The sequence below is a fragment of the Magnolia sinica genome, chromosome 4, assembly GCF_029962835.1.
Source record: "Magnolia sinica isolate HGM2019 chromosome 4, MsV1, whole genome shotgun sequence".
Classification (NCBI taxonomy): Eukaryota; Viridiplantae; Streptophyta; class Magnoliopsida; order Magnoliales; family Magnoliaceae; genus Magnolia; species Magnolia sinica.
The window spans coordinates 61,645,795-61,789,973 of record NC_080576.1 but is presented as its reverse complement, the minus strand read 5'-3'; the positions used below and the strand labels follow the sequence as shown (position 1 = coordinate 61,789,973).

Sequence of the window (144,179 nt, the reverse complement as noted above, 5' to 3'; positions counted from 1 at the left end):
ACGTCCACTTATTATATTTGGCCACATTGACAGGGTTCTCAATAGATGTTGTTGATATGTTGAAGAGGTGAGTTGTAGCACATGTGGGCATATCCAAACCTAGTAAGTGGGTCCTAAGAGCGTGTTTGGATGATAAGTAATTTTACATAAGTTACTTATTCATCAAGTAACTCATCTTGGTTTCTACTTAATTAGCCGATATGGATATTTAGTATGTTTTTTAAAATACCTTAACCAAAAAATCACTTTGGGTTATTGAAAAATGCAGTCTGGGAATTGAGAATTCGGTGACTGTAGGGCTCACTTTAATATGTGTTATATATCTACTTTGTCCATCTATTTTGCCAAGTCATTTTAAGGTATCGGCTTAAAATTGGGCCAAATGCACATCTTAAGTGGACCACACCACAGGAAACAGTATTCATTGAATGCCCACAATCAAAAACTTCTTAGGGCCCACCCTAATGTTTATTTGTCATCCAACCAGTTGATAAGGTCACACAGATCGGGGGGAAGGGAAACACAGATATCAGCTTGATCCAAAACTTTTATGGCCCCTAATATGTTTTAAATGCCAGGAGTTCAAACATCGTGTTTCCTATGGTGTGGTTCACCTGACATTTGGATCTGCTTCATTTTTCCACTCATGCTTAAAATGAGCTAGCAAAATGGATGGACGGCATGGATATACAACATGTACATCAAAGTGGGTCTACTGTCATTACTTGATTGAAAACAATGATACCCTGACTTTGTCCCATGTGAATTGCTAGGTGAACCCAACTCATGTGCATTGGGCATATCGTGATGTTTCTTAAAAATCCACCTAGTCCATCCATTTTACCGGATCATATTAGAAGGTGGGTACAAAAATGAGGCAGATCCAAAGCTTAAGTGGGCCACAATGAAGAAAACTATGGAGATAGAACAACCACCATTAAAATCTTTCTTAAGCCCATCGTGGTGATTATATGCCATCCAAACCAGTTATAAGGTCATTCCTAACCCATAAGATCATATGAAGAAACAGGTGGACATGTGGATATTTCGAAAAAATAAATGTGGGCTTCATTGTGGAGGTTTAATATCACTGTTTCAAGTAGTATGGCCCACTTGAGTGTTGGATCTGCTTTATATTTAGGCCTACAGCCTAAAATGAACCAATGAAAATGGTGGATTGGGTGGATTTCTCAAAACCATTACAGTGGGGCACCTTAATTTTTCAAGCTCCTCCATTCTAAGGTAGGGTTTAATAATACCTTTCAAGTTGTGTGTCCCACTTTAATTTTGGATCTTCATTTATTTGGATACATTTTTAAAATGAGATGAAAAACTAGTGGATATAGTGGATTTAAAAAAAAAAAAAAAATCATGGTGGGCCACACAACAATGAGCGCAGTTTCAACAATGGGTGTTCAATACTATTGTTGTAAGTTATGTGGCCCACTTGAATGTTGGATCTACCTCATATTTAGGCCCACCTACTAAAATGATATGAATAAAATATTTGATGGGTGGATTTCCCAAAAATCTTATTGGATATACTCACTCACCCAAAGGGACTATGGTAGAAATGTAATTGACCAGTCTCTTACTAATGATCCCTTTGGATGGGTGAGTATACTTGCAAGAAGGTTCTCATTGCCAGGCCAACGGATTTTGGGTGGGTGAGTATGTTTGCAATAAGTTCACATTGCTAGGCCCAATATGCCCTTTAGATGGGTGAGCATCATACAACAGGTTTCCACTGCCAAGCGAAAAGTGTCCTTTGGATTCATGTTGCCAAGAGATGTAAGAAATTGAGACAGTTTGACCAACTACAAGAATTAAGAAGAACTACAAGCTTCACCTTTTAGCTCTAGCTAAGAGATTAACTAATTAAAGACATGATTGAACTAAAACTCCAAAACAAAATTATAAAAACTAACTAGAATTGAAGGATTGAAGAAGAGAAAGGACTCATTGAAGCTCCATAACTCCTTGCTCTAATCTTTCTACTATAATCCATATTTTAGAAAGCCTAAAACATCCCTTTATTTAGACTCATTCACACCGTCTTCAAACCAACTCTGAATTTATACAATTGTGCACACATTCGATGACATCTCAATGGCATCAAACTCTCATTCACACTTTGTCGATGGCATCGAGTAGAAACATGAAATTGTTTAGCAACCAACTTTTTAATTGAGAATTTTCTCAATGGCATCGAAGAATGTGTTTAGCAACTAAATTGGATTTTTTTTTTTTTATGGGATTAAAGAGGGTTTGATGGGATCGAAGTTAGCTTCAATGGCATCGAAGAGTCGCTTCTGTAGTTTCTAATTTCTCACTTTGAGTCTCCGATTTTCTTCTTTCCTCCCTCGGTATCCTTGGATCTTTGCCACTAGAATTCTTGTTGACCTCCATAGATCCAATCCTCCTTCTAGTCATTCTTTTGAGCATTAATTCATAACTTTAAGCGTCCTTTTCACCTTAGCTCTCCAAATCACCTCGCATAGGAAAACATACGCAATTAGATCAATTAAGCACATATATGCTCATAAAATGAATGCGTAACAAGGGGGGAAATATACAATATTTCATACTCAACACCTAACATTCAACAGAGAACCGAGACCATGTCTGTCACACCCTAAAATTTGGTACTCGAGTTAGCCAGGCACGAATCCAAATCTAAGGTCCATAAGTTTGTTAAATCAATTTATATTTCAATTCACACAATTTTCATCCATTTAATACACATTCAAAGTCAAAGTAAGGGAAAAATAAATAAAATTTTCACTAATGAAATGTCCACTAATCCATCATCAAAGTTTCATTAAACATCTCTATTACATTGAAATTTAAAAATCAAACTACCCTACTAACAAAATAAAATCAAAATGCAAATAGTCCTACTAAATGAAAATAGAACTTAAGATCTTGTCTTACTTGCTTGTATTAGTCCATCTCATTACTTGCAAAACAGTCTAAGGGGGTGTGAACATGACGGCTCATAGGGTTACATCATTCTAAAATTGGAAATTCTACAATACCACTAAGTATAACTCAATATAATGAATAGATCAATTACAAGAAATAAATTTACATTCACAAATCTAAAGTAACATCTGAACCTTACGAATATGAAAATAAATAAATCAATTTTCACGATCCTTTTTGGACTATTCCAGGGCAAAGCATCCTTTAAATAAACCGATCCTTTTAGGGCAGAGCACCCATAACACATATTGATCCTTTTAGGGCAGAGCACTCATAAAATACAATGATCCTTTCAGGATAGAGCACCCGTAACTAAATTCATTTCAAAGCACATAACAATAATCAAAACTAAATAATAATAAAAAGCACCTTCACAAGTTCTACACATAAATGAACTACACTTTACAATAATATCCAATCCATATCACGATACACTAATAGACAACGGAGAACCGAGTCCCTAACAACCAACAAAGAACTAAGACCTTAATAGTTAAAAGAGAACTGAGACCCCAACACTCAATAGAGAACAGAGACCCTAACAATCAATAAAGAACTGAGACCATGTACTTGGGACAACAACCACCTTTAAAGTGAGAACCGAGACCCTGTCCGATAGGGTCTTGATTATTTGTTGTCCCAATGGATAGGGTCTCAATTCTCACTTTGAATGTGGTTGTCCCAAGGATAGGATCTCAGTTTTTGTTGTCCAGTAGGGTCTCAATTCTTTATTATCCTAATGGGGGGGGGGGGGGGGTCACAATTTGCGCTTGCCCCTTGTCATGGTCACGGTTCCTACAAACAAGGTCTTAGTTCTCTGTTAACTGTTAGGGTCACAGTTCATAGTTGGCCTTGTAAGGATAGGGTCTCAGTCCTCTATTGACATTTAGGATCGCAGTTTGCAGTTTCCCTTGTAAGGACAGGGTCTTAGTTATCTACTGATTATTAGGGTCTTGGTTCTTTGTTGATTGTTAGGGTCTTACTTAGCTATTGATCGTTATGGTCTCAACTCTTTATTGATTGTTATGGTATTAATTTTCTATTAATTATTAAGCTCTCAATTCTCTGTTGATTGTTAATGTCGCAATTCTCTGTTGACTGTTAGGGTCTCAGTTCTCTGTCAATTATTAGGGTCTCAAATATGTGTTGACTATTAGGGTCTCACTTTTCCATTCATTGTTAGGGTCTTTGTTCTCTATTGACTATTAAGGTCTCAATTTTTTTAAGAGGAAAAAGAAAAAAGAACGAGAAGACGAAGATGTGTTGTTTTATTTAATTGATATTTTTATCTTCATTCTTTTTCCTCTTTTTTATTTAAGAAGATTAAGAACATTTTGTTATATTCATTAGTTAATTCTCTAATTTATTTATCCTTTTTTTCAAAAAAAGAAGAAGAAAAAGAAGAAGAACGAAAAGAATAAAGGAATTTTTAGTTATTTGATAATTTTATTTTTATTCTCTTTTTATTTTTTAAAGAAGAAGAAGATATTGAAGGTATTATGATTTATTTGTCTTTTTTTAGAAAAATGAGAAAGAAGAAAAAGAAGACGAATAAAAGAAGAACATAAGTTGTGTTTTTTATTCAATATTTTTATTTTCATTCTCTTTTTATTTTCTAAAGAAGAAGAAGAAGAAGAATATGTTTAAGTAGGGTTGTACATCGAGCTGAGTCGAGTTGAGGTGGGTTAAGCTTGGCTTAACTCATCCGTGCTCTCCTTAACCTCGAGCTCGGCCTCGAGCTTACCATTGGAGCTTAGCTTGTTTGTCAAACCTTTCGAGTCAAGCTTAAGATGAGCTAGTAGATCGAGTCGAGGCGAGCTTACCTCGGGTCGAGTCAAGCCTGCTCCCAACCCAACACCCAACCTGCATTCGACTCAACCTAGCAACTCGACCCAACCCACACCCAATTTAACCTAGCCATCTAACCCAACTGACCCAACCCGCACCCGACCTAATTCCCAAATCAAATATTCAATTAATAATAGATATAAAATATTAGATAAAGCCATTGAGGTACTTTATTGTTGGTGTTGTGAGAGAGAACTTGGGCGAGTGGCCAAGGACAGACTGTACGGCTGAGACGAGTCGGGTAAACGCTAAGTCAAGCTCAAGCAAGTGGCAGAGTGGGGAGAGGAGAAGGAGAGAGAAAGAGAGAGAGACTATGGGCTCGGGTGCGATGAGTTGGGTAAGAAGAAAGGGACAGACGGGTACGGTAGTGTTTAAATTATAACTTATATATATATATATATGAGTCGAGTCGAGTCGAGTCAAGATCCACTATGATCGAACTTGGCTTGTTTTCGAAACGAGCTGGGTCATATGAAGCTTGACTCACCTCGAGTCATTATTCAAGCTAAGTCAAGTCGAGCCAGATCGAGTCGAGCTGAGCGAGCTTTTCGAGCTAGCTTTGCTCATGTACAGCCCTATATTTAAGGTAATTACCAATATTTTTTCTGATTTATTTATCTTTTTTCAGAAAAAAGGAAGAAGAAAAAGTAAGAGTAGAGTTATTTTTGGCTGGAAAAAAAAAAGACATGATGTTGTCAGAGGTTTGGAAAAAAAGTTTTAAACATACCGCTTAATTACTTAATAAAGTTAGACTAAAGGTCTAATTTGTTAATAAATCCAAGATATGATGGATCCGAAATGACAAGAATATGGTAGGGTCATTTATCTGAAAATTTTTCTTTTAAAATCCAATTACCTACTTAAACTAATATATTGCAACTCTAAGGTTTCCAAGCCAATAGAACATAGATGATTAAAGATATGCTACTTATGTAACTAGTCTATAAATGATAATATACATGTGTGTATGGGATGTGCTAACTATTAACTCTTAGCATTCATCCAATCAAGCATACATATAATTCAATAATCAAACACGTAAGCATAATTAAATAAGGGCTCAAATGACAATCTCAAACATAAGCATGTATAGTGGTTCGGTTTCCCTACTCCACTCCGGGCAGGCACAGTCTCCGTAAGTGTACCGGATTTCACTATCGAAGGTTTTAAATCAAGTTCACCTCTAACCTTTATAGCCCTACACAAGAACATAGCATACACTCCCGTCAAAGGCTCCCGAAAGATATTTGAGTTAATTTTTTATTGGCTAACCAACAACTTTGATCATATTCCAGGGACTAACATTTACTCATGTCGGACGCCCCCATAGAGACTAACACGTACATACCTATGTCTAGTGAATTTGGCCTTGAAATTGCATGTGGAGGGCCCACGGGCAATGCGTGGAAGCTTGGGGGAGCTATCGAATGAATGACTATGTCCTAGAGGGGGGATTAGGACCAAATAAAATTTAGGCAATTAACACACAAATTCTTAGACCAATGTGTCAATTTAAACCAAGTAAAGCAATTTAACACTAAGGCTTCCAAGCTAATACTGGGTCCAATCACATACACAACAAATCATATTCTAATGAATCAACTAGTCTATATAAGATAGTGTACATGTAAGTGAGGGATGTGATAATTATCAACGCCTAGCATTTATCTAATCATGCATACATATAATTCATCAATCAATCATATAGAATAATTAAATAAGTGCTCAAATGACAATCACAAACACAAGCATGTATAGTGGTTTAGTTTCCCTACTCCAGTTCTGGTGGACGCACTTAACCCATGAGTGTACCGGATTTCACTATCGGAGATTTTAAATCAGGTTCACCTTTAACCTTTAAAATCCTATACAAGGACCAGCTCCCTCAGAGACTTATGTATTTTTCTATAAGCTAGCCACGAACCTTGGTCATACACAAGAACCTACACGTACACACCTGTGTTGGTAGCCTGCACAAGGACTTGATTTAGGTCATACACAAGAACCTAATTTAGTTAGGCAATCAAACTCTTACACTCAATCCTACATAAGAAAGGAGTGTACATGAACTCTACAAATGACAACCTTATCACATTGAGCCCCATTGACATAGCTTCTCGAGATGCTTCTTCAATGCTCTCCCATGCCTTGAATCAACTTCTCGATTGCTCCCTTGATCGTTGATGCCGATGCTTTGTTAAGGCTTTAACTCCAAGATCAAATAACTTGCATGCAATGCTATATTGAGGTGAACAACATGATGGGAAATTGGTGAATCTCTTACAACTAATGATAGGATTGGGTTGCTAGTAGGGATTCACATTGATGGACATTTTAGAGATTGTTTAGACAAGGATACACCTATTGGGTTTAGTCTATATTCTAAAAATGTTAGATGCCAAGTTCTTCCACAAATGGAGCCTTTGAATGCTCATAGAGTGATTAACGACTTGAAAGAGGGCATGGATCTCAATGGGCAAGAACCTAGAAGGATTTGAAAGTATTGGGACACTCTATGGTCTTTTTGTCACTCAAAATCATGATCTCCACAAAGATCCAATTACTAGATTTATAAGAAAAAGACTCTAACAAATATATAATGGCTAGTCTTCGGTCTGATCAAAATTAGCTTCAGTCGCATCGAAATTTGACAAGAAAGGTTGTTGGACAAATTTTAGCACTTTTGATAGGACCGAACATGGTCTTTAGTTGAACTAAATGTGACATTCGGTTACAGCTGAGTTACCTCAAATTTCTATCTTAGCACGCTGAACTGTTTTAGCCGATTTTAGTCGGACTGAAGGTGAATTCGATATGATTGAATATACCTAAAATTTCTCTAAAGCCTAGTTGATCATGTTTAAATGAATTTCTAAGGCTTTGGATGATCAAACAACGTTTTTCTATTAGGAGTAGATCATCTAGAGTATGTTATTTTCAACCTAAAGGGATTTAAGGTTAAGATCACGAAGGAACCTTATATTTACATGTTTCTTCACTTGTTGATGCTTCATGCCATTATGTGTCTTCAGTCTTCAGGTCCTGAGGGCTCAACCGACTCCCTGACACACAAGCACATGTGATTGACAAATAATGTACACAAATAAGTGCACTAACAATCTCCCCATTTTCCAATTATGTGACAAAAAACAAACATAAACATTATTATGGTCCATACCAATGACAAACCAAAACAACTCAAATATTATATGTCAAAGAAAAATTTTTCACTCTCGAATACAATAAGATATGTAAATTTGCAAGGCTCCCCCATAATTGCTCTCCCTATATTCATCCATCCCTGTATAGAACAAACACATCCTGTAAAATATAATTCATTGTTTTGGTGGGACTTGATCTTTCTCCCTCTTTTTGTCAGTATTTGACATAGATTTAGTTCCATAGATATATACCTATAAAAACACAATCTAGAAAAACTCTATAAGCCATGGATTTACTAATTATAAGGCACATAATAATAGCAGAATAAAGGGTAGATAAAAACATTAAAACATGGAGAATGCTTATTTATGGTCATTCAAAGGATATACCAATCAAATTAGGAGTGATCAATGATATTCTATGCTAAAAACATATGATATAAGGCCCGTATCATAGACTATACCATTCTATGGACTCCCGCGGTCCACCCAGTCAAATTCCAGCAATCCACGACGCGTAGATAATATTTGTACGCAACTCTAAGTCACACCCTGTCAACCCGTATCGGCTCGACTCGAAACTTGTATCCTAGCAACCGTGTCGTCGCCACGGCTCTAACTCCACGTCTCGCGTGCAGATGCGATACCCAGGCCAGGAGTTGTGGGCCCGTGTTTATTTTGAGGAAAACGCCATGCGTTATGAATACCGAGGGAATCTCTACAACACATCACATCAATCAATCACCTCAAGCAAGTACCTAGCCCATCCCTCTCCCATTCCCAAAGTCAACTCTCTCTCTCTCCACCCATACCTTTCCATCCTATCTCTTACACAAACCACTCTACCCATCACTCACCTATCTCATTTCATCCCATCACTTCTCTCTCTCTCTCTCTCATTCTCAACCCATTCCCCAAGCAACCCCAAGAGAGAGCCAACGTCCAAGCTCTTCCCAAAGAGAGCCAAGTGTGGCCCACTTCCCTACCCCAAAAACTCTCATCTCCACCATCCAACATTCATCATCCACCCTTAAAGAGCTAGCTTAGGAGCCAAGAAGTCCAATGAGCTAAAGAAGGAGTGATATCAGTCGGTGATCCACTGTTAATTTCCATTTAAGGGCTTATGATGGGACCCATTTTGATGTATGTGTGTGATCAAAGAGGGGCCCATAGTGGCGGGGTCCCTCCACTACACCGTCTCTCTCTCTCTCTCTCTCTCTCTCTCTCTCTTTTCCTTTTGTACGGTGATGATGATGATGAGGTATGTGGCCCACCTGGTGTGTGTATGTATGGCCCACATTTTAAGGAAGAAACACTATTAAACCACCATAAATCTTGAACCAATAAGCAAAATCAAGATTAAAAATGATCAATGAACTTAAATACACAAGAAAATCAAAAATGAAGCACTAACCGAAGAGTAATCGGAGATGGGTTCGACCAGTCGTGGTTGGGCTTGATGAAGAAGAAGAAGGAAATGAAGAAAAATCACTTTTCCCCAAATAAAAACTCAATTCATGCGTTTCACAACTGGTCGTGTACATACTCGACCGGTCGTGCCACGACTGGTCAAGTGTGTACTCGACTGATCGTGTAACACAGAAAATGTGCAATTTTGCATATATTTAAATTTTTAAAAAATGTAAAATAAAATATACATACATTATGATGTAAATGAGCATAAATAATCAATTCATATTACACATACCAAGATCAAATTTCAATTTTGCAAATCAATTTTTGTCGAGCGGTTTTGTGAATACATCAGCTAGTTGATTCTCAGTCTGAATATATCCTAATGAAATTATCTTTCTTCCACCAATTCACGAATATAATGATACATAATGTCAATGTGCTTGGTTCGTGAATGCTGAATAGGATTTTTGGAAATATTAATTGCGCTTGTGTTATCACAATATAATATCATAGATTCTTGAGCAATTCCATAATCACTTAGCATTCTCTTCATCCATACTAGCTGAGTGCATGCATTACCTGCAGCAATATATTCAGCTTCAGCAGTAGAGAGTGATACGGAACTTTGTTTCTTACTTAACCAGGAAACTAGATAGCTCCCGACATAGAAACAACAACCACTGGTTGATTTACGATCATCAATGTTACTAGCCCAATCAGCATCCATGTAACCAGCTAATTGCACACTAGTATCATGTGGATCCCAGAGACCAAGATTAGCTAAACTAGCGACATATCACAAAATTCGCTTAACAGCAATCAAGTGGGACTCTTCAGGGTCCGATTGATACCTAGCACAAATGCCAATGTTAAAAGCAATATCAGGTCGACTCTCAGTTAAATAAAGTAAACTTCCTATCATACTGCGATACAACTTAGGATCCACACTCTTACCTATTGAATCCTTAGAGAGTTTTAGAGTAGTACTCATTAGAGTATCAAAATTCTTCCCACTCTCAAATCCAAACCTTTTAACTAAGTTCAGAGCATATTTGGTTTGAGAGATAAAGAATCCATCAAGAAGCTGTTTAACTTGCAACCCTAGGAAAAAATTTAGTTTTCCAACCATGCTCATTTCGAATTTGGATTTCATAAGATCTACAAACTCAACAGTCATGTTAGCACAGGTAGATTCATAGATAATGTCATCAACATAGATTTGTACAATTAAAATATGATCTTTATGTTTCTTAACAAATAATGTTTTATTTACACTTCCCATTACAAACTCATGACATAACAAGAATTTAGTTAATTTCTCGTACCATGCCCTGGGAGCCTATTTCAATCCATAGAGTGTCTTTTTTAAGCGATAAACATGATTAGCATGCTTAGGGTCTTCAAAACCTTTTAGTTGTTCAACGTATACTTCTTCATGTAAATCACCGTTTAAAAATGCATTCTTAACATCCATTTGATATATTTTAAATTTTTTAAAACACACAATGGATATAAACAGTCTGATTAATTCAAGAGGAGTTGCTGGGGCAAAGGTTTCATCATAATCAATACCTTTAATTTAAGTGTACCCTTGTACAACTAGCCTAGCCTTGTTTCTAATTATGTTACCAAGTTCATCAGACTTATTCTTGAAAATCCATTTTGTTCCGATAATATGTTTATTAGTTGGTCTTGGAACTAAATACCAAACATCATTTCTCACAAACTGATTGAGCTCTTCTTGCCTAGCTACAATCCAGTTTTCATTAGTAAGGGCTTCTTTTAGATTAGTCAGTTCCATCTGAAATGTAAAACACACGTAGTTACACATATCTTCTAATTGTTTACGAGTGCGTATACCAGTGAGGGGATTTTCAAGGATTTAATCAGTAGGATGATCTTTATTTGATCATAGTTCAGTGTTATTTTGATTAGATGAAGAATCTGGTTTACCAATTTGAAAAACTTCATCATCTTCTGAACTTGAGATAGGCGTATTCATATACTCATCAATGACCACATTAATATATTCTTGTATTACACCAGTCCTCTTGTTGATACCCGATATACTCGACTGTTCAGAGCATACCTTAAAAATATCTCTTCATCACTTTTGGTGTCAAATTTACCCAGATGTTCTCGATCACGTAAGATATAACATTTACTGCCGAAAACTTGAAAGTATTTGACAGAAGGCTTGTTATCAAACCACATCTCATAAGCCATTTTATTGTTTGATTTTCTAATATAAACACAATTAATTATATAACAAGCAGTATTTACAGCTTCAGCCTAGAGATTTTTAGGAAGCTTCATACTATTTAACATTACATTAGCCACTTCTTGAAGCGCCCTATTTTTCCTTTCCACTATCTCATTTTGTTGTGGTGTTTTGGGCGCAGAATATTCATGTGATATTCCCTGGTCACTACAAAATTTTTCAAAACTGTTATTTTTAAATTCAGACCTATGATCACTACGGATCTTAGTGACTTGTAACTCTTTTTCATTTTAGATACGTTTAAGTACCATTTTTACTTCGTCGAGAGTTTCAGATTTCTCTCTTAAGAAAACTACCCAGGTATACCTGGTAAAGTCATCTACAATGACTAGAGTCTACTTCTAACCACCTCGACTCTCCCTTCTAGTTGGTCCAATAAGATCCATGTGGAGGAGTTCGAGTGGTTTAGATGTGGCATTGGAGTTTATCTTTTTGTGAACACTCTTGGTTTGCTTACCAATCTGGCACTCGCCACATATCTTATCCACCTTCTTTATTTTGGGTAGACCTTTTACCAAATCACTTTTGCTCAATCTATACAAGTTGTGGTAGTGTACATGTCCTAGGTGCTTATGTCATAATTCGGTCTCATCGGTATGGACCATGTAACACGATAGCTTAGCTGAGCTTGAGTCACTAACTATATAGCAGTTCTCAGAAGTTCTGTGACCATTTAATATTACAGAACCATTCTTATTTAAGATTTTGCATTTTTGGTTTGAAAATTTTACACTGTGATTATTATCACAAATTTGAGAAATGCTTAGTTAATTATGTTTTAAACCTTCTACATATAAAATATTCTCAAAAAGAGGGAGGTTATGGAGTTGAACCGTACCCTGGCCAACAATTTTACAGTTGCTACCATCGCCGAATGTGACTGAACCATCAGTCATGTCTTTAAGACAGGTGAACAGACTTTTGTCACCTGTCATATGTCTGGAGCAACCACTATCCAAGTACCACTTTGAATGGCTCTGGCTTTGAATGCGGTGTGGGCAACCAAGCAAGCAACCTTAGGGACCCATTTCATTACAGTTTTGGGTTTAGGAACATAGTTGGTCTTTTTCTGTTTATAATTGTTATACATCTCACTCACTTAGTTAGATTTTAAGAGCTCCTTAAGCAAGTCTACAATTTTCTCAACTAAAGGATACGGTTCTGATTTTTATAGTTGATATGGTTCTTTTTAGGATTTAAAGACTGAAAAGTTTTAGTCGTTTTAGAAATATTTTGATTTAGACTTTTCCCTTTTGAGTTAGAAGACTCTCTTTTAACAAATTTAGGAGGAGTATTCTTATATTTGGGAGGAGTAATTTTATCATAGCCCAATCCAGATCGATCACCACATTTTCTGGATCCAGATAGAAGTTTTTTCTAATTTAGGGTCACCTTAGGCATACCTCCATGTGTCCTTCAAACTTAAAAGTGAAGAGACTTCTAGTTTTAGGTTTTCATTTTCAGATTTTAAGTTTTCAACTTGGGACGTTTTGAAATCTATGTCACACTTAGTTTTTTCAAAGCAATCTGAAAGATGTGATTTTTCCAAAACCAGATTATCAAAATTCTCTTTCAATTTTAAAAACTTTTCTTTCTGAAGTTTTAATTTAACAGCTATTTTACAACTTTCCCTGTATAGGGCATCATAAGCATCCTAAAGATCTTCTTCATTCTCATGATCACTTCTCATATTTTCTTCACTAGTTGTACCATTATCTGAGAAAGTGAACTTAGCTAGAGTTATTAGGGCTTTAACATCATTACCCGACTCGGTTTCAGAATCTTCTAACTCATAAGAGGCTTTAGAGCAGGAAGATTCATCCCATGTAGCCAACATTCCTTTCTTTTTAGGTTTGTCCTTTTTAGGACATTTGTTTGCTAGATGCCCATATTCATGGCAGTTGTAGCATTAGCTATCTTTTAAAGATTTTCAATTTTTAAATCTTGATCTTTTCTTTTCAACAGGTTTTTGAACATCAACCATCTTTTTACTTTTGAAAACCTTATAAAACTTTTTAGTTAAAAGGGTCATATCATCTTCAGAAGTTTCTAAATCAGAATTGTTATTTTCCTGAGAAATACTTTTAGAAGACTTAAGGGCAAGAGATTTACCTTTCGAAGCTTTAAAATTTAACTCGTAGGTTTGTAAAGAACCGACCAGTTCTTCAACCTACATATGATCTATATCACGAAGTTCCTGAATGGCCATGACTTTTGAATTGAACATTTTAGGTAGTGAGCGTAATATCTTTGCACAGACTTTTCTTCCTGGGATGCTATCTCCAGGACCCCACATAGAGTTGACTATGTCATTCAACTTAGTATAGAAGTCCATGAATGTTTCACTTTCTTCCATATGTATTTCCTCAAACCTAGTGGTGAGGATTTGTAGTTTAGATTTCTTGACAGTAGTCGTACCCTTGTGTGTCATTTCTAAGATATCCTAGGCTTGTTTCGCAGTATCACAGGATATAATTCGTTTGAATTCATCTGGCGATAGTGCGCAAGTGATTGCATTTAAAGCCTTTGCATTGGCACTACTCTCAGTTCTCTGAAGAGTGGTCCAAGTGCTATAAGGAGCAACTTTTAGAGTTTTAGTTCCATCAAGGCCTAGAACTTCAACAGTAGGTGGAGTCCATTTAGTTATTGTGGCTTACCACACATTCTCATCAATAGACCTCAAGAATATTTTCATTCTGGTTTTCCAATAAGCATAGTTAGAGCCATTAAAAGGTGGAGGCCTAGTGATAGAAAGGTTATCAAAATTTGACATCTTAAATGCTCAGATCGGTTAGCTCAAGAATTAAATCCAAATAAACAAGCTATTAGGCTCTGATACCACTTGAAAAGGCCGAGCAAAATGTCCTAAATGGGGGGGGTGAATAGGACTATGCCAAATAAAAATAATAAGCAGAGTAAAAACAACAAGATAACCAGATAACCAAATAAATGCAATTAACCAAAGGAAATAATAACCTCAAAAATCAAGTATTGAGAGGTTTACAAACTTGGTTCTAAGGACAACCTAACACCAAAAACCAATGGTTTATGGCAGGACAACCTTATTAGAACGTGGGTGAGTATCAAAAACTCAAACTGAAGAGGATATGAAAGAAATAAAAACTAATCTATTACAACATTCACCACACAATGCTGAAATGTAAAGATTACAACATTCACATCCACAAATACATCCCACAATCTTAAACCATAAAAGATAAAGAAACAAACCACACATCCACCAAACACAAAGAATTATAGTGGTTCGCTTATGTGTACACCAACTGTTAAACTACAACCACACAACTACTCCACTCCTAGTATCCACTCCCTTGGGATATTAGCGTTCACTAATCAAAATAGGTTTTTCAAAGTTCACCTAAAACCTTCACAATTGTGTCTTTCAAGTGGGCTTACACAATTCAAAAACCCCACGCTCTGAGTTTTTTGGATCACCTTAAACAAACCACAAATGGAGATTTTCTGGAACAATCTCATAAACCAAAAAGAAATTGAATTACAGAAAAAGTAAAATACTTATCTGTATGATGATTCTGAAGCAGCCCGATAGAACCAACTTGATGACGACATAGATGTTCAACGTTCAGTCTCACAAGTATATAAGGTTCTAAGTCTAAATGATTTTTAATTAAATCAGTAAGGGATTTGCTTTGATTTTGATCTCATAAAAGGATAAATCAAATATCGCTTTTCAATATAAGAATGGAATAGAGAATCAAAATCAAAGTACAAGAGCTACTTTAAAGAATCTTAAATATGCACAAAATAGCCGAGAATGTACTCAAAATAATCTCTGAGTGATTGCTTAAGAATAATAAGAATTTAATAGAAAACTCTAAAATTCGAGCACTATTTATAGGCGAAAAATTGGTTTGCATAACTGGCCTTACGATTGGCCTTATATAAACAGATTGTCAAAAATTCTAGCGCGATAAGATTTTTCAGTTGCACGACTGGCCTTATGGGTCCCACAACTGGTCAAGTGGCCTGCTCGACTGGTCGTGTGAGTCCAGATTACTCACTGAAAAACGAATCGAGCACTGCATGACTGATCAAGCACTATTCACACGACTAGTCGAACAATTTCCAGGACTGGTCATAGACCAACAGAAAAATTTTGAAAATTCATAACAAATCCTGAACTGGTCGAGGAAATTCTAGGACTGGTCGAGCCAGTGCTAGGGCTAGTCAAAAGAACAGAATTTTACACTTATAAAATGACCAAAATGACTGACCAAAAGTATGAAATGATCTAATCATGATCTGAGGTCAATCTAGGTCAATCATACCTTACTTGTGAGATAGAACATATGAACACTTAATCTATCGATCACTTCAGTAACTTTAATTCTTGCGATCTTCAATTCTTGAACTCGACATACCAAACATAATTTTGAACTAGGTCTTCAGTTCTTGAACTTTTCTAGCTCTAGATCTTGAACCACAAATGTTCTTGAAAACTAAGTCTTCACTTTCTTCCAGTTTGAAGATCTCGGTAAGTTCATCATAGATATCGAAAAATAAATTCAGCATGAACAAAATGAACGTCGAAGATTTAATGTGAACAGATGCACAAGCTTGATACAAATCAAGATACAAAGTTGAATTGGTTTGGCACAGCAAAATTTGACAATACTTAGGGTTTATTAACATGTCACTTTCAAACTCGAGGACCAGCTGAGTTGACTCCACAAAAGGCAGCTCCCAACAAAAATGCCCAACAACCATTTAGATCTCCTTCATCCTTCCGATCTGCTGCTCCTTTCCCTCATTTTGGCTTACATCAGAGGACGTCCAAACTCAGCTCAGACACACCTGACTCAACCTGAGACTTGGCAGCGAGTCAAGCTCCCGAACTCAGCCACACCATATACGCCACTCCTCTCTCTCTCTCTCTCTTCATTTTCTTTCTCCTTCTTCCTTGTGCTTCTCTCTCACCCACTGATTAACCAAAACGAATTTGGAGTTAACCCCCAGTGCACGACATAAACTGAGTCAAATTAACTTAATATAGTAAAGAAAATAATGCTATCTTTTTCTCTTTGGTTTTCTATTTTTGGGAACGGAATGCCATAAAAGAGAGCCTTTTATAAGCTTGCTAATCCGATTTTAAAGGATTCAAATGAAACTGATCACGAATTAGTTATGCTTTAACTTGATCATGGCTAAATATTCATTGATAGTTTTCATTCAAATCATTTGCATGAAGTTGGTTTGCATGTGGGGACAGAGTTTTGGGTAAGGGATCCACCTTACGGATGTCTCGGATTGTAAAACATGGCCCACCATAAGATGATGGGTTTTTCGAGCAAGTGGTGCAAAAGACTATGCTATCAATGGCAGATTCTAAATGGATGGTTGATCTTATGATTTGATGCATATGGACGGCATGGATTGGACCACTAAACACAATGGGACCCACATTTTGGAAAGACATCACCAAAATCTCGGTGGTGTGCGAGATTCTCACCTTCGGATGGTTCAACACGAGTCAAAGTTGTATGAGATCTATACCATCCATTCATTCCAACTGCCCCCTAAAAGGACATTAGTCAAAGATGAGACATATCCATAGCTCAAGTGGGCCACAATGCTTAATTGATGCGTCTAATTGACATTTTCCTACGATCCAACAATCAGATTCTTTCCAGATCTAATCATCAGCACATCTAGCGGCTCCTAGTCCAATTTAGGGAAGTTTGGATGGTTACATTTATAATCTGATGGTTAAATTATTCGATTAAGTAACAATTCATCCAATAAGGGTTGTGGGTCCATTGACGCCCAGTTCTTATGAATTGGGTTCCGGTATTGGTCATGGATGGTTTAATTTGCCTAATGAGGTATTGTACAAGATTTCATTGTGATCGGGTCCCTAGAAGTAGTTTTTCTAAGGTTCGATGTAGGTCCCCTGATGATGTGATGGTCCTTGAAAATCAACAATCGGATATCTCGATATGTAGATGAAGATTACTCTTAGTAGTTAGATTTTAATTAGAGTGTAGGTGAACGGGTCAATAAGCTAGGAATTCATGGTAAAACCCGAGTACTGAAAAGTACAGGGTGCTACACGTGTACACATATATGTAGGTATATGTGGTTTAGATAATCTTAGGCAAATTCGCTATGATTTAATAGTTCGATGCCGGTGCATATACATGTGCATGCTTGAATGAGTTTAAGCATACATACTCTCATGGGTGTGTGCACGAACCAAAATATCGGGTCATTACAGTTCAACCACCAATTGTAATAACGAGCAAGCAATTTTAGAAGGAGAGGGTTAGTCCTCTAAAATGGATTCTTTTTTCTTTAAGCTAAGGACTTTTCTTTCGATGGTGATAACATATCATGTTTCTCAATGAATCAATAATGGATGGACATGACTAAAAATAAGGTTGATATCATGTAGGGACTATACAATTGGTGTAGAAGAAAATAAATCCCTATGGCTTCTTTTGCTGGCAAAATGACCATGGAGACTACCAGATGGTCGTGGTGTAAATTTAGCAAGATGTGACAGATGATTTGCCAAGTAAGAACTTCGTGATCGGGGATACGACAATGGTGGTTAGGGATACTTAAGCTTGTCATGCCCCAAAATTCGGAACCCAAGTACAATGAAGCATTCATTCTTTCAAATTCCATTCCACGCATCACATATTTAAAATTAAACCCCAAGCAAAACTTTTTTAACTATAATTTAATTCAAAATTAAACTTAAGATTTAAAATTCAAAACTAATTAATTTACTTCCACTAAATTCTTTATTAATGTAAAACTTTAATGATGTCTTATTACATTGAATTTAATGAAATTAAAATAAATTGACCTAAACTATGGTAACACTTTTAATAGAAGAATCCGTTCAAGTATTCAACTTCACTTACGTCTTCTTCTTTCTAAAAACATGCATGTTTTGGTTAATTGGATGAGTTAGAAGCCGAGTGAGATCATATTCATCACAAGGAAAGTTTTAATTGATATATGATATGATCATATTCAATATTAGATAAAGTTAACGATGTACTAACATAGTAATGTTGTATATAGGATTCCTTACAGAGTTATCATGAATGAAAACATGAATATTAAGATGTCATATATATTATGACGAATGTATGGTAAAATTAAATAAAAAAATATCCATGAACTGTAACGCCCTGAAATTCGGGGGTCGAGCATAACTCAGCTCCCGAGTTCCAAAACATCACTTATGCAACATATTTAATGATGGATGTATGTTGACTGTATTAGTGTATAAAATATGGAATAGATTAAGCCAAAACACAGATATGATTCAGGGATAAGTGAATAAAGCAAGCGGAAGACTTATAGAAAAGTATGTGTACAAGTGTAAATTCCTGAAATACATATATAAGCCAGATCGTATGAAAGTATTATTTAACAAAATTATAAGTATCAAGTTACATCATTTAAATTCTCAAAAATAATTCCAGAGATCCCGCGCATCAGACTGAGGCTCGTTAGAACCCGTCTGAAAACTGCATATACGAGAACGCAGCCTCATCATCATCCAGCTCCCGCTCTGCCTCAGAAGTCGCATCCACATCTGCAACATCAGAACCTAAGACAGAGTCTGATGGGTGTTTAACACCGCCCCAGAACGTGGGAGTGAGTGATCAACTCAGTGGAATAATAAGGCACTGGTTAACATGTTATCAGTTCAATCAAACAGTAATGATAAAGCAGGACAATTAAATAAATCCTAAGTACTCTTGTTAATGCAAGGATGTATGCAATATGATGCGTGCCCTCACGCGTACACCCTTAGCGTCTTCATCTTACGTTACGCATGACATCGCCTCAAAGTGCGCCACATCTACAAAGCACATGCAAATGCGGTGCATGGATATGATTACCAAGTTGTTATTAGTCCATTTCACACAACCGGATTGGGAAGCTAAGGTACCTTCCTCATGTTACCATCCAAACAGTGATCCATTCTAGGGTCGTCAATCCTAGTCATCTCATACGATCATATGTTTGAGGTCGTAGCAAAGGGCTCGTCACCAATCAATGCACGCCTTTCATGCCTTTACTACCACAATTCGGCTCGTCACCTCCTTGCAGTATCCAGGTATGCTCGAGGTCACTACAAAGGGCTCGTCACCAATCAATGTAGGCCGACAGCACGAATATAGTGTCCCATACCACCATAATCGGCTCACGAGTTTAGTTGCTCACTGGTCACTACGGGGAGGCTCGTCACCCCAGCGTAGGCCGATAGCTCGACCACGGTGTCCCATACCACCATGTCCGGCTCATGAGTCTTAGCGGATCAAGTACCATAGTTAATAGGATTCCACTGGTAAGTTCGGTACCCTAGATTCAAATAGTAGCGTCCAATACATGGTGAACATACATCGAACAATCGGGTTACTTGACGAACTCGACTAGCACGAGCGCATGTTGAATTAAACGACATAGAGTGCGCAAACACTCCGTGTGGCCAAACCACTGCCGACAACTCTAATACGGCTCGAGTTCGTCTAATATGTCCTACGTGGGGAAAGCAACCTCAACCACGAACATAGAGTCGATTACCGATTTCCTGGACTAAGGCATAGTCCCACACACCTTACACTACAACAGATATTCACATGGAATGTAAAACAGTAATGGAACGACAACTTAAATCATGGTACATACGCATCTGAAGAATATCAACTTAACATAAATGTAAGCATAGGTAATGCTTGAATTTAAATAACATGGAATGTAACTTGCATAAAGGAAATCATGCACATCAATAGGAGTGTTGAGAATCACTTCTCAACGCCCGCAATTAGTGTAATAAATTACACTTTAGATCATTCATGCATTTCTACAAACACTTAGCATACATGGAACAACATACATGATGTATGTTGAAATACATGCATTTAGACAATTCTTTTTTCCAAGGAGTTGTCATACATGCATCTAGCATACATACATGACAAATAATCATGGCAAACATAAGTGTATATTTTATACATATACGATACTTTATAAATACACATAGAATACACAAATCTCAATATAGCACATGCATATCAGGAAAGCAACGTAAACACAACATTTGGCATGTGAAATCTCATCCATAACAAGAATAAATCATTAACTGGGTTTGAAAGCCTTGAAAACCATAACCTATACACTTAAAGTCCGCACCTTAAGCAAAGAAAGAAACACCGAACTGATTTAGACGAGTTGTCTTCGTCAACGGCGATAGAATACCCTAAAACAAGGATAGAAATGAGATACAATAACACCAAGACTAATCTAAGCTCTAACACAGGTTAGGGTTAGATTAACTTACCCCAAAAAGAACTCAGAATCGTCAGAAGAACGATTCAAAGTGAAGGTTCAAAGATGAAGAAGAACAAGGAAGAATCCAAGATGATTCACCAACTTATCTCTCTCACTTTCTCTCTCTTTTCCACTCTCTTTCCAAGCTAGGGTTAGAGAAAATTCGTATGGAAAAGAGGGCTAGGGTTTAAGGACTATATATAGGCCTCAGAATGATGGAAATAACCCTAGGGACAAGGTATACTTAGGTTATAACCAAAGCATGCCTTTCTCGATCCAACGAAGCACTTCTGGTAGGCCTATAACCACGAAAGGTCGGACTTAAGCTCCTTGACCATGGATCTAGGTCAAGCTGAGTTTTCATACCGACCGGCTCTTCAGATCAGCCGTGGCGGACCACACTCAATTCAACGGTCACGGAATCTCGATCAGGTCCACAAGCACTAGGATATGCCTGGGCCAACTATCCTGATCAGAGGGTGAAATTGGGTCAGAATCCAACGGTCAGATTGCTTAGCGACGATGACTCAGATTTCATAAAAACTTATTAAATTCCAACCGTTCTCACACTCTTCACTCTGAACTCAATCAAATCGACCGAGAACATCAGATGGACTTGATTTTCGAGGTGATGGTCAAGCCCAACTCGGTGACCGCAACAGCCTAAGATCATCGCCATCGGACTTTCGACGCGTGGTCCAGGTCCGATCCAGATCTTCCAAAAATTTTTCAGAACAACTGGATTTAGCGATGGATCTCAAATTTCAGAGTAACGTAGCGCTAACTAATCTACACGTTTAGAGTCATGCAGATACAATTTAAAGTGATTGATGCGAATTTCACAAGCAATCGAGTATAGTGCTAATTACCCCAAAAACAACTACTTAAGGAAAGATTAGCACAAAAATTCCAAGGTCGTTACATGAACTCACATGCCTCTAGACATTAAAAACCTATCACAAATCAACCATGTTCACCTAACTAGTACAACGAGTTCTGTACATAAAACATATGTCTACGATCCTGCACGGCTTTAGACATTAGGAACCTATTGTTCGTCAACCCTAAGTGCAGGGCTGCAATGTAGCAATAACTCGGTGAGACCGAGGTCGAATCTAAAGGGAATGGGGAACACAGTTTAAAACTAATATACGCTTAATTGTTTGTCTGGGTTTTCAATCCAATGATTTAGGAAAAGGGTTTAAAATAAATAAATAAATGACTAAGGATTCATGAATCCACTCATAGCCATCACAATATTTAATTTACTGATTCAATGGATAACTCAATTGGAATCGAAGTCCTAATTTATCCAATTGGAAGATAATTCAGTAAAATCATCATTCATGTATCAAAATAAATTTGAACATCAATTGAATTAGTTCCCACATCATACACCAAAGTATTGATCGCAAGGAATTCAAAGCATCTATCGTGCCCGAAGTCTATGATAGATCAATGGATTCTACAAATCAATCCCTTTCAAAATACATAAGAAACTATTCTTAGCTTTTCTAAGCATCCAAAGTACCTGGAGTTGACATTAGATCAAAGTAAACAAGAAACACTTTTTCATTCAAACCAAATCTCAATTCATTGTCAACATATAAACCAAATAACTTGAATCAAAGTAAATTAATCATTAAGAATAACTACAAGCTTCATCCCTTAGCCTTAGCTAAGAGATTAGCTAGTCATAGTTGACTCAAAAACAAAAGAAAAACTAAAAGATCTACTAGAACCAACAACGAAATTGAAGCAGAAGAACGTTGTCGACACTCCACCTAGGCCTTCTCTCCCTTTCCAAACCCCTATAAGATGATTTGGAACATCCTGAGGACTCCAATTTATATTTGTGGAACTCTAACTTTTGCACCATCTAGGAAAAATCGCTAACCGGTTTTGAAATATGCAACTATCGCACCTTCGATGGCATCGAAGTCCCATCGAATAAGAACATGAAACTGTTTAACAACTAACTTTCAATTTTGTGAAATTTTTTGATGTTATCGAACCTCCTTCGATGGCATCGAAGAGTGTATGAATATGTCCAATAAGAAATCAGATTTTTCTTGATTTTTGCGATGGGATTGAACAAGGATTTAATGTCATCAAACTCTCTTTGATGGCATCAAACTTGTCTTCTGGCATCAAACTTGTGGATTTCAGCACTTTTGATTTTCTACACTTTTTAACTTTAATTTTCTTCCTTCCTTACTTGGTTTCCTTGGATCTTGGACTCTTGAATTCTTCAATCCTAACCTCCATAAATTCAATTCTTCATTATCTTCTTTTGAGTCAAATAAACACATAAACGTTAAGAAAGCTAACGTAATTAAAAGGTTAAATATGCAATATTTGAGTCTCAACACCTATCACAAGTCAATCATGTTTACCTAATTGATTTGGTAAGATGTGTACATAAATAAGGACCTCATACGGCTCTAGATGTTTGAAAAGGCCAAGATATATGTCGTAGAGGGGGGATGAATAGGACTACGTCAAATTTAAATAAATAACAGCGGAATTTAAATTATAAGATAGCCTTATAAACAAATGAATGAAAGATAGCACTTTAAACAAACTACAATACTAAAATGTAAAGCAACCTCAAATGTATGAGTATTGAGAGATTGATACAAATGTTGTTCTAAGGATAACCTTAACCAAAAACCAAGGTTTATGGTAGGACAACCTGATTCCTAAAAAGGTTTTTGTATCAAAAACTCAAACTAGATACTGAGGAATAAATAGCAAGGAAATGAAATCTAATCTAATACAACATTCTCCACAATACTTGAAATGTAAAAGATTACAACATTCACATCCACACATACATCCCACAATATTGAATGATAACAGATATAGAAAATAAATCACACATCCAAACACAAAGAATTATAGTGGTTCGCCTGTGTATACACCAATTGTTAAACAACAGCCACACAGCTTGCTACTTCACTCTTAGTATCCTCACACAGTGGATAATAGCGTTCACTATGAAAATAGGTTTTTCTCAGGTTCACTTAAAACCCTCACAATTGTGTCTTTCAAATGGGCCTACACAATTCAAAAACCCCACGCTCTGAGTTTTCTGGCTCTCCTCAGATAACCAAAAAGAATGAGATTTTTCTATCTTAATCTCAAAAGAAACCAAATACAGAAGATTTACACAAATGTAAAATACTTGAATTTCTCCTTTTGTTGCAGCCCGGAAGAACCAAGATGGTGTAGAAGTTCAAATATAGAAGTTCAATGTTCAATACTCACTTTGAAATGGTTCTAGGTTCTAATTGATTTTAAATTAAATCAAGTTGAGCTAGCTTTATTTGATTTTGATTCTAAGAAGTGGAATATCACAATTCCTCTTTCAAATCATATTGGAATGTAGAAACAAAATCAAATATAAAAAGCTAATAAAAAGAAAATATCAAATAAGCACAATTTAGCTTAAAATGAATACTAAGATCTTTTGAAGCTTGACTTTGTATTACTTGAATCGTGCTTCACTTTGGGTCTTGATGTCACTTTAAAATCATTGAACTTTGAAGCTTAAAGGTGAATCAATGTACTTGATCTTACATTTCATAAAGTAGATCTTTGTCCTTGACTTGAAGTATTGTCCTTGTACGTGTGATGCATTGCCTTGAACAGATATATCAATGTGCTATACAAGACACATACCGTGGTTTTGGCACAACAAAATTTGACAATCAAAGGAGCAAGAATCCATAGCACTTACAATCTCCCTCTTTGTCAAATTTGTGACAAAACACACTCCATTAAAAATAAGAGAAGCATTACATGCTCAATAAAGAATCATGAACCATATATATACAAGAGAGTATAATGCACCTGTTACAACAACCAGAACACATCATCACGAAATAGTCAAAGCACACTTCTTACTTACTCCCCCTTAGTAGAACACATAAAATAAATATGCTACTACCCACAATCCATATACCCATATCCATATCCATACCATTAGAAATAGAAATAACAAACCATTCTCCCCCTTTTTGTCACAATATGACAAAGGAAGCAATAAAGATATGGAAGAAGGAAAAAGGAGCAAATAAATCAAGATATGAAATATATAAGCAAATAATGTTCATCCAACATAATCAGCATAAATCAAGTTCATATAAGTAACCAACATAAACCAAGTTCATCCAAAGTCAGACTCAAAAAACTGAAAGAAAACAAAGTATCATAAGAGTTATTATAGGCCATATGAGAAAAATACTTAATCAGATCCAGAAGAGGGAGCAAGAATAGATGGATCAATTTGGTTTAAACTCTTATTCAAGTGCCTCATATATTTGCACATATAAGCAAATTAAGAATCTTCGGTTACACGTATCTGAGCCACCTGTTCCTCAAGAGAATGCAACCTCTCATTAAAATCAGAAGGCTAATAGTCAGGGTCAGCCTCAGAATCTGATTCAATCTCATTGAAAATATCATCCATATTTATATCATCTGGAGGTAAATCGTCACCTTCTTCTTCATTCACTTCTTCAGCACCACCACCACCCACATTCACTTGACCAGGAGCTAGTTCCAATTTCATCTTGTTTATATTTGAGTGTTGAAAGTAAGGCGATAAATAGGAGCCTCTCCAACAGGCATAGCAACTAATATATGAGTGGCTAACACAGTCATAAGATATGCAAAAGAGATATCATTATGTCCAGGATGGATACGAAATTGAATGATAGAATAACATATCAAAGAAGGAAGACAAACTTTAGTACCAGAGATGACAGAATGCAAAATTCGAACCATGAAAGAGGTGAGTTCAGTTTTGTTACCAGAACGCGGATACAGATTTGAAATAAAGATTCTGTGAAGAACCCTGTATCTGGGTAACAAGTACTTGAAAGTAAGCGCATTCCCCTTATGAGTCTATTGCACATCTATGTTGCATAATGCTCTAATAAGCATGCATTTTTCTGATTCCAATGGTTTGTCAACTAGAGTGTGAATAGGAATACCCTCGTCATTAACAGGTATGTCCATTAGAGCTGAAATCAAATGATGGTCTATTTCAAATGGACCTTCTCTAGTTGCTATTGAAAACGTTAAATTCTCAGTTGAAAATTTAGAAATACACACAAACATAGCTTGCGCAATAGACTGGTATGCTGGCCTACCCCAATGTAGAATGTTAGCTCATCCTATAGATTGGAGAAGTGGAAGGAGTTCAACTGGAGCAATATGATCAATATCCACAGGTCGCTCAACAATAACCTTGCGCAATCGTAAATCCCGCACATAGGAGGGATCATCTTCGAGTGACCAAAGATGGCGCCTTGTTAAAGGTGTTGACTTAGATGAGGAAGCACCACGGGTAGTTTTCTTTTTACCTCTAGCATCCATTTACAACAAAGAAATGAAGGAATCAAGAAGTTGTAAAAGATGTAGAGTGGGTTTCTTAAAAAATAGATTTTGGAGAAGAAAACCCCAAAAACTTCAAGGAAATATGAAATAAATCACCCCACATAAGAAAATAAAGTGATAAACACTTGAATCTAAAAGGAAAATGAAAATAATGGACTAACCTTGAAGAATCAAGAAGTTGGGTATGACTGGTTGTGCTACGGCCCGTTGGAGAGAAAAGGTGAAATGAGGAAGAAAGGGTTTTTTCCCAAATTAAAAGATCCAGCGCGCTACACGACAGGTCGTGGGACGTCCTCGACCGGTCATGCCATGACAGGTCGTGGGACGTCCTCGACTGGTCGTGCAAAGACAAAAACATGCATTCTTCACATAATTTTAAATTTAAAAATTATAATTTAATAAATATATAAACTATAATACATAAATGCATGAATAATCAATTTAAATTGCACATACCAAGTTCAAATTTCAATTTATTAAACCTGCTTTTGTCGAGCGGTTTAGTGAAAATGTCAACAAGTTGATTCTCAGTCGGAATGTATTCCAATGAAATTATCTTTTCTTCCACTAATTCACGAATGTAGTGATATCTAATGTCCATGTGCTTGGTTCATGAATGCTCGATTGAGTTTTTAGATATATTTATTGTACTGGAATTATCATAATATAGAACCATTGAATTTTGTACAATTCCGTAATCGCTCAACATTCTATTCGTCCATATAAGTTGAGTACATGCATTTCCAGTTACGATGTATTCAGCCTCAGTAGTTGAGAGCGATACGGAACTTTGTTTCTTACTTTGCCAAGAAACTAAACAGTTCCTAATATAGAAACAACCACCACTGGTTGATTTCCTATCATCAACATTACCAGCCCAATCAGCATTAGTGTACCCAGGTAATTGAACATTAGTATCATGTGGATACCAAAGACCTAGATTAGCAGAACCTGTGACATATCTTATAATCTGCTCAACAGTAGTTAAATGTGGCTCTTTAGGGTCAGATTGATATCTAACACAAATTCTAATGCTAAAAGCAATATCAGGTCTACTTATAGTTAAATATAGCAAACTACCTATCATACTGCGATATAATTTAGGATCTATACTTTTACCTGTAGAGTCCTTTGAGAGTCTTAACGTTATACTCATAGGAGTATCAAAATTTTTTCCTTTCTCAAATCTGAACTTTTTTACTAAGTTCAGAGCATATTTGGTTTAAGAAATGAAGATACCATCAGGTTGTTGTTTTACTTGCAACCCTAGGAAATAATTCAATTCCCCAACCATGCTCATTTCAAACTTAGATTTCATAAGATCTGCAAACTCAACAGTCATGTGCACAAGTAGATCCATAATAATATCATCAACATAGATCTCCACTATTAAGATATGATCGTTATGTTTCTTAACAAAAAGAGTCTTATCTACACTTTCCATTTGAAAATTATGACTTAGTAGAAACTTAGTCAATTTTCCGTACCAAGCCCTGGGAGCTTGTTTTAAATCGTAGAGAGCCTTTTTTATACGATAGACATGATCAGCATTCTTAGGGTCTTCAAAGCCCGTTGGTTGTTCAACATAAACTTCTTCATGCAAATCGTCATTTAAAAAAGCACTCTTTACATCTATTTGATAAATTTTGAATTTTCTAAAGCAAGCAATGGATATAAATAGTCTGATTAATTCAAGATGAGCTACTGGGGCAAAGGTTTCATCATAATCGATGCCTTCAATTTGAGTGTACCCCTGTACAACTAGTCTAACTTTGTTTCAAATTATATTACCAAGTTCATCAGACTTATTTTTGAAAATCCACTTAGTTCTGATAATATGTTTATCTTTAGGTCTAGGGACAAGATACCAAACATCATTTCTCACAAATTGGTTAAGCTCTTCTTGCATCGCAACAATCCAGTTTTCGTCAGTAAGAGCTTCTTTTACATTAACCGGTTCTGTCTGAGATGTAAAGCATACGTAATTACATATATCTTCTAGTTGTCTATGAGTGCGCACACCAGTGAGAGGGTTTCTAAGAATCTGAGTGGATGGATGATCTTTAACAGTCCTTAGTTCAGAGTTATTTTGACTTGATGAAGTATCTAGTTTGTCAATTAGAAGAACTTCATCATTATCTGAACTTGAGGCAGGTGTATTCAGATGATCGTCAATGACCACATTGATAGACTCTTGAATTACACCAGTCCTCTTATTCAACACTTGATATGCTCTATTGTTTAAAGCATATCCTAAGAAGATCCCTTCATCACTTTTGGTATCAAACTTACTCAGATTTTCACAGTCACATAAAATATAGTACTTGCTGCCAAAAACTCAAAAGTATTTGACAGTAGGCTTTTTATCAAACCATATTTCATAGGCTATTTTATTATTTTACCTAATTGTATAAACCTGGTTGATTATATAGTAGGCAGTATTTACTGCTTCAGCCCAAAGATTTTTAAGAAGCTTCATACTATTCAATATTACATTTGTCATTTCTTGAAGCACTCTATTTTTTCTTTCAACAATTCTATTTTGTTGTTGAGCTTTGGACGCAGAGAATTCATGTGATATTCCCTGATCGCAACAAAATTTCTCAAAACTGCTATTCTCAAATTCTGATCCATAATCACTACGGATCTTACAGACTTAAGAACATTTTTCCGTTTGATTTGTTTGAGAACTCTTTTCACTTCATCAAGGGTTTCTAATTTATCCCTTAAGAAAGTTACCCAAGTGAATCTGGTAAAATCATCTAGGATTTTCAGTATATATTTTTTACCACCTTGACTCTCTGTCCTGGTTAATCCTATAAGATCCATGTAGAGAAGTTCGAGCGGTTTAGATATGGCATTGGAGTCCACCTTTTTGTGAGTACTCCTAATTTGCTTGTCAATCTAGCATTCACCACAAATTTTGTCTATATTCTGTAATTTAGTAGACCTCTTATCAGTTCTTTTTTACTCAATCTATACAAATTTCGGTATTGTACATGTCCAAGGCATTTATGCCATAACTCGGTCTCATCAGTATGGACCATGTAACACGTTTGATTAGTAAGCTAGAATCACTTACAATATAGCAGTTTTCAGAAGTTCTGCGACCAGTTAATATTACAGAACCCTTTTTGTTTAAAATTTCACAACCTTGATTAGTAAATTTTACGCTATGTTTTTTATCGCATATTTAAGAAATGCTTAACAAGTTATGTTTTAAACCTTCTACATATAAAACATTCTCAAAAAAAGGGAGGTTAGAAAGTTAAACCGTACCTTGGCCAATAATCCTGTAATTGCTACCATCACCAAATGTGACTGAACCATCAGTCATGTCTTTAAGAGTAATGCACAGACCTTTGTCATCAGTCATATGCCTGGAGCATCCACTGTCTAGGTACCACTTTGAATAGATTGATGCTTTGAAAGCAGTGTGGGCAACCAAGTTAGTAACCTTAGGAACCCATTTCATAACTGTTTTGGGTTTAGGAGTATAGTTGGTCTTCTTATATTTGTAGTTGTTGTAAAAATGACCTAATGAGTTAGATTTTAAGAGCTCCTTAAGTAAATCAACTATTTTCTCAGTTAAAGAGTTTTGATTCTGATATTTATAGTTGATATGATTACTTTTAGGTTTGAAAGATTGATAAGTTTTAGCATTTTTAGAAAAGTTTTGATTGAATTATTCCTTTTTGAATTTGAAGACTCTCCTTTCACAAACTTAGGAGGAGTATTCTTCTATTTAGGAGGAATATTTCTATCGTAGCCCAAACCGGATCAATCGTTACATTTTCTTGATCTAAATAAAAGTTTTTCTAACTTTGGATCACCTTGAGCATACCTCCAAGTATCTTTCAAACTCAAAAGTGAAGAGACTTCAAGTTTTAGTTTTTCATTTTCAGATTTAAGATTTTCAATTAGTGAAGTTTTGAAATCTAAATCGCATTTTGATTTTTCAAAACAATCTGAAATGTGCAATTTTTCTAAAATAAGAAAATTAAAATTTTCTTCAATCTTAAAAAACTTTTCTTTTTGTAGTTTAAATTTAACAACAATTTTACAACTGTCCTTGTAAAGCACATTATAAGCATCTTGAAGATCTTCTTCATTTTCATGATCACTATTTAGATTTTTCTTCACTAATTGAATCATCATGATCAAGTGAACTTGGCTAGAGTCATAAGGGCTTTAACTTCGCTGCGAGACTCATTTTCAGAATCTTTTGATTCAGACGAGGCTTCAGAGCCAGAAGATTCATCCCAAGTAGCCAACATACCTTTCATTTTGGGTTTGTCCTTTCCAGGACACTTGTTTGCCAAATGCCCATATTCATGGCAGTTGTAACATTGACTATCTTTTAAAGATTTTCGAGTTTTAGGTTTAGATTTCTTCTTATCATTAGTTTTTTGAAAATCAACCCTCTTTTTACTATTAAAAATTTTGTAAAACATTTTCGCTAAAAGGGCCATATCATTTTCAGAGTTTTCTAAATCAGAATTGCTATTATTTTCTTGAAAAATATTTTTAGAAGATTTAAGTGTGATAGATTTACCTTTAGGAGCTTTAAAAGTTAACTCATAAGTCTATAAAGACCCAACTAATTCTTCTACCCTCATATTATCCGTATCACGAAGTTCATGGATCGTAGTTACCTTAAAATTGAACCGTTCAGGAAGTGAGCGTAGTATTTTTGCACACACTTTACTTTCTGGGATTTTATCACTAAGACCCCACATAGAGTTCACAATGTCTTTCAATCTTGTATAGAAGTCTATGAACATTTCATTTCTTTCCTCAAATTTGGTTGTGAGGATTTGGACTTTAGATTTCTTGACAATTGATGTTCCCTTGTGTGTCATTTCTAAAATATCTCAAGCTTACTTTATAGTATCACAGGATATAATTCTTTTGAATTCATCCGGTGATAGTGTACAAGTGATTGCATTTAGTGCTTTTGCATTGGCACTACTCTCACTTTTTTGAAGTGTGGTCTAAGAAAAATAAAGTGAGATTTTCATTGATTTGGATCCATCGATACTAATTACTTTAATGGTAGGAGGGGTCCATTCGGTCACTGTGGCTTGTCACACGCTCTCATCCATGAATTTTAAGAAAATCTTCATTCTGGCTTTCCAATAAGCATAATTGGTGCCATCAAATGGTGGAGGTCTAGTGACTGAAAGGCTATCAAAATTTGACATCTTATAAATAACTTAGATTGATTAGCTTAAGAAATAAATCTAAAAATATAACAATTAGAATGAGCTATTAGGCTTTAATACCACTTGAAAAGGCCAAGCTATATGTCCTAGAGAGGGGGTGAATAGGACTATGCCAAATTTAAATAAATGACAACGAAATTTAAATTATAAGATAGCCTTATAAACAAATGAATGAAAGATAGCACTTTAAACAAACTATAATACTGAAATGTAAAGCAACCTCAAATGTATGAGTATTGAGAGATTGATACAAATGTTGTTTTAAGGACAACCTGATTCCTAAAAAGGTCTTTGTATCAAAAACTTAAACTAGATACTGAGGAATAAATAGCAAGGAAATGAAATCTAATCTATTACAACATTCCCCACAATACTTGAAATGTAAAAGATTACAACATTCACATCCATACATACATCCCACAATATTGAATGATAACAGATATAGAAAGTAAATCACACATCCAAACATAAAGAATTATAGTGGTTCGCCTGTGTGTACACCAATTGTTAAACAACAGCCACACAGCTTGCTACTCTACTCCTAATATCCTCACACAGTGGATATTAGCGTTCACTATGAAAATAGGTTTTTCTAAGGTTCACCTAAAACCCTCACAATTGTGTCTTTCAAATGGGCTTACACAATTCAAAAACCCCACGCTCTAAGTTTTCTGGCTCTCCTTAGATAACCAAAAAGAATGAGATTTTTCTGGCTTAATCTAAAAAAAAACTAAATACAGAAGATTTACACAAATGTAAAATACCTGAATTTCTCCTTTTGTTGCAGCCCGAAAGAACCAAGATGGAGTAGAAGTTCAAATATAGAAGTTCAATGTTCAATACTCACTTTGAAATGGTTCTAGGTTCTAATTGATTTTAAATTAAATCAAGTTGGGCTAGCACTATTTGATTTTGATTCCAAGAAGTGGAATATCACAATTCCTCTTTCAAATCAGATTGGAATGCAGAAACAAAATCAAATATAAAAAGCTAATAAAAAGATAATATCAAATGAGCACAATTTACCTTAAAATGAATACTAACTTATCTCTCAGAGTGATGCCTTGATTTTACTAGAATTGGATATCAAACTCTGAAATTCGTGCTCTATTTATAGATGTAGAAATCACGTTTACGACTGGTCCTATGAACATTATGACTGGTCGTAGAATGAACTGATTTTTGAAATTTTGAGCGCGATTAAATAAAACTGTTCCACGACTGGTCGAAGGCACTTCACGATCGGTCGTGAGGCCTCCATGACTGGTCGTGACCTGCCCACGACTGGTCGTGACTTGCCCACGACTGGTCATGAAGAGCCAGGAATAGTTGCTAGAGTTTGAGTCGTAGCTGCAAGACTGGTTGTGAACAAGTCATGCCCTGTTCACACGACCGGTCGAGCAGACTCCAGGACTGGTCGTAGCTCAACCAAAAAATTTCAAAAATTTGCAACAACTTAAGACTGGTTGTAGAATTTCTTAGACTGGTCAAGCCAGTGCTAGGACTAGTCGAACAGAGTCCAGGACTAGTCGTAGAATAGACCAAAACACTTATAAAATAAGCAATTGATTTATGTATCTGAAATGACCTACCCTAAGGATAATCTAAGGTCTTTTATACCTTAACCATGAAGTATGAACATTAAACCTTCTTTTCTTCAGATGATGGACGATCGTAAAAGCTCATGATGCTTGGACTTGAGATCTTTTGAAGCTTAACTATATAATACTTGAATCGTGCTTCACTTTGAGTCTTGATATCACTTTAAAATCATTGAACTTTGAAGCATAAAGGTGAATCAATGTACTTGATCATGCATTTCATGAAGTAGATCTTTGTCCTTGACTTGAAGCATTGTCCTTATATTGTGATGCATTGCCTTGAACAGATATATCAATGTGCTACATAAGACACATATTGTGGTTTTGACACAATAAAATTTGACAATCAAAGGAGCAAGAACCCATAGCACTTACAATGTTAAGAACCTATAACCTTTCGGCCTTCAAATACTTAGGTATCGGATGTCCTCGGTCGTTACCATAGAAATTTTATATTAAATTATAAGTCACAAGTGCTCACGCGTGTACTGTATATGAAAATGTAAGAAAAGTAGGAGTTGCGAGTAGAAACCAGAAGTATCGAAACCCTTAACTCAACTTAACACCGCCCATCGACAACTCGTTGTTCGAAAACCGATTGAGTGACCCAGATCCCTGAAACATTAGACTCTGAGCGTTTGGTCAGTCAAAACCCATGATAAAACAATCTATGGAGGATGATCAATTGATAAGCCAACCATGAAGCCCTTTGGATTAAACCCTAAGACCCTTAGGCATCAAAATATCTCACTTTTAAGCTGGACCAATGTTCTATAGGTTTTCGACCAACAAGCATGTCTATTCAACTGACCAGAGAAAACTAGAAGTTAGGAAAACTAATATTCAGTCAGTCCAACCGATGGACTATCGATTCCTGTCAGTCTGATCGATAGTGTAACATCCCGAATTTTCACGGCTGGAGTTTATACTCTTGCCCGATAAAACTGGGTGTTAATAATTGAATGAATTAGATGCTTTAAAAATCACACCATATATATTTTTTCATTTAGATTACATCCAGTTACATTCATGAAGGTAACCATTTACAAGCATAAAATTGAAAGTACTTATCATTTCATTATAGTAAAAGAATTCAACAAATTATTAAATGCCCTCTCAATGGGAGCTTATTACATTATCGAGTTTGCAACAAAAACATAAAAATAAATCATAAAAACTTTCTTAATCAATCAATATAATCCTCCGTTGGGAGATGACCCTTTGAGTCTTCAATCTATACATCACATGCATCATCTGTATGGTTGGAGAGGGTCAATGCCCTGCTCATAGTCATGGTTATCCTTTAATATTAATAATAATTCAAGAAATTCATGAAAACAATGTAAGGGTTCTGATACGTCTCGTATTCCACTACTACGAGAGGTATCAACATGCGCAACCAATCAACATGAATGCATACCTAGCAAAGTGTGTGTGGCTCATCCTATATAGTGATCATCACAATATGGAATATAATTCATAGAAAACCCCGGCCAGCCCCTCATTCTCACACTACAGAGATTCGCTGGCATATCTAACGCTATCGTGGATTTACGTGAACACCTCAAGGCGACACGACACATGAGTCGGATGAATTATATGACACGATTTGTTCATGGAGCAACTATTTGCGACATCCAATCCCAGAAGTGATGTAACACGCGTTGTGAATTACTTACATCGATTTGTGCACCACTACCCAAACCCATGAAATTATGCATCGACCAAGAAGGTCTCTACCCAGAGCACATTACGTCAATGATTAGATATTGAATCACTAGTTGTGAAACCTTTAACACATCACTTACATCAAAGAGAATGTAAACTGAATCATGGGAGTTTTGAAATTCCAAGACAAATGTCCAAACCTTAAAGGTAGATAGCACAAGGCTAACAAAATAAGGAGGAGAGTAGCAATGACTAACTCAACAAAGAGGGGAGTGACAATGGCCAACTCAACAAAGAGGAGAGCAGCAATGGCCAACTCAACAAAGAGGAGAGCAGCAATAACTAACTCAACAAAGAGAAGAGTAGCAAGGGCTAACTCAAAAAAATTGATAAAGACAAGGGCAAGGCTTCTATCCATCGCCCCACATAAAAATAATTAAATTTACTCTTAATTAACATCATACCATAATTCCAAAGGGTAAATAATTGTTAGTGGTAAATTAAACAATTGCAGGGAGAGAATCATAATAGCATGAGAGTATGTTGGGAAAAAAAAAAAGCAAGATCAATTATATCAACTTAAATCAGGGTAAGCTTAAAAGAACCCCTCACCTCTTGAAGTCAGATCGTTTCCCAGCCGAGGCTAGGTGTTGATACACTCTCTTCTAATTCCAATCTTACCCTAGATCATACAATTTTGTAAGGTTAAAATTTAATCTAAGGTGGTGTTTATGGTCTAGGTTTTAGCTAGTTGTTACCTAGACTATTCAAGGTAGCTTTACGAATACCTAAATTCACACAGCGGTTGTATGAAACCCAATAGTTAGGAATACTTACACTGGGATCTTGAACGTGCATTTACCTCTAAGGGTACAAAACTCGACTCAACTCTGAACCCAAGTTCAATGACTCAGTGGGTTGTTGACACAATCCCAGCACCTCAGGTCATTGCTTCCTTTCCTTCTCTTGCTCTTCTTTTCTTTCTTCTTTTTCTCATTCTTGTTCTTGTTCTTCAGGGTGGAAGGGAGAATTCGGATGGGCTAGAACCTTAATCCATCTGATTCCAACCGTGTCGAGTCGATCCAGCACTGAACTCTATCTCTGTTTCTTTCCCTCACATTTCTTCTCTCTCTCTCTTTACTTTGTTATCTCCTTTATCCTTCTCATTTCTTTCTTCTTTGCCTTTTTTTTGTTACTGGACGGCTTAGAGAACACGTTTATATAGGGGTTGGCAGAGGTTTTTGCATTGAAGAAGGTATCCAACTCTAGTTACGCAGTCGTGTGAAACTTCTTGTGCACAGCTAGACGCCATTCTCTCATCTTCTTTCCTTCCTGTCCTACCAACGTGGGAGTGGTCGGAACTCCCGTTCTTAAGGAGTGGACGGTTCGGGTTGCATCAAATCCGGAGTTCCCAAGCAGGGAACTTATTTCAGTCCAGCCGTTGTTGCATTCTTGAGCCTGTAATGCTTGGCTTCTAGCATTGTGTGGTTCTCTCTGACTTATCTGGGATATTAGGCTTTCATCAGAGCTCTCATTGCTAGAGAATGAACGGCCCAGATCTGGTGGGTCTAGTGTGGCCGGATTTCTTGGATGGAAGAACTCCCGCACGCGATCTCCTTTCAAACGACGTAACGACGTCTGTCTCTATGTGCTTTGGGAGTGGATGGGGTCCACTACTCTGGCAGGAATCCATCATGGGGAAGTTTGGATGGCTAGGAAAGGGTAGAGGGATCGTGAGAGATTCTAGGTGCGAGGAAGTCTCGTGGTCGAGTCTTCTTCGGACGCTATTATAGCGAGAAGAGAGATGCCTACCTTGGTTCAAATGGTTGGAGTTGGTGAGGCCCACTTGTGGCAGTCCTTTAGCAGATCCACACCGTTCATTTGTTCTGTGTGAGGGTGTTGGGTTGTGGCTAAAGTTTGGGGTGGATCCGACAAGCGGATGGCCCACATCAGTGAGATGGGATGAATCCCTTTGCTTTAACATTTTCACCACCCACTACAGCAATGTGTGAACGTTCCACATGGTTGTGGGGAATTAGTGGGGTCCACTTATGATGGTCTTCTGGGGGATCCACTCCCTTCACCGCCTTCAGAACGTCGTGCTGACCCATGGCCCCAAATCTGAAGTAGATCCAATATCCAAGTGGGCCACACGATCGGCCAATGCATAAAATGGTATTCACTGTTAAAACAAACCCCACATGTGGTGTCAATTATGTCCGAGTGCATTGTCTAAATGCCCTAAAATTTGGCGGATGTCCCTTGTTTTTTGCACTCTTTCCATCGGTCAAGTTTGGGCCCCGATCTCCCAAGGATGTCTAAGATGCTCTTTTAAATGGCTAATACACTTTATTTTTCAGAACTGTTGTTATACATATCTAGTTGAAACATTATCCGGTGGTTTGAACATATAACTTAAGATCTTCATAATGACTTGATTATCCTAGTATTTCGATGGCCCATTTGAGGGATTCAAATGCGATGGATGGTCAGATGACATGCTAAAAATAGGAAGACTTGGTGGTTGGTATTCTAGTCATGTATCCAGGTGATTATATTATCAGTTTTGTAAATGGATGAACACGAGGTGGGTTTCTAGAGTGATTAGGGGGTAGAATGTGTGTACCATTAGATTCGAGTGTCTATTCACACGTGTAAGTCTCTCAGATTGTAGTTCTGATGGTGAGTTAAGCATATTCATAGGTGATAAACAAGATGAACGAGTCAGAATCTCAATTTGATATGTGAACGAGCGAATGTAGAGATCGAGTAGCTAGTTTACTACGATCGGGTGGTCCAAAATCAAAGTGGACGGTCAGATGTCTCTGCCTAGCAGTGCATACCTGACTGAGCGATTGGTTATGATGAATATGCGAGGATACTTAGGTATATGATGGTCTTGCCTTAAAATCAATGGTCGAATGACTTGATTAATGGTCAGATGACTTGATCCGTGGACGACAATCGTTCCTAATGGTCAAATTCACATTGGAGAATAGATGTACGGTTAAGATAGCTAGATTGGTATCGTACACATGTACATATTAAGTTAAATTTCATGATAACACTTGAAAATTTTCAATACTTGGGTATTGAAAAGTTTAGGGTGTTACAGATAGCACCTGTCGGTCCAACCAATAATGCATCTTAAGTCATGAAAATGAGACCCGCGAAACACAAACCCGGGACCCGATGGGACTATATAAGCCCTTCCTTTGTTGTCTCTCATTCTAACCCACGACCTAACCACCAAATAGAGATGAGAGAGAGAGTCGGTGAGATTGGGGGCTGAATCTTCGTCATCTCAGGCTAAATCTCATGTTTGAGTAGTCGTGTGCTTCCTATGGCTAAATCCCTCACGTGTGAGCATGTTTGACCGCCGTTTCATTTGGTAAGTCACCCCTTTACCAATGCATGTGGATTGTTCCTCTTTTTCCCCAAACTCTGACTTAGCTAGGTGAGGAATCTTCCTCGATTCCCAGAATATGGGAGTCCTGACCCAATATGTCCATGCATGTTAGATTTTGAGATTCTATCGGGTGTTTAAAGAACCCTAGCCTTCTCCAAAAGCCGCGGTTAGGGCGTGGCGGGGTGAAATTGTCCCATTCAAGGGTTGAATCGTAGAATCAGGTCAGCCGGGTCAACTAGGTAAGTTTATCCCAAATTTCTCAATTATTTGAAGTCAGAATTAAGAATTAACCTAAGGTTAACAAATTTAAAGGGGATTCTTTGTAGGAATTGGGTTTTTCCCAAAATATTGTGCATTAGAGCACCCAAATTCTAAGAAACCCTAACTTTAAAGGTGAAAAACAACCCTTCAAGCTTTTCCCAACATTGTAGTTTAATAATCATCTTCATATATGCTTCATTTATTGCTTAGAAGCTGGAGATAGCCCTCAATCATGTTTGCATGTGTAAATTATAACATTTACCTTGAATTGAATCTTAGCGTGCTATTTTACAATCTTCATGTGCTAGAATGATTACCATGTGTAAAATTATGAGATTATGAATTATGGAAAGAATGTCGTGGACTAGTGGCGCTACCTTTATCCTGAATCAATGATGAATTCCATCTTGGATATTTGCACCTATTATGGTTTTAGGATGAGCCCCTTTTGTGTACTTTTGGATTAGGTGCCTTTTTTGAGGTGAACCCTTTAGTGTGTTCGTAATCGGACTCTTGATAGAGGAAATTAATCGATCCCATGCCTCTTCTCACTACTTTTTCTTCTTCCTCTTCTTTCTTTCCTTCTTAACTCATCTCAACTCAAACAGTAAGGTTTGCACACACTAGAGCCTAACTCGCCCCTGATTCAAACCCGGTTTAACCACAAATCTCAACAAAACTAGCTGAGTTGACTCACTATTATACTAAATGGATGCAACTCAATTCGAGGTCGAGTTAATACCTCAGTAGATGAAGCTACCCCTTTGATAGAAAAGAATCCAATGGTCAAGATTGAAAATCACCCTAGAACAGGGTCCCAGCTGAGTCGACTCCGCACAAGGCAGCTCCCAACATGAACGCCCAACAACCATTCAGATCTCCTTCATCCTTCCGATCTGTTAGTCCTTTCCCCCGCTTTGGCTTGCATCAAAGGACATCTAGACTCAACTCAGACACACCTGAGTCAACCCAAGATTCGTGAGCGAGTTAAGCTCCTAAACTTAGCTACAAAATAGACCCCACTCCTCTCTCTCTCTCTCTCTCTCTCTCTCTTCATCTTCTTTCTCCTTCTTCCTTTTGATACTCTCTCACCCACTAATCGACCGGAACGAATCTGGAGTTAGCCCCCAACCCACAACATGAACCAAGTCGAATCAACTCAATATAGTAAAGAAAATGGTGCTCTCTTATTCTCTTTAGTTTTCTATTTTCGAGAAAAAGAGAGCCTTTTATATGCTTGTTAATCCTATTCTAAAGGATTCGAACGAAACTAATCATGAATTCGTTATGCTTTAACTTAATCATGACTCGATATTTGTTGTTGGTTTTCATTCAAATCCTTTGCATGAAGTTGGTTTGCACATGGGGATAGATTTTTGGGTAAGGGACACACCTTATGGATGTCTTGGATTGTAAAATGGGGCCCACTACAATATATGGGTTTTTTGGGCAAACAGGAAAGAAGACTCTACTGTCAATGGCAGATTCTCAATGGATGGTCAATCTTATGATTTGATGTATATGGACAACTTGGATTGGACCACTGAACACAGTGGCACCCACATTTTGGAAAGACATCACCAAGATCTCGGTGGTGCATGAGATTCTCAACTTCGGTTGGTTCAACACGAGTCGAGGAGATCTCACGCGTGAACTTGTAACAATTGATAAAGAGGCTATGAGAAGCCCTAGCTTTAATGTCCATGATAATTTCAGGAAAGTTTCTAGAAGAAAACGAATGCTTGGGATTGTACCGGTATTCAAACGGAAAAATATTATCTCCGCATCTATTTGGTTGTGAAAACCTTAAAATAGAAATGAATAGAAGGCTAAGATTTGCTGGAATGGATGGTTAAGATTAAAGGAAGCAACTCCCTTCAGAATACTAGTGCAACAATGTAAGTGTTATTCTATCTAGCTCCTATGATTGTTAAATTTTGTAGTGCCAAAACGTCTTGGAATCTGTATCTTGTGTAGCTCATCTTTATGTTAAGATCATGCAATTCTTGTACAAGTTCAAGATGTTCCAATTCAAGATTCAAGCAGCACATGATAAGAACAAGAGATTCTTACACAAGTTCTAGTTCAACATCAAGTGATAGATCAAGCTTTCAAACTTCAACCTATGTCAAGACAAAGTGCTTTACTTTGGAACTCAAAGCTCAAGGTGAAATACAAGTCACAAGTACTTCGAGTTCAAGCTTCAAAGCACTTCAAGTTCAAGCTTCAAAGTACATCAAGATATCAAACTTCTTATACTTCAAGATCAACTATCAACCGAAGCGAATGATGACTTAATGTTCAAATATCACTTATAAGGTATGATTGACCCTAGATTGACCATAGGCTAGGTCATATTGATTGCATACTTAAATTGGGTCACTATATAATTTTATAGACTATTTCTCAACCAGTCTTAGCCTATGTTCGACTAGTCCTAGTACTGGCTCAACCAATCCAAGAATTTCCTCGACCAGTCCAAGGTTTGTTATTAATTTTTAAAATTTTCTGTTATAGCCTCAACCAGTCCTATAGACTGCTCGACCAGTCGAGTGAACAGTGCTCGACCAATCGAGCAGGCTCGACTCAAAGTCCAACAACCATTTTTGGTCCCACTCGACTAGTCGAGTGCAGGGCTCGACTGATCATGAAGGCCACTCGACCGGTCGTACCACTCACTCGACCAGTCATGGAACGGTCTTATCTTATTGCGCTTGAATTTTTGAATTTTTAATGGTCCTTTGACCTGTCGAGCTATCCTCTAGGCCAGTCGAGTGAACAGTTTCTGCACTTATAAATAAAGTACGATTTTAAGAGTTTTACAAGTCATTCAAGCAAAATCAAGACACCACTCTGAGAGATAAGTTTGTGATATTCTTAAGCTATTTAGTGCTCATTTAATATTCCCTTTAATTTAGCTTTTTGTATTTGATTTTAAGTTCTACATTCCAATCTCATTTGAAGAAGGGATTTTAGTTTTCCCCTCTTAGAATCAAAATCAAATCAAGGTAGCCCAAGGTGATTTAATCTAAAAATCATTTAGACCTTAGAACTTTTTCATAAGTGAATGTGGACATTGAACATCTACTTCGAATTGGTTCTACCGGACTGCATCAAAGGAGAATATCCAGATAAGTATATTTACATTTCTTGTAAATTTCTTTTCGATTTTTGAGGTTGTGCCAGAAAAATCTCTCTTTCTTTTTTGGTTCGTCTGAGGTGATCTAGAAAACTCAGTGTGAGGTTTTTGAATTGTGTAAGCCCACTTAAAAGATACAATTATAAAGGTTTTAGGTGAACCTTGAAAAACCTATTTCATAGTGAATGCCAATATCCACTATGTGAGGATATTGAGAGTGGAGTAGTTGTGTGGCTATTTTTCTAAACAGTTGGTGTACACAAGCAAACCGCTATAATTTCTGGTGTTGTGGTGGATGGCTGATTGTGGATATTGTGTGAATGTTGTAATTTCTTTTTAAGCTTCCGTGGAGAATGTTGTAATCTCTTTTCTACAAGTGTGGAATGCTGCAATAGCTAAGTTTATTTTCTTTGCTATTTTTATTCTTTATTCCTCTGTATCAGTTTGGGATTTTGATACACAAACCGTTCTAGAAATCAGGTTGTCCTACCATAAGCCATTAGTTTTTGGTATAAGGTTGTCCTTAGAACAACATCTGTATCAACCTCTCAATACTTATACACTTGAGGTTGTTATTCACTTCTGCTTTGTGGGATTGTTTAATGCTATCTTTATTTTCATCTGTATAATTTCACATTTAATATTTTTAATTTGGCATAATCCTATTCACCCCCCCCCCCCCCCTCTAGGACTCTTAGCTCCGCCTTTTCAAACAAGGAGAACGACGTTTCCATTTTAGCAAAACAGTCGCATGAAGCGCTGCTTAAGCATAAGCTTGAGTGTATTTGCGTGTGTGAAATCGTGTGAAAGGGATGTGGGTTTGGTCAAAATTCCTGTCTAAATTAGATGAACAGTTCAGATTGTGTGGATAGCACATGAGGGTGGCCCATTGATTGAATGACTCATGCACGGTCCGTTTAAAATTGTACCACGAGAAAAGTTAAAGGAAGAAGAGGATTTTCCTATTCGAGCTTAGGTCAAACCCAATTTAATTGGGTCTAGGTTCAATGATTCGCGGGTGCACACACAGAGATCACAAATTGGGGTCCACAACGAAACTCTATGAGATCTATACCATTGAGTCATTCCAACTGCCCCCTAAAAGGACATTAGTCAAAGATAAGACAAATTCATAGCTCAAGTGGTCCATAATGCTCAATTGATGTGTAATTGACATTTTCCTTAGTGTATTGTACCTGCTGGCTAGTTTGCTATAGGCATCCTATAAGGCTCGTATACTAAACTGTACCATTCTATAGGCTTCCGCGGTCTTCCTGGTCGAATTTCGGCGACCTATGACCTGTAATCGGTGTTTGCGTGCGACCCTAAGTCGTATCACGAAGATTTATATCGGTTCAACTCGAAACTTGTATTCGAGCGATCGCGCCGTCGTCGGGGTTAAACGCCATGTCTCGTGCGCCAATGCAATACCCAAGCCACAAGATGTGGGCTCGTGTTCATTTCGAGAAAAACGCCGCAGGTGCGAATTTTGAGAAAATCTCTACAACCTATCCCATCAATCAATCAATCAAGTACACACCCTATCACAAGTACAAGCAACCCATCTCCTCTTTCCCTAAGTCAACTCTCATGTCGCTCACACTCATCCCTCTTTCCTTACATCACCCATCACCCATCACTCCATCTCTTTTCATCCCATCACTTCTCTCTCTCTCATTTCTCTCTTCACTCTCGAGCTCTCAAGGAGAGCATCCAACGTCCAAGCTTCCCAAGCCAAACCCAAGTGTGGCCCACTTCCCTACCACAATCTCCCATCTTAGCCATCCAATCTTCATCATCCTCCATCAAGATCGAAGCCAAGGAGCCTAGGAGTTCAAGGAGTTAAAGAAGAAGGTCGATCGGTGGGTGATCCACGGTTGATTTTGTTTTAAGGGCTCACTTGTTGTGGGACCCACTTAATGTATGCACTATATAAGGGAGGGTCCAATAGTGGTGGGGTCCCTCCTCTTCACGTTTCACTCTCTCTCTCTCTCTCTCTCACACCCCAAACCGGGAAATTTGATTCACAGGAATCCCGATCACCGAATCCGGTGCCAACAGCCTCTATAGTACCCCATTCTCAGCTCCCAACGCCCATATGCCAGGTTTCGATCCTGGGATCCAACGAGGAGGATTTTCCAACGTACATTTATCTCATAAGAAGCATAACCACAAGTTTACCTAAATCACAAAGGCAACATCATCATCACATATCCATTAATATAAACTTTGAATACAATGCTAAAAGGGGAAATACAAATGTCAAAATTAAAGCTCCAAAAGTCAGCTACATACTCCAAGCTCCACGTTACTGCAACCTAACATCACCTGCACGCATCTATCGTGCATAAGCTTATAGAAAGCTTAGAGGGTAGTGTAAGTGGGTGCACAAGGTAAGTGTTAAGTATTCAATATAATGTTATAATCATACAATATCGAAAATGCTGGTAAGATCATGAATCATACGATATCAGAGTAAGTGGAAATACTGACAAGTCCATGAGTCAAACAATATCAGAGTACGCAATACAGATCAGCTATGCAAATGGAGAGTTATAAAGAGCCAAATATGGGATGTCAAGGATGCAATGCAATATACAATTCCTAATGAGTTCAAGAATACCGTCGGCCGTATCTTGACCATATAAATGCAAAAACACAGTAACCCAAAATGCCATATGCCAGGGATGTAATGAAGTATGCAGTGTGAATGGAATGACCATGCTGGAGTGTGAAGTCGGGATGATAGTATGTAGTATCGCAGGCTACGGGGTCCACCACAAGGATTTCTATCCAACCAGTCCCATACTCAAATTTGGATAGTCAGACTCAATGTGGTAAACTCTTGATCTCAGATTAGTTGCGCGCCCAACCGAAATCCTGGCCATGCGAAGGTATGCGTAACAATTAGTTGCGCACCACCAGCCCGAGTGGATAGTGAATGAATGAATGAATGAGGATAGAATTCTTGCTCAATAAGTCCACATATCGGTACGGTTCCTCTCTGGGATCATCACTGGGGTTTAGTACACTCTACATGCAAATCACTGCCCTCTGACGTGCAACCATGAAAGTAAAAGAGACCTCACTATCCACCTGACCAGTAGTTAGCCAATATCTACCCGGCACGTCGATAACGGACCCATTCATGAGCTGGTAAAACTCAGCCTAGTTATGCCCCCCACCCTCGGGCGGGTAAGGCCACACCCCCTCCCAACCGACCACGACACAGTGGGAGACACGGCCTCCTAATATTCGGCCCTCATGCGCTCATATATATCCACTCGGTCTCGACGTTGGGGCATCTCCTGGCCACAGAGATTTAGGAATTTTCACCTAGGGACATCTACGGCGCCCGTATGCTAGAACAGATTTCCGGTGTCCCATCTGGCCCTCCACGATATGCCTGTGGAGGCTACGGCCCTGATATCGCTATGATATACAGTAATCACAGCACACAATGCAAGATGCATGAGTCATACAATCCAATCATGCATCAATCCTACGCATACCGTATATTCATGTGAGACAATCTCCGCCTATCAGGGAGTCTCATAACAACATGCCCAATGACATATGTAATGGTCAACCACATCTCATAACAAACATGTAGATGATGCGTATGGGCATGTATCACGATGTTATCTTGTCACATACTCATAATTGGCATCAATAACCGGCAATCGACAATCGACCTAGACAATGTAGACATTTAACCAACATTGCCCCCAAGGATTGGCCCACATAGAGCCTAACATATAGTGAACCCATTGTCACGTCCCAAACCCAAAAATCAGATTCACAGGAATCCCGATCGCCGAATCCGGTGCCGACAGCCTCCGTAGTACCCCATTCTTGGTTCCTAGCATCCATATGCTAGATTCCGATTCTGGGATCCTACAAGGAGGATTTTTTTATATATTTAACTCATAATAAGCATAACCATAAGATTACCTAATTCACAAAGGCAACATCATCATCACATATCCATTAATATAATCATTTGAGTACAATGCTGAAAGGAAAAATACATAAATCGAAAATCAGGCTCCAGAAGACCGTTGCATGCTCCAAGCCCAACACTGCTGCAACCTAACATCACCTACACGAATCTATCGTGCATAAGCTTATAGAAAGCTTAGAGGGTGGTGTAAGTGTGTGCACAAAGTAAGTGCCAAGTATTCAATACAATGCCATAGTCATACAATATCAAAAATACTGATAATCCATAAATCGTACAATGTTGGAATAAGTAGAAATACTGACAAAATCATGAATTATCAAAGTAAGCAGAAATACTGACAAGATCAGGAATTATCAGAGTAAACAGAAATACTGATAAGATCACAAATCATAAGATAACAGAGTAAGCGAAAATACTGATAAGTCCATAAGTCATACAATATTAAAATACACAATACGAATCAACTATGTAAATGAGGAGTCATAAAGTGCCAAATATCAGATGCAGAGGATGCAATGCAATATACATTCATGATGAGTAACACAAATAATGTTAGCCATACCTATACCATATAAATGCAGAAACAGAATAACCCAAATTGCCAAATGCCGCAGATATAATGCAATATGCGATGCGAATGGAGTGATCATGCTAGAGTGTGAAGTCAGGATGATAGTACGTAGTATCGCAAGTTATGGGTCCCATCACAAGGGACTTCTATCTAACCTAGTCCCATACCTAATTTGGATAGTCAGTCTCAATGTGATAAACTCCTGATCTCAGGTTAGTCGCGCTCCCCAACCAAAATCCTGGCCATTGCGAATGTACACGTAACAAATAGTTGCGCACTACTAGCCCGAGTGGATAATGAATGAATGAATGAATGAATATGCAACTCCTGCTCAATAAGTCCACGTATCAGTATAGTTCGTCTTTGAAATCATCACCGCGGTTTAGTACACTCCAAATGGCACTGCCGCTCTCCCAGCCGCACAGTCCAAGTGAGCGTAAGAAACCTCACTATCCGCCTGGCCAATAGTCTGTCAATACTTATTCGGTATGTCGATAGCAGACCCATTCATGAGCTGGCCAAACTCAGCCTAGCAATGCCCCCTATGCTGGTGCGGGTAAGGCCATACCTCCTCCCAACCGACCACGACACAGTGGGAGACGCGGCCCCTGGTATTCGGCACTCGGGCGCTCATGTATCCACTCGGTCTCGACGTTGGGGAGTCCTCTGGTACCAAGAGAGTTTAGGAATTTTCACTCAGGGCCATCTATGGCAGCCCAATGCTAGAACAAATTTTTGGTGTCTCATCTAGCCATCCACGATAAGCCTGTGGAGGCTATGGCCCTGATGTCGCTAGGGCGTACGGTAATTATAATACAAGATGCATAAGTCATACAATCCAGTCATGCATCAATCCTGCGCATACCGTGTGCTTGTGTGAGATAACCTCCACTTATCAGGCAGTCTCATAGCAACATGCTCAATGACATATGCAATGATCAACCACATCTCATAACAAACATGCAAATGATGCGTATGGGCATGTATCATGATGTTATGCTGTCACATACTTATAATCAGTATCAATAACCGGCATTGATAATCAACCTTGACAATGTAGACATTTAACCAACATTGCTATCAAGGAATGACCCACATAGAGCCTAACATATAGTGGACCCATGGCCTCACACAAGGGCCAAATATACAACACCATGGGCCTCACTTAAGAGCTTAATACATATCACGATGAGCCTCTCTCATGAGCCTAATATACATCACAACGGGCCCCATTGCCTAGCCCTTAAATGCACCATAATGGGCCTCATACAATCATAATGGGCTGCAACACATGGGCCTAATACACATCACATGGGCTACATCACATGGGCCTATATACATCGGATGGGCCAGGTCCCATGGGCACCAAATACATCATAATGGGCCTATATACATTGGATGGCCACGTCCCATGGGCGCCGAATACATCACAATGGGCCACAACCCATGGGCCCCAAGCACATCGCAATGAGCCTCTCACACGGTCCATTATGCATCGCATCGAGGTGGGCCTCAATGGATGGCCATAAATACGTCACCTTGGGCCTCATATACATCAAGTGGGTCACATCACATGGGCCACATATACATTACAATGGGCCTCTAACATGGGCCTAATATACACCACAAAGGGCTCCATAGCCTTATATACATTACATTAGGCCTCAACAATCGAAATCGACCTCGACAATCAGAATCGGCCTTGATAATCGGCCTCAACAATTGGAATCGGCCTCGACAATCTGACTTGACCAAGATTCTCAGCCTCAATAATTGGAATCAGTAATCAGCCACGATAATCAGAATCGATCGATAATCGGCCTTGATAATTGGAATCGGTAATCGGTCACGATATTCGACCTCGATTGCTAATTCGGTCTTGATTACTAATCGGCAATCGATCACGATAATCGACCTTGATTGCTAATCGGCAATCGGTCACGATAATGGCCTCGATTGCTAACCGGTAATCGGTCACGATAATCGGCCTCGATTGCTAACCGGCAATCGGCCCCAAGGCGGGGTTCATAGATGGATGACCGATGATGGATCAAAGAATATCAAAGGGGCCCAAGCGTTTGGGTTAACTCATTGGGGAACGATGAGAATAGGCCTATCCAGGCCTAAGGGAAGGTCACAATGTGGACATTAAACCATCATTGCCCATCAATGTGGCCTTTTAACCAACATTGCTCCCAAGGAGTGGTCCACATAGAGCCAAACGTATCATGGGCTCATGGCCTCGCACAAAAGCCTAATATACATCAAATGGGCCACACCAACGGGCCATATCACATGGACCTCGAACACGTCACAATGGCCTCACTTATGGTCCTCATATACACCACAGGTGGGCCTTACACATGAGCCTCAAATACATAATATGTGAGCCCTACACATAAGCCTCAAATACATAACATGTGGGCCCTACACATGAGTCCATTATGCATCAAATGGGCCACGCATCTGGGCCTTGAATACATCAAGTGTGCCGCATCATATGGACCTAGAATACAACTCAATGGGCCACGCCAAAAAGGGCCATAAATTCATAACAGGTGGGCCCTACACATGGGCCTAATATACGTAACAGGTGGGCTCTGCACATGGGCCTCGTCATATCAAGTTAGGTTGTATTAAGCTGGGCCGTGTTAATGGGCCGCACCAATGGGCCTCATGTACAACAATTGGGCCACATCGTTGGGCTGTACTAATGAGCCCCATAAATATATCAAGGTAGGCCTCACAAATAGGTCACAAGTATATCAAGGTGGGCACTTCGAATGGACCACAAAATACATCAAAGTGGGCTTGACAGATGGGCCACAAAGTACATCAAAGTGGGCCCGACAAATGGGCCACAAAATACATCAAGATGGGCCTAATCACATGGGCCTCATTTATATCCAGGTGGGCCTCAACGTCTCATCTCATATACCACATCGGGCCAAATCAATTGGCCGATCGAATGGGCCGTGCTAATCATCCATCAATAGAGGTCATTATAGAGCATTAAATAAATAAATCAATAAATAAAATGGATCATATCCAAAGATCATCTCGACCATACCACAAAAATGACAGTGGTGATGTTGATTTCCACTGTTGAATCCTAGTGGGCCCCACCGTCGTACTTATTTTCCTTCCAATCTGTCCTTAAGGTCATAAAGACCTGGATTTAGAGGAGAAACAAATATCATATTGGTTCCAAAGCTTCTGCAATCCCCAAAAGGGTTTCAATGGTGGGTGTTCAATCCACTGTTTTCTATAGTGTGGTCCACCTGATAACTGGATCTGTCATATTTTTAGTCTCAAGCCTTGAGACAAACTCATTAGATGAATGGACGGTTGGGATGTAACCCTCACATCAAACGCGGGGTCCACTGACCGTCCAGCAGCCCATGGCTGGACGGCATGTATAAAACACATACACCCTGGTGAGTGCCACCGTCCACGGCCGTGGACGGTGAGAATAAAACACATACATCAGTGGGTCCCATGTGAGGCCCACCATAATGTTTATCTACAATCCAACCTGTTGATCAGGTCACACGGTCCCTAAATGCAGAGGGAAAATAAATTTCATAAAAATTCAAAGCTTCTGTGATACCCAAAACAGGTTCAATGGCAGACGTTCAATCTCACTATTTCTTGCTGTGTGGGCCACCTGAGCTCCACATGTAGCTGATTTTTTTGGGGGACCCAGCAAATGCACGGTGTGATGAACAACACACATCATGGTGGGGCCCACAGCTGGGACCGTGGATCCCTGCCTGCCCGTCCGCCCATGGCGCAGGACGCCTGCACGTCCTCAGCACTGACAGCAGCAGCAGGCACTGCTGCTACTTATACGTATATATTTTTATTTTTATTTTTTTGAAAAGTGTTTTCCTATGGTTTTTCACAGGTGGGGCCCACATCAGAAAAATCCAACCCGGCCATTGGTTTCTGCAGCTCAAGATAGACCCATCAAGCCCAATATTGGATTGGTTTTGGTGTACAGAAATATCAGGGTGTATTTCAATGGTAATTATACTATTCTCTATGCTATGGCCCGCCAGGAGGTCGAATTAACTTCATTTTTCAGCTCAACGCGTAAAATGATCTGGGGAGCGGGTTAGACAGTGTGGATTAGATCAATGAATCAAGATGGGGCCTGTAGGAGTGGCCCACCTAAAACCACTCTTTCCCTTTCTTTTTTTTTGTTGACGTTAGTACACCCCACTGTCCTCACGCTTCACTAATAACATTCAGCGTCCCTAGACGTTGGACGGTTACACATTCATCAAGGTGGGTCCCACATGGGCGTAGCTCACTTGATCATTTGATATTTATGTTTTCCCATCACCATTAAGTAGGGCCCATTTTGCTTGGACGACCGTGGGGTCCATTTTATGAACGGCTTGGACATCACATACATCAAGGTGAGTTACATCCGGGTGGGCCACACGGCCACATCATCACACCAAAATATTGAAAGAGAGAGGGGGAAGAAAGAGAAAGAAGCACCCACCTCTAAGTCTTGAACTCCTCCTTCCCCCAATAGGTCTTAGAGCTCCAAGGAAAGAATTTCAACAGTTGAGATTGGTTTCGGAGGGTGGAGATGAGAGATAGAAAGGTAGGCCACACTAGCTCCTCTCATGGAACCATGGACGTTGGGTGCTCTCATGGCGTGTTGTTTGAAAATGGAGAGAGAGAATGAGAGGGAGAGAGGGGTGATGGGAGAGGAGTGATGGGAGAGAGGGATGGATGGGTGTACTTGGATAAGGGATAGAGTTGACTTTGAAGGGTTACTTTTATACTTGGGGATAAGATAGATTAATGTGTGTACTTTGACAAGTGAAGTGATTGATGTGATGGATTTTCTAGGGATTGCAACGCGCGGCATTTTTTCTCGAACTGAACGCGGGCTCACATCTCCTGGCCAGGGTACCGACTTGGCGCGTAATATGCGGCATCGGAACCGCAGCGACGGCACGGTTGCAAAGATATAAGTCTTGGGTCGAGCCGACTCAGACCGACAGGATCCAGCTCAAGATCTCGTGCAGATGCCGTTTACAGATCGCGAGTCACCGGAATTCGACCGGGAGGACCGCAAAGGCATACGGAACGGTTCGGGCTAGGATATGGGTCTTACACCCATGGCCTCACACAAGGGCCAAATATACAACACTAGTGGCCTCACTCAAGAGCTTAATACACATCACGATGGGCCCTTCACATGGGCCTAACATACATTATAATAGGCTCCATCGCCTGGCCCTCAAATGCATCACAATGCACCTTATCACATAGGCCTGCACCTTATCACATAGGCCTCATATACATCACATTGGGCCTTAAACACGGGCTGAATACACATCACAATGGGCCTCAAATACGGGCCACATATGCATCTCATTGGGCCTTGATAATCGGAATTGGCCTCGACAATCGAAATCAGAATTGACAATCGGAATCGATGATCAGCATCGACAATCGGCACTGACATTCAGCATCGATAATCGACACCGATAGTTAGCATATAAACAAGGCGGGATCCATATATAAATAGCCGATCAACCATAATATAAAGATCGGCCATCGGCCGTGGTTATATCAAATTCGATAGCGCGAAACCATCCGTCTATGGCGAATGGGGCTCACTTATTTGGGTTAACCTACAAGAGAATTATGAGAATGAGCCTAACAAGGCTTAAGGGAAGGTCACAATGTAGACATCCAACCATCATTGTCCATAAATGTGGGCATCTAACTAACATTGCTCCCAAGGAGTGGCCTACATATAGAGCCAAAACATATAATGAGCTCGTGGCCTAAGGGCCATATACACATCAAGTGGGCTGCATCGCATGGGCCTCGAATACATCACAATGGGCCTCGCTCATGGGCCTCAAATACATCACATTGGGCCTCACCCATGTGCCTCGAATACATCACATTGGGCCTTGCCCATGGGCCTCGAATACATCACATTGGGCCACGCCTACGGGCCCCAATTACATCACATTGGGCCTCATATAAATCAAATGGGCCGATCAAATGGGCCGATCAAATGGCCGAATTAAATGGGCCAAATCAAATGAGCCAATCAAATGGGCTGAATCAAATGGGCCGATTCAGATGGGCCGAATCAATGGGCCGAATCAAATGGGATGATTAAGATGGGCCGAATCAATGGGGTGAATCAATGGGCCGAATCAAATGGGCTTATTCAAATGGGCCGACTCAATGGGCCGAATCAAATGGGTTGATTCAAATGGGCCGACTCAATGGGCCAAATCAAATGGGCTGATTCAAATGGGCCAAATCAATGGGCCGAGCCGAATAGGCCGAGTCAAATGGCCGAGTCGAATAGGTTGAGTCAAATGGCCGAGTTTGAATAGGCCAAGTCAAATGGCTGAGTCGAATAGGCCAAGTCAAATAGGCTGAGTTTGAATAGCCTGAGTCAAATGGCTGAGTTTGAATAGGCCGAGTCGAGTAGGCCGAGTCAAATAAGCCAAGTTAAATGGGCCGAGTTGAATAGGCCGAGTCGAATAGGCCAAGTCAAATGGGCCTAACACTCCTTACTATGGGCCTCTCATATATCAAGTGGGCCGCATCAATGGGCCGCACCAATGGGCTCAAACACATGGAATGCATTTAAAATCAATATAGTTTACATGTATGTGTAATATACGGAAAACAATATATCTAAGCATATGTGATAGCAATCAAGTCAGATATAAATCATTGCTGACATTAAAAGCCTTGAAAACCATAACCTAAACGTTTATAGTCCGCACCTTTTGTCGGTAGACTCATAACGAACTCAGTTTAAACACTAAACCTTTGTCTATAGCACAATGACAACCTATTGCATGAAATAAGTTAGTTGTTTCATCATTTACTCTAATTGAATCCCTAAAACAGATTAGGGTTATGATTTCTTACCCAAGAACGAAGTCGGAATCGTCGGTATAGCGACACGGAAGCGGTGGTTAAGCACGTGGAGTGGTGGGATCGAATCCTAGGAACAATCTCTCACTCTCTCTCTCTCCTCCTCTCTCTTCTCTTCACTTTCTTCTCACTTCTCTATCCTAGGGTTGAAATTCGTATGGAATGAGAGAGGGGTGGGTTTAGGTCTTTATATAGGCCCATAACTGACCTCAATGGCCCCAGGGCCATGGTATACTTAGGTTATAGCTAAAAGTTGGCGATTTCGGGCCAACGGAGCACATCTGGAGGCCCCTTTTCTGTATATGATCCAAAGAAAATTTCCTAACATTGGATCTATGTCAAGTTAAGTTTTCGGCCCAATCGAATTTACGGATCGACCGCGGAGGATCAGTTTCAGTTCAACGGTCACCGTTACTCGATCAAGGCCACAAGTACACTGACCTGTGTTGGAAATTTTTCTTGATCCGAGGGTGTAGTTGGGTCAGAATCTGATGGTCTAAAATATTAAATTTAGCCTGCAAGCGAACGGCCCAATTCAGTTAAGTTCGAGTTCATTTTCTAAAGATATTCGTGTTTCTCACACACTTTGCTCCGGGCTCAAGTTGTGCGTTTCTAGATATTATTGGGACTTGGTTTCCAATATGGTTGTCAAGCCCAGTAAGGCGGTCATAACCGTATAGTTTTGCGTTAATCGGACTTTCGACGCGCGATTTAGGTCCGAAACAGAGTTTCAAGTTGCTTCCGACAGCAACTAGGTTTTGAGATTGATCCTACGTTTTTAGGTATCGTAGCGTTAGTGATTCTGCTAGTTTTGGGTCTTATAGTTCATATTTAAAGTGGTTGAGCTAATTTCATAGATAATCTAATTTAGCACTAAGTTAATTCTCGTCTAATTTCTAAAGGATTTGGTCCTTAGTGATTTCTGCTTGAGGTGGTACTCGGGTCTTTGTACGGATTTTCCTGAGACATTACAAATTTGAACATGAATCCTGTAATATGACCCTTCGATCTTCGTGGTTGATTCTCAACTTAACACTACCAGCGAGTGTTTGAAAGATGGAGGGATGTGATAGTCTAGATGGACAATTTAGATATTCCAGAAGAGATATCTCATGGATTCAGGGAGGATTCAAACTCTTGGCTTCAAGAGAGGGAAGCAGAAATAGGAACGAAGTTTCATTTTTTAAAATGATTTTGCACACTTGATTTTTCAAATTTAGTTTTGGGTGTGACGCATGTGCATGCACACGTGTTTTGCATTGTGCCTTCTGATCACATGTACACGATTAGGTAGACTAATGTTAACTGATCCTTTGTTAAGTTGTGTAATGGCCCGCTGGTTCAAGAATTTGAAATATCAAATTCAATCTGATGAACACTTCGTATCAGGTAATTTAAACAAGTTTTTGACACTAATTCAATGGTTGAATTGTCTTTAATTCATAAATCGAAGGGCCTATGAGTTTTCCAAGGTTGTTTAAAAACTTGGGTATGGATGATCTCTCATGTTATGTACATGTACACGTACACCATACAAAACTTAATCTAGTCTTTAGTGAGTTTATAACTATTAGAATTGGACTTAGACAGTGTAAAACACTTATTAATACACTAGGGTCAAGTTGATAGGTTCAGTGTCATGGATGGTTAGATGTAACCATCCTGATTGTGTCCTTGGTTGATTTCATGATGATCCAAATTCAAAATTAATGGTTGGATAGTTTCATCTACCCATGTAGGGTGTTTTCATCGGTTGAATTCAAGGTTAACCAAGTATAATGCAAAGTGTGACTCGTGGTGTACATCGATGTGTGTACGTATGGGCACAACGAGACTTAAAACTTAAACCTACATGTGTTAATATGCACCTGTGTACCTACTTGTGCATGAAAATTTTTGGGATATTACAAAGCTACTCTTAGGGCGTACTGTAATCATGGGTCTAAACTAAACTAGGGACTTCAGACTTGCTGCAACGTGGTTGGACAAAAGTGGAGTATCCAAGGATAAGCAATGTTGCATATAGAGAGATTGATTGTTGGTAAGGGTTCAGAAACTCTTCGTCAAGTACCGCTTTTATGGGCTTCTAGGAGGCGGCGGTTGCGTATGATTCTATGTGAATCTTTGATCGTGCATGACAGTGTCCTAATAAGATCTCAATTTCTTACTATATGATACCATCATGATTTGATTTGCTTATAATTTTGGACGAACTTTCTTTTTATCGCTCCTAATTTCTTGCTACCTTTAAGAAATCATTGATCGCCCTTGGAAAATTTCCCTTTCTGTGCTAATCTGTTTCTAATTTGGGACACGCATGCTATATATAAACTAGATTGTGAGGAATCCGTCATTGTCAGGTTTTTGGAAACTTCCTGCGTATGTAAAGAGTCACACGTATCATGCGTGCGTTGATCACGTGTCCTACTAATGATGTTCGTCTTTTTTATCATAGACATGTATATGGCTTTGAGTGGGCTTGCTTTTGACATGCTATACATCATTGATCGTTAAGCCTTTATGGTGTAAGTACGGGCGCCTTTGCCATTGTATATGAGTGCCATCACATGGCAAATTGCATTCGCCATTCGTACATGAGTGCCAACATGTGGTGTTTTCTCATTGGGTAACGTGGACTATGTTAGGCCAGACATAAATAAAAACTAAGGTGTTTTATTCCTTTGGTGGACCATTCGTACAAACATTTAATCAGGTGTGCCATGACACCCACATGAGAAGTTTAAAGTCATGAACGCTATTATGGGGAAATATAGTCCGATCGTCCTCAGGATCGGCTCGGGCCGATGAGCATACACTCCTGCGCCATCTCACCCAGAGAAGTTAGAGTTCACTTCCCCAAGCGTAGCCTTCGGCAACACACGTCCCCGAGCTTTCACCTATGTACCTCACAAGGACCGTCTTAAAGTGCCTTGGTCAGTCCAGCTTGGCTCAGGACAGAGGGATTGATCAACTTGGTGAAGTTGAGGAAGAGCTTATCGAGGACAGATGAGACCGACGAGAAGATAGGTCCAACCTTTAGCTTAGAAAAACCAATAGCCTAGACGACCAATGCAAAACTTCCAAGCTCCTCAGAGCAATCCCTGGCCAATCAACCAATGAGTTCAGCTCGGCTCAGTGCGGCGCTCGAGCCATCCTCGGTTGATCGATGGGTTCAACTCAGTTCAGTTCAGGTCGGCTTCATCTGGTCAATTAGTTGGTCCAACTCGGTTATGACATAAGTAAACGAAGGTTCAACTCGAATCTTTGTGATGTCTAATTTCCGAAGCATTTAACTTCTTCATGAGCCTTGATAGCCTCTTCGGATCATTCATATATAGATCCACCTCGGATGAAATAAGGGGTCCATACTTTGCCAACCCATGATGTCCCGACTAGAATCGTGCCGACCTACCTCCTCGGCTGGGTGGATGATCTTCCTCGACTATGCACGATTCTAGGGTAACCATTGATGCCCATCACTTGCGCGTAACCGTCCACTGCGTGATTCTAGGGTAACTACTGACATTCACTACTCGCGGACATCTCGCTTAACAGCTAAGATCATACTTAAGATTATTGACTACCCCGTCCTACGAACACTATAAATAAGGGGTCCATCTGCATGAAAAGGTATGCAGAATCTCTTGCCCTAAACCCTTCAACACGACCAGACTTGGATTCTTAGCCTGACTTTGGCATTGGAGGGTCTCCTGCTCTAACCAGGGTCTCTTTTGTTCTTCTCTTGTGTAGGTGCTTGTAGGTTTGAAGGGGGCAGTCCAGATTCTTGCATCAACAAACGCAAATAACAATTGCATTGCTAGTAGTGATGTAACAAACTTCGCTATTAGGTAATGCTTTGTGGGCCCACAATGATGTATGTAATTTATTCACACTGTCCGTACATTTTGATAAGATCCAAATCTGCCATGGACAACACCGGGAAAACATTTGTGATTGAATGCTACCATTAAAAACTTTTTAAGGCCCACTGTAACGTGTTTATTCGCCTTCAGTGAAGTAAAAATACAAATATACGCTTTGATCCAAAACTTGTGGTGGTGTGCAGTAAATTTTTAAAGGTGGGCATCCAATCACCCCTGCTTCGTATGGTATAGTCTACTTGAGATTTATAACTGCTGCATTTTTAGAATCATTCAATAGGTAAAATGGATAAACTAGGTGGATAGAATACATGCAACATGTTGGGGCCTATGGAGCTTGGACACCAGCTAACATGGGTTTTATCCGCTATCCATTATTTTTCCATGTTATTTTAAGTTACCAGTCTAAAAAACTAATGCAAATTCTTAAATGGACCACAAAATGGAGATTGACGTTTACTGTTGAAAAACTTACGAAGGCATTATAGTTTTGAATCAAATTGGTATTTTTTTTATTTTTTTTATTTTACTTCCTAGCCCCACCTTGGCTTGCGCTTGCCGCGGGGACACCCAGCCCGCGGCCGTTTGTTTTGGCATGTGCTGCTTTAGCTGATCCACCGAGGTGCGTGGATGCCTTAATGCAGGCAACGTGATGTATGTGACTTAAATTTACACCGTCCATCTATTTTTGCAGCACATTTTAGCGCATGATCTGAAAGATGAAGCATAATCAAATCTCGGGTGAACCTCATATCAGGAAACAATAGTGATTGATCGTTAATAACTTATTTTGTGCCACAAAATTTTTGGATGAAGCTGATATTTGTGTGGTAACTTCATCCGGGTCAACAGTTTGGATGGAAAATAAAATAAACATTCCCGTGGCCTTTAAGATGTTTTTAACGGTGATTATTCAATCACGACGGTTTGTGGTGTGGTCCACCTAAGACTTTAATCTGCTTCATTTTCTGTTTCGTACGCTAAAATGAGCTTTCAAAACCGATGGACGGCGTGGATGTAAGTTATATACATCATGTTGGCCCCGCATTCAGGGATCCACCCACCTCGGTGGATCCGGGGATTCCCCGAAGCGGCGCACCAGCCAAACTGCGGCATGTCGTAGCAGGCAAGAAAGCTCAATGTGGCATACGTGTGACACATGGGCACGTGTGTTTGCGTGTGGAATGTCCATAGAGGCGTGCGAGGGATTAAAGCAACAATCCATCGTCCTTCTCTTGCTCGGAGAGCAGCAGCAGCAGAAGAAGATGTTGCAGAGCAAATCCTTTGTTCGGAAAACAAAGCAAGGGAAAGTACTCAAGGTCATTCTCTTTCACTCCCCCTCTCTCCTCTCAAAACCCTAACCCCTAACACACACATACACCTCTCTTTCTCTACCAGGAATCATCTAGTGTTTTTCTCACTTCTTTCATATCTTCAGGTCGTGAGAGAACACTACCTCCGAGACGATATCTACTGCGGAGCTCCAATCTGCAAGGTCTGCGACTCCTCCGCTGCTCGTCTTAGCTCCTCCGCATCTCCAATCCTCATCATCGATACCAACGTTGTCCTCAATCAGGTAATCTTTTTTTTTTTTTTTTTTCAATTGTTATGATCCCAACGGTTTAAAGAGCCTATCTTGACACGTTCTGTCAGTCCTGGGGCTTTTGGTGTATTGTTAGGTTCTTAACCTTCATTCGAAAAATTTACATTTTCCACGCAGCGCCTTCTTTGGAGATATTTTTTGAATATTATTATTATTATTATTATTATAATTATTTTTTGTTCAGATTGATTTGCTGGAGAATCCAGCTATCGACGATGTTGTTGTGCTTTCTGTGGTGTTGGAAGAGGTGAGGAACAAGAATCTTGCAGTTTACAACAGGCTACGGGCTCTTTGCAGCAACTCCACTCGGAAATTCTTCGTCTTCTCCAATGAACATCACAAGCAAGTTCCTTTCTCAAAATTTCATCTTTTTATTTTATTTTAACGTAAAATTTCGTTTTCAGCTTCATGGGAACGGTTTTTAGTAGTTGTTTGTCTTGTTTCTCTGTTTGCATAAGCTATGAATAATTCAATTGACTGTTGCGGTAAATTGTAATTGGCCTTTGCATCAGTTGGATATAAAAAAATGCATTTCTTCATGGCTATCTTTATGAAGAAATATATATGTTCTTTCTGGTTTTCAATGCAAGGGGGAGACTAGCAAAATTAATCCTCTTTGAAAAACTTTGTACAGCTTCAAACAGTCTCATTGGGCCTGGTTATGTAACTTTCCAACATTGGATTTAAAAGGAGTACTTTTGATTACTGTGTATTTGTAAAACATATGGATGGTAACAGGACTTGTTGTATATGTTGATGGTATTATTTTAATTGGCATGAGCATAACTGAAATAGACAATGTCAAGAAATTATTGTCCTCATCATTCGAAATGAAGGATTTGGGAATACTAAAGTACTTTGTTGGAATTGAAGTGGCGTGCTCGAAACATGGAATATTCTTGTCCCAACGTAAGTATGTGCTTAATCTTCTGATTGAGGCGGGTTTACTTGGTGCTCGTGCTGTCGACATGCCTATTGAAGTAAATCATAAGTTGCATGAGAGACAGTCAGATGAAATTGAAAATCTAGGCATGTATCGTCATCTAGTAGGTCGTCTAATTTATCCCAGCTTTACTTGTTCAAACATCTCTTATGTTGTTGGAATTGTAAGCTAGTTTATGCAACGACTTTGTCAGCATCATCTTGAAGCAGTTTATTGGATCATTTGTTACTTAAAAGCTGCTCCTGGTCGTGGTCTTCTCTACTCAAACTATGGTCATTTGAACATCAACTGTTTCTGTGATACTGATTGGACTGACTCCTTTAATCAACGCTTGACTGCAGGGTACTGCACATTCGTAGGAGGAAATTTAGTTACTCGGAAAAGTAAGAATCAATCCGCTCCTTTGCCGAAACCGGGTACCGTGTAATGACCCATGCAACTTGTGGATTACTATGGGTGAAAGCCATTCTTCAAGATATGGGATTCACAACATCTTCCCCAATTCCAATTCATTGTGATAATCAAGCAGCCATCGATATTGCATTCAACCTGGTCTTCACCAAAAGCACAAAACACATTGAAGTTGATTGCCACTTTATTCGGGAAAAATTAGACGCCAAGCTCCTGTATACGTTGTTTGTTCATTTAGAAGATTAGTTAGCGGATGTCTTCACCAAAGTTATGTCTAGTGTTTGTAATATCGATACTATCGGCCGATATTATCGGTATCGATGGTGAGTGATACAAAACCCCTTGGAAGGCCTTTGAAATACAACAAATTCGAAGAATCGTGTGTATAATGCGATATATTGTAAAATATCGTGCGATATCAACAAATATTATCACTTCTACCATTTTTAATCGGGGATTTTAACATTTTCTTCGCAATTAAAGGGCTGGGAATGTCGGAAAAATCAGAAAAATTCGGGACAACCCCAGAAAATCGAAAAATATATATAAAAAAGGGAAAACTTTCAAGAGAGTGTATTTCGGTACCCATAGAAGAGATTGCCTAATTGGAAGTTGCATTTGGTGGGCCAATCGATTGAAACAGTGCGCCGTTCGTAGGTAAGTGTGAAAAAATCTTCGATTAGCTTTGATTTTGGCAAATAATTTGAAAAATCCAGAGATTTGGAGTGTATTTGAGAGAGAGATTTTCGGGGCTTAGGGTTTCGGGCAGGAAGGACTAGAACCCTCTCTGATTTCAAAAAAATAGAGCTTTGGATGCCTTTTTATGGACGCGAATTAGCTATTGACAGGTTTGAGTAGCAAGACTCGCCACTAAAGTGATGTCACCAAGTTATGTGGGCCCCACCATGATGTATGTGTTATATCCACATTGTCTCCATACATTTGGAGAGATCATTTAAAGGTATGATACAAAGAATGATTCAGATCCAAAGCTCCAGTGGACCCCATAACAGAAAACAGTGGGGAGAGTGACGCCCACCATTAAAGACTTCTAAGGGCTACAAAAGTTTTCGATCAAGCTGATACTTGTTTTTTTTCCCCCCATATTTCATGTTTGTGTTAACTTACGAAAAGGTTGGATCTCAAATAAAAATCATGGTGGACCTTAGGAAGGTTTCAATGGTGGACGTCACTCTCCCCATTATTTTTTGTGGTGGGGTCCACTACTGCTCTGGATTTGCGTCATTCTGTCTCGTGCCCTAAAATGATCTCTCCAAATGGATGGACGATGTGGATACAACCAATGTTTTAAATATTGACGATATCAGCCGATATATCCCACGATATATCTTGTATCTCACCCATGCGATATGAAACGCACAGGTAGTGCTGATATATCCCACCTATTCGATCCAGTAAGCATTTATTATTTTTGATCCATGTTTTTGTTGTAAATCACGTTAAACCAGTGTCAAATGGTTACAAATCTATGATTCTTCATGTTTTCTGTGAAAAATCATGGATTTTGAACTTCGATTTCGAGATTTGGGGGAGATGGGTCAAGTTGCGAAAAGTTGAGAAAAATCAAAAGTTTTCAATTTCTTGCAAATCAGTTGCAAACTTGCAATCTTTGTATCCAAACACAAGATGTAACCTGATCTAGTAATTCTTCTTTTGCTTTTGAATGTATTGCTTGTGTTTCCATACATGTCTTCTTATATTTATAAATTATATAAATAGACTTTGAATATACTAGCATCAATTCAATTGGAAGGTGCATATATTAGGACCCCATATAAAGGAAACCCCTATTATGTGCACTTTTTTATTGTAATGTTTTGATTCCTAAGTGTGTATTGATGTCTTTTTCAATTATCCCTAAAGTTTCATCGAAAAATTCAACCAATTTCCCAATGTTCTCATGTTTCCCAACAACAGCAATACATTACGTGATACAATCGATATATCCCATGCGAAAACCGATATGTCCGTATCCTAAGGGTGCGAGACATTACGCGATACAATCGATATATCCCATGCGATAACCGATATGTATCCGTATCCTAAGGGTGCGATAATGATATTTTAAACATTGGATAAAACACATACATCATGGTGGGGCCCACAAAACTTAGTGATGTCACTTCAGTAGTGAGTCTCGCCACTCAACTTGTCGGTAGCTACTACGGGCGCAAGCAGATTGAGTAGCCCGAGATAGAGGGTCTTGTTGGGGGCTCTGTAGGGCCCACCATGATGTATGTGTTTTATCCACACTGTTCATCCATTTTGATAGGTTATTTTAGGGCATGAGCCCAAAAAGGAGGCAGATCTAAGGCTCAAGTGGACCACACCACCGGAAGCCGTGGTGACAATGATGCCCACCGTTGAAACTTTCCTACGGCCCACCATGATGTTTATTTGCCATCTAATCTGTCCATAACTTCTGACAGACCTGGATGAAGAGAAAACATAAATATTAGCTTAATCCAAAAATTATGTGGCCCCCAAGACATTTTCAACTGTAGTTGTTCAATCTTCACTGCTTCCTATGGTGTGGTCTACTTAGATTTCCCTGCTTTTTTTAGCTCATGCTCTAAAATTATCTGTTAAAATGAATGGACGGCATGGATAAAACCAATGCTGTCAAATAGCATATGCGATCCTGTGCGATTGCATATGCGTGTGCGCATATGCGGTCGCATATATATTTTTTTTCGCATTTTTTCAAAAAATTAAAAAAAAATCAGAAAAATCAGAAAAAATTCAAAAAAAAATCAGAAAAATCAAAATAAATTATTATATGTCATTGGGACATGAAATACATTTAATTTAAGTTAAAAAAAATAAAACCAACCAATTACATACATATGAATTATGATAATGATACATTTACAAATTACAATATAGTTAACTTCTTAAATCTTAACAATTAACATTTTACATTTAACAATAACAAACATGAAATATCAAATATCAAATATCCATATTCAACATTCAACACTACATGTACTGATGTATACAATACATAATATATCAAGTTATCAATATTAAGTTATCAAGTATCAATAATCAACAACATCAACATCAACACACTTAGACTTATGACTTATGAGACAAGCATTAAACAAAATTAAGAAGTTATGTATTTATTATTTTATTTATCTAATCTAATCAATAATCATTAATCATATACATTGATCTAGCATCCATTGTGGCACATCACCCCCAGGTCCACCACCACCACCATCATCATTCGAGTCATCTCCTTCTTCCACATACACTTCTTCTTTTTCCGTTTCTTCATTATCTGTACATACTAATACCTCATCAACATCCAATGGTGGATGATTTTCAGCTTGATCATCATTATCACCTTCTCCTTCTTCAATCTCCTCTCATCAACGGGTTGATGGCTACTACTCGCCCCCTGGTTCCCCCCCGTCCTTCGCCTTCGAGTGGTACTACTACCTTCACCAGGTGTTGATCCATATGCGGCATCTTCAACTTGTGCCCATGTCAGCTCCTCCTCTCCAGCAAATATCGGGTCCTCCGTCTCTACGAGCCACTCGTTATCTGCATTCAACTCGTCTAAGCAGATAGGGTCAAAGAAACCGGGCTTTTCTTTCCTACTTTGGAATTGTTCTCGCAATTTTTGATTGTATTGAACGAAAACCAAGTCGTTGAGCTTTTTTTGTTCAAGGCGATTCCTTTTCTTGGTATGAATCTGCAAGAAAGAAAGTGCATTTGGCATTAGCTATTTAGGTAATTAATTTAGCTTAGGCCACTAAAAAATTAAAGGTTACCAAAAAACAAAACAATTACTAAACAGTCGAAACTTACCGCCTCGAATGTGCTCCAATTGCGCTTGCAACCACTGGCAGAATACGTGAGTCCAAGAATCTTCATAGCCAGCTTCTTTAGAGCTAGATCCTTCCTGTTCGGGTCCACTCTATAGGCAGCCCACCAGTCAGTTGAGAAAAGCAGTTTTAGTATAGGTTAGAGTCTTAGTCTCTTAGAGACACTTTGTAGAAAAACTTTTTGTAAGAGTTCAGTACACAATTGACAGTACACTAACATTCATTTATAGAAGTACTTACTGGGTAATTTCATTGTTCGATGTCTTATTACGATATCCCTTGAGAATATCCCTTCACTTTTTGTGTAGAAGTCTAGCAAAGTTGAGATCTTGTCCTGTTCTCCTCTATCTGGAATCATTCTTTCCAAAACATCAATAAATCCAACCATATGCATAGTTAATGCTCCTGCTGGATCAGCAAAAGTGAATAAACAGGCTGGGTTAAGGATGTAAGCAGCCGAATACAATGGGGATAACATTTGGCTGCCCCATCTTCTATCTATAATATCTAAAATTGGCCTGTAATCACGGTCTCTATAGTTAAAATAGTCTATGATCTTATTTTTTGCCTTCTCCATCACATCATATATGTAGCTCATTGCGGGCTTCTCATCCTCGTCCACCAATCGCAACACAGTGACTAAAGGCTCGGATGATTTTAACGTCTTTACCACTTGAGTCCAAAAATTTTGAGAAAGAATTGTTTGTTGAACCCGTTTCCCTTCAACCTTCTTTGACCAAGGCCCACTTGTAAAATCGGCCGACACTACAAAGCTTCTAAGTTCTGATTTCTTTGCATGTAGCCTTTGTAGTGTTAAAAAGGCTGTAGCGAAACGGGTGATTGCTGGACATAGCAAGTTACCCCCAATGTGTTTTCTCATTCGACTGAGAAGAAGGGTGTGTTTGTACATAAAGACCGTGATTCTTCTAGCCCTTGCAATCACATTTATAAATAATCTACCTATATCTTCTAACATAAGATCAATACAATGGGCCGCACAGGGGGTCTAAAATAAACGTCGCCTCTTCTCCATAAAAAGACGACCGGCCATTACATACGAGGCTGCGTTATCTGTAATTACTTGTACAACATAATCCTCACTTATTTCTTCAATTACACTATCTAGTAAGTTAAACAAATATTCTCTTGTGTGTAAATGGCCCAACACATCCACTGACTTCAAGAACATTGTCCCAGCTGGACAATTTACCAAAAAGTTAATGAGAGACTGACCGGATCTATCGGTCCATCCATCGGCCATTAGTGAACAACCATATATTTTCCATGATTCCCAATATTCAGCTATGAAGGATTGTGTATATTCAACTTAAGTTTTTAGGCATATCTCCCTCATTTCATGATATGAAGGAGGTTTAAGCCCAGGTCCAAATTGACCTATAGCCTCAATCATTACTTTGAAGCTTTTCGATTTAACAGCGTTGAAAGCAACGCCGGTTTGGTAAAACCACTTAGCAATATATTGAATTGTGGTTTTCCTATCTTTTTGTTTATACCGGTTCTCTAAAGTTGTTTGAGCCAGCCCTTTCCCTCTACCCCTTTGGTCGATCACATCCTCGGGGTGTGGTCTACACCATCTATCTATGGGCCCATGCCCTCGGGCTCTTTTCGATGGTTGTACTTGTGGTCTAGACCGGCCTGTTGAAGTAGGGGAGTGGGACTAGCTTCATCTATATTAACTACATTTATATCTTCATATGCATCTTGTTCTATATATTCCTCCTGACGTAGGGCACTATCGCATTTCTTTCTTGATTGTTTTTCCATATACTCTATGATCTCCCTTAGGATTTTTGGAGTAATTTTGTTGCATGCTTTTGCATTTGACCCCGGTAAATCATAAATGTGCAAGGTGTTGCTTGTGCCTTACAATGCCACCGGAACTCACATATCCACATAACTCACATATTATGTGAGTCTTTTCGGTAGCACTACGGTAGTGCCCATACTTCCAACCCGGGTCATTCGACTTGGGCTTCAAAGAGGAAGATTGGGAAGAAGACATTATGATGGTGGATGGTGGTGTGTGTATTAGCACTAAAAAGTAACTAACTAGCTACTAACTAGAAACTAGAAAGTAAACTACAAATAAAAAGAAAACTAAAGTAAAGTAAGAGACTAAGAAGAAGAACTAAGAAGTAAGAAAGAAGTAGATCTAAGAGAGTAAGTAAGAGTAAAGAATAAAGAGCCTAAAGAGATGGGACTTGAGGGAGAGAGAGAGAGAGAGAGAGAGAGAGAGAGAGAGAGAGAGTTACACTTACACATACACACACTTGTAGAAACTAGAAAGGGAGAAGAAGAGGGAGAGAGAGAGAGTTGAGTTACACACTTACACTTGTAAAAAGGGAGAAGAAGAGGGAAAAGAAAATGAGAAAAAGAGAGAGAGTTGAGTTACACTTGTAGAGAGAGAGAGAGAGAGAGAGAGAGAGAGAGAGAGAGAGAGAGAGTTACACTTACACATACACTTGTAGAAACTAGAAAGGGAGAAGAAGAGGGAGAGAGAGAGTTGAGTTACACACTTACACTTGTAGAAAGGGAGAAGAAGAGGGAAAAGAAAATGAGAAAAAGAGAGAGAGTTGAGTTTCACTTGTAGAAAGAGAGAGAGAGAGAGAGAGAGAGAGAGAGAGAGAGAGAGATTTACACATAAATAAAATTAAAATTACAAATCTAAAAGAGGTTCCCAACTTTCAACTTCCAAATTCTTGTCTAAGTTGTCTACTCGTCTTCTCTTCACCTTTGCCCCTTCACTTGAGTATTGATTGATTCTTGATTCTTGAATTCTTGTTGTAACTTGTAAGATGTAACTTGTAAGTCGTAACTTGTCACTTGTAAGTTGTAAGTTGTAACAACTAAAAACTAACAAAGTAACAAATCAATTAACAAACAAAATAAAAAAAAAATGATAGAAAGAAGTTGTTAGAATTAGAAACTTAGAAGTTAGAACTTAAAAAACTTAGTGGATGGAGATTGGAGAGGAGTGAGGATTCTCTTGACTCTTGAATCTTGATTCTTGAATATGGATGGTATGATGTATGATGTATCTTGGATTCTTGATTCTTGATTCTTGTACCCTTCCTTGATTCTTGAAAGTTGAAAGAAAAGAAAAGAAATATGGAAATGGAATATGAATGGAGAGGAGTGGATGTAGAATGTAGATTGTATTGTAGAGTGCTTAGAAGTTGGAATTAGAAATATGTAAGAGAGGATGTAGTAAGAGAAATAGAGAATAGAGAGAGTTTGAGCTTTTTTTGCATGTAGGAATGCTTAGAATGCATATTTATAGAGAAAAAATCCGGATTAAAAAAATGGGTAAAAAACGGTCAGAAATTTGACCGTTGGCCATTATGCGATCGCATATGCTCGCACATGTGGCATATGCGATCGCATATGTGCAGGGATCGCATATGCGATCGCCCCTCAAATATGCGCATATGTGATCACATATTCACAAATGCGATCGCACATGACAACACTGGATAAAACACATACATCACAGTGGCCTCCAAACCCCTGACAGACCGTCCGTCTCTAGCTATGGAATTGGAGCGGATCGCATCTTTGGCTTGGATTTGGGGAACTGGACTACTTAGTTGGTCCCACCTCAATGTATGTATTGCATATCCACGCCATCCATTTGTTTGGACTGCTGATTTTAGGGCCATGTTTCCAAAGGTGTGGTCCACATGAGATTTGAATCTTCCTCAGATTTTGGATTATGGTCTAAAACTATTTGGAAAAATAGATGGACAAAGTGAATAAAATGTATATATTATGGTGGGGCCCTCAAATTTGGATCTAGTAGCTACTGGCTATTGACATCATCAGTAGGCAAACCACATCCCGCCAGGACCTAGTTAGAGACGGATGGTCCTATGGGGCTCATGGTGGGGCCCACAATGATGTTTGTAAGAAATCCACTCCGTCCATCCATTTTTCTAGAACATATCAGGTCATGAGACCAAAAATCAGGCAGATCCTTAGATCAAGTGGGCCGCACGACATGAAACAGTGAGGATTAAACATCCATCATGCCCCAAAAATCAGCCAGTCACATCATTGATGGGTATGTTTACAATTTCTACTTTTTTTTTTTAATAACTTTTGAATGAATTAATTGTGTTTTCATACATGTTTTAATACATTTATTAATTTTATGCATTCAATTTGAATATAATTGCATTAGTTTGGTTAGCCAGTGAATAGCTTAGGACCCTTTACAAATGAAACCTATTATGTGCACTTTTTTTTTTTTTTTTTATTTAATGATTTAAAAGTGTGCATTAAGGTCTTTTTTTTTTTTTTAATAATCCCTGAAGTTTCATTGAAAAATTCAACAATTTTCCTAATGTTTCCCCATGTTTCCCAAAAAGTGCGATAAATTACACAATACAAACGATATATCCCGTTCGATAACCGATAAGTATCTGTATCCCAAGGGTGCGATATATGGTGTGATACCGATATTTCGAATACTGGTTACGTCAATAGTGCCCCTCAAGACCATCGGTATCAAGCTCGACATGAATGATATCCATGTGCCAACTTGAGGGAGAGTGCTGGTGCACAGAAAATGTGTACACCTAAGGTGCAAATTTGTATGCACTTGTAGTATACCATATAGAGGAATAGGTTTAAGGTTTTTAGTCTCCTAATTCATTTTAGTCTCTATTCCCTTTTATTTTTATTTTTATTTTATTTTTTATATCTCATTTAGACTCCAATTGTAATTAGAATTTGTTTAATTATCTATAAATAAAGGATTAAGGAAGAGAGGGTGAGATTGTGCAACACCCTTCTCTCTTCGTCCTCTCTTTTCTCTCTTATTCCATCTAAGTTTTCACATACCAAACACTATAGAAACTGCGGCTTGTCTTTGAGGCTCATCATCCTTCATTGGCTTGAGAGCAATATGCTTACTTTGTATTTGAAGGTATACGTATTCTTGTGACCGGAATGGTATACTTTCCTGTCATACAACCATGGTTGGCCCAAAAAAATATGCGTGACTTTCATAGGGATGGCATCAAACCACACGGTCTCTTTATTTGAACTGAGAGAGTAATTTACCAAACATTGGTTGGTCACTGGAATAGAAGTGTCATCAACCCAAGCAATTCTATATGGCTTAGGGTGGTTTTTTTTTTTTTTTTTTTTTTTTTGAGCTTCAACTTGTTGGTCATGCCTTGTCATGCTGCTCCCTCCATCTATAATTACCTTCACAACTCCACACTTCACACATGTGAAAAATGTTGGTTTGCAGCCAATCTTCTTCCTCTTACTTCATTGGTTGCCGTTAGGATGCGCCTAATTACACATGATATAGTCTTCTCTAGTAGACCATTGACTTCACTAAATTGTCATCTTCTGCACTTGGTTCCTCGCTCTGATCTACATAGTCATCATCCACATTGTCATCCTCATTGTACCATCCTTGCTTCTATTGCTCACAGAAATTTAAGTTCTGTGTAGGACAGGCTGTGGCAAAGTGTCCACGGCCACCACACTTGAAACAATTGTTAGTGGCCCTGCCTTGGTTTGTGCCAACTGCCTTGCCCTTATTCTCAAAATTCTGTCATGGTTGCATGGGGGCGCAAGTTACTGCCATTGCTCCCTGATCGTGTCTTGGAACCTGTTGTTCTCACGATGGCCAGAACTGGATGGAGCCATATTAGGGATATTAGAGCATGTGAATAACTACCTAGTTGTTGCCCAACCGTGCTTCCCCTGTGCCCGCAATGCAATATGATATGCTTCATCCACGGTCTTTGGTTGGACCTGTATCATCTCATTTTGTATACTCCACCTGAGCCCTCTACAATGGCGAGCTACCTGCTGTACTTCAGCTTCTACCAAATCACACCTCAATGTAAGATCATAATTTACTCAACAGTTGGATTGTCTTGTTGCAAATCCAGAAGCTTCATGAACATCTTGGATTCATAACTGGATGGGATGGCAGAAACCTTTGTTTATTTTGGCTTCCATCTCTTCCCAGTTTGAGATGGGTTGAAGGCCACGGCGTCACAAGTCTCACACCAATCAATTCCACCACTTCAGGGCTGGTTCATTTAACTTCAATTCTGCAAACCATAACTTGGCTTCCTTGGCAAGATGAAACCACTCAAACTAATTTTCCATTTACTCCAACCAATCCTGAAGAATGTCAGGATCGACACTGCCACTATAGGTTGCGATCTCCACCTCCATGCTCCTGGTTGGATCTTCTGTATGAGTCGGTTGGGGCCATTGGGCAACTTCAGCATAATATGGATAATTGTGATAAGGACCCGCAAGTGCCTATTGTCCTTGTTGAGGAAATTGGGACTGCTGATATCCCGGATAGGCCTCATGTTCATATCTGTAATTAGCATCTCATCTCCATGGAGTCTGAGTGATAGGTGGTTGCTGATGAGTGGTAGCACCTGATTCTATGCATTCTTCTGTGTGGAGTGCTCCGTAAGCATCCTGCTGAGTTGAGTGTCAGTATCGTCATACTTACGGTTGCCTTCCAGAATGGTCATCCGACTTTCCATGTTCTCAAACTGGCCACCTATGTGGTCCAATCTTTCCAAAATTTGCTTGAGTATCAACGAAACATCATCTTGACTTCTTCCTGCCTTTGTAGGGCTATAGGATGCTCCGCTTCTTGTGGGCAATGAACAATGGTTATCACAGAGGTTTTATGGAGTTGCAAAGGAAAAGGAAAATAGAGATTTATGAAGGCAGGTTTCGGGTCAATGTTCTGGGTGTAAGAAGGCTGAATTTTATTGGCTAGTTTTCGAACGGATTTGGACAGATATATGGGCAAGTTATGGTTGAAATTAGGGACAGGTTTTGGGGCTGAAATTTGGGCACAATAGACTGTTTACAGAATAGGTAACGCGGCCATTTTGGTTTCAGAAATTGGGCTGCAATGGGGCTGAATTGTAGGCAGGTTTGGCACAGATTGGGTGGTGAAATCAGACAGATTTTGGAAAAAAAAAGAAAAGGAGAAGAAAGAAAGAGTAGAGAAATAAAGCCCTTCCAAGAGCAGAAATTGCCTTGATACCAAGAAAAATGCAGCTGGGATCAAATAAATTGAAACTAATTGCAAACCCAACTTACCAGGCTAGGCTCAAACATCCACATGCACAGATAGGTAAAAGAAGAATAAAGACTGAGAGCAAGGCTCAACGGTCCTTTTACCTTTATGCTAGGGATAACAACCCCTATATTCTTCTACCATAAGAAAAACTCTCAGCAACTCTTAGTAAAGAGAAGAATGGTCTTCTTAATGGTTTTAGAGTGTCCGAAGGCAGTTGCATCATTAGTCATCTACAGTTTGCGGATGATACTATCTTATTCTGCGATGCGGATATGATCGCCGTGGATAATCTTCGCAAAATCATTGTCTGTTTCGAGGCGGTTTCAGGTCTTAAGGATTAATGTTTGCTAAAAGTGAAATGCTAGGGGTACACGTCAGTGACGAAGATTTGGGTCGGATGGCGAACGCTTTTGGCTGTGGGAAAGGCTCCTTTCCCTCTATGTATCTTGGATTGCCCCTTTGCATAGGTAAGCCTTCTTTACACCTGTGGGACAAGGTGGTTGAAAGGATCGAAAGAAGACTCACTAGTTGGAAGTGTAGGTACCTATCGTTGGGAGGGAGACTGATGCTCATCAAAACGACCTTCTTGAACATGCCTGTTTACTTCATGTCTCTCCTCAAATGCCCCCGGTCGGTGCTAGACCGTTTAGAGAAGATGAGAAGGGATTTCTTTTGGAAAGGGAATTCTGAGGGCTTGAAGTTTTATCTCTTTCAATGGAAGGATGTGTGCAAGCCGTTTTTAGAAGGGGGAGTGGGGATTAGAGACTTATCACTCATGAATACGGCGCTTCTCTGTAAGTGGCACTGGAGGCTTGGCACTGAATTGAGTAGGCTCTGGAGGGAGATCATTGTTGACAAATATGGTGTGGTGGAGGGAGGGTGGTTTGTCAAAAGCTCCTCTCTATCGGGCCTCCAACATTTGGAGGGCAATAGCGTTAACGGAATATCTGGTTAGGAGGGGCATTGGTTTCACCCTTGGGAATGGGAATCTCATTCGTTTTTGGTTGGATAGTTGGCATGGTGAAAGAGCACTCCAAGATGTCTTCCCGAGACTAGCATTGCTCGCTTTGGATTGCTCCATCTCGATTTCTCTTTGCAATTCCTCAGGTGGTGGATCTGTGATTTGGTGCCCTCCTTGCTGCAGGAATCTGACGGATGATGAGGTGGAAGAATTTGTTTGTCTCCTGGAGTTCCTTTGACTCACCGTGCCCGTTCCTTTGGTAGAGGACAACATGTTTTGGAAAAGGGCATCGTTCTAGTAAATTCTCCGTTGGATCTTTTTTCACGTTGCTATCCGACCCAGGTAGTAGTTGGGGTCCCCTCCATCCCAATCACTGGTGGCACTATGGAGCCCCTCCTCGTGTTGCGGCATTTGGGTGGTTGGTGGGTAGAAGAAGAATTTTGACAATTGATAATCTCCAGTGGAGGTCTCTCATTTCTCCCTAATATTTGCTTGATGTGCACGGAGGATGCGAAATCGATCAACCATCTCTTTATTCATTGCAACTTCGTTTGGAAAGTGTGGGATTTCCTCCTTCATGAGGCTGACATGATGTGGGTAATGCCAGAATCGGTGGAGAATCTCATGTGGGCGTGGCATGGTGGAGGCGGTGGGTAAAAAGATTTGGAGGCTCCTCATCTTGGCTATTTTTTGGGCAATTTGGAAAGAGAGAAATGAGCGGTGTTTCAAGGACGGAAGATTCATGGTGGACGGGGTAATTAAGGTTGTCATAGGCCTTATTATGAGTTGGGCCTCTCATGTATCTACAACCATGGCTGTTCCTTTAGTACTTGTTTTGCTGTGCTAGTGTAGCTTTGTATTCTTTTCCTACCTTTTGGTGGGCTTCTCAATAAATTGTTGTTATCTCTCTCCCTCTCAAAAAAAAAAAAAAAAAAAAAAAAAACCCTCTTAATGAAGAAAATATCATTAATAAGTTCTCTTCATTGAAGATTACTATTTCTAATATACTAAAACTGGACGTTGTAAAAGAGAAAAAGAAACACCTAAGAAGCTTAAACAAAAGAGGAAATTGCAACAACTAAAGGACTCCCGTCACTTGTGCTTGAGCGGGTCCCCGTCTAGATCTGTCCTTGTGCACGTGTGGAGTATGCACGTGACTTCAGATGCGATTGTGTCATCCACCCCATCCATCAGGTACATCACCCGTTGTTTGGCCTTGATCCAAAAAATTGGGCTGATTCAACACTCGGGTGCCCCATAAAATTATACCCGAAAAAGTTTCACGTGGTATGGCCCATATGAATTTTGGAATACTGTGACTTTTGGTAATTCTTTCATCTTAACGAGGCACATCAGATGAATGGATTGGTTTGCATATATATACCACGGTGGGTCCAACACGAAACTAATGATGTGCGTCCCATGCTTGCTTTTTCCTAGTGTGTCGCCCACCCTTTTGGATGGTCATGATTTTAGTGTTCCAAGGTGAACATTATACCTAATGGATAGGGTGGATCTCTTGATAGTTCCACCTTGTGGCTCTCCGTGTGTGAGGTACCTAGTGCAAGTTTTGCTAGTGCGGCACATAATTCAAATGTGAATTTGGAAGCAGATGTGTTTTAGTTAAGGATGTATTTGGATGCACCTTTGAATTGAATTGCTATGGTTTGTTCAGTGGAGACTGGAGAGGATATGACCCAATTTAGTGTACTTCATTTCTGGTCTAGCTTCAAAGTATCTTAATTCTTAATTGTTGGTTTACACTTTAGAGTGTAGTCCCTCAATTTGAATTGTAAGGCAATTGCAATTTGATCATTACCATCTTCTATTGCAAATCATACCAATTCAATTCACATGTGGTTCTAAACTAGTCTTGAAGTTTAACCCCCCAAAAAAGCCTTGAAGTTTTACTCTTTAAAATTTAAATAATATCTGAGGGCTTATAAGAAGTAGCTTGACATTTCTAATTATTCTGGTTTATAAGAACTAGGTTGACATGTCTAATTATTCCAGTGTCTTGGAACAATTCGGGACTGTTTCTTCTGAGTCGAATAATATATATATATATATATATATATATATCTACAGTGTTCGAAATATCGATACTATCGGCCGATATATCGGCCGATATTATCGGTATCGCACCAGTGCGAGACGAAACTCCGCCGATAACACCCGGAAGATACCAAAAATCCAAAACTTCAGATATCGTACGATATTATCGTCGATATCGTGCGATATATCGTCGACATCATGCGACACATCGTCGATATCGCCGATACAACCCACCCCGATGCCGTGGGTTGCAGAAAATCAAAAAAAATTGAATTAGAAAAGAGAGAGAGAGAGAGAGAGAGAGAGAGAGAGAGAGAGAGAGAGAGAGAGAGAGAGAGAGTACCTGTAGCCGTAGGCTGTAGCGGTGATCGGAGGTGGGCCATTCGACAGGTAAGTATCTGTATCCCTCTTTCTTCGAATTTTTCTCGCTATTTTCTTCATTTTTTCTCTTTCTTCGCTGATTGGAGCGTGCCTGTGCGGATTTCTCGGAGATTCGGTGAGAAATCAGGCCGGATTTGTGGAAACGGAACGATATTACCTCATCCGGAACCCTCGCTGCGTGAAGGAGAAGGAGAGCGCTCGTGACAGAGAGGGAAAATGAAGAAGATGGGGCGGGAGGGGTGAAATGGGGATTGGTGCGGGTGTGGTTTACTGAGCACGCTCCTATTGTACTCAGTAAATTCAGTTGGGGCCCACATTTAATGTATATGGTCTATCCACGCCGTCCATCTGTTTTCCCATCTAAAATAAGGGGTTGATCCCAAAAATTAGAACGATAAGTGGATCATATCACAGGAAATAGAGGTGACACTGATTTCCACTGTTGAAACCTTTCTGGCTCCTGCAGTGATGTTTATCGGTCATCCAAACCCTTAATAAGATCATATGGATGTGGATGAAAGGAAAATACGAATTTAATGAGATCATATGGGCCCTGCAGTGATGTTTATCAGTCATCTAAATTTAATACTTCTGTGGCCAAAAATGGTATTTCAACGGTGGATGTTCAATTCAACTGTTTTGCAAGGTGTGGCCCATTTAAACATTTTATACGGTTTATTTTTGGTCTAAAGCCCTGAAATTATCTGTTAAAATGTATGGACAGAGCGGATAAAATACATAAATCGTGGTGGACCTCACATGAGTTTACACAGTACGCTAAGCGTGCTGAGTTACTCACTGTACAATCATATAAAGTGGTATCTGTGTTCTGTGGGTCCAACGGTAATGTGTGTGTCATATCCACACCGTTCATTAATTTGGAAATAATTTTTTAGGGCATGACACAAAGAATGATGTAGATATAAATCTTTAGTGGACCCCGCCACAGAAAAAAGTGGAGAGAGTGACGCCCACCATTGAAACTCATAGCATTCTTGAGGGCCCATCATAATGTTTATTTGTGATCTAATCTGTTCATAAGTCCAAAAAGATATGGAATAATGGAAAACACGAATATCATCTTAACCATCCATCTCTTGTGGCCCTCAAGGAATTTTTAATGGTGAACGTCACTCTCTCCACTCTTTTCTGTGGTGGGGTCCACTCGAGCTCTGGATCTGACTCATTTTTTGGCTCACGCCCTAAAATGATCTGTTCAAATGGATGGACGGTGTGGATGGAAAAAATACATCATGGAGGGACCCACGTAACTTGGTGACGTGACTTCAGTAGTCCACGCTGGAAGTGGATTGCGTACCGAGGGAAGCGGATTGCGTACTGAGTAACTCAGTACCATTAGGGTACTGAGTAAACTGTGTGGGGTCCGCTATTATTTATTTATTTTATCCACTCCGTTAATCCATGTTAAAAATAATTTTAGGGATTGATCCCAAAAAACGAAGCAAATTAAAATCTCAAGTGGACCACACCACAGGAAACAGTTTGATTGAACCTCTACCATTAAAAATTTTTTGGAGGCCAAAGAAGTCTTGGATCAAGCTGAAGTTTGTGCTTTCTCTTCATCCATGTCTTTGTGATCTTAGGAACAGGTTGGATGACAAAAAAAAATTACTTTAGACTCTGGGAAGGTTTCAACGGTGGAAATCATTATTCCACACTGTTTCCTATGTAATGGTCCACTTGAGCTTTGTATTTACTTCAATTTTGGGATCAACCCCTAAAATTATCTGTAAAAATGGATGGACGGTGTGGATAAACCACATAAATTCACAGTGGGCCTAACTGAGTTTACTTAGTACGATAAAAGCATACTGAGTAATTCAGTACGCAATCCAATTTCCGTACGGAGTAACTCACGACGCTTAGTGTGCTGAGCAAACGTTGTATGGTCCACCATGATTTATGTATTTTATCTGCTCCGTCCATCTATTTTAATAGATAATTCTAGGGCTTCAACCCAAAAATGAAAAATATACAATGTTCAAATGGACCACACCATAGGAAACAGTTGAATTGAACGTCTACCGTTGAAAATTTCTTGGGGGCCACATAAATGTTGGATCAAGTTTATATTTATTTTTTCCCTTCATCCATGTCTGTACGATCTTATGAATAGGTTGGATGACAAATAAACATCATTGTTGGGCCTAGCAAGGTTTCAACGGTGGATATCATTGTCCTTGCTGTTTCCTGTGGTATGGTCTACTTGATCTTTGGATATGATTCAATTTTTGGCTCAACCCCTTAAATTAGATGGATAAACAAATAGACGGTGTGGATAGATCACATACATTCAAGGTGGGCCCAACCCACAGAACTGCCCGTTCGGGGCTAGAGACGGCAGGGGTAGGACGCAATCCGCGTCCGTGACGTGCAAAGACGAGCGCTGATGCTCCTCGAGCTCCAGTTGCACGAACGGTTCAAAGGAGATCAAAGTTACATGGGCCCAAAGTGATGTATTTATTATATCTACACCGTTCATCTATTTTTAGAGATCATATTAGATCATATTAGAGCAATATCTACACCGTTCAATTTAAAAATAGTTGTTTTAGTTTAATTAAACATCGCATAACTTAGGAACCTATACAAAGAAAATTTATTATGTGCATCTTTTTTTTGAGATATTATGATTTAAAAGTGTGTATTAAGGGCCTTTTTAACAATCCCCAAAGTTTCATTAAAAAATTCAACCATTTTCCTAATGTTTCCCCATGTTTCCCAAAAAGTGCGATAAACTATGCGATACAAACAATATATCCTGTGCGATAACCGATACGTATCTGTATCCCAAGGGTGCGATACATTGTGCGATACCGACATTTCGAACACTATATATATATATATATATATATATAAAATAGATTCAGATATGTCATACATGGATTGGTGCATTTCAGATGGCTTCTTTTGGGTGGGGTTGCCATAAAATGCCGGTCAAAGATGTAGAGTTATTTTATTTTATTTATTTTGTGGTTAATTCGTGTTGTTGGTGTTATAGTATCAATTTCCTTTTCAGGGATACATATGTCAAGGCAATGGTTGGGGAGAGCCCGAACGATCGAAACGATAGGGGTATGCTCTTTGCTTTTCTACACTTGTATTATGTTTCTTAAATGCAAATATGATTTCCCAATATGAGGAATATGTGATACAAACAAACAGGACAGAGGAAGGAACTAGATACATTCACATGCAAAATTAAGTACTAAAGTTGGAGTTTGTGGAATTAGATGATGCAATACAAATTGTGGTTCAGCCATACAAATGGCATAGTTTTGCGACGATCTGAACTGTCCAAATTGCTGGTCCAACTGTGGAAGGACCGAAGCCTAAAAATTACATAAAAAAATGATTTACACCACCTGATTCTGCCTTTGAAATTTGGATCATCCATCAATTTTTCGCATGAGAACCATCAATCGGATGGTTTTTATTGCTTGATCAGCGTTGCTTTGTAGATATGTCCTCTCCACAATGTGACCCACAATTTGGCTGGCTTGGATATTCGTACAGGAATTCCAAATCTGAGTCGGATCACAACCGTTCCTATGACTCCCTCTCGCCAATCTACCCTTAGAATTCAACTCGCCTCAGATTCATTTATTTTCTTGTGGGCTTAAGTGTATTTTTTGTACTGACCCGGAAAATCTACATCCTATAATCTGGTGATTGTGTTGGGATGGATATTACTTTCTCTTGGTGATTAGGATTTACAAGATTGGGTAAATCTTAAAAACAGGGAAGTAGGCCAGAGAATCATTCTAAAGGAAGTAGTGATGGAATATGCAATAGAGGGATCTCACCCATCTCAGATTGGTTGGACACATAGTAGTATAAGGGCTGATAGCCTGAGACACTACCTATTCAATATTTGTACACATGGCAGTCATTAATTAACAGAAAACCTTCTAGATTGTGGGCATGGACAATGGTAATCCTTAGTCTGAAAATCAGATTGGTTGGACGATCATAGTAGTGCACTAGTGTATCAAAACTTTTCCTCATGGAGGAATATGTGGGTTTTTCAATCGCACACACAGCTCGGTTTCGCAGGCGTCCAAACTGTACAAATTGTTGACCCACTTCTCGATGGATCATAGTCTAGAAATCACATTCAAAAGGTTTTGTTCACGATTGGCTTTTCTGTTAAATATGAGCCATTCACTAATCATCTAGTGCTCCATTTTGATCCATCAATCGGATGGTTATAATTGCTTGATTGGTGTGATTAGAGGGGGGGTGAACTGTCCATCTTGTTGTCCCACTTGGAGATACATCACAACCTAAGATTTTAATTGAAAAAAGGATCTTTGCCATCTACTTCTTCACTTGTATCTGACATGTTCACTGGTTTTCTTCTCATCATCCATTTGACATTTGTCAATTGGATGGTTAGAATTGCTTTATCTATGTGATTTTAGAGAGATGTCCCATCCAGTGTTCGAAATATCGGTATCGCGCTATGTATCGCATCCTTGGGATACAGATACGTATCGGTTATTGCACGGGATATATCGTTTGTATCGCGTAATTTATCGCACTTTTTGCGAAACATAGGGAAACATTGGGAAAATGTTTGAATTTTTCAATGAAACTTCAGGTATTATTAAAAATGACCTTAATACACACTTTTAAATCATAAACTCTAAAAAAAAAAGTACACATAATAGCTTTCCTTTGTATAGGGTACTAAGTTATGCGCTATCCGATTGAACAAAAACAACTATATTTAAATATGTTGAATAACATTTATAAATGCATCAAGACATGTATATCCACACCGTCCATCTATTTTGCCACCTTAATTTACGGCACCATACCAAAAATGAAGCATATCCAATTATCAAGTGGACCATGCCATAAGAAACAGTTTTGATTGAAGGCCCTACCATTAAAACCTTCTTAGGGCTCACCTTAATGTTTTCATAGTGTTTTTTTTACCATCCAATATGTTGATAAGTTCACATAAGCATGGATGAAAGGAAAAAAACAAATATCAGATTGATCCAGAACTTTTGTGGCCCATTAATAGTCAATCACAACTTTTTCCTTTGGTATGGTCCACCTGATAATTGGATGTGCTTCGTTTTTTGGATAATACACTAAAATGATTTGGAAAAACTGATGAACAACATGGATACAGAATACATACATTAAGGTGGGCCCCGCATTAAGGGTCGCACCATCTTGGGTGAGTATTCGGTCTCACCTAATCCGCTCTCCAATTCCTGAGGTTGATATCTTTACTTTTTGATATGTCTTGGCTAAAAAAAGGAGGCAAATTGTGTGGGCACATTGTATCCACGCCATCCGTTCATTTTTTTAGATCATTTTAAAGTCTTAGAAAAAAATGGGGTAGATCCAGAGATCAAGTGAACCACATCAGAGGACGTACCTAATATGGCGGGACCCTGACTGTGGGGCCATCTCGACGTAATATGGTGTATATACACCGTCAATTCATTTGGCATATTATTTTAGGGAATGTTCCAAAAAATGAGGCAAATCCAAAAATGAGGTGGACCAGACCACACGAAAAAGTGGTCATTGAATGGCCACCATTAAAAAAAAATTAGTGGCTACAAAAGTTTCGGATCAAGCTAATATTTATGTTTTCCCTTCATCTATGTCTATCAGACCTTATGAACAGATTGGATGGAAAATAAACATCAAAATGGGGCCTAAGAATGCTTTCAACGGTAGGAATTTCCCTAACCACGTTTTCCTTTAGTACGGACCACTTGAGTCTTGGATCCTGCTCACTTTTGGGCTTATATGGTAAAATGAGCTCATAAAACGGATGGACGGTATGGATTTCTCACAAACATCACATTGCCCCACATAGGTGTCTAGCCAGGAAATTCTTGCAAAAGGCTTCGGAATCCACGTCCATCCGGTGTAACTCATTGCGCTTACTGAGTAAACTCTGTGGGGTCCACTGTGATTTATATATTTTATCCACTCCTTCCATCCATTTTACCATATAATTTTAGGGCTTGAACCCAAAAATAAAGCATATCTAAAGCTCAAATGGACCACACCATGGAAAATAGTGTGAATTGTGAATGTCCACCGTTGAAAAATTCCAAAAGTTCATAGAAGTTTTGGATCAAGCTTACATTTGTGTTTTCCCTTCATCCATGTTATTGTGGTATTATGAAAAGTTGGATGACAAATAAACATCACTGTGGGCCCTAGCAAGGTTTCAATGGTGGAAATCATTATTCCCATTGTTTCCTGTGATATGGTCCACTTAAGCTTTGGATATGCTTGAGTTTTGGGCTCAACCATTTGAACGAGTTGGAAAAATTGATGGACGGTGTGGATAAACCACGTACATTCACGATGGGCCCAAACTCGCTGTTAAAGAGGGATTGTTTTTCTCATTTAAAGAGACTGGACGACGTGGATAAACTAGATACATCATGAAGGACTAGGCTCCACGTTAAAAGGGATTGGATTTCCCTACTACAGAGACCGACAGAAGCCATTTTTGAAGAAAAGAGGGTTCCGGTCCTTCAGGAACCCCAAATCTCCCTGAAATTTCTCCGTTTCCATCGCCATTTTCAAAGAAAGAGGGTTCCGGTAGGAACCCCAAATCTCCACGATTTTTGTGGTTTTCTCGCCTGGAAGAAAAAAAAAAAGAAGGAAAATGCAATTACGGCGCAAGGCTGTTGATCGAAAAAGATTTCTCAATTTTTCAGTAGTTACCCGGCACCTCAGGCCCTTTTATCGTCGAAATGTAATTGTAACAACAAAAATCATGTGATATCCTGCGATATATCGCACGATACAAAGAATTCTTATTATTATTATTAATAATAAAATTTCCGAGTGATTTCTGGGGGTTTCGTATCGCTTGCATGCGATGACGATATTATCGGCCGATAGTATTGATATTGCGAACACTGGTCCCATCCACAATTTGGATGGCTTGGATAGTTGTACGTGAGTCTTAAATGCAAGGTATACCAAAACTGTTACAATAGGGGCGTAAAGACTGATATGTAACGGTAACGACTGTGGCTGTGATGCGATATAGGGGTGGAATAGGGCATGGTGGAATTTTTGGACTGTAATGGTCGTTATGAGGCATAACGGCCATTACGATTCCCGTAACAGTAGGGGGTTTGTTTGTGACATTTTGAACTATCCTACTTGTTGTCCCACTTGTAGATACATCACAACCTAAGATTTTCATTGAAAAAAGGATCTTTGCCATCTACTTCTTCACTTGTATCTGACATGTTCGCTAGTTTTCTTCTCATCATTCATTTGACATCTGTCAATTGGATGGTTAGAATTGCTTTATCTATGTGATTTTAGAGAGACGTCCCATCCACAATTTGGATGGCTTGGATAGTTATACGTGAGTCTTAAATACAAGGTATACCAAAACTGTTACAATACGGGTGTAAAGACTGATATGTATTGGTAACGGCCGTGACCATGACGCGATATAGGGGTGGAATAGGGCATGGTGGAATTTTTGGATTGTAATGGTCGTTATGAGGCATAACGGCCGTTATGATTCTCGTAACAGTAACCCAGGGCCATTAAGAAAACCTTTTTTTTTTTTTTATTATTATTTTCACTTACCTCTTCTTCTCCTTCTGCTCTGCGACTGCTTTTTCTTCTTCTGTTTTATCTACTGTGATGCCCTCTCTTTTCAGTTTTCCCTCTCTCTCTCTCTCTCCCCTCTTTAAATGAGAGTTGAGATGTGGCCGTTTCACAACCACATTTTAAAAGTAATTCTTTTAAATAGTCTAGTGGCGTATGACGCCCAGTGCACTTGCAGTGTTTCCTGACCGTGGGGCCCACCTTGATGTATGTGTTTTATATGCACGCCGTCCATCAGTTTTTCCAACTCAATTTAAGGCATGGTCCCTAAAATGAAGCAGATACAAATCTCAAGTGGATGGGTATTTGTAGTATTGGTAACATTACACATATTGCTGGCTGGGGATAAGGTATCACCGATATTATCTTTGTCACTGATACCTGGAAATTTATGACCGAGGGAAACATTAGGGAAACACGAGGAAATGATGAAATTTCTTAATGAAACTTTAGGAGATGCTAAAATACACATCTTTGCATATTTAGGAATTAAATAATTGCAAAAAAGATGCATACATACTACGTTTCTCTTTAGTGGGGTTTTAAAGCATGTAATGTTGACTTGGGGAAACATAAGAGAAATATAGGGAAAACTGGTGGAAATTTTCTATGATACTTAAGGGGATGCTAAAATACACATATTTGCATATTTAAAAAATCAAATAATAGCGAAAAGACGCATATTTGTATATTTAGGAATCAAATAAAAAGTTTTCCTTTATTTATTTATTATTTATTTTTATTTTTTTTATGGGGCTTAAATGCATATGTATCTTTTAACTCAGGGAAACATTGGGGAAACCTGGGGAAAATGGTGGATCCATCTTTCCATCCATCCATGCATGCACATACATGCATACAAACACACATGCATGATCCATCCATCCATGCATGCATGCAAACACACAAACACACAGACACATCCATCCATCCATCCATCTGTTTGTCCGTCCAATCAATCATCCGACCATCCATGATTCATCCATCCATCCATGCATGCATGCATGCATATGCACACATACAAACATGCATTTCATCATACAACCATGCACCAATAGAAAAATTGAAATGGAATTTTTTTAATAAACAAAATTTTGGAGATATTAAAAACTTTTTAAAAAATTGATACATTGGTGATATTATCAAAATATTGCCGATACAAGCAACACTTGGAGTTTACAAAGTTGAAAATATTGGCGATTTTGATACATGGGCGATACAAGTGATACATGGAATTTAGGCAGTCGAAAATATTGGTGAGGCATTGGCGATATCAATACATCGACAATATATCAACGATGCCTAGAATTTTTTATACTACCATTGTTATTGGTATCACTACCAGTGTTATCGGTATCGACGTTTTGGAGATGCGGATAATATATTATGGATATATCGGGGATACTCCAAACAATGAGTGGACCACACAATAGGGATTGAATTTCCACCATTAAAAACTTCTTGTGGGCTGCAAAGCTTTGGATCAAACTGCTATTTGTGTTTTCCCTTTCATCTAGGTCGGTGTGACCTTATCAACAGGTTGGATGGCAAATAAACATTATGTTGGACCCTAGGAAATTTTTAACGGTGGACGTTCAATGACTAGATTTTCTTGTGGTGTGTCCACCTGAGATTTGCATAGGCTTCAATTCTTGGGACCATGCCCTAAAACAAGCTGACAAAATGGGTGGACGACATGGATATACAACACATACATTGAGGTTGGCCCCATGGTCAGGGCTTCACCCACTAAGTTGTTACCCCTACCTCACTTAATCCGTACCATAGAAAATTACACACGTGGCATATATTAACTCAAAATTAACCAATTAAATTATGGAAACCATTGTTGCTAAGTTACAATCCCCAAATCAAATTGTTTGAATGATTTTAATCGTTGATTTGCAGACACTTGTTTTTTGAAATAGGACCATTGAATATTTTTTAGTCTTCACTGTCCAATAAATGTCCATTGATCTTAAGGCCAATTACATTAGTGGGATGAGTGTCAATAGATTACACGAATTTGAGGCTGATTTGGGGCATCGAGTGATCCCCCAAATCAATCCCAAATAGGTGACATTATTCATTCAAATTTATTTCAATATTTTCTTAAAATTTATTGTGGGAAATAATGTCAAATGGTTAGGGATATGCATTAGTGGAATGGCTGCCATAGTTACATGAATTTAGGGCCAATTTGGGGGCATTTGAGTGGTCCTTAAATCGACGACATTATTCAACGCGAATTTAGTTTCAAAATTTCTTAAAAATATTCAATGTGAGATATTTGGATTTTACATTCATTCTAATATATTTAGCATTTATATTAGATAGTTTGAAAATTTAATATAGGAGTTTTGCAATCAATCTGAGGTTGTCAGGTTCATAAATTCATCAAACAGCCTGATACAACACTCTCACCACGGAGTGGACTGTTACGGAGCCATAAACATATTCAAAACAAAAAAAAAAAATGAATATATATTTGGAATATTTAGATTATTTGGGATTTTTTTGGATATTTTTCCAGATTTTTTCGGGCAAAAAAGAAAAAAAGAAAAAGAAAAAGAAAAAGAAATCGACTGATAAAGGGTGTAATGGCTGTTATGCCCTTGTTTCGGCCATAATGGCATCGGTGTCGGTGGTGACCGATATGGCCACCATTACCGATATAGAATACCTTGCCTAAATGTGATATGAATCATCTCCATTCTTACAACTCTCCCTTGCCAAACTACCCTTGGAATTCAACCTACAAGATCTCCTGCCTTACATACAGCATTTGGGTGAAATTTGGCCCTAGTTTGATGTAGGCCTATATGATCATCTGATCAGTTGGTTTTGACGTTTGAGATTTATTTTGATGGCAAATGATGAAAATACCCGACTGTTGAAAAGATGATATATGAACCTTGAGTAGGAATTTTGTAAAACCCTTTTAAAGATTAGGTCCTCAAACACCCTAGAACATGCACACTGATCAGTTTGGTTACAAGAAATATCATTTGGATATAAAATGGCTGAAATGCCCTTACATTGTACTGTCTTGGGTGGTTGTAGTTCTGGAATTTAGGGTTTAAATGCTATGCTCAGTTTGTATGCATGACCTATGTCTTTTGAGGGGCCCTTTGGTGTATTTTAACTTCTAATATGATGGATGAATGCACATATGCATGCTTGCATGTATCATTGTTGTTGCATGTGAAGCGGTGGTGCATGAATGTAACAAGTCGGCATAATATAAGTGATATTCAAATGTTGCTTAGTAGGACCAATATGGGGTTTCTACAGTGTCAACCTTCAATGATACAATCTGTTTGTGATTTTTCAGTTACTTTCACTTGGGAAGAGACATGTAGAGACATTCAGGATGGTTGATATCGAAGGCAAATCCCATTGAATGTAGGCATACTCAAGGAATTTAGGAGGTCCACATCAAGGCTTATAAAGACGAGGATTTAGAAAGGTCTACATCAAACCTTTTAGACCCACCATAGGACCCAACAAGTGCAATCCCAATCAATTTCTTTATTCTAGTTGGATAGCTTTCTTTCTAAATTCATATGATGAGTGTAAGGGCTAGGGAAAGCAACAACACAACTTCATGTTTAAGCATTTTCAAGACTTGGCAGGTAAAGAATCATCTACCAAACTTAACGATGAAGCACAAGAGGGGTGGGATGGTATCAGTGTTCGAAATATCGGTATCGCGCAATTTATCGCACCCTTGGGATACAAATACATATCGGTTATCGCACGGGATATATCGTTTGTATCGCGTAATTTATTGCACTTTTTGGGAAACATGGGGAAACATTGGAAAATTTGTTGAATTTTTCAATGAAAATTTAGGGATTGTTAAAAAAGACCCTAATACACATTTCTAAATAATAAAATCTCAAAAAAGAAGTGGACATAATAGGTTTCCTTTGTATAGGGTCCTTAGCTATGTGTTATTCGATTGAACTAAGACAACTATATTCAGTATCCATCCCGTCCATCCATTTTTTTGTATCATTTTAGGACATTATCCAAAAAATGAAGCAGATCCAATAATCAGGTGGACCATACCAGAGGAAACAATGGCGATTGACCATTCGTGGGCCACCATTGAAACCTTCCCAGGGCCTAAAGTGATGTTTATTTTTCATCCAACCTGTTCATAAGATCACAAAGACATGGATGAAGGAAAAGAACAAATATCAGCTTGATCCAAAACTTCTTTGCCCCCAAGGATTTTTCAATGGTAGACGTTCAATTCACACCGTTTTCCGTGGTGTGGTCCACTTGAGCTTTGGATATCATTCATTTATTGGGCTGAAATCATAATATTATCTGGTAAAATAGATGGACGGAGTGGATAAAATACATTAATTACGGTGGCCCCCAAACTTTGTGTCCTATAATATCCAATCTGCTTCCCATCACACTGGCTGAAGCGGATTGCGTACTAAGTAACTCAGTACGCTAAGTGTACTGAGTAAACTTTGTGGGATCCACCGTGATTTATGTATTTGATCCACCCCGTCAATCCATTTTAATAGTTAATTTCAGGTCCTAATCCCAAAAATCAAGTATATCCAAAAATCAAGTGGACCACACTACATGAAATAGTGTGAATTGAGTGTCTATTGATGAAAAATTCTGGGGGGCCACGGAAGTTTTGGATCAGGCTGATATTTTTGTTTTTCCTTCGTCTAGGTCTTTGTGATCTTATGAACATGTTAGATGACAAATAAAGATCACTTTGGGCACTTAGAAAGGTTTCAACGGTTGAAATCATTATTTCCGTTGTTTCCTGTGGTATGGTCCACTTAAGATTTTGATATGCTTCAATTTTTGGCTCAACGTCTAAAATTAGATGAAACAACGGATGGACGGATTGGATAAACCGCATACATTCACGGTGGGCCCAACTAAGATTAATCAATACGATAAAAGCGTACAATTCGATTTCCACACTGGCAAGATGACGGACGCGGATTTACGAAGGCTTCCTACTCAAGGATGCTGGTGGGGCCCACTATAATGTATGTTAGAAATCCATTCCGTCCATCCATTTTGTGAGCTCATTTTAGGATGTTCTACCAAAACCGAGGTGGATACAAAAGTCAAGTGGGTCACACGAGAGGGAAAATTAGGAAAAGAAATTCCTATCGTTGAAACCTTTCTTAGCTCCACCTTGATGTTTATATGCTATCCAAACCATTTATAAGGTCATTACAAATGGGATGAAGTGAAAACACCGAAAAGATAGCCTGATACAAAACATTTTTGGCCATAAGAATGCTTCAACGGTGGTCACTGAATGCCCACTTTTTCCTCTCGTGTGGCCCACTTGAATGTTGGATACACCTCATTTTTTGTTGCACGTCCTAAAATGAGCTTGCAAAACATATGGACGGGGTGGATTTCTCACAAACATCTCGGTGGGCCCCACCCAACATCCATGCACAGGAACTTCCAACAAAAGGCTGTAGTAGGAAATACGCGCCCCAATACTGCACCACTGCCGGGGCTCGAGTAGTACGAACGGTTCAAAGTTATATGGGCCCCACATTAATGTATTTATTATATCCACACCATTCAATCATTTAGAAAGATCATTTTAGATTATGAACCCAAAAATGAGTCATATCCAAAGCTCAAGTGGACCACACCACAAATAGCAATGGGACGGTGATTCTTACCGTTAAAACATTCGTAGGGCCATCCATAACTTTTATTTTCCATCGAATCTGTTCATGAGTTCAGATAGACTAGGATGAATAGGAAAAAAAATATCATATTGATCTAAAACTTTTGTGACCTCCAAAGGGTTTCAATGATAGACGTTTAATCTCCCACTGCTATTTGTAGTGTGGTCCACTTGATCTTTGAATCAGTCTTATTTTTCGGCTCAAGCCTTACGATGAGCTTGAAAAATGGACGAACGGTTTGGATACAACGCATACCTTATGATGAGACCCACAGACCTTGGTGACGTCAACACACCAGTTAGCTTGGTGGTGTGCGGTACACTGGCCAACCCAAATTCCATTAAAAAGGGCCTGAACGCCCTTTTTTCGACGCAGAGAGGGTTCCGGACTGCCAGAACCCTAAAAATTCTCCCAAATCAACGATTTTGGCGATGATTTCTCCGGATTTCAGAAAGGATTTCTCCGGATTTCACCCAAATCTAGTCGAAAGCTACCCTCTTAGGCAGATTGAACAGGTAAGAGATTTTTTTTTTCTATATTTTTGGAATTTCTGGATGGGATGCGGATGAGATGTTGCTGGAAAATCTGCAATATCAGGCATTATTGTGCGATATATCGGCGATACCTCACGATATTTTGTGATATATTGCATGATAAATGCAAGTTTGGCAATTTTTCCGTATTTTTCTGTATCTATGGAGGGTTTCATATTGCTGACTTCCGATACTGATATTATCAATATTATGAACACTGGATGGTATGGGGCTGTAAATCGATTTCTCTGTGTGGGAACTCGTGGGGATCGCCTATTTGTGCTTTTTTTTTTCCCTATCCCTTTGGAGTTCTATATTGTTCTACTGTAATTATGGTTTTTTTTTTTTTTTTTTCTACTCGAGAAATCTATCTCAGCAAGATCAAGTTCGGTACTTCGAATTCGGTATTTGTTTGTGACTTTTATAATGCCTCTTTAGCATCTTTATTTATTTATTTATTATTTATTTATTTATTTAACTCTACAGTGAAGCTAGATTTGAGTTTCCTCTTCTTTTTTCCTTTTTCCTCTCTTTTTTGTCTTTGTTTTTGTTTTTGTTTTGTGATATCCTTACTGGATTAACATGATGGTTAATTTAGCTCTATAAACAAGATGTTGAGAAGATAACATTTTGTTTGAGGCATGCTTTATTGGTTCTTGGATTTTAAACAATGTTAAGAAACCTGGATTCGATTTGGAAAGTTGTCTTTTGATTTCTGAGTTTGATACTTTGAATAGACTGAATTAATGGGCAGTTGTCCTAATCCCATTGTGTTTGATCTAGTGAAATCTGGGGCAACTTGCCATATCTTTGTTCTGGGAGTTCTCTTCCTCTCCTTTAATTTAATGATCATTTTATTATCTTTTCAGATACAAAAGACCGAGTGTGATGTCATGAGTTGATATCCACCTTTACCACCAGAAAAGAAAAGAAAGAAAAAAAAAAATGTTTCCTTTCTGTCGTCCTGACAAAGTTAAAGTAGAGTGGTATATGATGCTAAAATTTTCATCAACAAGGGCTAGAGATTGCTTCTATGTATGGGATGGGGGTTATGTAAAAAAGTCAGTGATGCTTCTATTGAAGTTTAACCATCACGTAAACATCATAGATCAGTAGTTTTTGTGGCACCCATTACCTAAACACAAGACTTGGCTCTATCAAGCTCTAACTCATTCCTAAATAATATCACCTGTAAGAAAATTTACAGTTCTAGTCATGTTTGTGTGGTTTAATTTCAGAATTCTAAAAAGATTACATGCAGTGGACAGGCCTGGTTGACTAGAATTATTAAGGCAATACATTAAGATAACACAGAGGCTTGAATATTCATTATTGTAGTTTTATGTGATGTTGAGGCTTTGTTTATGGTAGTGTTGTTTAGGTTATCTGGTATCTATATGCTTGCATTTCTATGTTGTATATCTCCAGCCCTTAACATCTTGAAATTGGTCACTCAGCAATTCGTGTGGCTGCTAGTTGGTATCAAAGTCATCTGGGTGGCAGTACATCGGTGTTGCTTATTACCAATGACAAGGAGAACAAGAGAAAAGCCACAGAAGAGGGCATTTCTGCAGAGACAGGTATCCAGTATCCATTTTGCTAAAATATTTTTCCATGTCGTTCATAAATTTGGTTAATCATTGATCTTTAAATATTCTTCTAGTTTTCATTGTTAGATTTCTTTTGTTGAATTTGTTACATGATAAACTCATTGTGACTATTGTTTATGTTTCAGTTGAGTCATATGTGAAATCACTTGGTGAACCAGCTTTGCTCGACCTGGTTGTTAATCCAACTTCAGAAGATGTAAGCATGGCGGAAGTTGAAGATCTGAGGCCTTCAAAGAGGAAAGTCATCTTTAGTGAGGTATATCTGGCTTTGAGTACATGTTCAATCCTATGTTCTTGGGCTTGTGTGCAAGCTTTCTTTTTTCCTTTTTGTTTGAGAAGGTCGATAATGAAGGGTTTTTCTAATTGTTACTTGCCTTTTCCACTTTGTAATGCAGCACAAGCCTATGTCAGAGATTACAGCTGGTCTGCATCGTGGGATTTACCATCAAGGAAAACTTCGAGTCAATCGTTACAATCCATTTGAGGCATATGTTGGAAGTGAGAGCATTGGGGATGAAATAATGATACACGGGCGGGGTAATATGAACAGAGCTTTTGATGGAGATATAGTTGCAGTGGAGTTATTGCCTCAAGAACAGTGGCATGAAGGAAAATCCCTTAGTATAGCAGATGATGGTATGTAGTGCTTCTTGTGTTCTAATTTTGAAGAGACATGGTTGTACGTAGACATTTTACATACAGACATATTGAAGTCGAAGGTTATTCTACTGTTCCATGTATTCCCTTTCAGAGGATGAGGATGATGAAGATGTTCATTTAGTTCCGAGCAGTGCTGATGATGCTCCAAGGAATACAAATGTAGCAGGAGCTGCTGGAGCTGCAAGTCCCATCTCATGCCGTCCTTTAGGGCGCATTGTTGGTGTTATAAAGCGCAATTGGCACTCGTAAGTTGTGGAGTGTTTACAATTTTAACTTGTTTCCTTGTGACTAACCTTTCAATCAGAATTTGCTTCTTTGAAGATAAATACGATTTTCTACAGTTGATATTTTAATCTGGTATTCGTTTGCCTTTTGCTATTATCACTTGGAAGATGTGGGAAGGATGATTTTGGAACTAGTTTCATTATTTACATTAGTTACTCCTGTCAGAATGCTAGCTTCATATTTTATCTGTTTCAAGTTTCTGGTGGTTGGCATTACATGCTTAATGTAATCAAGAAGCCCCTTCACAAGATCCTATACCTTTTTAGTTGCTCATTAATTGTGTTGGATCTCTCTCTCTCTCTCTCTCTCTCTCTCTCTCTCTCTCTCTCTCTCTCAGTATGAGAAGTGATCCTGTTTTCTCATAGCAGTATTCGCTGTAGTGCTACAAGTTTGATTTGGATATGGAAATATGGACATCCCAATCAATCTAGATTGCATATTAGGTCGAGCCAGCACTTCATTGGCAACCGTGCAAAAATCACACTGATGGGATGATCCTATCCATCTGTACATCTACTTTCTTTGTTTCGCTGTCCATTTCATATGTGTGTGATGGTTAGTACTATTTTATGGAGTGATACTTTGGGATTGTAAGCAACCTAGGTTGTTCAAATTTTTGGTTGGACCTATGCTTCCATATATGATCTCAATCATCCATTTTGAGGCTATTGATTGGGGTTAGAATTGTCTGATTGGTTTGGTTTGGTCGATGGCCAAATGCACCAAATAGGAGTGTCTTTTGCCATGTATCGATTTCTTATAATCTATCAATTATTTGACCATGTTGTAATTATATTAATACCAATACAGACGCCACCACCGCCACCACAACTATCATTGTTACCTTGTCCATCTATTTGTGGGCCACTTTATGAATCCCAATTTTCCCATTTGTCCATCTATTTGTTTGCTTCGTCAACAAACAAAGATCGTGGGAACAAATTGTGAGGGATTCCAAGAGGGAGGTCATAGAGTGAGCATATGGGAATCAAGATGTAAATCTAGAGTTTGTGATATCTATGTTCGGGTTGTAAAGGGTCTGTTATCATATACACATTGTGGGTTTGCTTTCTTCCCTATTTTTAACTAGTGGAGGATGTTGGGATGTATTTTTTGCTGTTTCGACTGTTGTCTTACGGCTTGTTAATAAAATTAAATTCTTTGAGCGTGTGGGTGAAACCATAGGAATGACCTTTGGGGTTGGGGAAGATGATATTCAAGCATTCATCAAATTTGTCGAAGAGAGGAGCAAGTGAAAGGCGAGGGAGATGGCGACGCAAAGTCCCAAGCCGAAGTTCCTGAGAGGTTAGAGAGAACTGTTGAGTCTCGAGTGTTCTGTCAACTACGACTCGGCTAGTAGCCAAGGTGGAGGGAACAAAGGAAGGGGTACATGATTCAGTGATCAATGAAGATTCTATGCTGGAATATAAGGGGGCTGGTAAGCCAAAAAAAACACATCTAGGTCAAAAAGGTTAGCAAAAAAATACAAGGTTTAGATTCTGACTCTTTAGGAAACTAAGTTGGATGTCTTCGATGATACAATTCCGGGGTCCATTTGGGGAATAAAGAACAAAGGCTGGTTAGTGTTGAATGCGGAAGGCCTGGCAGGGGGGTGTTGGTTGCTTGGAACAGAGATATATCATATATGGTGCTCTGAGGGAAACTACGTCAGGACCTTCTCAGTGTCAACAGTCTTCAGGTATACATGTTCACAGTATAGGTTGCTGTTTTCAGCAGTATATGGCCCATGTATTCCGAATCGTAGAGACCTTTTGTGGACAGAATTGAATCAAGTCAGAGCTATGTATAACCTTCCCTAGTGCTTTGGGGGAGATTTCAATGTAATCAGGTTTATTCATGAGAAGAATAATGGAGGATGGGAAACCAGAAGTATCAAATGTTTTGGATAATGGGTTTGGATAGAATGAAATGATCAATATTCCAATGGGAGGGGCAAAATACACTTGGTCAAATGGGAGGGAATATCCAGTTTTGGCCAGGCTTGATAGATTCATGGCTTCTGCAGATCGGGTGGACAAATACCCTCTTGTTAAATTATGTGACTTGTCTAGAACAACTTCAGATCACTGTCCAATGCTGCTAGAAGTGTTGGAAGATAGTGGGGCCCCCAAACCATTCCGATTTGAACTTGTTTGGCTGGAAGTGGAGGATTTTGATCATATTGTTAGAAGATGATGGCAATCCTGTCTGGTCTCAGGTTCGGCTGAATACTGACTAAGCCCATAAGATTAAATGTCTAAAGTTGAAATTAGTTGAATGAAAGAAGGGATTTTTTACTAAATGAGTCGAGAAGGCTGAAAGTGTAATTAGTGAACTCGATCTCGATATTAAAGAAGAGGGGGCTGCACTATAAGTAGAAGACCGGAATAAACGATTGATTTTATTGGCGGAGTATTCTAAATACCTTAAAGAAGTAGAAATTATGTGGAGGCAAAGATCGAGAGCAGTTTGTCTCAATGAAGGAGACAGAAATACCTCATTTTTCATGGGATAGGGAGTGCGTGCAAGCAAGACAAAATCAGATCAGCAATATCCTGGTTGATGGGGAGCAGATAAAAGAGAAGAATAAAGTTTGTGATGCTATAATTGATTATTACGTGAAACTATTATCCAATGATAGTTAGAAGCGGCCCGTGTTAGACAATTTGCTTGTTCGAGGACTGTCGGTGGTGGACATGGATTCTCTTGAGAAGCCAATTGTGGAAGAAGAGATCAAGAGTGCCATAGAATATTTAGGTAGTGATAAGGCTCCGGGTCCCGACAGATTTCCTATTGCTTTTTATAAGGTTTTTTGGGAAACAGTAAAGGAGGTAGTAGAGTTTGCGCAAGAGTTTTTTTTTTTTTTTTTTTTTTTAAATTTAAAATTTATTTATTTATTTTTTTAGCACTAATCTTGAAGCGACGGGCAGAGTCATTATCAGATTTTCAGCTAAGTAGTCTCCATTGGAAGTCTCTAAAAAATCTTGGTGAAGGTATTGGCTAATAGATTCAGAACATTATTATCCACAGTCATATCAGAAAATTGAGGAGTCGTATTAAAGGGGTGGTATGCAAACTAATATCAAGAAGGCATATAACCATGTGGATTGGGGCTTCTTGGAGTATATGTTTGAAAGGATAAGTTGTAGGAGTAAATGGCTTCGTTGCATGTTAGAATGTGTCGTCTGCTTTCTTTTGGTCTTGGTTAACGGTTCGCCAAAAGGCTTTTTTAAAGCATCGTGAGGTGTAAGGCAAGGGGATTCACTTTCCCCTTTTTTGTTTATAGTAGTTGCAGATGCTTTGGGTAGAATGTTAGCAAAGGGCCAAGAGGTGGTGCTTATTCTGCTGATGGAATTAGAAGCTGTAATGCAAGGGCCTTTTCACACCGGGCTTGAGTGGGGTAGCCCGTGGGATGTGGGGACACACTCGGGGTGGGTGACTCATGTGATTTGGAGCCCACGGGGGAGGTCTCGTGTTCGAGACTCCTCACCGGGGGTGATTAATGCAGGGGCATTTTACACGAGGCTTGAGTGGGGTAGCCCGTGGGATGCGGGGACACACTTAGGGTGGGCGGCCCATGTGATTTGGGGCCCCGGGGGGGGGGGGGTCGTTGGTTCGACCGAGGTCCTAAGTCCTAACCCATGAGATGTGGGGCCTGAGCTATGAGATAAAATGATTAATTCACCATACTCTAACAGTTCGAGCTTTTAGAGCAAGTGGTTAATTGTCTTGCATCAAATTGGTATTAGAGCGGGAGGTCTCGTGTTCGAGACTCCTCACTGGGGGTGATTAATGCAGGGGCATTTTCACACCGGGCTCGAGTGGGGTAGCCTGTGGGATGCAGGGACACACTCGGGGTGGGTGACCCATGTGATTTGGGGCCCACGGGGGAGGTCTCATGTTTGAGACTCCTCATCGGGGGTGATTAATGCAGGGGCATTTCTCACTGGGCTCGAGTGTGATAGCCCATAGGATGCGGATACACTCGGGGTGGGCGGCCCATGTGATTTGGGGCCCACGAGCCCACGAGGGGGGTTCGGCCGAGGTCTAACCTATGAGATGTGGGGCCTGGGCTATGCGATAAAGGGATTAATTCGCTATACTATAACAGTTCGAGCTTTTAGAGCAAGTGGTTAATTATCCTGCATCAAGTTGCCACTTACAATTTGTGGATGACACCTTGTTATTTTGTGATGTGGATGTTTAAATGACAAATTTGAGGAAGATCTTGGGATACTATGAAGAGGTCTTAGGGCTTTATATTAATATTAATGAGGGGAAGAGTGAGATGCTTGGCATAAGACTATACAAGGAAGAAGTGAGTCTTGCATCTTTATTCAGGTGCGGGGCAAGTTCCTTCCCATCCACTTCTTTGGGTCTTCCATTATGCTTGGGGAAACCTCTGAAACATTTATGGAGTAGCGTGATTGAAAGGTTCAAGTGGAGGTTATCCAAGTGGAAAGGGAGACATGTCATTGGCGGGATGCATCACTCTCGCCAAGACGGTTCTTTCGACCCTTCCATCATTTTTTATGTCCTTAAATAAATGCTCGAAGTCGGTGTTAGACAGATTTGATAAATGCGTAGGGATTTTCTATGGCATGGGGATGAAGACAAGCATGAGTTTCATTTACTTAAGTGGGAAGAGGTGTACAAGCCTTTGGCTGAAGGAGGAGTGGGAATTAAAGATCTCAAAGCTATGAATGTTGCTTTCCTAGGAAAGTGGTGGTGGTGATTCGAGGAATAGGAAGGCAAGTTATGGAGGGAAGTTGTTGTGGTTAAATATGGTTTGGAAGAGGGGGGATGGGATATTAAGAAATCCTCGCATTATCAAACTTCGGGTATTTGGGAAGCCATCATCTCTGTTGCTTTTGTAGTCAAATCTAGCTTGTCTCTCTCTTGGTGATGGCGCTCGTATTCGATTTTGGGAGGACCCGTGGTGTGGTGTTAGGCCCTTGGAGGTGGATTTCCCAGGCCCTGGCTAGATTTATCTTCTATTAAAAACATCTCAGTGGCTAGTCGTTCTTTTCCTAGATGGAGGCGGGGGAGTCTGGTGTCCACCATGTCGAAGAGATTTATTAGAAGAAGAGGTGGAGGACGTTGTGAGGTTGAAGGAGCGACTTCAAAATATCCAGCGCTCTCCGTCTTCTTCGGACTCTCTAGTGTGGAGTGCCTCACCTTCCTACAAATTTTCGGTTAAATCTCTTTACTAAAAAATTAGGGTTGTGGGGAATGAATCAAATGGAGATTTCTTTCATGCCTTTTGGTTCTATGGAGGCCCCCAAGGTTGCCTCTTTTGCTTGGTAGTTGGGGGAGAACGCATTCTTGCATAGAGAACTTTTAGAAGAGAGATATGTTTCTCCCTAACATTTGCCTCCTATGCATGGCTGATGTGGAATCAATTGATCATTTATTTATCCATTGTTTGTATGTTGGTTTTGCTTGGGTGATGCTGCCTCTAGTTGATCATCTGTTCCAGTTTTGGCATGAGTTGCAGCTGGCCAAGGAGTGTCAATCTTTATGGCGTTTGAGTTTGCTTGCGGTCCTTTGGAATACTTGGGGGGAAAGCAGTGCATGGTGTTTTCGGAATAGATCGGGGCCTTGGGAAGAAGTGTATTGGAAGTCTAAAAGGGATGTAATTAATTGGGCAGCTTCTATTAGTCATTGTGATGTTTCCTTTGCTCAGTCAACCTTGGGTTGTAATGTTTGCTTTATCCTTGGGGTTGTTGCCAGGCAGTTTTGAATGAAATCATTAACCTTCAAAAAATAAAAATCACATTCAGAATAGGAATTGTCATGATTTCTTGGCAAAAATTGTACGGCTGGCTGCCTAGCTTAGATCCACCTACTACACCTTTTCCAGTGCTTCTAGGCTGAGTTTCCAAACCAATCCACAATTCAACACAGTAATTCCAATAAACATCAGACCTGATAGGGCCATGATATAATGGCTGGATCGGAACTATATTAATGAAGGTCATGTTTGGATGCTTGGGTGAATAGAAATGTGAATGGCTGGTTTAATCAAGTGGAAATGACAAAAGTAAGTGATGTTTCCTATGATTCATAATGAGGAAGTACCTCCCGGAATTGCAGTTGCACTCATTTCAACTCTGCTGTTTTTGGTCGTTAAAGGATAGCTTTTTTATTGAGGAAGGAAAAAGCAGAATGTACAAAGTGGAATCATCCCCATAAACAACGGAAATTCTGAATGCTTGCGGATTCACCGATTCCTTTCCATGGCCAATGTTTATTTTGTTTTGCACCCAAATATGACACTTCTTTTGAAATTTATTTTGTTTTGCACTCAAATATGACACTTCTTTTGAAACTGACTGCAATCATAAGGGGGGCAATCTTCTTGGAGGTGCCCTCCAATGGCACTGGTGCCACCTTAAGCTTACCGGGCAAATGTGGGGCCCACGTGATCTATCCCATCCAACCATCCATCAGTTGCGCAACCCCCCCCCCCCCCCCCCCAAAGATCTGAAAATCAGCTTGAACCAAAATTCTGGTGGGCCATGACATAGAGAACAAGGTGGGAGGGGATCCCTACCCTTGATTTTTACCGGGGCCCACCTGAGTTGCAGAACAGCGTGATTTGTCCTGAATCTTCATTCATGGCAGGCGAAGGGTCTAGATGGCCTGGGTTGTGTATACACAACATGGTGGGGCCCCACTCAAATCAAAGGTGGACGTCCCCTCTCAACTTGTTCCCTGTGCTATCTTACTGGAGTTTTCTTGGCCTGATTTTTGAGACCAATGGGTAGCGCAAGGCAACACATCTGATGGATGGGTCAAATATCTATAATAGATCATGCGATTTCCATATGTAGTTGGTGCCGCTGGAGCTACAGTGGTACTGTTACCACTGGACTGCGCATCATCTTTTTGCTTAAGGCAATGCTCAGTTTGGTTTGTGTTGTGAACTTCTTAATGGTTTCAGTATCCATTCCTTATATGGTGTTTGCTTTATACATTGTGTTCTCCAATTCCTTGGCAATTTGTTTCAGTTCATTCTTCTGGCAGTTTTGGTTGTTTACACCCTAAGCTGACTTTTTCCTACACTTGTGCACACACACAAAAAAAAAAAAAAAAAGAAAAAAAAAAGAAAAAGAAAAAAAAGTTTTGAGTGCATTGCTCGTGTAACTTGGCGTTGTTTTGAGCTATCTATGAACAGTTTTGAGTTATCTATACTGTTTACTGTGTTATCTTTCTGTCATGAATGCATTGCTCACGTAACATGGCATGATTTTCTGCAGTTATTGTGGGTCTTTGGAGCCAATGCCCATGCCTGCAGGTAATGGTGGTGTTGCACATGCGTTATTTGTCTCCAAAGATCGCAGAATTCCTAAGATTCGGATTCAAACTCGACAGCTTGGGAATCTTCTGGACAAGAGAATTATTGTTGCTGTTGATTCCTGGGATTGTTTATCTCGATATCCATCTGGTCATTATATACGGACTATTGGAGAAATTGGAGACAGAGATACTGAAAGTGAGGCAAGTTCAGTTGTGCTTATCATTAACTATTCTTCTACATGATGAAACAGGGACACATTTTATTTATTTCTCTTTGGTTGCTCCAATCCGTGTGATTAGTTGCATATCCACATTGTTGTTAGTATTGAAGATAAGATCATTGACCCACAGAAGAATTTCAGCAGTTTTTCATGGCATTCATCATTGTGCATACTTCAGGTTGTCTTGATTGAGAATGACATCAATTCAAGACCATTTTCTGTACAAGTTTTGGCTTGCTTGCCACCCTTACCTTGGACATTGTCTCCAGAAGATTTGGAAAATCCCAATAGACAGGATTTGCGACATGTGCAAGTCTTCAGTGTGGACCCACCTGGTATATCACTAGTATACTTTCTTTTTTTCTTTTGTTGTTTTTAATTTCTAAGGTGGCCAACTTTCTTGATAGTTTTTGTTTTCATTCATGAATCATGATATATTGTGTTGATTTTGTTTGTTGCAGGTTGCAAGGATATAGATGATGCATTACACTGCACACCTCTTCCAAATGGAAATTTTGAAGTGGGAGTTCGTATCCTCCGACACCCTTAATTCGTTATCAATGCTATAGCAGTCTACCTAACACACACACACACACACACACACACACAAACTGATGTAAGGAAGATTCCTTTGGAGATATTTCGAGTTGAACAGTGATTCCAAACTCCAAAGTTTATGCAATAGATAAAGTAAATACTGCATGTCTTTCTAATAGAACTCTTGGAAGCAAGGAAGGAGATGGTGTCCAAAGTAACATTTTTCTTGAGTAAGAAATTTAGTTAAGAATCACAATTGAGTAGTTGATATCTCAACATAGCTTAAGCTGTTTGCCTAAGGAAAACTTGGTTGGTTGCTTGTCAATTATTTCCCTACCTAATCAAAATGTAGTGACTTTTTTTTTTTTTTTTGAAAGAAAATAAAAGTTTCATTAAAAACTGCCACAAGCGTTGAAGGTACAACTGGATCCCCGAAACAACTAAAAGAAACAGTCTGGGGGGATATTTAGATTAAAAGTCCATTCTTTTACATAGGTCTTAGCCCTCCCGACTAATAAGATAACCGATCCAGTCTTGTCCTAAAAACACTGATTATTTCTTTCTCCCCAAAAGGACCACAAAATGGCCAACAATGAAAGCCTCCATAACTTCTTCCTTCTCTTCTGTACCCACCACTGTGCCAAGCAAGAAATAAATCCTTGATGTTTCCCGGCATCACCTAAGACATCTTAAAAATACCCAAGAAGTACTCCCATATGGACCTAGCAAGCAAGCAGTGAATAAACAAGTGGTTTACCAATTCTGCGTTACCAAGGCACAAGGAGCACATATTGGGAATGTACATTGCCTTCTTTTGGAGATTGTCAATAGTGAGCACCCGATTCCTACTCACCAACCACATAAAAGCATCTATCTTTGGAAGAGCACCATAGCTCCAAACAAATGCCGATGAACTCAGCCCCGAAGCCACACTCTTTGAAGTGAGAAATCTATATAAAGACCGGACAAAGAATTTGCTCGACTTCAGATTCGAAAACAAAGAGTCTTCCACCCCCAAAGTAAGTCAAACCCCATGAAGCTTCGCCAAAAACCTTAAAAAATTCCTCCAACTTATCACTAGAAAGATTTCTCTTCTACAAGCGGGAGGCCACACCATCTTTCTGAGAGTCGAAAAACAACCGGCCACAATAGATTTCGCATTTGAAGTGCCAACTTAGGGAACTTGGGAGTAGAGAGACATATCATCTAGGCAAACATATTCCCAAAAGAGCACCCTTTCCCTATTGCCTACTGTGAAGCTCACTAATGCCAGGGCATTTTTACATCGGGCTCGAGTGGGGTGGCCTATGGGATGTAGGGGCACACTCGGGGTGGGCGGCTTGTGTGAGGTGGGCCCCACCCATGTGAGGCAGGTGGCTCGTGTGAAGCGGAACCCATGTGAAGTCAGGCCCATGAGGGGAGTTTGGCCGAGATCCTAACCCATGGGATGTGGGGCCTGTGCTATGAGATAAAGGGATTGATATAGCATGTCTTTCTCATAGAAAGACATGCTATATCAAATCGCTCTCCATTTAACAGCTTCACCGCCTTTTGCAACTCCCCTTCCATTTTCATTCGAACAAAAGCAAAGCTCCACAACTCCCTAGTTCCTCGCTGTTGAGGTAAGACCACACCCATAACATCTCCGGCTTGGCTGAACATCTTGGAGAAATTTATAGGTAACCAACCATCCGGGTAGCCTTGGACGAAGAGGTTAGGGAACTCGATTAGAGAACCACCTTCCCTTTTATGCAATGGATTTTTGGTAGCCTTTCGCTTGTTGACAGTAATCCATTCTCCTTCTCCATCTTCACCTATTATCTCTTTACCTTTGTGTAGCCCTTGACTAGATTCAAAAGCCTCGCTTATCTCTGTGGAGGCTTCATCCGATCTTTTGGGAAGATGCTGACCCTTATTTTTTACCGTCCACCTTTGATTTCATGTTTCGTTGTTGAATCTTTGTTTCTGAATGCGTTTCGCACGCTGATGCTGCTTTCTGACACACATTTAGAAGAACACTACAGGAAATCCATTAGGACTGGGAGCAATAAAAAATTAGTTAATCCTTTCAATGCTTTTAGTAAAATAATATTAGTAACATTATTAAATCAGTTTCGGTGTTCTTTCTTTACCTTTATATTTAATCATTGCCCTTTCCTATCACTTTAGGTGGTGTTTGGTTGCACCAAGTATCATGAAATTGCTTTTAATTTTATTATTAATCAGCCTAATTTGGTGCAAAATATCATGAATTGGTGCAATCAAGAGCAAAACTTTGATAAAAAAAGGGGGTAAAAGTAGCATGTAGCTTGTGCTATGTGCTATGTAGCTTACGCCTCACGCTTCAGAGGGGTGAACGCTATGCTACATGCTATTCACTATTTTAAACACTGCTCTCAAGTTGGCACAATATGAGACTTGGGAGATGGAAGACTGCTCTTTGGAGACTGACCATTCTAGCTGTCGGGTGGGCGACTTGGGGAGAGAGAAATGAGAGATGCTTTTGAAATGTCTCTAGCAGGGGGGAGGATGTGTTCTTTAGGGCGAAATCCTTTGTGGTGGAATGGGCATCATGTATAAACTGTTTAAAGGATTGTAATTTAGCTTTTTTTGCTTTCCTTATAATTAACTGCGCCTTCTCAATGCTTTTCCATTAAAGTTCTTGTTACCCTTAGAAAGAAAAACCTAGAACATCCTAGCATCACACGTCTGCCTAACCTCATAGATCCAGTTTACTAACCTTCAGCAGTATGGCCCTTGGAGTCACCCAATTAATCACACTGGATGTATCACCTTTAATGGTAGTCGATCCCCACGGAGATGTCTTAACCAATGTTACCTAAAATGTGAAACCTCTTGCATTAACGTTCTGAATTGAGCGTTCTGGATTATGGGTCATTCGTGATCCATATTGCTATTTTTAGTTACCCGGTCATTTGCGATCCAGATCGCTATTTTTAGTTAACCGAATTAGTGCTCTTTGTTCTTACTATTGGTTAAGTTAATACAAATTTATATTTACAAAGTAGAGATTTATACCTTTATGTATTTAGTTGTAACACTAACTATGAAGGGTCTATAACAATAACATTCATCATTCATAAATAAATTGCAATATGAATTCAGATATAAAACTATATTGCATGCACAGTGTATGTATTGGAGTGATGCACATGATCCTACCGCTAGTGTACCACATATTGGAGGAAGTAGCGTAGTGCGTACCTGTTCCTGTACCACATACCAAAGCAACCCATAATCCAGATAACCTTGGTCTTAACTCCTTAAGACCCATCAACAGTGCCCCGACTTCCACCTCATTAGAATTGCAGGAGTCTATAGGTCTGGGGGAATGAATCAATTAGCATGTTTTTGGATGCTACATGTAGATTGTATTTAAGTTATTGAAACACATTTCAGTGTTCGTGGATGCTGTCCTTTATCTAGGTATGCTGATAAATGTTAGAGGTGTCTACTGCAAATTTTTATTACTAAGATTAATTAGTTTGGCTTTTATGCTGTAGCACTATGTAATTTCGATGGTACGGCATTTAGTTTCAGACATGTTTTCACTCCCTTCAGGAAATCTTCCTCTGAAGAGTCCATGATAAAGCATTGACATAGTGTCTCAAATTGTGAAGACATCACATTTGATGGTGTTGTTACTTGTCTTTATAATCTTAGAGCACCTATAGCACATGGTTATTACAACTTTAAAGAATTAGATATTCTCTCGATGTAAATCCTTGATATATACCAGATATTGCTGATGTGACAAACTTTGTTCATCCTGGCACCCCGCTTGATGAAGAAGCTTCTCAGAGGGGCACATCTGTTTATCTTGTTGAACGTCGAATTGACATGCTTCCAAAACCCTTAACGGAAGGTGATTTTTCTTCTTGGATAATTGTTTCAGGCGATTGGGTGGTCATTGCATATTTTTTTGGATTGTTTGGATTTACATGCAGTTGGTATTGATGCTTTGCCACTAAAATGGTCTGCTTACTTCTTCAGATGTAATGTTATTCTTGCAGACATTTGTTCTCTTCGATCTGATGTGGAGAGGCTGGCCTTTTCTGTTATTTGGGTACATTCTTCATTTTTTCCTTTGGAATTGCCAAATATAGTATTCTTGTCCAATCTATAATCCTTGTATATTGCTGTCATTTGTTATCTGTAGTTTTCTAGGTGAAAAACTTAGTTTCACCAATATTTTAATTTGAACTTTGGCTCTGTGCTGGTCACATGAGTTTTGTTTCTTGAAAGAGTGTTCTTAAAATGGATGTACAAACATACCATAGTAACTTTTTGTCTATCTTATGTGCTGCTTTCTAGGTGGAGTATATCTATCTAGTTTATCTTTGAGAAAACCACATTATTTTCCTTATAGTTTTGGTTGACTTCAAAATTAGGTGGTTGACCTAAACATCTTGCCCACTTACCCTTCCTCAAAGGCACCACACCTACATCAAGACCCCATCTGCCAATAACTTTTTGAATAAATAAAAAAGGGTAGTTTTTGAAATTTACTCCCTTTCTTTTATGACTGGAATCCTGTGGCAGTTCACCACCATTTTGGTGGGGTCTCACCCTCCTTACATTTGGCACACAGCTACATGTATTCAAACAGTCAAATTAGGTTTTGTGGCTGTTGCCCCATCCACAATTGGATCATTTGGACAGTCTGGATTGGCTTAAAACTCTGCGATGCATATGATGGATAAGTCCCTACCAAATTTTGAAATGGGGGTTAACCATCACTCGAGTCTAGCCCCTTGTATTATAACACATGGAGCTTAGCTCTTACAAGGGTGCCCATCTACACACCAGAATGTGTACCCTTATGGCACACAGGTACAAGATAAAAGCTGTCCATTAGGTGGGTCCCATCGTATGTATTCTTTGCCCCAAAATGAGGTTTAGGGTTTATTTATTTATTTATTATTATTTTTTTTGGAGCGTAAGATTGGAAATATCACGAATGGCATAAAAAGGGCTGTCAAATGGCGGAAAAAGGGGAACGTGGATAAGGATATGAGAAATCATCTCGTATCCAGAAGCTCAAAGGGATGTTCGCCAGGAGCTGATTGCTCGGGGAGATAAAATGCAGACAAGACGGAAGGAGAGGCAAGATGGGAAGCTAACTCGGGAGAGTAAGGGGGTGGAACTTGGACGATAGTCTTAAGAAGGAAGCTCGAATTGGAGAAGGATTCACGTAGGAGGAGACCCTTATCTGAATTTCCCACTCTTTACATCTCTGGCTTTCCTGAAGGCTAGCTCTTGATTAACTTCTCACGGGTGTTTGGGAGAGCGGAAGCAGTGATGGAGGTGGTTATACCTAGGGATCGGCTCACTGCAGCATACCGGGGATTCACGTTCGTGTGGATGAGCTCAGAGGACCTAACTCAAGCGGTTTCGATACTACATGACGATATCTTTGGGGGGAAGAAGCTCATGGTTCAATGGGCTTACTTTGGCCCCGGAATGAGGAACAAGGAGGACAAGAAATTTTGAATCAAACTTGATAGGTACTACATGTATTAGGTCTGAGAAGGAAGTGTCGGTGTTGCAAGAGGACCATCGGGGATCTTCTTAGTTTAAGGGACCTCCATCCTATAGAGATGCGGTTGTAGGAAAGCATGGATCGCGGAATTCGAAAAGAGGGGAGACAACTTTGTTGGAGGGGATGTCATCTGAGGATCAAAAGCAGAGATTAGAAGTTGGGAAAAATGTATCGGTGGAAGAGGCACATAAATGGGCATCGAAGGTAGGTTCTAACGATGCATTTGTAGTCCACATGCAGTCGAAGGTAATTCATAAATTGTGGGAGAAGTTGTAGTGGTCTGTAGTGGTAGTGACAAAAGAAAATGCAACCTTGCCTTAGATTCAACAACAATTGGAAGATTGTTGTGGCTTATCATAGGAGTATTCCATCAAACTGATTAGTTACAATGAGGTGTGGGTTTGTCTGCGCCAGGAGGAGAATCTGGATCAATTGTTAATGGCTGTTGCCATTTATAGAGGCAGACTCATTTATCAGATATATTGGTGGGAGGAATTTTCCCTATTTGGCAAAGAAGATGCATGGTTCCTCTTGGGGAGTTCCATTGGAATTCTAGTTCTTCGAGTTTTTCACGATGATAACCTCTTGTTTGGGGAAGGTTCTTGCAATTGACCCGACAATGGAGAGGAACTCAAGGTGGTCAGGGTCCACGTTGGAAAGAAGAAAGGTTTGGGGATTCCAAGCTTTGTCACCGTCGTCGTTAGGGATAGAAGAGTGGAGCTGAGGGTGCAGAAGGATGATTTGATGGGGTTCCCGATTCATTAGGGGGAAGTTTGCAAGATGAGGGATAATAGGGTCGAGTTGGGAGGCCATGAATGACGGGCTGGGGGTGGTGTACGCGCCACCTATGATGCAAGAGCACCGGATGTCGAGAAGGCTTCGTGCGAGAAGATTATTAGTGCGGAGGAGGTAGGTGAGGAGCCTGTTGTTCCTAGAGCAACGCGTGGCATTCAGTATACAGCAGGAGCACAAAAGAATAGTAACTTCTCTCCGAACCTACGTTTTGAGAGAGGTTCGGGTCTTGAACTAGCCCCGAAGCAGATACGTGCATCCGAAGCTAACGATTTTTATTTTTATTTTTCCAGGAAGGGAACTTGGATCGGGATACGTGGTAACGCTGTAGCGCGCTTTCAAATTCGAATAGTGGAGAAGTCCGGGATGGTGACATGTCGTAAGAGGAGGCAAGTGATAATTCGGATGAAGGGTTGGGTGATGAAACACTTGTGGATGAATTCCTAGGGCCTTTGGCTTTAGCCATATCACTAACACGTGCCACCGCTCTTATTTCTTTCACTCATGTGACCCAGGAATGCATGTGGGAAACCCACTTGCCCCATTTATTTTGGTATAAACAAAAGCCACATATTTGATCTTCGGATGCTCCTCAGGAATCTTAGGGAATTTTTGCAAGACAAGGTTTTGCATCCTTCTCCTTTGATAGCAGGATGATAACCTGTGAGGGGGATCTGCTGAGCAGTTCACAAGCTTCTCTATGGAAGGATTATTCTTAGGATATCTTCACCGCGGAGCAGCATTAGGAGGTTATGGAGAGGTGCAAAGAAGAATCCATCGTTGACGACATTCAAGAAGTAGATGCTAGTGAGGAAGGGGAATTGCAGCTGGAGGACAGTTGCTTTGTGGGAGAATTACTCGAAGAAGCCCTTGTGGTCACTCCCCTCTGCGCAGAAAAGGTAAGAGTAGTCTCAGATGCGGTGCAGATGCTTGACAGTGGGAACATTATTTTAGAGGTTGAGGACATAAATGGGTTCATCATTTTGGGCGAGCAATTTCGATGTGCCAAAGATATCCTGGTAAGGGTGGGGGGATGGTTGGAATTTCGATGTATATGCGTTTTTTCATTTTGTCCATGCAAAAGAAGCTCTATGCCAATAAGAGTTATAGGCCTTCAAACCCAAGAAATCTCCTCGAGGGTGGAAGGAGTTGTTAAATTTGGAATGCTCTATTAATTACAATATTGCAGGAAAATCGAGAAGTGGCAAGAGGGCAAGATTGGCAAGACGGGGTTAAATGATAATTTTATCTTGGAATGTGAGGGGTCTGGGCTGCAAGTTGGGGTTATAAAAACGTGTAACCATTCAAAGGAAAAAATTATAGCTTTGCAAGAGACCAAGCGTCAACAAGTCAACAAGGGTATGCTTGATTCCATCTAGGGGTTAGAAATAAGGAGTGGATTTCACTGGGTCAGTTGGGGGGATCAGTTGATGTCTGGAAAAAAACTAGACTCTTTTGTTGAGGATTTTTCTATTCGTTCTTCTGTGTGATATATCTTCTGGTTTTCAGTGGGTATTCATTGCGGTATATGGTCGCTGCTGGTATAGTCTTCGTGAGTAGTTTTGGAAAGAATTGAGCTGTGTCAGGCAGAAGTGAGAGGACCCCTAGTGTGTTGGGGGAGATTTTAATGTGGTAAGGTTTTCTTTTGAGAAATCCAGAGAGTCAAATTGTCAAGAAGCATGTCTAGATTTTCTCATTGGGTGGCCCAATACGAGCTGGTGGATCTCCCTTTAGAGGGGGCCAAGTTTACATGGTCTAATTGTCAGGAACAACCAACCTTCTCTCGCCTCAACAAATTTTGTTTGTCTGTAGATTGTCTTGCCAATGGGGCCTTCTAAGGACTACATCAGACCAATCGCCCTATTATTTTAGAAGTTCTTAAAGAAAATTGGGGCCTAAGGCCCTTCAGATCTAAGAATGCATGGCTAGAAATTGAGGGATTTGACCAACTTGTGGAATATTGGTGGGTGTCTTTCTTGGTTGAAGGCCATGTTGGTTTTAAGATTAGCAGAAAGCTAAAGATGCTAGAAGAAAAAAATAATCAAGGAGTGGAAGAAAGACGCACTAGGTAAGAGGGAGACAAAATTCGATAAAATGGCGATCAGGATTCATGCACTTAATCTTCTTGAAGAGGTAGGAGGGCTCTCAGTGGAGGGTAGAATTAAATGAGCAGATTTATCTTCATGGTATGCTATCGAGCTAAGGAAGAAGAAATAAAGTGGAGACTAAGATCAAGGGCAGTTTGGCTTAAGTAAGGTGACAAAAATACCCGCTTCTTCCATATTATTGCTAGTGCTCGAGTTTGTGGTAACAAAATTTCCAGCCTTGATGTTGATGGGGTGAGAATTTCAGATAAAAGTAAGGTTTGCGATTCGATTGTCTTGTTTTACAAGAAGTTGCTGACTGTTGAAACTTGGGGGAGGCCAAAACTTGACAGTTTACTTCTTTCTAAGTTGTCCCCTTTTGATGCTTCCGACCCCGAAAAGCCTTTCTCGAAAGAGGTGTTCGCAACTGTGAAATTTATGTGCGGAGACAAGGCCCTAGGTCCTGATGGCTTTCCCTTGATCTTTTTTAGGAGGTATTGGCATGTTGTGAAAAAGGATGTGATGGAATATATTAGGGAAATTTATGAGTGTAGTCAGCTTGAAGCCACCTTTATAGCCCTTATCCCTTAATTAGAAGGGGCAGAGCAACTAAAAGACTTCAAACCGATTGGCCTTTTAGGAGGCCCTTACAAAATCCTGGCAAAATCTATGTGAATAGGTTCAAGGGAGTTCTGTTGTTGGTTAATTCAGAATTTTAGGGTGCGTTCGTTGCGGGCAGACAAATTTTGGAGAGTGCCTTAATTGTCAACGAATGTATCGACTCCAGATATAAGGAGAAAAGGAGCGGGATAGTCTACAAGTAGGACATTGAGAAAGCATACAATCATGTGGTTTTAGGGTTTTTGGACTACATGTTGGATAGATTAGGTTGTGGTCAAATGTGGAGGGTGTGGATTCAATTCTATGTTCAGTTGGTGTCTTTCTTCACCATGGTTAATGGGTTGCCTCAAGGATACTTTAAAGCATCTAGGGGTCTAAGGCAGGGAGATCTGTTGTCTCCTTATTTGTTTGTAGTGATTGGGGAGGCTCGTAGCATGATGCTTCAGAAAGGGGAAGAGAATGGGCTGTTCAATGTGTTCAAAGTCTCAACCAATAGTGGTCAGATTTCTCGCCTTTGGTATGCAGATGATGCGATTCTGTTTTGTGATGCAGAGGAGGATTCGATGGACAATCTGTGGAAGTTGCTTGTGTGTTTTGAAGCTGCCTCTGATTTGAAGATCGATGCAACAAAATTTGAAATGTTGGGATTCATGTTGCTCAAGATGATCTTAGCTGATTAGCGCGTCTTTGGGTGCAAGACGAAGACCTGCCCTTCCACATACCTTGGGCTCCCTCTTTGCATTGGAAAGCTGCCTATTCATCTATGGGACATGGTGATAGACAGAATTGAAAGGAAATTTCTTGGAAATGTAGGTACCTATCCTTAGGAGGGTGCTTGACCCTTATCATGTCCGCTTTCTCCAATATGCATATTTAGTGTCCTTATTCAAATGTACCAAGTTGGTCAAATGTCCCAAGTTGGTCAAATGTCCCAAGTTGGTCATAGAGAGACTTGAAAAGTTAAGAAGAGATTTCTTTTGGAAAGGTGCTAAGGAGGGTAGGAAGTTTCATCTTCTCAAATGGGATGAGGTGTGTAAACTAATTAATGAGGGTGGAGCCGGACTTAGAAGCTTGGGTGATATGAATACAACTTTACTTGGTAAGTGGATTTGGAAATTTGGAATAAAGGTAGGTTAAGATGTGGAGAGAAATGGTTGCCAGTAAGTACTGAGTGCAGGAAAATGAGTGGTTTGTGAAGTCTTCCTCTTTATATAGAGCTTCGAGCATTTGGAAAGCAATTGCGGCGACTTCTCATTTGGTTCGTAATGGGATTTCCTCTGCGCTTGGTAATGGGCGGTGGATAGTGTGGTGATCATGCTTTTCAGGATCTCTTCCCCCAAGTGGCTCGCGTTGCCATTAATAGGTCTATTTTAGTGGCAAACTGTTTCTCGTTTTATGGGATGTTGTGGTGTGGAATTCCCCCTTGCCACAGGAACCTGTTGGATGGTGAGGTTGTGGAAGTCTCTGGGTTATTGGATCTTTTAAAGGATGTGCACCCTTCATATCAGGAGGGAGACTTGATATTTGGTCTAGATAGAGATCTGGGAAGTTCTCTGTGCGGTCACTTCTTAGTTTGATTTCAGACTGTGCTCTCCTGTGCCTTCTCATCCGTTTCATTATTGGTTTTATGGGGCTCCCCCCCAGTAGCAGTGTTTACTTGGTTGGGGGGTCGGAAGAGCATGCTAACAATTGATAACCTTAAGAGGAGATCCTTGGTCCTTCCTAATGTATGCGTGATCTATATGGGAAATGAGGAGTCAATTGACCATTTGTTCATCCATTGCCCTTTCCTATTTAAAGTTTGGGAGTACTGTCTCTCTCATACTCAATTGGGTGATGTTAAAGCTGGTGGAAGATTTGTTGTGGGCGTGGCGTGGGGGAGGAGTTGGGAAAGCAGGTAAAGCATAATGAGGCTGATTATTATGGGTGTTTTTTGGGGTATCTAGGGTGCTCAGAACGGGTGGTGCGTTTGAAATGAGTGTGCGGGTGTCGATGAGGTTATTTGAAAATTAAGGGTCTCATTTCGGATTGGGCTGCTTTTGTTTAGGCTTCTTCAGCTGGCTTCTCTCTCTTTCTCGTCTGTATTTGTGTTTTTCGGGTGTATTCTTTTCTCATCTTGTGTGAGTGGTTTAATTAATTAATTTTTTCACCTTTCAAAAATAAAAATAAAAATGGGTGTAGAGAATCTTGGAAAACAAGCTCTTGCTCTTGTTTCGTGGGTACAAATGGAAAGAAGTTAGAAAGAGAAGATGTCATGCACGAAGTAAAGCAACTTTATCTCATTGGCGTCTCTGTTTGTAGCTTTTCACAGGCACATGGCAATTGCTGATTGGTCCTTACTAGTTGTATTTTTTTTTTTTGGAGCAAAAGCTGGCTAGTGTTATTCCAGTGTTCCTTTCAGGTTAATGGGACTTTTGGATGGGCAAGGGAACTTTGGTCCCAATTTTACAATTCTTCCTTTATCTTATTGAGATACATGGTCATAGAAAGTTGTCCTTTATCATTACAATCACTAGCTATGCATGCCTTTTACCAAATGTGAACCACTTATTGGACATTTTTTATAGGAATCTGACTATCCATGGACTCTAGATGTTGCAAGTATAAGTCATCTTAATTTTCTGTTAACTCATACAGATTATTGGTAGAGGTTATAATTATGCCCAAACACTCATTTTTAAGTACTTGAATTAGATTAAGTTGGACTTTGTGATGGTATATTATGTTTCCACTGAATGCACATCTTCAACATTTGTTCTTTGTGTTTCAGGAAATGACACCTAATGCGGAGATTATTTCTACAAGATACACAAAAAGTGTTATCAAGTCCTGTGCTGCACTGTCCTACGTTGAAGCTCAAGCAAGGATGGATGATAGGTGGTTTCATCAGCCATTTCTTTGTTTTCCAGCTGTTTCAGTTGGTATTGTTAGTATTTTCTTCCATATGCTTGGTGGCCCTTTTGGAAATGATCGGATACTGCTGCATATTTCATGTTTTGTGTGAATTAATACACAACCATTTATTCTTGCTACTTCTGTTTGAGGTAACATAACAGTAACGGTGGCCGTCGGCCATCGCCATTACCATTACAATAAGGTCCATAACAGCCATTACGGCCTTTTATATTTTTATTTTTATAAAGAAACTATTTCGGCCCCATAATGGACCATTATGAGAGTTATTGGGCCATTACGGGACCGCTACGGACCGTTAGAGGAGTGCTGACAGTTTCAAAATGATATTAATGCATGCATGGCTTACTTTTATGGATTTTATGGAATATCTCAAATCTATACTTTCAGATTCAAATCTGCTACTACCTTTGGTCTTTTTATCCTGAGTCACGAGTATCAGGATTTAATTGCACTTTTGAGTTCTCACCTCATAGGTTAAAGCAGTTTATTCATTCTTGTGATCTTGTCTTTCTGACAGTCGCTTAATGGATCCATTAACTACTGATCTGCGAAACATGAATTCGTTAGCAAAGGTATGCATAATATCCGAATCGATGCTTTAAATTTGATTGTTATTGTTCATGATTCTAGGTTTATATGACTAGTGCAGATATCTCCATTTTTATTTTTCACACTACTGCATGATTCTCCATTTTTATATTTCACACGTCTGTATGATGTATCGGCAGATTATGAGGCTCCGGCGTATTGAAAGAGGAGCTTTGACTCTGGCTTCTGCAGAAGTCAAGTTTCAAATTGACACTGAGACCCACGATCCTCTTGATATTGGTATGGAGTTTTAGAATGTTTCAACTGCCATTAACACCATATCCGTGTTGCATGGATGTCCTGATCCTTTTCTTTTGATTTGTTGTTTGTGTTTGTCTATTTAACCTGTTTCTGCAGGAATGTATCAAATCCAAGAGGCAAATCAAATGATTGAGGAGTTCATGCTTGCTGCTAATGTTTCTGTTGCAGAAAAGATCTTGAAACATTTTTCTCTGTGTTCCTTGCTAAGGTTTGCTACTGATGTTATGTCTTTTCATGGTGCCCATAGATTCCTATTCATACTTCCTTTGCTGATGTGGCCATTTTATTGTTTTCACTATACAATTACAAGAGTAGTTGCATAAGGAGCGTTAATATTCCCACTTCTTACATCTCTTAGTGTTTCTATTGTATATATCACTGGCCTGTCATAATATTTGCAGGCGTCATCCAAGTCCGACTAAAGAGATGCTTGAACCCTTGTTGCGAACAGCTGCTGCTATCGGCTTGGATTTGGATATCTCATCTTCAAAAGCACTTGCTGACTCGCTTGATCGTGCAGTGGTATGATAATAGATGCATGCATTTTAAACATAAATGTGAGAGCTTTTAGCATGAAAAATTGGTGACTGCTGTCAAGCATATTACGATAAGTACTGTAACAAAAGAATTCCATGACAGGGCAATGATCCATACTTCAATAAGCTGGTCCGGATTCTGGCAACTAGATGCATGACTCAGGTAATTCTACCAGAGTTAACAAACAAAATTTAATATTGGTTTAAGCTTTGTTGGCGTAAGTGGATTTTTATTTTTGTATCTGGCTGTAAATATTCTAACTTGTTACTTGACTATGATTTGCTTATTTAGGCAGTTTACTTCTGCAGTGGAGATCTAAGCCCTCCAGAATTTTTTCATTATGGGCTTGCAGCACCTTTATATACTCATTTCACATCTCCCATACGTCGATATGCAGGTTAGTTAGTAGAGTGTCCATGCTATTGCAGTCAAGGTGTTCTGTAACGGTAACGGTGGCCGTAACGGCCACCACCGTTACTGTTATGATATGGGCCGTAACGGCCCCCCGTATCGGCCGTTACGGCCAATTTTTATTTTTTGAAAAATGTACTTCCTGGACTGTTACGGGGCCGTTACGGACCGTTACGCACCGTTACGGGGCCGTTACGGGACATTTTTCTATAACGGCCGTTACGGCCGTCTAACGCGTAACGGTTATGACCGTTACGTAACGGCTATTACGTAACCGATTTGGAATACCATTATTGCAGTATGCTGTATGAAAGATGGTCTATGCATTTGTTCTCTTCAGTTTGTGCTCTGAATGATAAATCTATGAGAATTTTGTACCCCATGGTGCAAAGTATGAATGACTACTACCTTCATCAACTATGATGATTCTTTTCATTTCCATTATGGTGATGTGGTGCAAAGTATTTATTGATGGCTCTTCCTCTGCATCTGCTAGCAAACACTTGCTCAATATGCACTTGTTCTGCACTTCCCATTTGTTAACATGTCTATATCATGCCTCCCATTTCATATTGAGGGACTGCTGCTTCACAAACGAATATTATAAGCTTCCCGAATATTTGACATTGTGCTATTGTTTGAGTTTATATTTCTTTAATGACACCCAAGAAATTGTTGATTTACAATGCATGTGTTGCTGGTAGGCAGTATGTTGATGTTGGTTGCTTGCTCATTCCCAGTAATTTTATTTGTTTACCCAGAAGATCTGCAAGCGCAATTGAATAATGTCAAGTCTTAGAACCTTGCTGACCAAAACTATGAGATACTGTGATTGTGGTCATATATCAAGTACAACATTGCTGTGACTAATAATACCTTCTAGCATCATCGCTCTCGATTAAATAAAAAGTAAAAAACTAGCAGCATCACTTAATAAAAAGAAGAAGCTGAAGAAGAAAGCTAAACTCGAATGGAGGATTCTTGGATGGTCTGAGCCTGACTGAATACATTGGATCCTCAATCATGTCCTCCATCAAGCCAATCACATTTTTTTTTTTTTTGGTCTTTTCTGAGGTTTTGCTTTATAAGAAATAAACAATATTGAAACATTGAATGTTGGGCAGTTAAGGAACAACATGTTCATAGGATGAATGTAGTTGAAGATGTTGAGATGGATGTGTGGCAAGACGAGGAAGGATAAAACTAGAAATGAATGCATTCAAGGGAATATGCAAGAAGATGAGGAAGTAGCACCAATAGGTAATAAGATGAGTGAAAGTAGACAGATGGTTTGGTCATGTGTAATGGTGACCAAGAATTGCACTAGTCAGGAGTGAGTCAGTGTAAGTTTAAGGCTTTTAAAGGGCAAGGGGAAGGCCCAAAAGACTTGATGATCCATTGTCTAATTGAAGTTATGCCCCTTCATATAGTGGAATGGTGGAAAAGGATTCATGTAGTTGACCCCGATTAGTTGGGATAAGGCTTAGATGATGGTGATGATGACATATCAATCAAACATTTAGGTCCTTCGTAAATAATATTAATAATTCTCATTGCCAAAGAGGGAGTGATAAGAGGGTCACTGGAACTGGCTCATCTTTTGCTCTTTCTTAATGTTGTTTTTTTCCCCTTCATGTTTCCAATAAAATTTTAGTGAGCATTTAAACGAAAAAAGTATCTTGCATATTTGGAGTCAAGATGACCATACTAACCTAAGCTAGAATAGCCATCCATCACATTATTGCTCTTGTTATTGAATTGGTTTCTTTCTCATAACTGGTGTCTCTTCTTCATTGAACCAGCTTAACAATTAGCTCATTACGAATAATCCACCCAAAATCACTTTTGCCCAAACTTAACGAATACTTCTATCGCAAGTCCAGTGTTCCAAATATCAATGTTATTATCGATAATATCGATGATATTATCGGTCTCACCAGGTCAGCGATAGCGAAACTGCTAGCAGTTTAAAATTTTCTAAATATCGCCGATATTTTCGAAAATATTGGTGATATTATTGATGTTTTGAGAAGAATCCCTTGTAAAAGTTTGGTAAATAGTGGAAACTGATAGAAAATTGGGAAAAATTCTAACACCCCCCCCAAAAAAAAAAAAAAAACAATTTTTTTTTTTCTTTTTTTTGGAATTTGTGATTTGAATCACTCTTGATTTTTATTGAGAAGTTTGGATTTGGGGGAGAAATATCAACTTGAAACATAGATGAGGTGGAACGTAAAGGTGACAAAAAATCTATAGAAACTTTATTTATATATATTTTAAATGTTAGCATGTATTGCAATGGGAGTTCATGTCTATGCATGATTATCATATATTGACATAGATTTGTTGTGAAAATAATTAACATTTAAGTGAAAAATGGGGGAAATTGGTGAAATCTTAAAATTTTCATTTTTATATTGGAAAATATGTATTTTTTTTTTTACTGTTAATTAATATGGAAATTTTACATATTAATGAATATTGGCCGATCAATTGATTGGCTACAAGTTTATATTATTTTATACTAAAATTTTTCAGTAATGCATGGTTAGGCCTCTATAAATGGAAACTTATTATGCATAGTTGTTTTTTGCACTATTTTGATTCTTGCATGTATTAACATGTGTCTTTTAACATCTCTTTAAGTTTCACTTAAAAAATCCACCTTTTCCCCAATTTTCATCAATGTTTCCCCCATACAACGATATTTTTCTTAGTGTAAACCATAATATCAGCAGTACCTATACTTGTTTCCGTATCCTTGGTCACTGAGACAAGTAATGATACCGATACTCTGAACACAGATTGCAATTAAGCTTTACAATACAAATCAGTGGGGAGTGTAAGGCCTCTCTCTAAAAATGTTCATTGATAGAAAAATAATATCTATCTTTCAAAAAGGAGAAAAAAAGAAGATAAATAACATCTTGAAACTTATTTGCCAATGATGTATTTGCTAATTGGGAATCATTCACACTTTCTCTTTTAGAAACTGGTAGTAGGGTACTGGTGTATTTATGTGTTGGGAAAGGTCTTCTGCAAGTCTGGAACATAAACTTTATTTTTCTTCTTGGACAAACAGGAAAATTTTAATTTTTTCTTTTTAGATTTTTTGAAGATCTTCCTCAATTTCTCTTTTGATGTCTTTCTATCATTGCTTCATTTGATACATGGATGTGCTTGTTCATTTAATTGGATAGAAAACTCAGAATGTTCTTGCGTGTAGTTTTTAGTTCATAGTTTGTAAGGAAATAGTTAAAATTTTCGGCTTAATTTTTGTGGGGAGGAATGCTAGTTGCACTTAGCTTATTCTCTATATGCTTTCTGCTTGTGAGTTCCATGGGTTCCCATTGAAGACATACATGATAGGGCCATTCATCTGGCAGGCCCCACTGTATGTGGATGGCCTTGGGAAAAAAGAAGACTTGTCGGGTGATCCTAACCACACGATTTGAGCGAAAATTGAGCAGTTAAGATTGTCTGATTGGCTTAATTTTCAGGCAAAGACCAATCTACGGTGGGTCTGCCAGACAGTGGTTTGAATCTTTTACACATCTTCCACGTGTGATGTTTCCCTATCGTGTCCAATGAATCAAGTGTCAATTCAGCAATCCTCTTTCATAGGTAAGCAGTGGTGATGTTGAATAGGATACTTTGATATGAGACAGTGAAGCGAGTTGGGACCCTCTCTTTGTTGCAGATGTTATTGTCCACAGGTTGCTTGCTGCAGCTTTAGGAATATACAAGTTACCTTCAATTTTCCAAGACAGGCCTCAGCTGACAAGTATTGCTGACAGTAAGATAACGGCCATTCCTGCTGATCTGAGTTCATTTCAATGACTTATATTTAAGTTACTCATTTTAGGACTTTTCCAGATTTGAATTACCGGCACCGGAATGCCCAGATGGCTAGCCGGGCATCTGTGGAGCTTCATACACTCATCTATTTCAGGAAACGGTACAGTAATCATGCCTTGCGAATTTCCGTGAAAACTTTCTTCCTTAATTTAGTTGATTGTTGGAACATACAATGTCTTTTCCATTGCAGGCCCACAGACACGGAAGCCAGAATAGTGAAGATAAGATCCAACGGGTTCATAGTCTTTGTGCCCAAGTATGTAGTATAATTTTTCCATCCATTTTTCTGAATAACTACTTTGGATATTGATGAAAGGGGAAAATGTCAGTAGTCCATGGATTCTCATTCGTGGAAAGTGGTTGGTCTTTCCATGAAAGTTGCATGTCCCCAGCTGTGAAACCAGTGGGAGTTTGCAGACTACTCCAACTGCTATATTGGACATTTTTTTTGTGGAAATGCCATTGCCATTTCATATTATGAGATGGATCCAGTCATTGAGAAAAGAGGAATGCCAGTGTGCAAGCTGGTGCTGCATAAAACTTCTATGAAGTAACTGTTCTTCCGGTGGGCTGTCATGTGAATAAGAGAAATTCCAAGAATTGAGGGGAGTGGACTCTCATAGCCATCTGATAAGTGACTAAAAAAGAAACGGTTAGATCAGAGATCCATATTGAAACATTAAAACTCACAGTAACTGGATGGTCGGAGTTGCCAACCACTTGACTTTGGCCCGTAGTCCATCCACACAGTGCCCACAGATCAACAGTCTCGATCACCACATATTTGCAATATGTACCTTGAGGAAACTGCATAGAATTCTCATGCAGTGTGCACTGCATGCTAGCATTTCTCTTGCAAAAATCAAATCTTATTATTATCTAATAAATGGTTCACTGGTATTTTTTTTTTCCCCCTCCAAATGCTTGGTTCCTTTTTCTTTCTCACTGTTACTGTTTCTCCAGACATTATTTCCACAAACTTTAAAATCCAATGGGATCTCCTCTTCTTTCTAGGGCTCAACAGAGTCGTTGCAGGGCCATTGATTTAGGAAGAAAGAAAGTCGGCTATGATGGTGTCAGCTGGAGTCGGCTAAGGCTGGAGATGGCGATAAGAGGAATACTTATCAAGTGAAGTTGATTGAACTCTCTTTTTTTGGGCAACTAGATGGTGCTTGGATTGTCGCTAGAGGAAGGGGAAATGCAGCAATCAGGAGTGGATGACCCTTGTCTCCTACCTACCTCTGTACCCTTCAATAACTTCTTTGGAGGACATCTTCAAGATGATTGGTTAGTCAGAGAGGATGTTATACTTATACCATGTGAAAGGAACAACGAGAAATACAGAGGTTTCAGCTTTGTGCATATGTAGCTGGAATTTAGAAGAGGATGCTGTCATGGCACTTGCACAAGTTGATGGGGTTGAATGGGGAGGTTCTGGTCTGAAGGTGCAAAGGGCCAAATATGGCCTAGAATCATTGTAAAATAAGAAGAAACCTCCACCTATAGTTGCACAAAGTGTGAAGTGAAGCATGGACAGATTCGAGTGCAGGAGTGGGGGAGTTGTTAGTTTCAAAATGTTTTCAAGTACAAACTGTTAGGAAGTTGGAGTGCAAGTCTGATGCGTGATTTGAAGTGGGATTGATACCTAGCTATAAGGATCGTGCAACTAAGCCCCCACTGAAAAGGGTTGGTAATTTGAGTGAAAGTGTTTTGTGCTCTCTAATAGCAGGGTTGTAGCTGCTAAGCATTTGTTGGTTCTCCCTGAAGTGCCTAGCCTCCGTGACTGCCAGTGCTTGGGATTTCCATTGATGTTGTGAAGAATGGCAAGGGAGGTAAGAGATGGGTTTGGGTGATGCAAGAAGATAATGCCAAGTGGGCTCAACCTTTCTTCAAAGAAAGTAAGAGTAGACTAGAATCCTTCTTGGTGGGTCGTCTCTCTCATGATTAAGTTAACACTCGGTGGGTTGAGAAGAGATGGCTATCAAAGAAATGGGACACTCAATCAGTTCAGATAAAGAGGTAGGGGAACATGAACATCTAGATACAATTGTTGAGTTTGGCAGAAGTGGCAATGGACTGATGGTGCTTCACGGGGAGAGAAATCATGCGAATGGTCCAATTAGAGAAGTGGGGTTTTGATAAGAGTTGGTGGGTGCGCGTTTTTACAACATACCACTCGTTGCATGACCCACTAAATCTGTTGCAACTTGCAACAAGGGGGAATATTTTGGGGTGGTGGAGTATGCTAGGATAAAGATTAAGAAGGTGAAACCATGGAGGATAGAATCCGTGATTAGAAAGTGTGCGCTTTTTTTTCTTTTTTTAAATTTTTTTTTTGTTTGTGAGAATTGATCAGTTATCACCAAGAGGGTGGTGGATGTTGCTATTTTGAGGAAGGTGGTAGATGTTGTTGAAGAAGAGTCGCTCAAGGAGGCATTTGGGAAGAAGATAGTACCAAAATTGGTAGCCCACAATCTATAGGTCCAAGGCAGCGGGGACTATTGATAGTTGACGGACGGTGTTTCACTTATCAAGGCATAAGCGGTTTTAAGATTTGAATTTATTTCTTCCCCATCATGTGATGGGGACAATGTCTGCTCGTAATCTTGCCAGTGCAAAATCCTTTGCTAGTTGAATTGACATTTACCCAAAATGTGATCAGTATAGGCATCAACTTGCGATGGTGCCAGCACTCAAGACTCCCACATGCATTTAGTCTTTTTAGGAACACATGGTTAGGGGCATTCATCTCACACATTTAGATGCAACGACATGTAGCGTCCCTAAAATGGACGTTGCTTCCTCATTAGGTGTGGGCTTATGCTACTTAGTGTTGCATGCAACTCATTTAGGCTCAAATTGTGTCACGAGGTTAATGCATGTGAAAGGTAGTGATGGGCCTTTCAGGTCTAGAGAGGCGAACCCATGAATACTACTAATAAAGGACTTTTTCATCCTTTACTTTGTTGAGGAAACTCATATATCCCCCTAGATTGCTGCTCTAGGGGCTTACCTTGTCTAACTGGTGGAGGATTTTGAATGCTTCAGGTGGCCATTTCTTTTGCAACAGGGAATCTTTAGTAAGTGGAGAGAAGAGAGGACGATTGCAGCCTTACAGAGACACATCTGTTTGGCATCCCTATCTTCACTACTCCCCAATCCACTTAGGGTCCAATTTAGTTAGTTAGAAGGAATCATGGGTGGCACAGGTTAGATCAAAGGAAAAGTTCTTTAGCTGAGTGAAGATAAGTATTGTTTCTCATCTAACAGTGGTGATAGGCAGGTTACTTAAAGGCTCAAGTCAAGCCAAGGTATTCTGTAACGGTAACAGTGGTTGTGATGGCCACCATTGTTACCTTTATGATATAGGCTTTGATATTCGTTACAGTATCTCTCTCTCTCTCTCTCTGGTTTTTTTTTTTTTTTTAATTGGAAAAAAAAATAATTTGTATCTGGCTTGTAATGGACCATTAGGTCAGTTTTTCCATAATGGCTGTACGATTGTTACGACCCTGTAACATGCAACAGTTGTCACTGTTACCTTTATCTAACAGCCTTTATGGCCTTGTAATGGCTGTTACGGCGTACCATGAATCAAGCAACGATCATTGATGTAATGCAATGTGTGGGCGGAGTGGTGGGGCTTGTGTTCGAAGGGAGTGATGATGACATGGAAACATTGTTTCATTTTATGAATGCAAACGATAAACTTTATGAGTAGGATCAGGCCATGGTGAAACGTGGCATAAGGGTGGTCCTTAATATTTCCCCTTTGATGGGCAGACCTTTGTTAATGAGTTCCTCCAATCAAGGTTCTAAAAGCCCTCACTAGGAAGGGGGGAACATTAGCTATGCGAAATGAAGATTCTTCATGGAACACGTATGAGGGATGACATGTCTGAATAAAAGAAGCTAGAAGCAGCTGTGTATGTTGTAGAAAGTGAACTTAGTTTCCTTTCAACAGAACCTCTGAAAAAAAGGATTGGGAAATGAGTCTTGTTTCATTGGTTTGGGGAGGTAGAAGTGTAATTGGGTTTCAAAGTGTAGTGGTGCTTTAGGAGGCATCTTGGTAGTATGGGATTCAAATTTCCTTACCAAAGAGGATTAGTGTGCTCAACTTTTCTTCGTTTTGACTCTCTTTAAAGTCAGTCAGCGATGGGCATTTTCTGCCATGTATGGCCCCAATGATCCAAGCAGCAAGCCTAATTTCTGAGAGGAATTGGATGGAAGCAATTATAAATGGACGGTGTTGTGGTGTCTTGGTAGTGGTTTCAATATTACTAGATCTTTCATGAAAAGCTGAGTGACACCATCACAACTAGTAGGACCACTAGAAGTATAAGTGAATTCTCTGATGGATAGAAAGACATAACCTCGTTGACTCCCACTTTACTGGAGCCAAACAGACATGATTTGATGAAAAAGAAAAGACTGTCAAGGATCAATAGTTTTTTGGTGTCCATCAATTGGGAAGAATCCTTTCTTGATGCTATCCACTTTGTTTTCCTCACTCTTTGTTTCTGATAACTGCTTGATAATATCGCATGGATTGGATTCTTATGAGGAATCGTCGGGGTCTGAAGGTTTTTGATTTGAACTTGCATTGTTAGAAGAATAGGACTTCATCCTGAAGGCGAACGAGTGGTGGGCTTCTTTTAAGTGGAAGGGTGGGCTAGAGACATGGTTGTGATTGAAGCAACTAAAGTTTCTTGTAGGAAAATTAAAAGGAATACTCCCACCATGTCTCGATTGAGGAAGAGGTGATCTAATTATGGGGGGCCATCCAATTTATTAGTAGTGAAGAAGATGAACCTTCCTTGAAGAGGATTTTTCGGAGATTCATATCCTGAAGCTTGAGCTGGAAAAGAATTTGAAACAAGAAGAAATGAAATGTGCTGAGATCCCAGGTAGTGTGGCCAAAAGGTGACAAAAACCCAAAATTTTCCATGGTGTTAATAATGCCATTATGACCATATCCTCTTGGCTGATGAGGGCCGAGGGGAGAATTGAGGAAGATGTCACCTGCGAGTTGATTTTGAGTTATTATTCTGACCATTTATTTTATGATGTTTGGGCCTAAGGTTGGATAGTCTTTTCTCTTTATCAAATTGATGTATCAGAAAGCCCCTTTCAGGAGGAGGTCCTGGACAAAGCTATTAACAGTCTTGGCAAAGACGCAACTCAAGGTTCAGATGGTCTTTCCATCGCCTTTTTCTGAGTTCTTTTAGAAGACGTGTTCTTCGTTTCCGTATTATTTGAGAGGGAGATTATCTGAGGACATAGACGCACCCTTCATCGCTTTAATCCCTAAGAGAAACTACGACCACAACCACACCACCCCCCCCCCCCCCCCGTGTATGGCTGGCAGATCTTGGACGAGACCCTTTTTTCAGCTCATGAATGTATTATATTTCAGACATAAATCAGGCAAAGTCAGTATTATTTGCAAGCTTAATATGGAAAAAGCTTGCGATTACATATATAGGAAGCTTGTCCATTACATAGTCGGCTGTGTTTTGACATCAAGTGGAAAAGCTCGAGATGGGAATCTATGCATTCGTCTTATTTCTCACTACTTGTGAATGATTCTGCTAAATGGTTCGTCAAAAGTGGCTGAGGTTTGTGGTTCTCCCACTTTCTCTATCACATTTGCAAAGGCCTTGGGTAAAATGTTGGAGGGTGGCAATGGGCCAGGTTAGGATAGGCCAGACTCTTCTTGACACTTAAGGCCCAAGGCCTAAGTCTAGCCCAAGCCTGACATGGGCCTGGCATAGTATGACCGAGCCTGAGCCCAAAAAAACTTGGCTTGGCCTGGGCCCGACCTGGCCCGGCCTAGCTCAAAAACTCACAAAATCCTTAATTTTCCTAATCGATCCATTGATCATGTGGGCCATCTATGCACATTAAACCCTCTACTTTTGAGATGTATGGGTTTCCAAACCAAAGGTTGGAATGGCATATTTGTAGGACATAGCACATGATCGTACAATATTGGGTTGGGTTGGGTCAGGTTGGGCTGGGCCAGGTCAGGTTAGGCTTGAGTGACTTGAGCCAAAGTCCAACTCAAAAATTGATTGAGTCATGCATGCAAGGCTCAAGCCAGCTCATGAGCCAAAGTCCAACTCAAAAATTGATTGAGTCATGCATGCAAGGCTCAAGCCAGTTCATGAGCCAAGCTAGTAGGTCCTAACCCGGCCCAAAACCGGGTAGGGTAGGCTATGCGGCCCATTTGCCACCCTTAATTAGGCAAGAGAGGAAGTTCTTGTCAGGGCTTTTGGGTGGAACAATGCCAATATTCAGATCACACATCTTCAATCCCCCGACTCTTTTTGTGGTTTCATATTCTTTTGTTGTATTTCAATGAAATGGGCCTTAATTCATGAAATCAAGCTTGATTTGTGTTCAATTAGGGCCCATTTAGTTGACTTTTAGAATGTCAAGTCAAACAAACAATATTCTTATCAAGGAATGGTTAGAGACACCATCATATACATATAAAAAACAAAAAGTTAGAGATTCTTGAATTTCTATTTTTTTTCCCCCCACCCATATTTCATTTATATTTTTACAATAATTTTGCCTTAAAAAAAAAAATCAACGAATACAGTCTGGCAGGGGCCAATATAGATCCAATAAGCCCATATCATATCAATTTTTGGCAGGGCTGGTATGCCCTCCAATATCGATATTCAGAACCATGTGCTAGTGTTATTTACAGGTTGAAAAAGGATCCAAAGGGATTTTCTTTGGCAAGGAGCTAAGAAAAATAATAAGTTCAACTTGGTTTGTTTGGAAGAGGTTTGGAAGTCAAAGGAGCATGAAGGGTTACGTCTTAGAAGTCTTTAAGTCTATAAAGTTGGCTCCCTTTGGCAAATGGTTATGGAGCTTTGGGAGGAGGAGGTAGCCTGTGGAAAAGTGTTCCTACAAGTATGCAATGGAAGATGGGGGCTGGTTCTCTTGGCAGTCATCTTATAGGGCCTTTGGTATTTGGAAAGCTATGTTAAAAGTTGGAATACTCTTTAAAAGGGAGATCTTGCATCCCTAGAGATGGCTCTTGAGTTTGATTCTGGTCGGAAAAGTGGTGCAGGGATAGGCCGCCGTATTTTGCTTTCTCTAGCCTGTTAGGAATTGCAAGTGAGAAAGGTCCTCTTGTTTCCCATTATGCTTCTAAGCTGGGAGACCATGTGGTTGGATCCTGTGACTCCTGTCGGTGCTGAAGAAACCTAACCGATGCTGAGATCACTAAATGTGTCTCAGCATTGGGATAGGTGGGTGTGGACTTATGCTATTTTGTATTGATCCTTTGTCAAGTCATTCTACTCAGTTATCTCCATTCCCCAATCCTCTAGAATCCCAGACCCCATCCATCATATCTGGAAACACAAGGGTTCGCCCTGTTTCTGGCGTTTGCATGGCTTGGTGGCAAAAACAAGGTGCTTACAATTGATCATTTGAGTCGGAAGATGATTTTCCGAAACAGGGTGTGTTCTCTCTCAGGGATGCAGATACGGTGGAAGTTTTCAGGTTCATTCGAAGTGGTTTGGGTGATGCATGCTGGATTAGGGACGTTTCTTCATACGTGGTGTGGTGAACGGAAGAGTAAAAGGAGGACCTCTTTATGGCAGCCTTCTCTTCTTGCTTCTCTTTGGATGGCATGGCTTGAATGCAACAGTAGGACTTTCTGGTACTAGTTGAGTTCACACTGTGTGGTTTTCCAGAACAGCTTGTTATTGATTGGGTAGAGTGACCAAGTATTTTGCTGATAAGCCTATGGATTTATTTGGGTGATATTGGGGGTTTCTTCTCTGTTGCATTATGATGTCCTGTCATTCTCCTCACACGTTCCTTGTTTTTCTTTTCTGATAAACTTCCGTTGTCCCCAAAATATAAGGGAAAAAATGGAAATTTTGTTGCAAGCTGTAAAACAGTGGTATGTCTAATGATACTGATCATTCCGTCCTGTGAATTTTATTTCTCTGGGTAGGCTTTGCATTATACATGGATGGGATGAGAAGAGTGGGACTTGCATATGTTGCTGAAAATAGCCAAGCTAATGGAGGTTAATATTATACGTTTTTGCAGGTATGGTATCGAAGGGCCCGTATACTTGATTCAGAGAGGGCAGAATGGAGGGGAATGGGTGGTGGATGAGGAACATCAGAGAATGAGGAAGGCAGATGGGAGCATCAGTCACAGCATATTGCAGACTGTGAGGATTCATATGGAGGTTGTGGAGCGCCAGCCTAACAGGCCGAAGCTCGAACTCACCCTTATATAGATTAATGTTATTTCTCTTTACCCTTTTGAGTTATATTAAAAAATTATTAACGTATTGTAGTTGCTATTCGCCTTTGTATTACATCCATATTCTCTTCAACAATGGTATTTATAATGGCTAAAACTGTAGAAATTAGTTCTTTGTTCCAAAACAACTTCACAATCATAGCAACGCTGTTTCAGCAGCATACAATCAATCAATCAAGAAAAGCTATTGACAGAAGTACCACACCCTCTCATTGCACATGTACCGATTACATGGCAAAACAAAAGAAAAAGAATAGAAAGAAGAAAAGAAAAAAGAAAAAAAGAGAGACGATGAACAGCTATTTGTTTTGATTAATGGAGCAAAATTCCATGGGCCCACTGATAAATTCTGTATGAGCCTGATAAATTGCGTAATGATACTCTTTAACAATATTAGGTCTTGTTGCCAAAGGAAATCTGATGGACAAGATCGCATTTATGAAGTGGCTGCAGTGTCATGGACTGTGCCTCTCCATGCCCAACTTATGGACTCATCCATTTTTGGCTTTCCTTGCACAGTGGCTATGTACAGTCTAGAGAATTTTAGAGAGGATTAGAGTTGTGTAGAGATGTCTAGAACATTCTAGAGTTCCTTGGAGTCTTCATGTAGCTGATGGTGTATAATATATAGTCTAGAAGATTTCTGAAGTATTTCTAGTTGGATGGCTCCTCTTCCAAGTAGCTTCGCTGCAATTGGGTGATTGGCTGACTCGTCCATAAGGAGGTTGTGCCTCATGGCCTTATGCTTACAGAAGCACTTTGGCCATCACAACAAGATGATATGGCTGGAGTTGGAAGAGAGAGAGAGAGAGAGAGAGAGAGAGAGAGAGATTTGCAATTATAAAAAAATATATTATGTAGTTCACTTCAAACAAACATTACAATGCTTCTCTATCACCTCTTTCCGTTTTTTTTTTTGGGGTTAGCTTGTTAGTACACACACATGTCAGTACACACACTCCATGTTAGCCACCCCCGCTAGGGATCGATACCAAGACCTCAAGTGTTGAAAGGAGGTATCTCCACTCAGTCTGCCGGTTGAGCTATGGATCTGGGTGTGCTTCACTATCACCTTGTTGTAATTTAATTATTGCAATCAAAGTCATTTTTACATCCAAACAGACCCTCAAGAATTTTTGGATTGACTCAATATCCTGATCAATTCTCACCACTGGCCCCTACCAATCTCTGCTTTCATGCTTAATCGCGTTGAACACAACATTCCAATCAGCATCGGTGGCCCAAAAAACTAAAAGATGTAATCACATGTTAACAAATGTGGCCTGGACATTCGATGGGCCCTTGATTATGAGGATTGCTGCTGCCTATATTTGTTCAAGATAGGATCCACATGAAGATGGTCAACCAGACAGTAATTGCTACGGCGGCAATCAAATATGTCCATAGGAAGATGACGGAGCATTCGTCTTGACCCACATCATACAGTTGGGTCATGGTTCCTATATTCCATTTTTGTGAAGATTACAATTATTAGTTCTGCGGAATAAATTTGTAGTGTGTCTTTCATTGGTATCTTCCGATCAGGCCATTGCCCCAAAAAGTCACATTAATCTATTCGTGCTGATCGTCTAATTAGTGGATGATTCTGGACCATTCCCAACTTTTGTGTTTTAAAGCAAGCTATCGAATTTGCCAGGAACATCCAATTGCAACTTTTGGGCCCTTGTAAGAGGTGGACCATGATTGGGTGGTAGAGATAGTAAATACGCTTACATCCATATGGTGTATGTTACAAGATCACTTGACTAGGCTATGATTATTAAAAGCACTGAGTTTATAAGAAATCGAACCGATGCTCACTGCGGGTGGGACAGTAAACTGTATCATGAGCACACATCGATACAAGGGATCTGGTGATAGGAACCCTAAATCACCAGCTGCTTTAACCACGGCCAGTCCGATCAAAGGAAGAATAACGTAGCGCACTATAGTGACCCCAATAACGAGTGAAGCTTTTAATCTTCCTGCGCTTAATCCTGTTTAAGTTGAAGAAACAACAACAACAACAACAACAACAACAAAAAAGTTTAGAAAATAAATAGATATATAACTTCTCAATGTGTTTCCTATCCATTTAGGGGTAGTCTGGTAGCTTGGATTTTGGCCATTTTGGATTTGAAATCGAAACTGAGTCCCTGGAACGTGGTGGATTCTAAATCTTTTCAATTGTTCTTTTATTTAATCCTCTCCAGTGATCTTATTCAATTGGTTCTCCTGTGCTTTCTGTAATCCAAGTTATCAAACATAGTTTTTGGATTCCATGGATTGAAAATCCAGGTTATCAAACATAAGTTACAGAGTGAAAATCTCAGGATTTTAGTGTTTTTTTTAAATTAAAAAAAAAAAAAAAAATCGAAATCCAATTTGCCAAACGAGTCCTCGTAGGATATTTAGAGATAAATATAGTTTACCTTGGTAAAGGTTTCCTCCTAGTAGAAGAGTGATGCAAGGCAGCGTGCCATCTCTGCATTGAGTTAGCAATTTTGTTATCAAAATCAAAATCAAATAAAATACTTACCATGACATCCATGCTACCCGCAAGGTAGGTTCTACTCTGCGGATGCCCTTTAGCAAATCTCTTAGATGCCTATGAATCTGGTCCGTTCATTTGTTCCAAAAAATAGGCCAATCAGACGGACTAAACTGATCACAATTGGAACAGGTCCCAGCAGACAGCAGTGGTTTTTTTTTTTTTTTTCTATTAAAGATAGAGTGTCTATGATTGTTCTTTTGTATGATCATCAGTTGGTCATCCACTCAGAGAGAACCAACAATAATCTGTTTTACAATTTTAGTTGCCCACTCATGTACAGGGTTTGTAATCATATGGGCCTGGTTTTATAGATATGGTATCTACATTGTTGGGATTGTCTGATGAATGGCTGTGATCTTGCAAATAGCTCGTTTCCACATGTGAGGCCAGTGCAAATAGCATTACTCTTTGCATGTTCCTGCAATTAATACATTTCTTATTGTTGGGTGTGTTTGCTTGCACCAAATTAGATGGTGAAGTTTTATAATATTTGTTGCAGCCAAATGCACCCCTTATATTTGCTCAATTTCTTTAGGGTCGTTTGGTTACCTACGTGGAAAGTAGCCCTGGCCGAAATCAAATCCACAAATATTTCCTTGCTCTTGATTTTTTTTTTTTTTTTTTTTTTTGGGTACTTGCATTGTTTTCGTGTTGGGGGCCTTTTCAAGCGGAGATGGTTTTTTGCTTCTCTCCTAAAAAGCCATCTTCTTCTTCTTTTTCAAAATCCTCTTCTCCACCCAAACACAGTTTCTAAAATCCTTGGAGCATGTTTGGTAGATGCCTAAAAATGAGCTCGTCTCATTTTAACTAATCCTAATTATGTATTAGAGATCATGACTATTTTTAATCCTTAATAAAATGAAATATGATCTTTAATACATAATTATAATTAACTAAAATAAGATGAACTCATTTTTTTTGTGTTTACCAAACATGCCTTAGAATGGCTTTCCCAGTACTCAAAAGCAACAAGCATAATATTTCTCAGAGGACCTGAACGTTTTCCAAATGAGAAGGCTGTTTGACTTTGGGAGAGTTGATGAACCGACTCTTACATTAGTGAATCCGAGTGGATCAGCAACTCATTTCAAGTGTAAAATCCAACTTCCATAAGGAAAAGCACTCTCCCATTGTGATCCCCCTTCATTTGGGAGATGTTATATGGTATTTCAGCTCTATATGTTTTGATTATTTAAATATGATAGTAATCATACCCTAATAATTTGATTGAATCTTGGACCACTTGGAGGGATGCAGTTGCACCAACGATTAGAGAAATCAACCGTGGAGTCGCACCGAAAATGAATCCAGCAATCTGAGAGAACTTGAGACTTGATCGTATCAATTGTTTTCCAACTGAAAATTAACATTTGTGCATTCTAAGTTCTAACATACCATACCGACAGTTGTTGGCGCCTTTACTTCCTGGACGATCCGATGAAGAAATCCTTTCAGTTTCTCCAAAAATGGCATTTCATCCGATTAAGACGCTGCTGCAATCTGCAATGTCAATCATTTTATATATTTATGATGATCTGAGCTGCTCTTTCATCATCATAAGGCTCCATCAATAGATCATGGACCGAATGTCACGTTTAGTGGCCCATCTTAATTGTGTAAAATGACAACAAATAGCATGCTGCCCCTTTCTTTCTTCCCTGCTATAGACATCCCAGCCATGCTAGATGATTTCGCACAAAAATAAGCTGGTCCACTCATCAGGAGGGCCACACCATCTGATTTGACATGCTGGTTTGGCCTCCCTAATGAGTGAATCGACCAGATTTTCTAGACAGATAACCTTCATGATAGTCCTCAACTTCTTCTAGGGTCAGATGTCATATGCACGTGAAACCTTTGTAGGAAAACAATAGGGATGCATGCAAACTTTGCCTACAGCAGGCTGTAGGTGATCAGCTCTCTAATCTCTATTAACATTGTCCTAGAAATTGCACATTTTTTCGAATGGTCAAGATTGTCCGAAAATTCTAGTTTTTATTTATTTATTTATTTATTTTTAAAATTTTTTTTAATCCATTTATGGTGAGATTCCATGAAACGTGCAACTAGTTGCTTAGGGACACGGGAATGCATGCTCCAATTCGTTCGATCCGGACTGTCCATAAGGTCATCTCATAGTTCATGGACACCATAAAAAATAATAAATAAATAAATAATGACAGGACCATTCTAACCATCCAATCAATAGCTTATAAAATGGAAGGTGTTAAGATTGTTTATGGAAATGAATCCAATCAACCATTCTTTGTTGCACTACTATCAGTGAGAGGGCCAAATTTTATATGGTCGAGATCATTCAATTAGTGTAATTAATTTTAGTGATTGAAGGTAGAATGTGATCTTGACCGAGTGGATGGTCCAGATTGATTGCTGGAACTCTCACTTTAGCCATGTGCAACTAGGAGCACCGTAACTTGTAGTGGTCATGGACATTGGATAGTTTCTTGAAAGAACTTTGCTCAGTTCAGACGCGCATACAAGTTAGCTAGTGCCAGTACATAGGTCAACGTGGCCGACAGGTCCAATATCCAAGCCATCCATGAGAAGATGTAGATTCCCTATCTCAAGAATCAGATCGTTCTACTAGTCAGGTGGGCCACAATTAACTGAAGAAATGTTCAGTTTTGAAATGTCCACTAGTCAGCTTGTGGGCTGACCATAGCTTTTCTTGGAATAATACATAGCGTTTTTGTTATTTAACAACCAATCTCTACCGTACGAACGGTTTTCTGTAGCTAGGGCTGTTCACGAGTTGAGCTAGCTCCAATTACTCGCTCGACTCGGCTCGAGTCAGCCCGGATTGACTTGGCTTGAATGGCTCAGTCAGGCCAAGTTAAGCTTAAATCTTATATTTCGAGTTGAGTTCGAGCTGAGTTCGACTGTGGGCCATTTTAACTCGACTAAACTCGACTCGACTCGAAACTTGAACTCGAGCTCGAGCTCGACTCGGCTCAAGTAGAAATAAGGTTTTATAATATATATATATAAACCCTACCTGCACCCCACCAGCATGGCCGCATTCCCTTTGTCCCTTTCCCTTTCTTTTCTCTCTACCCCACCCCACTGAGCCCGCTGCCCACCGCACGCCTGCCCGATGAGCAACATCAATCCACTGGACTGCCCGATGAGCAACATCAATCCATTGGACCACCACCACCTATAGGCTACAATTGCCCGAATGCTGCCCGCACCCGATCTCGCCCAGTGAACTAGAGCGGCCCAATCCTGACACGATGAGTGCCAGATCCGTTTTTTCTTCTTAATCTTCTTCTTCTTCTTCTAGATTGGCATGCTTCTCACGGTATGGTGGATGAATTGCCATCCTAGTGTAGCAAAATCTTGTAGCCCAGAAAAACAAAATTCCCCTGAAAACGTAAGCTCTCTAGGGCCCACCATCATATCTATGTCATATCCACTCCATCCATCTGCTCCTAGTTATTTTAGGAGATGAGCCAAAAATGAAGATGGTAAACTCAACTGGGCCACACCACGGGAAACGGTGTGGATGGTCAGGGGCGGGCTTGGGCTGGAGCATATAGGATAGGGCAGGGCTATGGCCAGCTCTGCCTGGCCCATATCCACCGTCATTTAGGGCCATGTCCACTTCCCCCATCAGGTGCGTCCCTTCAAGCTTCTCATCCAAGAACAAAACTGAAGTCCATCTAAGAAACGGGTGGCTCACATCACAGGAAACAACTGGAATGTGGACGCCCACCATTAAAACCTTCCAGATAAGGTGGGGCCAGAGTGCTCCGTAGGCCCACCAATTAAACCTTCCAGATAAGGTGGGGCCAGAGTGTTCTGTATATGTCATCCAATCCTTTTTATCAAACTGCACCTCACCAGGATGAATGGACAACCCGAAAAGCCCAAAAAGCCAGGCCATTCCAGAAATCAGGTAGGCCATTTTAGGCATGATTTTATGTGGACCACCACATAAGTTCTGGATCTGACTATTTTTGGGACATGCGGTGAAATTGAAATGGGCCGCATGATGGACAGAATGGATATCAAACAAACACGATAAGCTATTCTACCAGCACTTGCAGAGGAATTGGCTTCCTTCAAAACAACAAAAGCTTAGAAAAACACTGCGCATTAAGACAGCAAAAACTTTAAAATCATATAATAACTTTACTAGTCGGGAACTCTACTACTTCAGAATTGAATGCAGTGAGAACCACCCCTTGTGAGAATATTTACAGCTTAATCCCAATATCTGCTATTATGCCTTCTGGATGGAACCCAAGACCGCCGAATTTCTTGTGGAAGTGCTAACCCAAAATCATATATCCCACTGCGTTTTTTTATTAGTTAGCACTTGGTACATACACCTAATTGTTAGCCATGCCCCACTTGGGAATTAATACTAAGACATTTAATTTGTATTTTTTAGCCAAAATTTTAGTAACTTAACATATGATGATATGAACAAGCTCGAGCTCGACTCGAGGTAAACTTGGCTCGACTCGAGGTAAACTCGACTCGACTCGAACTACTAGAGCGACTCGATAGTTTTGGCAAACAAGCCAAGCTTCAATGTTGAGCTTGAGCTCAAACTCAAGTACACCATGGACAAGCCAAGCCAAGCTTGGCCCACTTCGACTCGACTTAGCTCGATGCCCACCCCTATCTGTAGCTTCTTCAAGGGTTTTGGTTGTCAACTGGCAAACTTGAGTGGAGGTACCTCGTTTCAACACTTGAGGTCTTGGTATCGATCCCTAGCGGGGGTGGCTAACATGGAGTGTGTGTACTGACATGAGTGTATACCAACAAGCTAGCTGCCGCAGCGCGCCCCCCCCCCCCCCTCCCCCCTCCCCTGTAAAAAAAAAGGGTTTTGGTTGATAGCAAAATTATAAACACCTGATCAAGGGGGCCCACCATATTCTTCTTCTATCTTAAGGAGGCATGTGTCCCCACCAACATTCAAGTCATTGTTGGGTTATCTTTGGCAACGTCTCATCCATTGATCTGGTTTGATTATACAATACGGCCATATTTCGCAATAGACTGTACGTGTGCGTCCAGGTGAAGATACCACCAAGCTGTACTATACCACGAAAAAATAAAAAATAAAAAAAGACCGTCAAATTTTAAAATCTACGATGCAGATGTTCAAAAAAGTTAAGAGGTGGAAATGGGTAGGGGTAAGCCCAAGTAAATTCAAAATTTTGAGTAGGACAACCATAGGCACAGCCCAGTTTACAGCCTTAGTTGCCAACTTCAGAGGAAAGGTCCAATTGAGGATTCTACTCGAAAATCAGACAAAGCCGAGTCAACTCTACCAGTGGATTTCAAAATTTCAATATTACTTATTAAATAGCAGGTCAATCAAGTAAACACACGGTGGGGTCTTGGAGTACTGCTATTGAAGCCAGCTGAGTAGAACCTAGTGAGTCGGGGGATCTTAACTGAAAATCAAATCCTTCCAAGTCATGCTAACTCTCCAGGGGATATGCTCAGTAGTTAACCGACTCATAACCGACTTTAGTGTTTTTTTTTTTTAATAAGTAGAAGAAGAAGAAGAGGAGGAGGAGGTCTTCTGCCATAGAAAAAGAAGCCTAAGATAATGCATAGCCATGGCAAATGTTGACAGATGCCTTAAATTTGTTTGATTTTGGGTCTCTCGACTGGTTGATAGCCTGTCGAGTGGCTGCTCGACTCAAAGTCCAGCGTTGAGAATTGTTTTTTTGGTCCGTGGTGCTCGACCAGTCGAGGGTCCGCTCGATCAGTTGAGGAACCTGCTCGACTAGTCGAGGCTACACAAAATCTTACACGGATTTCACATGGACTGCGGAAATTTGAGGCGGTTTCGTAAGGGTGCGAAAGGGAAGTTGCCTAAATTATAAATAGGGGTTCCTAGGATTATTCTAGGGCATAAGAAAAGGTTTTCTAAGCTAGGCTAAGCATTATCTTTATGCATGTGAGCATCAATAGGTTAGTATATTGTTGGTAATCTTCGTTTATTTCATAGTGGAAGTTTGCACTCGTGGTTTTTTACCATCGTTGGGGTTTTTCCACATATATCTTATCTTGTGCTTTGTTTGGTATGTTTTGATTCTAATTGTAGATTATATTTCTTTCTGTTTATCGTTTGTTGGTGAGACCAGAGATTGGATCTCGGTTCACTGCGTTGTTGGCGTGCTACGTTGTTGACAGATGCCTTAAATCTGTTTGATTTTGGGTCTCTCGACCGGTCGAGAGCTTGGCTCAACCGGTCGAGTGGGCCGCTCGACTAGTCAAGGCCTGCTCGACTTAAAGTCTAGCGACTTATGTTTTTTGGTGTCCGGGCCGCTCAACCAGTCGAGGGGATGACTTGACCTATCACGCCCCAAACTCGGAAACCGGGCTCACAAAATTTCTGATCGCCGAATCCGGCGTCGACAGCCTCCGTAGTACCCCATTCTCGGCTCCCAATGCCCATTTGCCGAGTTCCGATCCTGAGATGCTACGAGGAGGATTTTCAACATCAGTTTAGTTCGTAATAAGCATAATCAAATGCATAACCCACAAACAACAACCAAGAACTTTATCACAATTTCACTATGATAAAAAACTTTATAAGTACAATGAGCATAAAGGGAAATACAATGATAATGGACAAAAAGATCAAAGATGATCTGCCACGTGCTCTAGCCTCAGCACTGCTGCAATCCAATGTCACCTGCACGCAACGGTCGTGCATAAGTTTATGGAAAGCTTAGAGGGTGGTGAAAATGTGTGCGCAAGGTAGTAATACAATTATACAGTATTAAAGTAATGCGGAATATATTGATGAATTCATGAATACCATTAACCGTACCAAGGCTATGCGATACAAGGCATGAATGATGTCGGCCATACCAAGGCTATGCGATGTAAGATGCAACTCAAGCATACAAATCCTTATCTAAGTCCACATATCAATACAGTTCAACTTTGGAATATAACCGGGGTCTAGTACACTCCAACCAGATTGCCGCCCCATCGCGCCCAATAAGGTGAGTGGAAGACCTCACTATCCGCCTGCCAATATCGGGCTCAGCTTGTCGATAGCGGACCCATTCCTCGAGCTAGTCAAACTCAGCCTAGCTTTGCCCCCTCCTCTCAGGCGGGTAAGGCCGCACCCCTTTCCAACTGACCATGACATAATGGAAAGCGCGGCCTTCTGGTAATCAGCACTCGGTGCTCATGCACTCACTCGGTCTAAACGTTGGAGCAACCTCCTGGTACCATAAGGGTTTATGGACTTTCACCTAAGGATATTTATAGCACCCCATGTAGAACAAAATTTTCAATATCCAATCCTGCTAATCACGAACGCCTATGGAGGCTACAGCCCTGATGTCGCTAGGGCGTATAGTAACCATGTCACACAATGCGAAATGCATGAATCACACTATCCAGTCATGCGGCAATCCTGCGTGTATCATGCGCACATGTAAGGCAATACCGCCTATCTGGGAGCCCATAAACAATCTACCCGAAGACATATGCTATGATCAGTCACTTCTCATATCAAGCATACATATGATGCGTATGATCATGAATCATGGAACTATACTAAACATGTTATATGGTGATGGATTCTTGTTCGTAAAGAAGATGGGCCTAGACGGCCTACACACTACAAGTATGGGCTTAACAATGGGCCCTCGAGAGAGTTACAATGCAGACATTTAACCATCATTGCTCTACAATGTGGACGTCAAACCATCATTGCTCCCAAGGCATGACCGAATCAAATGGGTTTAATCGAATGAGCCGAATCAAATGGGCCGATTTAAATGGGCTGATCAAATGGGCCGAATCAAATGGGCCGATCAAATGGGCCAACTCAGATGGGCTGAATCAAATGGGTCGAATCAAATGGGTCTATTCAAATGGGCCTAATGTATATTAAATTGGGCTGCACCAATGGGCCGACTCTTATGTATATTAAGATCCAACCTATTCATAAGTTGGCATAGAGATAGATGAAGTGAAAACCAAATATCAGCTTGGGCGGGAACCACTGTTGCTCTAAGAAGTTTTAAATGGTGGATGTCACTATACCCCATTATTATTGCAAATGGTGGGGTCCACTTGAACTTTGGATCTCACTCATTTACCCCATGCCATGAAATGATATCTCAAATGGTTGGACGGTTTGTATACAACACATGCATCATGGTGGGTCCCATAGATAGATGACATGGATGGAATAGGTGGGACCCACGGAACTTGCGGCCGTGTACAGCAGCAGGTCCACACGCCACAGGGCAGCTAATGCTGCTATACATACAACATATGTTGCTAAAAGAACAACAGAGGTGGGTCCCACGTAGGCCCCACCCTTATGAATATATATACAATATATAAAATATATTACAAATATATCTGCTGCTGTGCAGCTTTTATGTAATACAGGGGCCAGAGGTGGGTTCCACGTACGGCCCACCCTTATGAATATAACACACACACACACGCGCGCATATATATATATATATATATATATATATATATATATATATATATATATATATATATATATATATATACAACATATATATATATATATTATAATATATAATATATCATATTAATATAATATAATATAATAATATTATATTTAATATATCACAAAGTCCAGGCCCTGGATGCCCTGGACATACACATACATCATGGTAGCCCACACGTGGGGTGGGTCCCACTGTCCAAAGGTGGTGGACGGTTTGGATCAAACACATACACTATAGTGTGGCCCACCAAACTGGATGGACAACATGGGTGGGTCCCATGGACCCCATCGTCAGCACACACCTCCCTGCTAGCCCACATACAGGCAATCAATGCCAAGACCTCAGCATGGAAAGGAGGTATCTTTCACTCAGCCTACCATTGGGGCTATGGATCTGGGTCCCACGTAGAAGCGAGGTATCTTTTACTCAGCCTACCACTGGAGCCATGGATCTGGGTGTGGATGACCTTGTCAAGGAGGGCCCCACACGGACATGGGTCCCACCGTCCAGGGGTGGTGGACGGTTGGATGAGACACATACACTATGGTGTGGCCCCACACGTGGGGTGGAGGGCGTGGATGGGTCCCATTGACCCCACTGCTAGCACCCACTTCACTGTTAGTACACCCACGTAAGTCCACACTTCACTGTAGTCCACACCCCATGTCAGTCCACACTTCACTGTAGTCCACACCCCACTGTCAGTTAACACTTTACTGTCAGCCACCCCCACCGTCAGTTCGTACTTCCAGCATCCCTAGATGGGTGGTGTGGTTGTACACCTCATCAAGGTGGGTCCCACATGGCCCACTTGTTTTGGATCAGCCTGATATTTGTGTTTTCTCATCATCCAGGCCCACTGGATGGCCTGAATAAAACAGATGGACGACTTCGATTAAAAGGTATGATTAAGGTGGGCCACGCCGTTTTGGATGGGTGGACGGGTGGATTAGATTAAATATATCAAGGAGGGCCCCACCCACACATGTGGGGTGGGCCACATCCTAAATGGACGGTTGGGTTGGCATATAAACATCATGGTGTGTCCCACATGGATGGGGTCCACCCATAGATGGCTTGGATGCAAACATCATGGTGGGCTACACATCTCATCATCATCATCACCATCACAAAAGAAAAGAGAGAGAGAGAGAGAAACAGAAAGAGGAAAGATCAGATGGTGATGGAGGGACCCCGCCACTATGGGCCCTCCATAAATACAAAACATACATAAAAAGAAATGGGTCCCCAAATCAAATACATTCATTTCTTGTTGAAACAAAATGACGACTCTTCTGGGGATCTTTCTCATTATCTTACTCAATAATAATATAGAAAATATATAAAGAGTTTCATCACTGTTTGGCGTCAAATAGACGCCAAAATGGTGACTCTCAACGGGAACATCCTCCCCTTCATCTCTAAGATACAGTATTCTCTGATCTAAATACTAATTGGTATTGTTTGTATTAATAGCTAAAGCTGCAATACAACATGAATACTCGAATTGTAATCAATGACAACCATTTTAAGCAAAATAACTTTTTACTTCACTTCAACCGGATTCTTGGTGGAGTATGCTCGTAATCAATCTCCGGGCTTGAAGAATTAGCTGATCCCAAAGATGTCAATGCTGACTAAAAATAACATTTTGCGAGCTGTTGCTGGAGTGATATTCGTATCACCACTCGCACAAGATAAAGGAGACGAGTGGATGGTCGTCTCCTGTCGAAGGTCGAAGTCCCAATCTCGCACAGCCACTAAACTAACTCCACCACAAATGATCAGAGGTTCAGTGACAAGAAATGCAACCAGAAAGAATCCTGCACTTGCTCCTCTAACACTTGATCTAGGGAAATCCCCCTTGTTCCCTAACATCACAAGATTTTTTAGCCTTGCCTGCCACCAATATCCGATGGACAAGGAAAGAAAAGGGTAAGTCACTCATAGAAAATTCACCACCCTCCACATATCCGCAAATGACACCTTTGCAAATTACATCACAATCAACCGAATCCTGTGAAAGTGCAAGAAGATTCAATGAGACTCCTCTCTTATCAAGTCCTCTCACTTCGATACACTCATATACCACTTCGGTAACAGCTTCGTCAGGGACTAGAGAAGCCACCGTATACATGACAGGAACAAGTCAGGATCAATTACTGACTGTTGATGAGCGTATGACCGAGATGGCATAAACTCAAAGGACTTTGATGGAAGAATGTTAAAGTCTTTGAGATGCTTTAGCCATTCTCGCTCATAATGTGGCTCAGGTTGTAGCACCACCAATGATGGCCACTACAAACAGACATGAACAAAGGCTTAAAGGTTCGCAATCGCCAAGAACAGGATCATATGGCTCTGCCCCTGCCATGAGAACGATAACCCTAGAGGAAATGCGACATGTGGTTACAGAAATAGTCAGAGAACGAGAACATACTGGGAGGTTCCGTTAGAAAACGCTATATCCAAGAGAAGTTGAGGATATACCATTCCTAGCCAATTCAAACATCCTGACTTCCAGAAATTTAACGGAGATGGATCTCCGGAAGAACACCTCATGCACTTCATCACCACAATGGGTAATTTCTCCACTGTCTCACAATACTGCTTGCGATTATTTGGTTCTTCCTTAAAAGGAAAAGTGTTCCAATGATATTCCAATCTGGCGTCGGAATCAATACGAACTTGGGAGCAGATGCAAGAAGCTTTTATGTCAAACTTCTTCTCATCAGATCATGACATCAGTATCATAGAACTAGCTTCTGTACGCCAGAGAGAAGGCGAGCTTGTAAAAAATTTCATAGACAGATGAAAGACTTGGGGGCTTCATGTAGACAGTTACCTGAGGACAAAAAGAACAAGTGAAGATGTACTAAATTCTATGGAGACAGGAATTGCATTCGGCCTCACTAGCGCTGAAATAAGGACCTTCTGTGACTTAGCCATAAAAGCCCATGCATTAGAGCTAATGACGAAGAAAAATGCTAGCATTTCATTACAAAACAGGTAGAAGAAGTCACAATAAGCTAATGGCAAACGTTGTTGACCGAGAAAAGAAAAACAACGTTCCTCGTGATAGAAGAAGAACAGAAAAAGGGAAGACTCTAGCCATATAGAGGGAGAATCAACGATAGGAAATCCTGACTTCTTGATTCCCATGAAGGATTTACGTTTGAAAAAGAAGATGTCATTCCCATTATGAATCAACTCCTGAGTGCTGGTACAATAGAATTGCCTCCGTTCAAACATCCTGAAGAAGTCGGAAAGACAAAAGAAAGAAATTTCTGCCATTATCATCGTCTGATAGGGCATCCCACAGAAAACTGTTTTACACTGAAATGCATAATACAAAAGATGATAAATAGAGGTGAAGTTATAATAGGAAAAGAGAAAGAGAGGAATAGAAAGGTAGTGATAAACATGATTTCCATCCGAAAAATTGAGCACAAGAAAAGAGACAGGTTGAAAAAGAAAGAAGACTACAATACAAGTAGAGACAGTTTTCCAGAATGAACAAGCAAAGCCACAGTGATTATGCTACCCTTAGGAAAAAGAGTGACATGTCCTCTACAAAAACAAAAGCAAACAATGCAAGAAAGAACATCCAGGGCATACAACGATGATAGAAAAGAAGAAGAAAGTAAGATTGAAAAATAACTATGATGTGATAAGCCATTTGAAAGGTATACCGGCTTGATTAAGTGTGTATGATGCGCTACAGTTATCAGAAGACTGTCGACACACTCTAATTCAAGCCCTATCTGATAATGAGGTTAGAAAAGCTTTGCTTGTAGAGATGGAAAGTACAGAACAAGAAATACAGAGTAGTTGCATGCTTATCATTTCCTTCTCCGATGATGAATTGACTTGTGAGAAGGAGCATAACAAGCCATTAATGATTGTGGGTCATATTCGAGGTAAACAGGTTAAGCGAATATGCTGGATAACGGATCTACGGTGAATCTGTTACCATTAACGGTGTTGAATGAACTCGGATATCATCGCTCCCATCAACGTCCTAGTGGAATGATGATACAGGACTTTAACCAAGATGGACAACGTGCGCAGGGCAAGATCATATTAACCTTGGAAATAGGGGAGTTAGCGACAAATGTTGTTTGTCATGTCATTAATGCAGTCACAACATATAACCTCCTCCTGGGTAGGCCATGGATGCATCAGTATGGCATTATCATCTATGTTACATCAATGCTTCAAATACTATAAAGATGGAATCCAGCACAAGGTAATGGCTGATACTAGACCATACATAGAAGCAGAATCTTTTTTCGCTGATGCAAGCTATTACGATGGGTTTGCAATGGAAGATGAAGAGAAAGATGATAAGAATGAGACCACAGAAAGTGGCAAAATAGAAATAATAGAAAATAAAGTTGCAAGAATAGAATTGTCTGGGAAAGTGAACACGAAAAATAAATTCTACTTCATGCCAAAACACTTGACACAACTAGGACAACCCCCGTTAACGTTATTGTCACTCGAACAATTAAAAGTCCTACAATCAAACTATATGGTGCCATTGCCATATGCTGAAAGGAACAAACCATTCCCGTCTATGCCAAAAAGATTTCACGTCAAGCCCAGCATGAAAAATCCCGAGCCCATCGAGTTTTACACACCATCAGAAGCAAGGACAGAAGAAAAAAGTGATAATAAAATGAGTTGTCAAAGGTTAACGTCGAAAGATTTGAAAAGATATAGCCCTATCAGCAGAAAAATTATGAAGAATATGGGTTTCGATTGCGAAGAACCGACCGGGTTGAATAATGGAAAGGGAATCTAGATTTTAATCGGAGTAAATGAAGAAAAATGAGACAAATTCTGTAGATTGGGGGCAGAACTTCCTCGAGCACAAGCAAATATGATCACCATGGATCCAACAATCAACAAAGGAGCAAATTCTGAAATAATCGAGCATCTTGAAATAGCTCCAAAGCAGATGGAAGATGGGGGACAACCAATAGTTGACAGTTTGTGAGAAATAAATCTGGGTACAGAAGAGGAGCCGCGAAATACGTTTATAAGTGCTAGTCTCTATGAATAAGAAGCCGATCAGTATATAAAACTCCTAAAAGAAAATAAGGATGTATTCGCCTGGACATACGCAGAAATGGAAGGTCTTGGCAGGTCTAGAGCCATCAGTAGCAATGCATTGACTAAATATCTCCAGAGATAAAAGGCTAATTAAATAAGCACAAAGGTGGTTTCACCTAGACTTAAACCCTCTAATAGAGGAAGAAGTAAACAAGTTGATCAAGGTTAGTTTCATCAGAGAAGTCAAATATCCTAAACGGGTATCAAATATTGTTCCGGTGAAAAAGAAAAGTGGATAAATCAGGATATGTGTCGACTTCAAAGACTTAAATGAGGCCTCCCTAAAGGACGACTTCCCACTACCAATAATAGAATTATTAATCGATAGCATGACAAAGTACTATGTTATGTCTTTCGTGGATGGTTATGCCAGATATAATCAGATAAGGATGGCTCCAGAAGACGAAGAATCTATAGCTTTCAGAACTTCCCTTGGAATTTATTGTTATAAGGTTATGCCATTCGGACTCAAGAATGTTGATACAACATATTAGAGAGCGATGCAAAATATATTTCAAGACATGATGCATAAGCATGTGGAATGCTATGTCAATGATCAGGTCGTCAGATCGAATGAACATGAAGAACACTGCGAACATCTGACCTCAACCTTTCGTCGTCTTAGAAAGAAGCGGCTAAAGATGAATCCAGCTAAATGCACCTTTGGTGTCTTATCAGTAAAATTCCTCAGTTTCGTCGTCAGACACAGATGAATCAAAATTAACCCAGGGAAAGTCAAAGCTATTTAGAACATGCTGCCACCAAAAACATTGAAAGAGTTAAAAAGCTTGCAAGGAAAGTTAGCATACATTCGTCGATTTATTTCTAACTTGGACGGAAGATGTTAGCCATTTGCTCACCTAATGAAGAAAGGAACAGAATTCGTGTGGGATCAATCATGTCAAAATGCATTTGACTCTATCAAGTAGTTATTAAAGCAACCTTCGGTATTAGCAGCTCCTTTGAAAGACAAACCTCTCATTTTATATATCTCTGTGGCTGAGAATTCTCTAGGAGCTTTATTAACACGAGTGAATAAGCAAGGAAAAGAAATCGCACTTTACTATCTGAGTCGGACTCTCATAGGTGCAAAAGGCAATTATTCGCCCATAAAGAAAGTGTGCTTAGTGCTAATATTTGCAGTACAGAAGCTAAGGCACTACTGTCTTTCTCATGATATAATCTTGATCTCGCGAGCAGATCCTATAAAATTCTTAATGACAAGGCCGATGTTATCAGGAAGATTGGCTAAATGGATGCTGCTGCTATCAGAATACATAATCACCAATGAGCCAGTAAAAGCAATGAAAAGACAAGCAGTAGCAGATTTCTTGGTAGCTCATCCTGTAACAGACAACGAAATGATCAGTGATGATTTTCCAGATGAACAAGTAATGATGATTGAATTGCCTAATTCTTAGCAAATGTACCTTGACGGTGCCTTCAGATCTTTAGGAGCAAGTGCTGTAGTGATATTTATCAGCCCATAGGGCGATTTGTTGCCATATTCTTTCACACTAGGCACAACATGCACCAATAATGAAGTTGAGTATAAAGCTCTCATTATAGGAATGGAAATAGCACAAGAGATGAAAATAAAAATGCTGCAGATTTTCAGGGACTCTAAGTTGGCCGTAAACTAGCTGACAACTGAGTTTGAAATAAGAAAGCAAGAACTCCTGCCATACTATCGGCGAGCACAACAGTTGTTGGAACAATTCCATAATGTTAAAATCAAGCATATACCGCGATGCGAGAATGCAAGGGCAGATGCTTTAACTAGCTTGGTCGCAGCTTTATCTTATCTTGATTAGAGTCTTCTTCTGGTCACGACAAAGAAAGGAGATTCTTACCGTCACCCGAAGTCATCGATGAAGTTGCTGAAGCACTTTCTGTATCATGCTTAACGATCACCGCAGATGATTGGCGCTAACCTTTTGTAGATTATCTCAAATATTATATTCTGCTGGAGGACCCGGCACAGAAATTGCAGATTAAATAGAGATCTAAGAAATTCATCATATGCAGCGAAGTGCTATACAAAAGATCCAATAACGAAATGTGTTACGGTGTCTAAATACAGAAGATGCAAATCAAGTATTGCAAGAAGCCCATTTTGAAGAATGCGGAGCACATCAAGCCAGCTGAAATTTATTCCATTAGGTGTATCGAATGGGATATTACTGGCCCACAATGTTCAAAGATGCGATCGATTATGCAAAACGATGTCATGAATGTCAGGTACATGGCGATGTCATACATGTTCCTCCTTAAGACCTTCATCAATCAGTAGTTTTTTGGCCCTTCGCTGCCTGGGGACTTGATGTGATTGGTCTTATAAATCCGCTTTCATCTAAAGGATGACAATATATCCTGGCAGTGACAAATTATTTTTCCAAATCGACCGAAGCAATTGCACTGCGAAGTGTTAAAGAAAAAGACGTTGTGAATTTTATTCGGCATCCGATAATATATTGCCATGGCATTCCAAAAAGAATCATCACTGATAATGGTACTCCTTTCAAGAACAGGGGTATGGAGAATTTATGCCAAAAATTTGGCATTCATCACTCGTTCTCAACACCTTACTATCTGCCGGCCAACAGGTTAGCATATGCATTCAATAAAGCGATTGTGAAAATATTGAAGAAAATCGTCACAGGAAATAAACGTGATTGGGACGAAAAGCTACAAGAGGCTCTGTGGGCTTATAGAATTACTCATCGAACTGCGACAAAAGTCACACCATATTCATTGACTTATGGTATTGAAGCTGTCATTCCTATCGAAAAGAAAGTTGCGTCGCTTAAAGTAGCAGTACATCAATCACTGATAGATGATGAAAATCAAGAATAGGGCTGACCGAATTAGATTTACTTATTGAAAAATGGCTAGCAGCCCAATAGTGATTAGAATTATTTCAGGCAGGAATTTTCGCTACCTTTAATAAAAAAAGTCAAACATTGCTCTTTCAATAAAGGTGATTTAGTGCTAATGTTGAAAAGACCTATAGTGGTCACTTGCAGAATATGGGGCAAATTCGATCCCAAATGAGACGGTTCATATGTAATAATAGAAGTATACTCGAATGGAGCCTACCGAGTTGTGGATAAAAATGGACAAGGCATCAGTATACTTGCCAGTGCTCGCTTCTTCAAAATATATCACCCCTG

General features: G+C 39.6%; 2 protein-coding genes across 2 annotated transcripts; one reads left to right on the top strand and one right to left on the bottom strand.

Moving 5' to 3' along the window:
- Positions 1 to 58,251: 58,251 nt before the first annotated feature.
- Positions 58,252 to 125,029, top strand: LOC131243153 (exosome complex exonuclease RRP44 homolog A). The gene is made up of 24 exons (XM_058242283.1): positions 58,252 to 58,410; positions 58,530 to 58,667; positions 58,879 to 59,036; positions 77,445 to 77,500; positions 89,741 to 89,863; positions 90,019 to 90,149; positions 90,289 to 90,529; positions 90,645 to 90,798; positions 98,101 to 98,341; positions 98,540 to 98,696; positions 98,823 to 98,891; positions 102,659 to 102,784; positions 102,933 to 102,985; positions 110,729 to 110,835; positions 111,392 to 111,446; positions 111,603 to 111,702; positions 111,820 to 111,931; positions 112,125 to 112,245; positions 112,363 to 112,422; positions 112,552 to 112,657; positions 116,372 to 116,467; positions 116,548 to 116,629; positions 116,720 to 116,785; positions 124,612 to 125,029. The coding sequence occupies exons 1-24, from the start codon at positions 58,276 to 58,278 to the stop codon at positions 124,805 to 124,807; spliced, it is 2,883 nt and encodes a 960-aa protein (XP_058098266.1). The 5' UTR covers positions 58,252 to 58,275; the 3' UTR covers positions 124,808 to 125,029.
- Positions 125,030 to 125,751: 722 nt separating this feature from the next.
- LOC131244514 (protein PIN-LIKES 7-like) lies at positions 125,752 to 129,016 on the bottom strand. The gene is made up of 5 exons (XM_058244069.1): positions 128,783 to 129,016; positions 128,602 to 128,702; positions 127,266 to 127,318; positions 126,645 to 126,830; positions 125,752 to 126,293 (listed from the first exon to the last, which is right to left on the bottom strand). The coding sequence occupies exons 1-5, from the start codon at positions 128,858 to 128,860 to the stop codon at positions 126,169 to 126,171; spliced, it is 543 nt and encodes a 180-aa protein (XP_058100052.1). The 5' UTR covers positions 128,861 to 129,016; the 3' UTR covers positions 125,752 to 126,168.
- Positions 129,017 to 144,179: the final 15,163 nt, after the last annotated feature.

What these genes read in the sequence shown, in the direction of transcription:
- LOC131243153 (XM_058242283.1), top strand. Translation starts at nt 58,276, where the DNA reads ATGTCCATAGAGGCGTGCGAGGGATTAAAGCAACAATCCATCGTCCTT. An exon ending in TGGCCTTTTCTGTTATTTGG is followed by an intron (nt 102,986 to 110,728) that starts GTACATTCTTCA and finishes TTTGTGTTTCAG; the next exon opens with GAAATGACACCTAATGCGGA. An exon ending in TCCCATACGTCGATATGCAG is followed by an intron (nt 112,658 to 116,371) that starts GTTAGTTAGTAG and finishes TCTTTGTTGCAG; the next exon opens with ATGTTATTGTCCACAGGTTG.
- LOC131244514 (XM_058244069.1), bottom strand. Translation starts at nt 128,860, where the DNA reads ATGCCATTTTTGGAGAAACTGAAAGGATTTCTTCATCGGATCGTCCAG. An exon ending in CGCCAACAACTGTCGGTATG is followed by an intron (nt 128,703 to 128,782) that starts GTATGTTAGAAC and finishes AAGTTCTCTCAG; the next exon opens with ATTGCTGGATTCATTTTCGG. An exon ending in CCCACCCGCAGTGAGCATCG is followed by an intron (nt 126,294 to 126,644) that starts GTTCGATTTCTT and finishes AATGGAATATAG; the next exon opens with GAACCATGACCCAACTGTAT.